The sequence below is a fragment of the Glycine soja genome, chromosome 2 (assembly GCF_004193775.1).
Source record: "Glycine soja cultivar W05 chromosome 2, ASM419377v2, whole genome shotgun sequence".
Classification (NCBI taxonomy): Eukaryota; Viridiplantae; Streptophyta; class Magnoliopsida; order Fabales; family Fabaceae; genus Glycine; species Glycine soja.
The window spans coordinates 8,622,575-8,766,753 of record NC_041003.1 but is presented as its reverse complement, the minus strand read 5'-3'; the positions used below and the strand labels follow the sequence as shown (position 1 = coordinate 8,766,753).

General features: G+C 31.0%; 10 protein-coding genes across 12 annotated transcripts; 7 read left to right on the top strand and 3 right to left on the bottom strand.

Annotated features, from left to right (window-relative positions):
- The first annotated feature begins 8,750 nt into the window (after positions 1 to 8,750).
- LOC114385674 (transcription factor TGA2.2-like) lies at positions 8,751 to 15,348 on the top strand. 2 transcript variants are annotated; one of them, XM_028345702.1, is made up of 11 exons: positions 8,751 to 9,006; positions 9,172 to 9,275; positions 9,805 to 9,884; positions 10,002 to 10,205; positions 10,988 to 11,044; positions 11,145 to 11,204; positions 11,825 to 11,902; positions 11,984 to 12,035; positions 12,924 to 13,195; positions 13,689 to 13,934; positions 14,897 to 15,348. In XM_028345702.1, exons 1-11 carry the CDS (start codon positions 8,924 to 8,926, stop codon positions 15,041 to 15,043), a joined length of 1,383 nt encoding a protein of 460 aa, XP_028201503.1. In that variant the 5' UTR covers positions 8,751 to 8,923; the 3' UTR covers positions 15,044 to 15,348. The 2 variants fall into 2 exon arrangements, with proteins under 2 accessions (XP_028201503.1, XP_028201497.1); XM_028345696.1 differs by having other exon boundaries at positions 10,988 to 11,065.
- A 422-nt stretch (positions 15,349 to 15,770) lies between these two features.
- Positions 15,771 to 16,598, bottom strand: LOC114385693. Its single transcript, XM_028345728.1, has 2 exons — positions 16,210 to 16,598; positions 15,771 to 16,011 (listed from the first exon to the last, which is right to left on the bottom strand). Exons 1-2 carry the CDS (start codon positions 16,511 to 16,513, stop codon positions 15,959 to 15,961), a joined length of 357 nt encoding a protein of 118 aa, XP_028201529.1. The 5' UTR covers positions 16,514 to 16,598; the 3' UTR covers positions 15,771 to 15,958.
- A 39,140-nt stretch (positions 16,599 to 55,738) lies between these two features.
- Positions 55,739 to 62,789, top strand: LOC114385669 (aluminum-activated malate transporter 4-like). Its single transcript, XM_028345684.1, has 8 exons — positions 55,739 to 55,829; positions 55,935 to 56,337; positions 56,601 to 56,738; positions 58,101 to 58,370; positions 59,285 to 59,421; positions 59,512 to 59,658; positions 60,445 to 61,110; positions 62,247 to 62,789. Exons 2-7 carry the CDS (start codon positions 55,995 to 55,997, stop codon positions 61,063 to 61,065), a joined length of 1,656 nt encoding a protein of 551 aa, XP_028201485.1. The 5' UTR covers positions 55,739 to 55,829; positions 55,935 to 55,994; the 3' UTR covers positions 61,066 to 61,110; positions 62,247 to 62,789.
- A 10,782-nt stretch (positions 62,790 to 73,571) lies between these two features.
- LOC114385659 (serine/threonine-protein phosphatase 2A 65 kDa regulatory subunit A beta isoform-like) lies at positions 73,572 to 81,392 on the bottom strand. The gene is made up of 13 exons (XM_028345670.1): positions 81,088 to 81,392; positions 80,330 to 80,743; positions 79,152 to 79,398; positions 78,917 to 79,029; positions 77,524 to 77,603; positions 77,126 to 77,267; positions 76,965 to 77,045; positions 75,813 to 75,917; positions 75,425 to 75,607; positions 75,242 to 75,334; positions 74,403 to 74,542; positions 74,252 to 74,318; positions 73,572 to 74,113 (listed from the first exon to the last, which is right to left on the bottom strand). Exons 2-13 carry the CDS (start codon positions 80,720 to 80,722, stop codon positions 73,994 to 73,996), a joined length of 1,764 nt encoding a protein of 587 aa, XP_028201471.1. The 5' UTR covers positions 80,723 to 80,743; positions 81,088 to 81,392; the 3' UTR covers positions 73,572 to 73,993.
- Positions 81,393 to 86,384: 4,992 nt separating this feature from the next.
- LOC114385688 (uncharacterized WD repeat-containing protein C2A9.03-like) lies at positions 86,385 to 91,716 on the top strand. The gene is made up of 9 exons (XM_028345715.1): positions 86,385 to 86,690; positions 86,828 to 86,995; positions 87,131 to 87,217; positions 87,348 to 87,488; positions 87,831 to 87,941; positions 88,967 to 89,058; positions 89,130 to 89,235; positions 90,154 to 90,240; positions 91,049 to 91,716. Exons 1-9 carry the CDS (start codon positions 86,571 to 86,573, stop codon positions 91,460 to 91,462), a joined length of 1,326 nt encoding a protein of 441 aa, XP_028201516.1. The 5' UTR covers positions 86,385 to 86,570; the 3' UTR covers positions 91,463 to 91,716.
- Positions 91,717 to 100,747: 9,031 nt separating this feature from the next.
- On the top strand, positions 100,748 to 104,421 carry LOC114385653 (probably inactive leucine-rich repeat receptor-like protein kinase At3g28040). The gene is made up of 2 exons (XM_028345659.1): positions 100,748 to 102,657; positions 102,744 to 104,421. Exons 1-2 carry the CDS (start codon positions 101,111 to 101,113, stop codon positions 104,218 to 104,220), a joined length of 3,024 nt encoding a protein of 1,007 aa, XP_028201460.1. The 5' UTR covers positions 100,748 to 101,110; the 3' UTR covers positions 104,221 to 104,421.
- Positions 104,422 to 105,375: 954 nt separating this feature from the next.
- LOC114385645 (eukaryotic translation initiation factor 3 subunit H-like) lies at positions 105,376 to 109,387 on the bottom strand. Its single transcript, XM_028345647.1, has 12 exons — positions 109,227 to 109,387; positions 109,050 to 109,129; positions 108,543 to 108,659; positions 108,340 to 108,443; positions 108,126 to 108,192; positions 107,239 to 107,372; positions 107,115 to 107,163; positions 106,663 to 106,734; positions 106,480 to 106,581; positions 106,342 to 106,409; positions 105,853 to 106,005; positions 105,376 to 105,675 (listed from the first exon to the last, which is right to left on the bottom strand). The coding sequence occupies exons 1-12, from the start codon at positions 109,240 to 109,242 to the stop codon at positions 105,618 to 105,620; spliced, it is 1,020 nt and encodes a 339-aa protein (XP_028201448.1). The 5' UTR covers positions 109,243 to 109,387; the 3' UTR covers positions 105,376 to 105,617.
- A 2,760-nt stretch (positions 109,388 to 112,147) lies between these two features.
- LOC114385628 (sphingosine-1-phosphate lyase-like) lies at positions 112,148 to 118,246 on the top strand. Its single transcript, XM_028345642.1, has 15 exons — positions 112,148 to 112,437; positions 112,533 to 112,578; positions 113,069 to 113,220; positions 113,366 to 113,425; positions 113,956 to 114,180; positions 114,259 to 114,400; positions 114,525 to 114,575; positions 114,678 to 114,769; positions 115,264 to 115,390; positions 116,578 to 116,593; positions 116,936 to 117,043; positions 117,143 to 117,197; positions 117,289 to 117,435; positions 117,551 to 117,629; positions 117,836 to 118,246. The coding sequence occupies exons 1-15, from the start codon at positions 112,250 to 112,252 to the stop codon at positions 117,956 to 117,958; spliced, it is 1,611 nt and encodes a 536-aa protein (XP_028201443.1). The 5' UTR covers positions 112,148 to 112,249; the 3' UTR covers positions 117,959 to 118,246.
- Positions 118,247 to 125,864: 7,618 nt separating this feature from the next.
- LOC114385602 (protein LAZY 1-like) lies at positions 125,865 to 128,699 on the top strand. 2 transcript variants are annotated; one of them, XM_028345640.1, is made up of 5 exons: positions 125,865 to 126,186; positions 126,279 to 126,345; positions 126,832 to 127,649; positions 127,945 to 128,134; positions 128,379 to 128,699. In XM_028345640.1, exons 1-5 carry the CDS (start codon positions 126,181 to 126,183, stop codon positions 128,396 to 128,398), a joined length of 1,101 nt encoding a protein of 366 aa, XP_028201441.1. In that variant the 5' UTR covers positions 125,865 to 126,180; the 3' UTR covers positions 128,399 to 128,699. The 2 variants fall into 2 exon arrangements, with proteins under 2 accessions (XP_028201441.1, XP_028201442.1); XM_028345641.1 differs by having other exon boundaries at positions 125,866 to 126,186; positions 126,856 to 127,649.
- A 7,463-nt stretch (positions 128,700 to 136,162) lies between these two features.
- LOC114385586 lies at positions 136,163 to 139,234 on the top strand. Its single transcript, XM_028345639.1, has 4 exons — positions 136,163 to 137,023; positions 137,504 to 137,744; positions 138,572 to 138,689; positions 138,824 to 139,234. The coding sequence occupies exons 1-4, from the start codon at positions 136,398 to 136,400 to the stop codon at positions 138,913 to 138,915; spliced, it is 1,077 nt and encodes a 358-aa protein (XP_028201440.1). The 5' UTR covers positions 136,163 to 136,397; the 3' UTR covers positions 138,916 to 139,234.
- The last annotated feature ends 4,945 nt before the right edge of the window (positions 139,235 to 144,179 follow it).

Below are 144,179 nucleotides of genomic sequence, written 5' to 3'. Positions count from 1 at the left end.
AACCTTCTGAACACAAGTCATAAACCATGAGTTTATGCCTACTAATGAGCTTAAGTGTATTTAGAAAAGATAAGTTATGTAAATAGTACCAATTGAAGTAAAATCAGGGCTGTCATTGAAGTGACAAAAATATCATAAGAAGGGGGTTGAACTAAGGTTTTAAAAACTTTTTAATTCTTCTTTGAAAACAAAAAAGGTTTTGATGTAAGTTCAAAATAAGTCAATTTAGAATAAAGAACTATTTTGAGCTCATAATGAAAATTCAAGTTGCTTAGAATGAATGCAAGTAATTATGGAAAATGGGTTCTTTTGCAGTTCACAACTTTTGTTTCAAAGAGAGTTATTTATATAAAATGACTTTGATGAAAACAAGTTTAGTTTTATATGTTAGTGAGAAAAGATTTGTCTAGTTTAGTGTTTAATCAAAATAGTTAACATATCTGTCTAAAAATCGAAGTAAAGAGAAAGAAGGAGAACGCATAGTGATTTTTAAACTACTTCACCTTAACCTTGGGTTACGTCCAACCCTCATTCTTGAAGATGATATTTAACTATCACAACCAGCCATTGTTGAACCAACAACTACTAGATTTCAACAACCTACCAACACTCCCACTGAACTTCCAACCAAGCCTCAATTATACCAGTTACATTATTGGATTTCAACTTAGCCAACCACCGCTAGACATATTATAGTAATGGGTATTTCTATGTTTACTGCATAGATTATAGATCTTCACCTCAAAGAGGGATTGCACTCAAGAATAAAGTCTCTCACTTCTATCTAATATCTATTACAGATTTACAAGCACAATACAAAAGTGGGTCACTCTCATAGAGAGGGTTGTAGCAAAAAATTGAGATTTCTCATTGAGAGATTTTTGCTCAAGTTGTTATTTTTTGGAATGCTTAAACTTCTTGAAGATGCCCCTAAAAAAAACCTCATAAAGCTCCCAAGAAGACAGTTGAAGTGGGCTCCACTCAATTCAAAATCTTTTGGAGCAAGTAGGTACACCTGATAGTTCTTATGAAGTGACAACTTGTAGAGCCATTCTAAGGTAGTCATTATGAGGTTCCTATTTCGAGGAACCTTTCTTATGAGCATTCTGAAGTATCATCATAATAACGATTATGATGTTTGTTGAGAAAGAATTCATACTTGATAAATTTTGTTGATGAAGTTCAATCTGATATTCCATTCTGAAGTAGCACAACTTCATCAAAATTAATGCTTCTTCACAACTCCAAGCATTCTGAACTAGATTGTTTTATAAACATTAAGTGAAAATTCAATTGTTGGTCTATTAGTGTTATGTCCAAGGTCAGACTATGCCATATCTCCAGTCTTCTATTCTGATGCTTCTTATGGACAAATCTTTCTTTCTTTAGTCTTGCATTAACTAATGCACTTAGCATATTGAAGTGCCTTCAAACATTGAAATTCTTTCCAACTTCAACCTTCTCATGTGCCCTCTGTATGTGTGATATCATATGGAAGATTTGATGTTGTTCCTTGAAAATCATTCTGAGGTAGTCATTTTGAACTCCATTCTGAAGTTCAGTCTTCAAAGTCATGCTCTTAATCATTCTAATGAAGACCATGTGTTAGCTTCATTCTAATGCTTGACGCTCTCTATGTAGTCTTTGATTTGAGACCTTGTTGTTTACTACAATGTCATGGATGAGTACTTAGAGGGATGAAATATTCATCATGTTATGATGGGCTTCAAGATTTTTTTTGAATTTACAACATACTAATAGTTTTATCATTGAATTCTTATGAGCAAACTTTTTTAGAATCATTTTGAGTATCTCAAAATGAACATATTTGTTCTTTAATAATTTTATCACCGAAACACTTGAACAAAATCCTAGTAATCTCTTAAACCCATTATCCTATCAATTTGCTTAACGAATGATTTGTCATGATGAAAACTAGGGATATGGATTAAAAAATCTTCCATTTTTTTATGATGACAAATCTTTAAGAGCATATTGAAAGATGACACTACCATTCTGGGTGTTTTAATTTATAACTCCCCATAGGAGTGTGAATTAGTTTTGTTTCATTTTAATTAAGTGAGGAGGCTCCCCTCAATTCACGCACTATACATATTATGACTCAAATCATATCAAAATGTAGAAAAACAAACAGAACATAAAAAATTATACATATTGAGGATTTAATTATCTTAATACTTTCCAAATAGTCTTTTCAAACTACTTTGTTAATTGTTAACAAATATATTTACCCAACAAAGTACAAAAGTAATTGAACAATTAATGATGTATTTAATTTTCAAGCATAAAAAATTCCTATGATTATAGACTAATAGGAAATAACATATTTCTTTGTGTCAAACATATGTTCAAGAGTTTCGAGCAGAAAAATAAACATGCTATAAGATTTTAGGCTTGTTTTCTTTTGAATTAAGGTTTATTTTATTATATCATAAACAAGTTTTATTGTAAAAATTGTTCCTGGAATCAATTTGAACACACATTTTAGTTACATTGAATAATTCAATATCAATTTCATTAAAATAATTCTTGTTGGATTGAAGAGTGAGTAAATGGTCTTGTAATATTAGATAAATCAGTGCATGTTGAGCAACATATAAGTGACAAAGACTCATGTACCTAATACCTTAAGGTTTTTTAATAGACTTATGGTGTCAAGTTCACTTGTGTGATTTTTTTGTGGTCCATCAATGAAGATCTCTCAGTGTTTTATCCCATAGTATTCCATAATAAGTGATATCAAAGTCAATGTTTCAACCTTTTTTTGATAATGACGATGCTTTATTAAGAAGAAGGGCCAATAGGCCTAACATCATCAAAGTTGATGTTTCACCCTAGTGATTGACTTCAATGACTATTGAGTAATAGTAAAATTAATGGTAGATCCGTGTATGAAAATCCCTTGTATTAAAAGTATTTCTTTTAGTGATGTGGAGGTCAGGCAATATGTCCTATTGATGTTAGCTAAAAATGACATGGTCCATTGAATACTCATGGATAGAAAAGCTTCTGCTTAAGGAAAACATACCATGTGAAAGAGACTCACACTTGACACCAATGAATCCACAGAGGAGGCAATGGGGGCAATTGCCCACACAAAGTAATTTTTTTAGGCAAAATTGCAAAATTGGTCCTCCTACATGTCTCCAATTTTGATTTTGGCCCCTCTTTAAAATTATTCACGCATTTAGTCCTCCTTTTATATCCAATTATGCAATCTTGGTCTCCCAGCCCAGATTTGGACGTTGATCGTTAGGAACTTACGTTGACTGACACGTGTCAACTTTTGAAGAGTCTGTCAAAGGGTGCATGATTTTTAACCCAGTAACATTTTTACCCCAAGCCTTGAATGGTAATATCGTAAATTCTTCTATATATTCTCTCTAAAAATCCCAAATTGGAACTGCGAACCCTAAGGCAATCTCGTGTGCGTGAGGGCTTGTTGTTGATTGTTGACGGTGGTGTTCGTGTGCATGAGGTGTCGCTATTGATTGTCATAGGGAGATGGAAGTGCCTTTTGTTTGCAAGCAAGTTAGGTTATTTTATTGAAGTTTTCTTTATATTATAATGACGGATTGTTGACCTTTGTGGGGTATGTTTGTTGATGTGGTCCATAGAGTGTTTTCCAGTGTGATTTTTTTTTCAGGTTATGGGGTCCACAGGGTGTTTGGTGCTTTTTTTTGTTGTTGTGGTGGTCCCTTATGTCTTCTTTGGTAGGGTGGTCCCAATTTTGTCTTCCACGAGGTGCGTGCTTATTTTTTTTATCAACAACCCTTCATTGGTTATCGTTTAACTTGGAAACATGAATGATGATTTTTTTTTTGTGGTGGTCCCAATTTTGGCTTTTGTTTTTGTTTTCTTGTGAAAACCTTTGGTGGGTGTCATTTTTATTCATTTTTTGGGCTTTGTTGTCGTTCATGATTTTTTATTTATTTAATTTACATCTTCAATGGGTTTAATTGAATAAAGCCATTTGCTTATGTTAATAATATAAATTTTTTGCAGGCACCCCGAAGAACAAACAGTGAGGTTAAAGATTCACCATGGTGGGATGTTTATTTATAAGCCATTTAATGTGCATATCAATGGTCAGATCGTTGAAGAAGAATGGGGTTGGAATGTGGATATTATGTCCTATATTGACTTCATGAAGTTGATTAACTCTCTTGGGTACAAATCATTCAAGTGCTTATGGTATAGGGACCCCCAAAAAGCACTCAGCAGAGGGTTGAAGCCACTTAATTGTGACTTTAATATTTTGCAATTGGCTGAAGATGTTTTTGGTTTTGATGTGGTTGAAGTGTATGTGGACCAGGAGGTGTTTGACAAATCTGCAAAAAAAGTTGAATAATGTGAAAGGAGATGAGGTTGATGTAATTGATGGAGTGGAGGCTGAAGCAGTGGTAGAGGGTGAAGATGAGGCTGAGGGGCAGGTTAATGGATAACCTTTGGTTGAGGTTCAGGTTGATGAACAAGGTTTGGTGGAGGTTCAGGTGCAGGGTGAAGATGAGGCTGGTGTTGTAGGTGAGATGGAGGTTGTTGTTGAGGGTGTGATGGAGGATTATGTTGAGGCTGAGGAAGATGATGATGATACCAGTGGTTGTAGTGAAGTTTTAGATAGTGACTTTGAAGAAAGCTGGGATTGGACAAAATCGTTGGACCCTCAGACATTTAGTCGAAGTAGTCGTCCAACATTTGAGACTAATGAAGTAGGCTTAACAAATTCTGATTTTGATGATGAAGATGGATACTCTGATGAGTTGGATACTCCAGATGAAAGTGACGATGAAGGTCCTCCAAAAGTTAGATTTCCTCATTTTAAGGTGCCTGAAAATGATGAAGATGTAAAGTTTAAGGTAGAGTTGCAATTCATTAATAAGAAACAAATTCTAGAGGCTATCAAAACCTTTGCTATAATGTCTAAGAAGAATATGAAGGTTAAAAAAAATGACAACAAGAGAGTCATTGCAATCTGTAAATAAAAGGGTTATCCCTTCTAGTTATGGGTCAACAAGTCCATTCAAGCGAGTTATTGGCAGGTAGTGACATTCAAAGATGATCGTTGTTACTTTAGAACTGCCAAAAATAGTCAGGCTACACTTGACTAGGTGGCAAAAAGGTTGATGTCTTTATTAATGCATACTCCCGACATGAAGCTAAAAGCCTTAATTGCTTATGCTGTAGAAAAATGGGGATTCATCTTGACTATGGATCAGGCATACATAGCAAAGGTTAGGGCAATGGAAAAAATTGAAGGTGCAACCAGAGATCAGTATAAACATTTGAGAAGTTATGTTGCTGAGATAATAGAAAAAAACAAGAACAACCCTCTGAAGATCAAATGTGACTTAACTCCTCATGGTCCTGTGTTTGAACGTATCTATGTATGGCTGGAGACTTGTAAGAGTGCATTTGCAACCACTTGCAGGCCTTTGATAGGATTGGATGGCTACTTTCTGAAAGGAGAATATGGTGGCTAATTGTTGTTTGCAGTAGGTAAAGATGGAAACAATCAAATGTTTCCTATGTAATGCACTCTTGTGTAATTATGTTTTGTTGTTTAGTTCAAGTTACTGCTTTGTTTAGTACAGATTTCAGTCTCTATTTTGTTCTTAAAACTCAAGTTAAATCTACTTTCTAGTGAAAACAAACCACTAACGAGTGGGCAGAGTACAAAAAACCAACTTATCACCATTTGTCCAATTAGGCTTTTGGAACTTGCTACTTATCACCATTTGTACAAAAAACCAACTGCATAAACCACTAACGAAACACAATTTGTCCAATTTCAGTGAAAACAAATTTCAAAGTTGAATACTAAATCAATACCAAAGTTGAAAACCAATGAAATCTTCTTTCATTAACATAATTCAATAATTACAATGGGAATAGTACAAAAAACCAACTTATCACCATTACTTTCAAATTATACCATTACATAAACAAAACACTAACAACCAAATTCTTCCTAAACCATTACATAATCAAAACACTAACAACCAAATTATCACCAATATATCACATTCCCTTGCAACATAATTAAAACACCAGCTAGCAAACATAGACCCAAGAAAAAACCAATCCAATTCCTAAAATTTTTCCCTTCATCTTCATTTCACTGATCTTGGTTTGCAAATCCTTTTCCCTCAAGTTTAATTCGTCAACCTTCTTCATCAATGCTACAATGATCCTCTTCTAACGACTATTCGCAATTGGATCGTGCCACTCAAAATAATTACACCTTTTCCTACCTATAACCTATGTGCCCAAAATAAACAAAAATAATCAACAAATAAACCATAACATAACCCACGATATACATTATTCCTTACCTTGTATAGACCACAACAATAAAAATGCATCCCTGGATTATCCTTAGTCCACGATGTCACCAATGGAGCCTCTATGTTACACAAACACATCACGCGACTTCAGGACTCTGAGGTGTACGGCGAGGAACTCCTTTCCATGGGAACAGTGCCGACGACGACGTGCTTCAGGCGACAACCACGTTTTTCAACCACCACCTCCGACACCCAAACAGGACGATACTCTTGCTTCTAAAAACCAACTAGGCGATGACGATGAGGCAAAAAGCTTACGAGTTTGGGATTTCCATAACCCATAAGGTTAGCGATTTTCCTCGAAGAAAAGAATCAGGCAACGACGAACAAGCAACAACCTTAAGGGGTTGCAATTGCCCGTGAAATCATGCGACAACTTAGGGGTTACCTCAAAGAATGCATAAGCTTGGTGGTTGCCACTGGCCGCAGAACATTTTAGGGATTTTGTGATACGAGAGTTTTAGGTATTTTGATTAGGTTTTAGGGTTACTGTAAAATAAAATTTACCACACTCAGCTAAAAATCGTGCACCCTTTGATGAACTCCTCAAAAGTTGACACGTGTCAGTTGACATAAGTTGCTAACGATCAATGTCCAAATCTGGGCTGGAGGACCAAGATTGCGTGATTGGATATAAAAGAAGGACTAAATGCATGAATAATTTTAAAGGGAACCAAAATCAAAATTGGAGACAACTAGGGGGATCAAATTTGCAATTTCGTCTTTTTTTACTTAATATGTCAAGTAATAATTTTTTGTTGCCATAAAAAAATAAGTGTTGTCCCCATAAAATGATTATTTTAAGAAATGAATCTAAAAATTATAAAAGATAAAAAAATAGTACTAATTTTACTCAGAAAAATAAATTGGTTCTAACTTTACCCGCTTAACCTTTTTTTTCCCCAACTATTTCTAGTTTGTCTAATTTTTCTATTACCTAATATAAAAATGCATTGAAGACATTTATAATTTGTAGAAGTTTAGATGTTTTGGTTTTTTGTTTGGCATGAGATTATGTCTTTTGTAAAAAATTATAATATTTCTCGTCTGTAAAAATATTATAAATTATTGTTTTTGCCCAATAAAAATTTTTTTTGTATCCTCCACTACACTTGAGAGATAGATTATTGGAGCATAAGTAAGTTTCAAATTAGATAGGAATGAACATGTTGAACAACATATAAATCACAATGACTTATATACCTTATGCCTTTAGGTTTTGGATTGGATGAGGTGTTGAGTTAGTTGTGTGGTTCACTCATGGCATATGGATGTATATCTTTTATGTGTTTTATTCCTTGTATTCCTTTTTTTTTTTTTACACAACCCCTTGTATTCCAGTTGTATTAGAGTTGACAGTGCAACCAAGTGATTGACTTAGACAAGTATTAATTCATAGGATGTGGAAGTTAGGTTATTGCATATTAATGTGAGCTAATGGTGGTGCAAGTACTTTATTATTATCATTGAATACTCGTAGATAAAAAGACTTTCGCTTGAAAGACATTCCAACTTCAAAACAACCGAGCACCTTATCTCCCACATCAACATCATTCCATGTAAAATTAAGAAAAAAATTGGTACACTTAATACTTGGATGAGAAGAATTTTTTGAAGTATATACTTGCATGAGAATTTTTTTTGAAAGACAGAACATTTTTTTTAATTTGCTTACATAGGTAACCTAATAATTTTTTTATGGATAAATATTAGTTGGTTAGTTATTAGTGAAGGGACTTCAATCTACAGCTTCTTTCTTTTTTTATAACCAAATCAATCTTATAATTGGTGATGGACAATAAAAAGTTGACTTTTAAAATAAAAAGTTTTTGTTTTAAATTTTAATTTTAAACTTTTTTTTTCTCTTGTTATTTTAAGCCGTAGTGGAGTAAGGGATATAAGTTACATTGCAAGTTATGTCTCACAAATTCGAATCTGGCCACTTTTTTATACGAATTCACACATCACTGTTCACCGTTATTATTCTCTTTTGCTAACAAAAGCACTGTGTAGGTGAATGTGTCCACTAGCTTTAACCCCTCTTCTTTTACATTTCTAAATTTTAATGCCCCTTTGGTGAGTGGCCAAACTACTACTTAGGAATAATCACCACCTTTATTACATGAAAAAAACAGCACAACACAACACCATGTCACGTAGGTAGGAACTATATAGGACTAGGAATAAAAAGGCACGAAGGAGACGTCTAATGGGGAAGAGATTGAGATGGTCATTGAACAGTGTGTGACTGTGTCTCAGAGGCATTGGAAAAATAAAATCCCAAGTCAGATAGCAATAATAATAATAAACACCCTACTACCTCAAATAATAATATAAATATATAAATAATATAAATAAATAAAACAAAAGTACCAACATGCCATTCTCTTCTTAAAGACACAGCAGGATCTTCTTACCTTCTCACACTACCTTGTTCTTGTTCCTATATTCTTCTTCTGTCTCAACACAACAACATACAGAACTTCATAGTCATGATGCTGCTGCTGCTTTTGTAACGAGTGAAACTAAACACTTTGGTTTTGGTTTGCACTAGTTTGATGAAAAATATGCAAGGCTTCAAGACAGCACAACAGCCAAGTTCACAACAACAACTCTATTGTCACTCTTCCTTCTTGCTTAGGTATGTTACGTAACTTTTCTGGTCACCCTTTTGTTTGTTTATTTCTTTTTTTTATTATTCTTTTTGGTATCTCTTTGTGTGCAACGAAGTTATGCCGTGTTTTGGTGTTAGGGAATTTTTTTTTTTTTTTTTTTGCTGAAACAGAGTGTCTCTGTTTTGAAACAGGGGAAACGACCCTAACCGAAACACAACGCGGTTCTCTGATCTTGGGGAGCTTCACCATTCCTCTAGTGTTTTTCATCATGAAGATGCTGCTGATTTAAGCTCAAGTAACCCACTCTCACTATTATATATGGTTGCACCGTATAAACAAAGTGAATGGTTTAGTGTTTTATTTTAATATGATAATAAATTTTTGGCTTAAATAACTTTTGGATCTTTGATATATACTCTGATTTTCATTTTGAGTTCTTCATAAATTATGATAAATTATGTCGTTATCTTCAGTTAAGAGATGACATGATACCATTTCAATCGCTAATAGATATTGGAAGAACTTTTAATATACGATTGACCCATAACAATGAAAAAATTTATGAAGGACACAAATTGGGTATATATCATGATGTCAAATATATTTAAGTCTAATTTATTTTTATAACTTTATGAGAGAGCTTTTGAAATAACAAGCGATTATTATTTTTCTTTCTAAATACATGTTAAGTATAAATTTAAGTGAAGTAATCACATCATGAGATTACATGGTTACCAATATTTTTGAAGTTTTTACATGACATGCATCGTTTGTGTGTGTGTTTGTTATGGTGTGAATGATTTCAATTTTGTACTCTTTTGCAGGTTCTATGTTTAGTGTGAAGTCGAACAATGTTGTTGGTGGTAGTAACATACAGTATGGGACATTGAACACATTGAGCACGGTGGTTTTTCTTCTTCTTACTCTTTTCCATTGTTGTAGGAACATGGTAGATGAGTTTTGTTTTGTGAGGGTCTTGTGTGATTGAAATTTTTGGGTTTTAAATGTTGTGTTTGTGTAGAATGTTGGGTCTGCGGAGATTGGTACAAGTGTGCGAGGGTGCATGGATACAGGGCAGCAACTGATGTATCACAAAGGAGTGACTACGGCAGCCTTGCCTTTGGGGAATGGTCAAGTTGAGAATTGGGATGATTCAGGCCTAGCTGATAATAGCCAACAGACTGATCATACCTCCACAGATATTGACACTGATGATATAATCCAAGTAAGTGGTCTTTCTCAATCATGTGTTGAATGTTTTGGACATACAAGTATATTTCATTAATTGATTTGCACTTTGTTTTTTTTTTTAGTTGGGGTGGTGTGGATCGGAGCATAATTTAAAATATTTTTAGTGAGAATTTTTGTTCAATACTTTGTTTATAACTGTTTTTCCTGAAAAAAAATATCAGGGATTTTGGTTTTAGTCCTACCAAGAGTCTTATTCAGTTTTGCTAGACACTAAAAGCACGTGATTTTGTTGTTTTTTGGGACAACACATGGATGAAACATTTTTATAGGGACTAAACTCTTCTACTGGAATTGAATAATACTTTCTTTAGAAGTGGCTTTGGGTTCAATCATGAAGTTTAAATAAATGATAGGGTGTGTTAATCTTTGTATACACGTTAGATCAAGTGCATGTGCGTTCCAAATCAGTGTTTGAGAAGCAAGAAATTCTTGCTTCCATGGATTGGAGCAAGAGTGCTTGTATACATGTTTGAGCCTATTGAACCTGAAAACAAACAGGCTAATAGAAATATATTTTTAATTTTTATTGCAGCAGATTTATGTTTTGGATGAATAAGTTTTTTTTTTATGGGTAAATGTTAATTATTAATTTGTTAGTTTTTTTATTAAGAGGAGGAGTCTAACCAGCAACCTTTCTCTCATTTATTTTATTCTTAACCACCCAATCAACCTTATATCTCCTTGCATCCGTTAATAGTTTTGGATGAATAAGTGAATCTTGATGATCTCTGATAGTGTTTTTTATCCTTGTATTAGTGCAATAGAGTCAAGAATGGGACACGAATGGTTGTGCACTCCAAGGATGCGACAAAGGTGAAACCTGGAGATCAAAAGGTTGTGTTTTCTTACAACTTGTAGCTACTGGTTTGTGTTTCATTACTGATGCGTTGTTTGTTTGGATGCCCTTTTCTAGACCCTTCGTAGACTGGCTCAGAATCGGGAGGCTGCAAGGAAAAGTCGGTTAAGGAAAAAGGTAATTGCTTCAAAGTATTAAAAATTGGATTGATCTCATTTTATACCTTGATATGTGGGAAACAATAAATGAGATCTTTTTGTTAAGCCAATCCGTACCCCTTTCCATTAGTATCTTTATCTATGGTTGATGAATAGAGTTGCCAATTCATTGACTACTTTGAAGATATGTGTACAATGTAGAAAACCATGATAGAATGGTACAAGTAATAAAATCACATAAATTTCTTATGAAAATTATCTAGCTTAAATATGTTTAAGGTCCCTATTAATTGATCAAATTTTATTTTGGATTACTAATAAAAAAAATTTATTATTGAATTGTTGATATATTAAAATTTTTGTTTCAGTCCCTATTATCAATTAAGTGATAAAATATTATCTTACAAATTGATCTTCTCAATATTATTAATGGTTGTGATGATGTCACGTCATCACTTAATTATCGACTAAGATTCAAAACAAAAGTTTTTATATATCATGAATTCAGGAATAAAATTCAATCATTTAGCAGGCATCTTAAACATATTTAACCCAAATTATCTAAGGTTTAATTTAGTGGGTTCAAGATTTTAAGTGGAACACATTTGATTCATCTTTAGGTTTTTTGGTTTTAAATAGGCATATGTACAACAGTTGGAGAGCAGCCGAGTCAAGCTTGTGCATTTAGAGCAAGAACTTCAACGAGCACGTCAGCAGGTATAACGAGTTCAAGATTTCCGGTTGATAATCGAAGATAATTTGATTTTATTATCTAAATAGGTTTCTATTTCAATGCAGGGTATATTTATTGCGACTCCAGGGGATCAAGGTCATTTGGCTGTTGGAAATGGTACTTAGACTTTTCTAGAGAATTATTTCCTTTAGTAGCAAGAAACATGTTACATCAATATATAACTGAACAGCTCTTGCGTTCTCTTGAAATTTTAGTAGACAAATATACGAACACATCTTCAATCCAAATGCAAAAATCATAGAAATAATGCATTTACAACTTCAATGGAAATTCATGTGAACTCGGTGAAATTCAAACATGAAATCTTGCGACAGCTTCAAATATCAACAGCCTTATGCAGTTATGCTAATTGTTATCACAGATTTATAGTGCTAATAAGGGAAATTGGTTCCCAAATTGCATTAGATGTATGAAGTATACTAATTTTGTTGAAGTTCTTACATGATGGTCCATGTGATAAGGATGAACTATGGGTTGATGTCGATGTTATAAATCATTTGACTTATCTAACATACCAATTATAAGTATTTTTTATCACACTGGTTGTCTGGCTAAGTTCTTGGTTTTGTTACACTTACTTCTTGTGTATTCATACATAGATAATATGTTGTTTGATACTATGGTTTTGGTGTGGTTGGGGTATAAATACTTTCGGCTACTTACCATTTCTATTGGCCAAAATAACATAGATTGTTCCTATTTGTGAACCTAAGATTTCATAATGAACGTGCAAATGAGCAGAGGTTCAAATGTGTCATGTTGTGTAAAGTGAAATCTGTAAAAATTTACTTTATCATAGGAGCCTACCAACATTCGCTATTAGTTTTTAAAGTAAAAAAAGTCACACATCTTGACTAAAAGTCTTCGCATATCACTTTTTTTTTAAAGTAAAAAAAATGTTTTTTTTTATTTTTATTTTTGCTTTAGACCTCACATTCTTGTTGGGTCGGTCCTTTAAGTAATAATATTTATTGAATCTTTCAGGTGCCTTAGCATTTGACATAGATTATGCTCACTGGGTTGATGAGCATCAACGTCTTCTCAACGATCTAAGAACAGCTATAAATTCTCAAATGAGTGATAGTGACTTACATATTCTGGTTGATAGTGTTATGGCACATTACAATGAATTATTTAGGCTAAAGAGCATTGGTGCAAAGGCTGATGTATTACACATACATAATGGGATGTGGAAGACACCTGTGGAAAGATGTTTTATGTGGCTTGGTGGATTACGTTCGTCTGAACTTCTCAAGGTAAAATTGACCAATTAAGTACTTTCATTGTTACTTTAGTAGGTTTGGATTTAACTCAATTTCAAAAATTAACTCATGAGGTGAGGATTGTACCTTAATTGTATATTTTATCTTGGTCTTATTTCTAGTTAATGTGGGACTTGTATTTTTTTCAATACATCTCTTCACATTCAACACTTTTTGGGTTTGATGCATGGATAAAATGATATCAGAATCTATCCCAGATTCATTCAAAGGGTCACTCGTCGTGTTATTCACGCATCAAATCCAAAAGGTGCTGAATGTGAAGAGGTATATTGAAAGAAATCCAAGTCCTATATTGAGAAGAGATAAGATCAAGACAGAGCATATAAGTGAGGCGTAACTCTCACCTTATAATCTAATTTTTGGGGTCGAGTTAGGTCAAATCCACATTCTCAAATGATAGTAATTAACTTCACTTGTGTACATAATTTGTTTGTTTTTGACTCGTTTCTTGTATTTTGGGTTTCAGATCATCAAGAACCACCTTGAGCCATTAACAGATCAGCAGTTGATGGGAATTTGTAATCTACAACAGTCTTCCCAGCAGGCTGAGGATGCTTTAAATCAAGGCATGGAAGCATTGCAACAATCTCTTGTAGAAATACTTTCCTCTACTTCCCTAGGACCCAATGGTAGTGGAAATGTTGCTGATTACATGGGTCAAATGGCTCTTGCAATGGGCAAGCTTGCTGTTTTGGGGAGTTTTCTTCACAAGGTATGATGTAAAATCACTTTGGGAAGCTAAATTCAATTAGAATTTCTAAATACTCTTTTCAAGTTTTGTCTACTAGTCCTATTTACTAAATGACAAAAAATATTGATTTTTTTATGTTTTTAATATAGGCATAATTGTACTTTTACTTTTAATTATTTAATTTTTGACGAATTTCACTTTCAACAAATTAATTTGGTATATTTTATCTCTAACTTTTAAGAAATTTGTGAGTTTTATCCTATGTTATTTTACTCTTAACATAATTGTACTTTTTATCTTCAACTTTTAATTTTTTGACAAATTTTACACCTAATTTTTATATTTATTAATAAATAAATGATTAGGTAAAATTTGTAAATTTCTTAAAAGTTTGGTATAAATGTGCCAAATTAAAAAGTTGGAAATAAAATTCGTCAAATTAAAAAGGTAGAATAAAAATACAATTAAGCCTTTAATATGATTTAAATATATTTGGGTCCCTGATAAATTAATGAGTTTTGTTTTGGGTTCCTAATAATTTTTTTTTTGTCTTAAGTTCCTAATAAAATAAAATTCTTTTTTTTTTCCTTTTTATTTTGGTTAGTCCTTCCAATATATATATATATTAGAATAACTAAAACCAAAGAATAAGGATCAATTTTTTTTAGTTTTATCAGAGACTTGAGACAATAAAAAAAATATTTGAGACCCAAAATAAAGTTCATTAATTTATTAGACTTAAAACATATTTAAGTCTATATCAACGGGACGGAAGGAAGGAGTGAATCTTAATGCTTAAATTTATTATTCTTGTTTTATTTATATGATGTTTAATCTTTTCATTTATCTTAGATATGAGATTTCACTTCATACTTGTATTCCAACACCTTTCAATTTCATTAACAAAACATTCACCACTACCATGCCCACCATTACAAGTTTATATGAATATTGTTCTGAGTATATATGTTTTATGTTCTTAGGCCGACCTCTTGAAGCAAGAAACTCTTGAACAGCTGCAACGAATCTTGACAACGCGCCAAACCGCTCGAGCCCTCCTTGTCCAAAACGATTACATTTCAAGACTAAGAGCGCTTAGTTCGTTATGGTTGGCGCGCCCTAGAGAGTAGGGACTGGACCTTGCTCTAGTGCATCCTACTACTGGAGTTCCTATGTTGGCTCCAAACTAATTGGCCATTTCTGTTCTAAATTCTAATAGTAACTCAGTCATAGGTTGCTGCCACCAAATACAGTGTTGATAATAATCGATTATACTGTGACGAAACCTTGTTACTGGTAGCTACTAATCTAATTTTCTTTTATGATAGATTGATGGCATGAAAGTTTCTGCGTAAGTTTTTATCAGTTGGAATGTTCTGTATATTGTTAGCAACTTAGCATATTTATGTGGCTATTAATGTGTAAGTGTTACATCTCAAAGTTGAGATTCAGGCGTGAATGCATATCAATATCAACAATCAGGTAGCATTGCATAAAAGCATGATTATTTCTCTCTTTGTACAAAGAATAAAAACATGGCTTTATTGATAGATCAACCACTCCCATTTGCTATCATGCCCAACATATGATATGGTTACGTGATATTCGGAAGATGAGTCCCAATATTTTGCTTTTTTTTTATAAATAAAACTTAAGTCAAGGCTATTACTTCATCATTAAGTTCTGATTAATTAGTACATTTTAAAGCATGTTTTTAGTTACGGTCATTTGATGTTAAAAATAACAAAAAGTTTGATTTGAGAACTTACTGGGAAGATATAAATTAGGTTTTATTTATTATTTATTTATTTCTTATGTCGTCTAAATGCAAATGATGTAAAAAGAATAAAACATGCATTAAACAATTTCACAAGACTCTAGGCAACTTTATTGTAAATTCTGTACATAGTGCCTCTTAAATTGAGGATCTGGTATAAAAAAATTTCAGCTGCTTCCCATCTTTCCACTTGCAATTTGACCCTTCTCTAAATTATTCAAATAATCTTCAATTTCTACTGAACACAAACTTAGAAATGGTAGTTTCTTCAATACTTATTGGCCACTGGCCTATATATTTGTTTTCTGCTATTCATTGTTCCTGCAAAATTTCAAAAAGTACTCATATGAGCTAAAACTACTTTCTTTTAGTTTGGTCTTAAAAGAATTGAAAGATTAACAAGGGGTCTAGCTCAGTTGGTTGAACTAGCGTGAGTATTGTGAATTTCTTGATACTATGTTTAATTCCTACGGATAAAAAAAAAGAATTGAAAGATAGAAACACACAAGGAATTTGTACCTGGTCTCTGGTGTTTTTTACCAGTCACAACTTGGGGAATGAACACCCCAGTGCCTCTTCCACTCTTCCTCAAATTCACAAGCCATTCAGGTGAACCTGAGCTATGTGTTTCCCATGAGCAAAATTCGTTTGCAAGTGGTGATGTACTTTTATAAGCTAACCTTGTTGAACCATCATCACCAATAATAGCAGCTTGGTTGAAACTTTTTCTTTCTAATAATTCATCATCTTCAGATGTCAATTGCAGAATCTGCCTCTTAATCTCAGCATAGAAAGTGTCATCATCAAATTGTTGTGTCTCCATAGTGATACCTGAAAGATTAATTAAACAAGACCTCTAAAAGGGCTTAACCAATACAGGCTTGTGTTTGTATGAATATATAAAAAAATATATGACTTGGGGACTTAAACAAAGATAGGTAACGAGGTTCATATATATAGATAAAATAAGAGGAAAAAAAAGGTTATATACTTATAGTATAAAAATATAGTCATTCAATCATAATTTATTATGTATAATAAATTTGTTGAATTTTAAAATAATTATTTTAAAATAATTTAAATAGTAATTTATAATTAAATAATTATAAAATTATTTTGTGCATAGATATTAAACTCTAAAATAATCACATGAAAGATAGAAAAAACTCATTTGTTTGTGGACAATGTTTTGGGTCCAAGATCCAAGAAAGCAGGACTGTGTAAGTTTCATTTCAAATAGTGTCCAAATTGGACGAATATGCTATTTTACGTACATTAATATGTCTTTGCTGCCTTGAGTGCTTTAAATTTTAGTGTGCAATTATTAAACACATGAGCCAAATTAAATGTATTAGAATTTAGAAGGGATTTGGAGATTACTTTATAGTGACATAATGATGTGGTTATTTCATAGCCAAATACCAACCAACATCAACCATACTTGTAGTTTTGGTTACCATAAAATATTCTTGGTATTGTCTCATAACATTGACTTGATTTGTGCTTTACGGAGTGGCTAAATATCAATTAAGAGTATCAAAATTGGAGGTGGATCGCCACTCACGTAGCATAATTACTCAACTAGCATTAAAAATGTCAAACTTATGCTATATTTGGATTGATTCAGGTATAATCTTTGGAATATTTTTAAAGAGTTTAGTTTAAATATATGAATAATGTAATTATTATGAATTATCATTCTTCTTATGAGTAATTATGAATTACCATGTATCTTAAATTATTAATTTTTGTAATAATTAATTTAAAAGTTATGTGAGATAATTTCTCATTAGTAGCTTAATTTTTTTAATATAGTGTACTGAAATTAATTTTTTTTAAATAATTAAAGTGGAAAAGCAATATGATATTCAAACACTCTGTTCACAATAGCACAATAGGAGGGTTGTCAATTTACTAAGTGAAACATGAGAAATTATTATGTGGTCTAAAACTACCATCTAATTTATAGTTTTGATTGATTTTTATATGACATATAATTAAATGTTATTGATTTTTTAAATTAAAAAACATAAATACATGTTACATAAACATCTGTGAAAATGATAAACTGGTGATGATCTTAGACTATTTAATAGTTTATCATCAAATTATCATATACATTCAATTATGGTCGTAAATAATCGTTAGCTTTGATCTTAAAACTAAGGATTATTATGTAAAAGTTGTCAAACAATACATAAACTACACCTTGGTAATTGAGCTAATTAAAAAGTCATTCCAATAATAATGACGTTTTACTTTTTGAATAATTGATGAGTTAGAAAAATTATATATATATATATATATATATAATCATTTAAGAAAATTGAGTTTAATATTATTTGAATCAATGCTTTATTGATAATAAAAAAAAGATGAATAAATTTATGTGAACTTTTTCGGATAAATTTGCTTCTCAATTAACTCTCTAAGTCCGGTGATGATAAGTTTTGATAGTTTGTATGAAACTCTAAATTTAAATTTTATTGCTGTAATTATAAAAAAATGTATTTATTAAATGTAACATCTACATATAATAATGTAATATTTTATAATAGAGGAGAGATATGTGTATATGGAGATTACAGGATTTGGTCGGAATGATAAGGACAAATCTGAATTCATCCATCTAATCTATAATGTAGAGATTAAGGCTTAATAACTGTTCAAATTGAAGACTTATTATTAAATTATATGAATTTCATTGTTTTAGTTGATGATATTCACAATATATTAATTATAGAATATATCAAAAATATGTTTCCATATATAATCTTACGAAGTACTCAAATCTATTGACCAAGGGATTGGATCTACATGATCAAACTAAATACGTTCATGCCTTGGTGTAGCGCCCCTTCGATCATAACATTCTGCGTTAATCATAATATAATTTATTTGTTGAATTTTTTTTTAGATTTAAATATATTTTTAATTCTTGTAATTTATTGTTTTTTTATTTTAATTCATGTAATCTTATTTGTTTTATTTTAATCTTTATAAGATGTGTTTGTTTTGTTTTTGGTTCTTAAAATATTTTATATAACACTTTTTTATTGATAAATGTTAATTATTAATTTGTTAGTTTTTTTAGAAAAATAATTAAATCTTAGATTTTTTTTTTCTTAACCACCTAATCAATCTTATATCTCATGTTTATCTGTTGATAGAGTACTGAAAAATGTTATATTTTCATGACATTCCATTTATTAATGTATCTATTATTTTAAAGATTTTTTTAATGTAATATATTAAAATTATTAAAAATATGAATTTTAAACTAATTAATTATTACTAAGGTCAATAACGTTTAATTATAAAATAATTCATTATTGGATCACAGTATTGCAACTAAATTAATTTGTTAATTTCTGTTTAGAGAATTGTCAGTAGAAAATTACTTAACAGAAACTAATTAATTATGAGTGGGAACAAGGTGGAGATGGTTGTTTACATGTTTGAGATTCCTTGGACTTGGAGCACAGCACAGACTGGTGTTGTTGGCTGAAGATTCTGGTGGGCAAACCTGTTTGTGGGGCCCATTAAATTCATTTGTGTTGGGCTTTGGATACCGTTTCATTCGTAGTGAAAGAAAATTCCAACCAGATTCCCTAGCTGTCGCAATCCTAGCGAATTTTGACAAAAAAAACTAACTTAAAAATAAATCTTAAATATATTTTTAATTTAATTAATTTTATAAGTTTATTTTTTTTTAATTTTAGTTCATACAATGGATACAAGGGTTTCAGCCCCTCCCTAAAAACTTTAATAAATATATAATAATTAATGAAATATATACTATTTATAGTAAATGTGTATATATATATATATATATATATATATATATATATATTAATAGATCTAATAATATATGTTATTAAATGATTATATATTAATCTTTTTAATAATATTTGTTGTCATTAATTATAATCTAACCCAAAGAGATATGTATATTAATTAATACATATCATAAGAATGATATTTCTATGTCTTTTTATCAATTGTTATTACCTTGGTTAATTATATGCTTTTGTGTATTATTATAAGTCTCATTTATTTATTTATATATTTTTTGGTTAAGTTATCTATATATCTAATTATTAAGATTATATTATAAACATATTTATATATAATGTTTATATATAATTGTTATAAAATTTGATGACTTTTAGTTATTATGATAAAATATGTTTTTAGTCTTTATATTTTCATTAAATCTTGTGTTAGTTCTCGAAATGTTATATTGAGCAATTTAGTCTTAGAATTTTATAAAAAAACGTGTTTCACTCATTCTTCACAACTTGAAGTTAAAAAAAATGCAAAAATTAAGGAGTAAGCCCAGAGACTAAAACCATTTTTTTTTATAAATTCCAGGGACTAAATTACACGATATTGAGCAATTAAAGTATTTTACCCTAGTTATTATTATATCTAATGAATTTATTTCTCTTCTTGATAGATCTCTATCTATTCCCTTAAAGAGTCATATCTCATCCATTTTAAGTCATCACAATATATCATAACTAAGGGTGAAACCATTCACACATAACACAACAGTAACCCAAGGCATTCACGACATCCACATCATCAATTACACAAGTTAGACAAACTAACAATAATGCACTATTCAATGAAATGTGATGTTCTTTTCTCTTTTTCATATGCATGTGGTACTAGAAAAACATTTTTCAAAAGAGGCTTAGAAGGACATATAGTAACAAACCCACATGATCACATTACTACACTATCATCGAGACGAGATTTTCGACGGCATGTGAGGGTTGCCTAGTCTTGCAAGGATACTTCATCTCATGGGATTAACATCAGCCACAAGAAGATTTCAAACTGAATACCCCCTAAGGACATACTCATACTTCAACTCATTCATGCCCTCCCCGGTTAAGCTTGACCACATCCTAAGACTTAAAAATAATGCGCATTTATGATGCATGTCTTAAACATTCAAGCAGAAGTGGTTCTATTGAACCTCACATCACATATAGTGAGTCCATTCTGGTCTTACATAAGCTAGATAACTCACGGTCAAAATACCACCTAGGCCCATTCTTGCACCACATAGGCTAAGTCAACTGTCAAAATGACATTTAACCACAACTCATAACAACATGGTGGTCCTTACTCCACATGAACTTGAACCGCATATAAATCTTTTCAAAACATTATCATTACATCACTTAATTCACCATGTACACATGAACATCATACATTAGAATTCACTTTCAAGGTAAAACAAAACATTCAATGATTCCACAACTCTTGTAAATCACCATTCAAATTATAGCCTCAACACACATGTACTCAATGTCAATATTCAATCATGTCATGTATCTAAAATACCTTTTAATCCTATGTTACACACCAATTATGGTATCTATCTACTTTGTATGATGATTGTCATAACATCATTTAAGATTTGAGTATTACTTCTATCAGTTTATGTTACGTGTTTATGATCTTTGTGAGGTGTAGAAACAATATTTAGAGCTATACTAATTGTATAAAGATGATTGTTATCTTGTTTTAAACCTGAGACAATAATCTACAACTTCTATGTTTATCTCCAAGGCTAGTTCAATCATATTAGGAATAACATGAACTGATTTCACAATCCTAACAATTTGACCTTTACTTACTAATTTTCCATATATAGAATTACAAAAATCCAAATCAAGTGAAAACAAAATCATTTGTTAGCTAGCATCTAGGTCTACATTTCTTATGAAGACATCTAAGCCTAATTCGGTTATCTTTATAACTCTAAGACCTTTAGTTCCTAAGATGAGATAAAACACTTAAATTCTAATATAGGTTATTTTAACTTATGAAGAATAGCTCTGCGCTTAATACTAAGCCCTCTCTATTCTTTGGTGCTTCTTAGGCTTGGTGGTCTTCTCTATATATAGGAGAAGAAAGAGATTATTTTGTCCAATGTGAGATGGAAGCCAATTTTGGTTTCTAAGATGTATGGATGAATTGTACCTTTTCAACAAGTTTTCCAACAACATAAAAAATACCTCAATCGAATAAGTATAACTCACAATATGATGTGATCTTTCTAGGGTCTTCATCATAAAGCTATCACTAGACTTGAAGAGCTTTCAAGCATTCTAATTATATGAACTTAGTCTAACGCTCTCCTAACATTAATATAATAACTACAACACTTACATAATTATATAACAATAACACTGAACATAATATAATATAATATAATAAGGATAATAATAATAACATAAGATACAATGTACAAGAAGTGCACACATATAGGAGCACATGCACTAACATAAAACAATCGATAATATAGCATAAAGATAATAACTATAACAACAATACATTACAAATAATATAACAAGGTCTTAATAAGAGTTCTTCTTATGGTATATTTTTAATACTCAAAACTTGGGGTGTTACATCATTGGTCTAATGTGTGGATCAATGGTGACAACAAGCTCTAATGAAGATGATAACTCTATGTAGTTATGTTTTTAATTGATGAAATTTATGTTAGTTGTTGTTGTTGTTTGTTTTATGAATTCAAATTTCGTTCTTATTACATTACTAGGTGTGGATTGTTTAAACATAAAAATAGGACAAACATAAACAATTAAATATAAGTTCATAGAGCATAAGAAAAAATTTTTACAAACAACATCATAAGTTGAATAATAATAATAATAATAATAATAATAATAATAATAATAATAATAATAAATAACAAATGTCATGAATAGTGATCAATTGCCTCTACGACCACCTCTTCTGGCTGCAAGACTCTTTTGCACCATCTAGAGAAGCGATTGTATGACTTGATGGCTATATGTTTCTTTAGGTACAACTCCTATGTCCAGCATAGTCGACGTTGCCAAAAAATAGGCTCGACCAAATGTCATGAATAGTGATCAAATTGTTCTTTTTTTTCAACCTCGACCAGGGTTATTTTCAAAGGATTGTTATAAGATTTTAAAATGCACTAATATATCCAATTCATATGCAAATAATTGGATTGGATTTTGATATCAAACTTATCCATTAAAATGGATTTGAAGTGGTTTGGATATGGATTGATTTTATATAATCGGATTTCTTGATCACCCCTGACTAGTTGTGAGGAAGTACTAAAAGACCCAAAGTGGAAAAATGCAATGGAGGAGAAGATGTCAATGATTCAGAAAAACAAAACATGGAAGCTGATTGACAAGCCTAAAAGATAGAAAAGTCATTAGAGTTAAATGGGTTTTCAGAACAAAGCTAAATGCAGATTGCTCAATTGACAAATACAAGGTCAGACTCGTAGTTAAAGGGTATGCACAATTTTTTAAATGTTGATTATTTTGACACTTTTGCTCCTATGTCCAAATTAGATACAATTAGATTGGTATAAATTGTTGCTGCTCAAACGAACTGGAGAATATTCCAATTAGATGTCAAATCAACCTTTTTAAATGGAGTTTTACAAGAAGAAATATATGTGGAACAACCAGAAGATTTGTGAAGCAAGGTTTTTTGTATAAACAAAGCAAGATGATGCTAAAAGGAAGTACCGAGATCCCTATAGGTTGACACCGGAAAGCACAACCAAGCAAAACAACAAGCCAAGAAGAATATTGTTCAAATAAAAAAAGGGATGGACAAAGCATCATGGGGGACAAGAACCTGACCCATGCAACACCAAACTATCCATTTGAACCTGTAGTTTGGGAGATCACATCTATATCTATAGTAATCATTCACTAAAAAATGAGGAATAAAATCCCACCAACAAGATCCAATGTTAGAAGAAGCTAGAGAGACAAGAGTATCTGCACAAAAATTACCTTCTCTATGGCCTAAAACAAGCACTAAACAAGATAAATGATCACTTATTGATCATAGGCTTTCTAAAAGCTTATCTAAATTCATTCCTTATGTGAAAACATAAGGGAAATAACTTTCTCATAGTTTTTTATAAGAATCTCAAAGCTGCCCAAATATAGGGACCTATGACCAGGAGTAGGACCAAACAGTCAGAGGATATCTTCCAACAAATGATAGCAGTCATACTTGACAAGGTCCAAGTGGAGAAGGACGAAGGCCCAGAGGAACTCTCAAGAATCTTGATTGCTGAAGGCCCAAACTAATTTGAAGGTCCATGTGAAATATTTTTTTATTTTTGTAATTTTAATTAAATAAATTGGTGTCTTTTTAGCTACACCTCAACTACATTATATGTATTGAACTCATTTTGAAGAAAAAGGGACTTTTGGAATTTTGAAAAAATACATGTGTATTTTGTGAGAGTTTCTCTTTGAGTTTCTTGTTGAACTAATCTCAGACTTATCAAGGTTGAACCCTTGTGGCGTATGCCCTTGACTTATCTTCTATCTCTGAAAGTGGCATCATCTGATTCCTTGATCTGTACCAAGTGATCCGCTCCTAATAAGGATCACATCAGTTTTCCTCTATGTTGATGATCTTTTAGTGACCGAAGATGATATAAGGCTGGTTATGAGGAGTTCAAACAAGAAATGATGCATGCTTTTGAATTGATAGATCTTGGCCTTATGACTAATTTCTTGGTATTGAGATCAAATGGATGATTGCAAAGCAGCCAACACCCCAATGAAACAAAAGGAAAAGTTTAGCCAGGAAGATGGTGCTGATAAAGTTGATGAAGGATATTATAGGAGTTTGATTGGATGTCTAATGCATCTCATTGCAACAAGGCCAGATATTCTATTTATTGTAATTCTCATCTTGATTTATGCCATGTGCTAGTAAATGCACCAAAGAGCAACAAGAAGGATATATACTGATATATATTCAGTGGTGGATTTACTTGGAGGCTAATGGGGTAATTGTCATCACAAATTATTATTTTACTTGAAAATATTGAATGCGTATTTTTTTCTCCCATAAAAAATAGATGTTGTTTTCAGTAGATAATTTTTTTTAAAAGATGAATGTAAAAAAAAATTAAAAGATAAAAAAAATTGGTACTAATTTTACTCACTTTATTCGTTTAAATTGTACTGTTTTTAATTTTTTTAATACTTTTTAATAAAAACATATTTTTTGTATGAGAAAATATTATAATAATTTTTTCCCTGACGGAAAAAAATTTGGATCCGCCATTGGATTTATTAAAGTCACTCTTTGTTATGATGTCAAGTTGTAAAAGTCTCAAAAATTCAAGCCATACAGATTCTTTGGTAATGACTGGATTGCATCTGTTGATTACATGAAGAGTACTTCGAGATATTGTTTTAGCCTAGGTTTAGAGATTTTTCTCATAGTGCACAAATGAGGAGATTTAGCTCGATCTATAGCTGAAGTTGAATTCATAGTGGCAACAACAACAGTAAGAAAAGTAACAGAATCATGAGACATTAATTTTTGTTGATAACTAGACAACAATTTCAAAAAATACGGTGTGTCATGACAAAATTAAACATTTTAACATTAAACTCTACTTCTCGACAGAGCTCAGCAAAGTGGAGAATTGACTTAAGCTTACTACAAGTCAGAAGATTCATCAATTGGCGGATTTTTTTAGAAAGCCACTTCTGTTAGGAAGTTTGAGTATTTAAGGTAGAAGATTGGAGTTTTTATATCTTAAAGCAAGGAGGAGTGTTAATTATTTGCTCTTAGCCTGCATTACGTGGCTTTTTTTTTTTTCCTTTATTGTGTTTCAGTATTTTACTTAGTGGCTGCTACACTTTCGTAATCCAACATTGTTGAAATCTTGGTAATTAATTCTTCTTTTGAAATATTATAAATGAATTGTTACTGATAAATTATAAGTATTTTTCCATCAAACAACAATGGTTAACACATAGAATAGTGACTTATGTCATTTAATTAAATAATTTAAGATTCAAATTTACATAGAATAGTGACTTTTGTCTTATCTATTTTTTTATCAGATTTTTTTTACTGAATTTTTCTTATCAGATTGTATCTCATAGTTTGGACATATATATAAGAATAAGATACATCAAGCACCTTTGTAGCTTGAACCGAATGAATAAAAAAACACACATTTTAATAGGTACTCTTATCAACAACTTTATTTATGGAATTAAGTTGGTTCCCTCGTCGCATCGATCCATGTTGAAGTTACAACCCTTTAAAACCTATTTTGTGAAACAATTTTACAAAACCAAGTGCTTTTAAAAACTAAAAAACAGAAACATTTTAGAGATATTTTCTCATTTTTTTCATCATATTCAACATTTCTCTCAATTCCATATTTTGTTTTGTCTTGCACAACTCCCCGCCAAGTTGTCTCAGTAATCTTGTTTAGTTATATTTTTAAAACTTGAAACAAATTTTAATAAAAGAAATCAAGCATATCTTTAGTGAGAAAAAGAGGTATACACATTAATAGTATAAATTTTTTTACACAATCATTTAATCACAAAAATTAATTTAGACTACCGATACATAAACATTAAACTCATCTTTAATATTTTAAATGCACTATGTCATAGCGAGATATATAAAAACAATCAATTGCATTCATGGATTTATTAGTATACCCACAAAATTATTAATACACTCATACCATTTACAAACATGATTAAAAGCCAATACAACCTTAATTCACATATGAAGATTAAACATCTATAACATTAACAACTTTTACTAAAACACAATTCCTATTACCTGATTGGTAACACATATTAAGTTTATGAAAAAAGATTTAAATTTAATTTTCACATATCACGTTTATAGGGATAAAGAATAATAAACTTAAAAGTGTAATTAATATTGAAACCAAAAATTAGTCTCATAATTCGTCCAAACTCCAAAGTACTAAACCTTATGAGAATTCTTTGGGTTTCACCGAAGAATTAATTAAATTTCCTTATTATGATGATTAAAAAAAGAAGAAGCATATGATATAATAATGATAGACCCTATACAAATACGTTCTTATCGTAACAACTCAATCAATCCAATTTCACAACACGTACGGTGGCAACAATTGGTAAGAACCCTAATCAACGAGACATGGTGGGAACAATTGGAGGATCTACGTCTTCCCTCTTCCACTTCTCAACGCTACCTTCCCAACCTTTTAAATAAAATGTAAATAACGCAATTAGTATATTTAACATTAACAAATTTAATTGATAAAAGTACATAAATAATGAATTAGTCTATTTAAATTTATTTGTTGAAATAAATGTTTATTTTAATAAAATAAATAATTTTTTGTTTTTTAATGTGTTTGTTTAAACTGTTTTTACTTAAAAAAATATTTTTTTTGTTTATTTTAAGAAACAAATTCTATTTATTTCTTAAAAAAATGCTTATAAAAAATATTTATTTTGAAGTTATTTTTTTAAAATTTTAAACAAACTCACCATATCGATTGGAATTTGAATAGGTATTAATTACTTACGAATGGAAGGATCAATTCCAGGGTCTTTTAGTTGTTTGCAGCAACAACCATGAAGAAATGGATCAGAGTAGGGTTCCTGTGGCAGTGAGAAGAGTCGTCGCAATGGATGCAATTGATATGGTCTATTAGTGTTTTTTCTTTTCTTTTTCTTTTTAATGTTTTTGTATCGAGATCCAAGTCTTTAAGGCAATTGCCATGCGAACTGTGATCCCAATTTATTATTTTTCTTTCAGAAGGAAAAGGAAAAACATTTGTACGCAGCATATATATATAGAACGCGTTAAATCACTAACGTTGAAGGTTTTGCTTAACATAAAATCAAACTTTTAAATAGGTTTTAACATGAGTTTTATTTATTTATTTAAAAGTCTTATTACAAAGTAAGTTTTTAAATATATTTTTATGTTAGGTCAGATTCTTAAGAAGTTAGTTCAATTCATACAAAAAAGACTTATATGACCTAAATAAATTAGGTTTAAATTTTAAGATGAAGAATCAAGTCAATCTTACTCGTTCTGACTTTTTAATTTTTATACTCTAACCTAATTCAATATAAAGTCAAAATTTTAGATTCGAGTCTTGAAAAAAATATAATTAAATACTCTAATACTTTATAACATACATAATTTCATTATTTTGTGAATAATAATGGTATTTTTATATCTTAAATTCAAATAAATTTAAATGGCTAATATATATTTTTAGTCTTTTAAATTTAGATAATTATTTTTTTAGTCTTTCAAAAAAAATATTTTTATTAGTCTCTCAAATTTTTGAAAAGTTAATTTTAGTCTTTTTTTATTTATTATATTCATAGTTTTACATTTTGTGGTGATTTTTAAACACACAAATTTATTTTCTCAAAAAAAAATTATGGAAGTTTTAAACCGCAAAAAAATATTTTATTCCTACAGTTTGGTGACCGTCTTTTATATATTTTGACAATTTTAAAGAATAAAAAAAAAGAATGTAGAATTATTGTGATTTTTTTATATATTTTGGTGATTTTAAAGTATCATAAATCATTTTAAAGAAATTATATTAAAAAAATATTTCTAACTATGTAAAATCGTCCCAAGTTGTGACACTATTAACATAACAATGAGAGGGACTAAAAATAATTTTTCAAAAATTTAAGGGACTAATAAATTTTTTTTTTTTAAGAACTAAAAAAAATAAATACCTAATTTAAAAGACTAAAAATATATTTAGTTGCATTTAAAAATTAAACTTACTATACCCTTTTTTAAACTATATGAACATAGTAATTATATACGATATAACTCAAGCATGCCCCATAGACATCTTCTTGATATATATATATATATATATATATATATATATATATATATATATATATATATATATATATATATATATATATATATATATATATATATATATATATCATATGAGAATGATTATCTTATGTGTGAATGAGTGATTAATTTTAATCGTTAGATTAAAATGGAAGGTTAAGATTAAAATATTTTAAATTAAAATTAAAATTTTATTTAATCATAAAATCTCTAAAAGATTTATCAAATAAAAAATAAAAAAATTTAAAGATTTAATTTATGTTATCCTAGAATATCTATAACCTATCACCACCATAATCATCATCATCGTCATGACCGTTTTCATCATAACTTGCATGGTTGTCACTACTATCATGATCGTTGTCATTATTACTTCTACCACCACAATCGTGATTGTCACAATGCCGCCACCAACATGATCATCGTTGTCAGCGGAGATGATGACAACAGCGACAAAGATCATGTTGTTGGTGACAATGATGGTCATGATGATAATTGTAGTAGTGGTGATTATTGTGATGACTATCTTGATATAATTTTTTTTATAAAGGACATAAATTAAATCTATAAGATGTGTGATTTTTTGTTTGATAAATTTTTTAAAGATTTTACGATCAAAGACAATGTTAATTTGAACATGTTGGTGACGATAATAGTACCTCTGACGACGATTATGGTGGTTGTAATTTCAATCTTAACATAAATTAATATTTTTTTTATAAAGAACATAAATTAAATCTTTAAAATATTTAATTTTATGTTTCGTAAATGTTTTAGAATTTTTATGGTTAAATAAAATTTTAATTTTAATTTAAAATATTTTAATTTTGATCTTTCATTTTAATCTAACAATTAAAATTAATCATTTTTATTCTAGAATAAAATGATCATTTTCAAATGATACGTGATTATATATATATATATATATATATATATATATATATATATATATATATATATATATATATATAATTTTGGACAAAAACACATCACGCCCAATAGTAGAATTTTATTGATTGACTTACGTATCGTCCCTCCATCTACTATATCTCCGCAATCTGCCCAAAGGTGATGCATGGACAAAACCATGTGAAGCAACCTATCAATATCATAGCAAGTATATTTCAATGTTCAGATAAACCAAAAAATCAGGAGCTAACACGTGATGATGATTAATCCAAAAATCAATCGGAAGAAAAAAAAATATTGGACGTTACAATGAGAGGGATCATCCCAACAATCATAGAGGCCTGTGGTCCATTGTCCCCTTAGCGGCTAATTGCTTCCCGTATTGCTTGTATGTTTCTGAACCTTCTCTTGCAAAAAAAAAAAAAAAATGAACCGTGATTTTGACTGCAATAATTGTGAAGTTTTTGAACTCTTCACAATTACAATTGTGTTTCGCATCAACCACATTTCTTTATAATTTTCCAGAACATTAAGGACCGTGACAAAAATGAGACCGTGATGGTAAGCGTAATTTGAAACCTTCTCTTGCATGTCTCATAACAACAAGTCAACAACAATAAATCAATGAGCTAGGATAAACAAAAAATGGAAAATGAAATAGCAAAGAGAGAGACGTTAATTAGTTGGTGATACAAGAAGGTAGGCAATGAGTTATGCTTGTTTCTAAACTTCAAATTATGCATGCATGTTTGCTGTATTTTCTTCTTTTCTTATGCATGCTTGGTAACAACGAGTTTGTTTAAACTTAAAAAAAAGATAATCTTTTTTTAAGATAAGCATATATAACTTACTTCTTAAAATAAATATTTTTATTTTAAAAAAATAGACAAATACACTAAAAAATAGAAAATTACTTATTTTATTAAAATAAGTATTTATTAGACAAATAAGTTTAAACAAATTAGTCTATAGTTACCACTGGTACCATAACCTTTAATTATCTCTTCCATACATAACTAGGAGTGAAAATAGGGTGGACCATCCACCAAGGGCCTATGACTCGACCCAAGGTTTGGTTTGACCTAATTCATTTAACAAATACGTCAAACTTAAATATTTTTTAAAATTTTATTTAGTTAAATAGGTCAAGTCACATATGATAAGAAAAGTCTATTAAGTCTGATAAACTGACTTGTTTAACAATAATATGTTATAATAAAAATATTGTTATTAATATGCTATATAATATTATAATTATTTTATTTAAATTACAAAATTATTTTAGTGATTTGATATTTTAAATAATTTTAATTAATGTAGTATAAATATGTAGTAAGAATATAGACTATTTGTTTTTTAAGTAAATTTTGTTCATATCTTATTGTTTAAAATTATCTTATTATTTTTTTAATAAAAATCTTTAGTTTTATTTAAAAAATAAATTTTCTACACTTTTTAATATAAAAGACATCTTTAAATGAATTTTTATAAAGGTTAGACTCAGACATAAAATAAGTTCATGATCATGTAACAGATCTAAAAAGATTATAAAAATATAAAATACAGTCTTAGGTTTGGGCAAATTTCCCAACATGGGCTTCTTTTCGAAGCTAATTTCCGATATGGTGTTGTTTTGGAACTTATTCCTGCATGGGGCTGTTCTTAACGTAAAATGCATGAAAATCGCAGAAGTCATTGGCGAGTTTGGCAAGGCTTTAACACGTGGCACTGATCTCGCCAGTGTCACTGGCGATTTCAGCATGCATGAGACTCGCCAGTTTGACTGGCGAGTTGTGCTAGGGGAGCCAGGCTAGGGTTGTAGCGTTGCAGGCGGGGTGTTGCAGCGTTGCAGGTGGTGCAGAAGAAGGCAGGACCCGCCAATTTGACTGGCGATTTGGTTGGAGGAAATTGCCATTGAAGCTGGTGATTTGAGGTCCATAAATCCCCCTCCCCCGTATACAAGCACCCACTTAAACGCAAGAAAATGCAGAAAGAAGCAGAAGCAGTTGTTGTTGGAGTTGCTCTTCGTGTTGGAGTGAAGCTTTACAAGAAGGGGAACGTGTTCTTCCACTTTCAGTCTTCAAAGTTGGTAAGTTTGTTTCATTTTTTTTATTTTATTTGTTTAATTGTTTGTATACTGATAAATAAATTAGTTAGTTTAGATATTAAAAAATTTGTATAGAGTTTTAGGTATAGTAAATTAGTAGTGTATTAGTTTTCTATCTTACCTTAGTTTTAGTTTTAAATGTTAAATTAGGTTTATTTTGATAATTTAAGTTTTGTACGGTAGGTTTATTTTTAGTTATAGCTTTAAATGATATTAGTTTTAGTTTTAGTTTTAATTTTAAATGATATTAGTTATGTACGTTAGGTTTAGTTTTAGTTAAATATATTTAAATTTTTTATGATAGGTTAGTTATATGATATATTGTATTAATTTTGTATATATATTGTATTAATTTTTGTCCATAAATATATATATTATACTATTTATTTAAATTTGTGTGTACTTAGTTTTAGTTTTAAATGTTAATTAGGTTTAGTTTGATAATTTAAGTTATTTACGGTAGACTTAGTTTTAGTTATAGTTTTAAATGATATTAGTTTTGTACGTTAGGTTTAGTTTTAGTTAAAAATATCTGAATTTTCAATGTTAGGTTAATTATATGATACCTTGTATTAGTTTTATATATATATATATATATATATATATATATATATATATATATATATATATATTGGCCACAAATATATATATATATATATATATATATATATATTGTGTTATTTATTTAAATTTGTGTTTTCATGTAATTGAAATTATTTATGGAATATATTTAAATAATTTTTTATATTTAAATTATGTTATATATTTAAATTTTGTGGTTGGTGAGTATCCAAAATACTTTTAGATTATAGATAGTGTAAGTTATTATTTAAATATATTTAAATAATAACTATCTTATTTAAATTTTGTATGTTAGTTATATGATACCTTAGTTTGTAGTAATTTTGTATATATATATTTTTTTAATTTTTGGCCAAAAATATATATATTATGTTATTTAATTAAATTTATGTTTGCATGTAATTTAATTTATTTATAAAATATATTTAAATTTTGTTATTTATATAATATATTTTTGTTATTTAAATATATATATATATATATATATATATATATATATATATATATATATATTCTGTTATTTATTCAAATTTTAATTATGTGGTATATACATTTAATTAATTTTTTGTAAATGTAGTTAATTTTTTTTGCAGTATCAATGGCATCTTCGTCATCATGTTCATCAAATATTAAAATTAAGTCTGACCCGATCGATGGAGACGTATTATGGATGCAAGCTAAGCATGTTTCAGAACATGTTTGGAATGAGGAAGAAGATCGAAAATTACACATCAGACGAGTTGTCCCCACGTATCAAGAGGAAGAAGAAATACCAGATTGAAAGATGGAGGCCTGAAACACATACGTGAGATGCGAAGAGTGTACGATTACTCTTCAAGATGTTTGTATTATTAGGTTTGCGTGTTGATGGGGCACCATTAATTGGTCAAACTAATTTTGATTGGGCTGAATTATGTGAACAATTGTTGGGAGTCAGACCACAGGAAGGTGAACTTCAAGGCAGTGTGGTTAAATTAAGTTGGCTAGCTAACCATTTTTCACAAATAAATAACTATGATGGTAATGTAGAACAACTACAAAGATGACGAGTCCTATTTGTTGACAAAAGCAGCAACAAAGTTTCCCTAAGGTACCTGCAATTTTTACGTGACTTTGAACAGTGCAGCACGTATGCATGGGGACCTACCGTGCTTGTTTTTTTATATAGAGAGATGTGCAGCGCCATCGATTACAAAATTAAATCAATCAGAGGTCTGTGCATCTTAATCCAAATGTGGACATGGGAACGATGCACGACTTTGGCTCCAAAGAGGACTCCTCCCGTAATAGAAAATAAACCACTTAGACATTGGTTAGTTGTTTAAAAAATAACATTTCATTTTAAAATAATTAATAATGTAACGCGTCGCCACTGATGATTTCATATTTTTTTGTAGGTGGCTGCGACGTGGAAATCAACATATTGGTAATAATGATCTGATAGTTTTTCGTCGCAAATTAGATATCATGAAACGACACCTACTATATGTTGATTTGACCAACGCTGTTATCGGTATGTTGCGGCAATCCTTCAATACCTTATTTATACATTTTGAGAGGTTCGTTGTCATGTGGCCATATCGACGTCCTTCTCTATCATAAGCCATGGTCCATTTTTCCTTTGAAATGCGATCAATCCATGTTGCTATGGCTGGACTCAGTTGACAGAATTTTTCTAAATTTTGATAAAAAAAATATGCTTGCAAGGAGTGTAGCTTGCATGAAATCAGTTAGCAACAATAATTTGAAGTATACATGAAAGTTAAATTAAGGTGACCATGATAAATGAAATCTTACCAAATTTCTTTAACATTTCTTTTTGTTTGGCATTATTGAATTTGCGATTGAAATTGCTTGCTATGTGTTGGACGCAGTAAACATGATAACCTTGGGGAGGTTGTCAACCAAGTGCTTCGTTAGCCACAACAAACTTTATACTCACGTGACGATCAGATATGAGACAAATACCATTTTTATCTATGATGTGTGCACGCAAGTGTGTCAAAAACCATGACCACGCTGTTAACGTCTCACCTTCGACCACGACGAATGCTAGAGGAAGGACACCACCATTTTCATCTTGTGATGTGGCCATTAAGAGGGTCCCTCGATATTTTCCGTACAAATGTGTGTCGTCAACTTGTATGATTGGCTTACAAAACTTGAAAGTCCCCTTACATTAACCAAAAGTCAAAAACATTCTATGAAACTGACGGAGTTCGCGACTAACCGTGTTCCCTACAATAAAATCGTCATGTAGTATTTGAAAATATGATTCAGGAGAATGATTTTGCATGTGTGTTAGCCACGACGAAAGTTTCGCATATGACTTTTCCCAATCGCCATATTCAAGTGCAATGGCTTTTTGCTTCGCCAATCAAGCTTTTTTGTACGACACCTTGTAGGCAAATTCACTATTAATCCTCTCTTGAATCAAAGAAACTTTTATAGATGGATCTTCTCTGATCATGCCTGTTAATAGAATAGCAAAATTAAAATGACAATTAACGCAAAAGTAGCATAATATGAACATCAAATACGTACCTACTACACAAGTGGCAATTAAATCAGAATCAAGCTTCTCGTGATCTTGTGTCATGGTCATATTGGGACATGTGTGTGGTCCACCCCATTGTGTGACTTTCCATGAATCAGTTTTTTTAGATAAAATTGCCCTCATATAGAACGGGCAAGGACACTGCGCTTTTATTCAAGCAACAAACAACATACTTGTTCGATTTGCTTTCAACAACTTTGAAAGTTTGATGCACCTTCATAACATATTGTTTCAGTGCATTTTTTACCGCATCTTTAGTATCAAAATCCATGCAACCATATAATTCTTGTCCAACATTAAAACTTGATGGCATCTCCAAACCACAAATGTCTTCCTCATCAGGATGACTCCAGTTGATATTGTTATAATGCAAAGCATCATTCCAAAATGGATTTTCAATTCCTTGTACACCTAATAGTTAAAAAAAATTCAAATCATACTTATTTAACATTAAATACAATTGACATCAAATGATAAATGTATTTACCTATTTTTTTTAATTAATAAATTATACCTTCTGCTGAGTGAACAATTCTTGCTGGTTGAATCATGTCGGCGACTTCATCGTCTGTATCAGATATATCGTCAACACTATCATCTTCGTCTAAAGACTCTTCAACGTATGAGTTAGACACAAGATAATCATCATCATCATCATCTTCATCACCATGTAAGTTGCTCACATTTGTTGGCGGTTGCACCTCATTATTAGATAAATTATTTTTGCATGATGTAAGAGAATTTGCAGAATGAAACATAGAACCACCAGTCACATCCTTTTCTATGTACAATTCCAAAACTGACATTTGATTTTGTTGTTGAAAACTTTCGAGCATGGTTTCAACATCTTCGTCATCACAAATTTACAAAGCAACATATTTTCCAGAAACTAAAAATTTACAACTAATAGCATAAATAATTTCATTATTTTGTAACTTTACCTTATCTCCAATTTTTTTTTCAAAGCATTGAAATTAATTTCACGTTTAATCTGAATCGCTTTTTTACTGTCTTCAAATATTACACCATTATTCTCTTCATATACCCTTCCATTGAAATACAACACTATTATAACTGAATTCATCATGTACCTACAAAAACACTATTGTAAATAATTAATCATAATAATAATAAATTCAAAATAAATAAATCTAATCACAAAAAACCTCTTTACTGAAAAATTTCACATTAAAACTTTATTTTAAATAAAAATTATTAACTTCAATTAAATATGACGAAAAAGACTTAAAACAGTTGAACGATTTGAACGTACTAATTTTAAAAGCAAAATAATCCATCAACGAAGCAAAAGGTAGTAATTAATCTTAACAATAATAACTTTAAAAAACAGCAACAACGAGCTAATCTAATTAAAAAAATACTACACACTTCATATTGGAAATTTTCTCCGCACTCAAAATACTTACTTCAAATAAATATAATGTCAAATAAATTTTTGATTTTAAACAAGATTCCAGTTCAAGGCTCATACATTTTTAACACACACAAACAAACCATCAACACCCCAACCTAATCTAATTCAAAAAATACTAAAAATTCATATTTAAAAAATTTACCATACTCAAAATAATTACTTCAAATAAATATTATGCCACAAAAATTTTGGATTTTAAACACACTTCAAAAAAGGCTCATAAATTTTTAAGACATTAACACAACATCAACACCAACACCAACCTAAAATAATTATAAAATGACTATAAACTTCATATTCAAAATAATTTTTTGACTCTAGATATTTTCTTCAAATAAATATGATGAGATAATTGTTTTTTTAAAACAGACTTTTACTTCAACCCTCACAAATTTAATTTAAAAAAAATACAACTTAATTAAAAAAAATTATAATAAAAATTTCACATTCAAACTTTTTTTCGGCGTCAAAAAAATTACTTCATAAAAACTACTTTCATCCCAAACACATTTCATTAAGAACTTCATACCTTAAGGCTGACTTCAAGAACAAAAGGTTCAACAATGACAAAAATTGGATAGCAAGCGATTCAAAATTGAGCAATTTTTAAAAAACGCACAACAAATGTGGAAGGAGCGTGCCTATTTAAAGCTGATGATCTCGCCATTGGTAATGGCTACTCCAAGGGCAACTCTCCAGTGCTACTGGCAATTCCAACTACAGCGCAATTCGCTAGTTCCACTGGCGATTTCAACCTGAAAAATTGCTTCTCCTGCAACGCGTCCCTACAACCCTAGACTGCGTGGAACACCTCCCCTAGCTCAACTCGCCAGTCAAACTGACGAGTCCCATGCACCTCAAATCGCCAGTGACACTGGCGAGACCAGTGCCACGTGTCAAAGCCTGGCCAAAGTCGCCAATGGCTTCTGCGATTTGCATGCTTTTTACGTAAAAAACAACCACATGCAGGAATAAGTTCCAAAACAGCACCATATCGGAAATTAGTTTCGAAAAGGAGCCCAGGTTGGGAAATTTGTCGTGTCCCATCCGTCTTGATCATTTTCACCAATAACCACAACACACACTAGCCACACTGAAGTAGCGAACGTTGTCTTCCATTAGCGAGTCAGTGTATGCTAGCTGTTTTTGGACTTCTACCCCTTTTCTATTTTTTTTACTATATTTTTTTTACCCTTTAACTACTATTTTTTTCTTCTAAATTTCCTTACAAAAAAATATGTGTCTATATTTCACTTTTTTTTTGTATTTTAGTTTTTGTAAATTGGAATATTTTGTTTATTTTTCTTTTTGGTTGCTAAAGACTGAAGAGTGCATGTTGCTAGGTCTGTGTGGACTCAATAATAGATCACCTTGAGAGTTAACCGCAAACAGTTTACGGCCAAGCTTCAGCCAAAAACTAGGAGGAAAAGAATCAACTGATATCCAAGGTATGATGTATTTAATTTATTCAGTAGACTTAGTTTGTAATGTTCTTATCATGATCTGTTTAAATGGATATTTTACTAATAGTTGTATTTAGGTAATGTAATGCAATGTCTTTTATAGCAATGTGCACTAGGGGTTTTATTTTGTGACTTATCATGAATAATTTGTCCAATAATATGATGTTTTCATACCGAACTTTGTTTTAACAACAAACATTTTTAAATAAACAAGTTAATTGAAGCGGGCTATGTGTTATGATTAAAAAGGAAACGTTTACCTCTATAAATTCAAACACCAATTCAAATGATTAATGATTTTATTTAATTTCAGAAATTCTACAAGAAATACCCTTATAAAATTAGTGTGTTTGGATGGAGCAATTAAAGTGGGTAAAGTATTTTAATTGATATATTAAAATACCTTCTTATAAAATAATCTATTTGGATAGGATATTTTAGAAGTAATTAAAATGTCATCATTTTTTAAAGCATTTTAATAGACTAAATTAGGAGAATTTCAAATTCTCACAAAAAATAGAGGAATTAAAATTTCCCATCCAGTCTCACGGACATGCTCTCTCCCTCTCAGCCACTCACGTAGACGCTCTCTCTCCCTCTCAGCCACTCTCTCACACTGCACACACTCTCTCTTCCTTTCAGTCACTCTCATTCACACGACGCTAGCGCTCTCTCTCCCTCTCAGCACACTAGCTCTCTCCGTAGCTCCCTCTCCCTCTCAGCCATTCTCACGCTCCACACGTAGCATTCTCTCACAAGTTTCCCTTGCGATTTCAACCCACACTCTCGTTGTGCCATGGTGTGTTCATTTTTTTCGTTAATTTTTTATTTTGTCGTTTGATTTCATTAGTTTTGTATTGTGGGTACTCATTGTTTGATTTCGTTGCACATTGTTTGATTTCATTAATTTTTACTATGGGCATTTTTGCAAATTTGTTAGGAACAGACCTTGCACTATAGGTGCTTGTGTTTATTCTTCTATGAGAATCTTGGTTTCTTCACTTTGTTTCTTCACTTTGTGTTTATTCTTCTCTGTGTTTAATTCATTGGAGGCTGAATGGCATTTGTTATTTGTTCCCTCTGATAAATTTCTCTAAAAAAGTATCTAAAAAAGATCCAAGCCCATAAAACCTTGAAGTTTTAGAGAATAATAAAGAATGAGAGAGTTTATATGACTTTTAGAAGTTTGTGAAAAGGAACAGAGGAAGCTTGTGGTTGTTCCTTAAGCTTCTATAATGATTGAAGATTGAAAAATTAGCAACTGTAGCTCAAGTAATTATACAGTTTTATGTCATCAGAAAATATTTAAGTTTTTATTTAATTTGATTTTTAATATTAAACGATTTATGTGTTGACTTATGAAAACTAAAATAATTCTAAAATATCTTTTTTGTCCTTATAAATATATCAAAGTTCATTTTTGGTCCCTATAAAAATTTTCATCTCTTTTTTATCCCTATAAAATCATAATGTGTCTCTTTTTGGCCCGTAACTAGTTTTGGATAATTTGAACCTATATGATAATTTTTTAATTTAAATTTTAAATAAAAAATATGGGGTTAATAACCACCATAAATTAAAGGTAAAAAAGGAACCATAATATGATTTCTAATGGTTAAAAACCGTTCCAAATTGGAAAAAAAATACATGAAAACCTCCAAACCAGAGCAACCAACACACTATTACGAACTAACTACTCTATACTATGCTAACTACACTAAACAAGTATTTCATAATTCTTCTATTTTATTTCCATTCATTTAGTGCTTATTTATACATATAATTGTTTGTCTACTAGTGAGAATAATATCTGCCTAACAGAATTGCACTATTGCATAACAGAATTGTTCTAACTAATTCTATTATGACCTATGCTAGGTGTGCTGAAATGGCTTGTAATCGTGCAAGTAGTTGGGGATGATGGTGATTCTCTTGGGTCTCCCTTCGTGGACTGTTGCTTGCTTATAATCTTTGGTATTGCCCTTGTTGTTACTAACAATACCCATCGCTGGAAAAACAACCTTGTCCTCAAGGTTGGACAATAAAAACAAGCTGAAACAGGGGTGAGGTTAGAAAACAAAAGGTATGTTAATGAAGTTACTTTCTTTGTGGGTTGGTTTGGGCCTAACAATAATGTCTAAATGAATAAGTGGTGTGTGTGACCCGTGCCATGGAATTGAATTGCCAAGGAGAGGATTGGGTTTATGACCCGCCCCATGGAGCAATCAAGGAAGGTGTTAAAGACGGGTGGCGGAGATGCTGGTGGAGGCGGTGGCTTCGAAGGTGGTGGTGGATGTGGCTGCGGGCGTTGACGTCGATGACGAACAGAGCAAAACTGAGTCTCAGTAGCGAAGAGAACCCAAATCCAACGCCGATGAATCTGTTGCGTGACGGCGGCGTCCCCGAGCAGGATGATGCCATTGTCATAGGGGATCTCGTGGTAACAATGGTGGACAGTGCAGAGCAACAATGGCAACAGATGGTCAGGCCGGAAGTGGCGGTTGATCGAATGAAAGTAGAGAAGCTTTACCAGAACAGGATCAATGGTGTCAATCGTAAATGAAACTATTTTAGGTTCGAGATATGGAGAAGCAACGTAAGACGACATGGTTTAGTTACGCCAATCAGTGGCGATGATGTCAACACGGTGGTGCTGCCACACTTTGACGGGGAAGTAGGTGGTGCTGGAATCGATTCTGATAGCAGGACCATCTCCTTTTCCAACCATGGGAAGCAGAGTCAGGATGGGTGTGGGGCTTTGTTGTCGGGGTGCAGGGCATGGAAGCAGAGTTAGCATGGGAAGCATATTGGGCATGGGTGCATCAGGTGGAGGTAAGGTAGGAGGAGAGGGTGTCGGAGTGAGAGCATCAAGACAATGCAGGATGGAGTCAAGCTTGCCATTCAAGTCGCTTAGGACCTGGGAAAATGCGTTGTAGGTCTGGGTTAAGTTGGTAAAGCCCTGAGTGAGATGGATAGCTGCTTCTTCAAGCTGGTCAATGGTGGACTGACAAATATGGTGTTCTGGCATGGTGAAGTAGAGGAGAAGGAGGCAGGTCGGACCAGTTGTTACGAACTAACTACTCTATGCTATGCTAACTACACTAAACAAGTATTTTCATAATTCTTCTCTTCTATTTCCATTCATTTAGTGCTTATTTATACATATAATTGTTTGTCTGCTAGTGAGAATAATATCAGTCTAACAAAATTGCACTATTGCATAACAAAATTGTTCTAACTAATTCTGTTATGACCTATGCTAGGTGTGCTGAAATGGCATATATGTTGTAATCATGCAAGTATTTGGGCCTATTGGTGATTCTCTTGGGTCTCCCTGTTGGATCAAGTGACCTCAGAATAATTAAGAAGGGGGTTGAATTAATTATTCATAAACCTTTACTAATTAAAAATTTACTCTTCTAAGGCTTTTACTATGTTGTTAAGTGAATAAAGAGTAGAAGAGAAACTTAACCCAAAGTAAAAGCGGAAATTAAAATGCACAACGGAAATTAAAAGAGTAGGGAAGAAGGAGATAAACACACAAGAGTTTTATACTGATTCGGCAACAACCCGTGCCTACATCCAGTCCCCAAGCGACCTGCGGTCCTTGAGATTTCCTTTCAAACCTTGTAAAAAACCTTTTACAAGCAAAGATCCACAAGGGATGTACCCTCCCTTGTTCTCTTTGAACAACCTAGTGGATGTACCCTCCACTAAAACTGATCCACAAGAGATGTACCCTCTCTTGTTCTCAGTCAAACCTAAGTAGATGTACCCTCTACTTGTACCACAAAGGATGTACCCTCCAATGCGTTAAGACAAAGATCTCAGGCGGTTAAACCTTTGAAACTTTGTGAATGGGAATACAAAATAATTCTTAGGCGGTTAGTCCTTTGAAATCTTTTGTATATGGGAAAGGGAAGAATCAAAAGAATTTTCAGACTGTGTCGTTTTGAATTCTTTGACAAGGGAGAAGGGAGACACAAAAGAATTCAGGCGGTTAGTCCTTCGTTCTTTTGCAAAAGGGAGAAGAGAGACACAAAAAGAATTCAAGCGGTTAGTCCTTGGCAAATTCTTTTTGGCAAAGGGAGAAGGGAATGAAAAAGATGAATAGCACAGTTTTCAAGGTTTGAAAAACCAGAAAACTTTGAAAAGCTTTTGGAAAAATGAAGAAGAAGAAGAAGTTTAAAGAGACTCAGAAATCAATGTGGAAAAATTGCTTGTGTAAAGAATGAATTGGAAAAGATAGATGTCTAGAAAGAATGATTGAATTGATAACAAAGCCTTGCTTTTATAGACTCTTCATGTCTGGTCAAGAGAACCATTAGAAGAGTTATGACTTTTAGAAAAACTTAAAACCAATTTGAAAAAGTCAAAAACCATTTGAAGAGTTACATCTTTTGATTTGTTCAAAAACTATCACTGATAATCTAATACAAAATCAGTGTAATCGATTACACAAAGCTTTTTTGGGAAATAATGTGACTCTTCACATTTGAATTTGAATTTCAACGTTCAAGCACACTGGTAATCGATTACCAAAACATTGTAAACAATTATAGCTTTTTGAAATCAATTGGAACGTTGTAAATTCAGTTAAAAAAAATTTCAAAAACATTTTGCTACTGGTAATCGATTACAACAATCTGGTAATCGATTACCAGAGAGTAAAAACTCTTTGGTAAACAAGTTTTGAGAAAAATCCATGTGCTACTCAGTTTTTTGAAAAAACTTTTTCATACTTATCTTGATTAATTCTTCTCTTGATTCTTGAATCTTGAGTCTTGAATCTTGATCTTGATTCTTGAAATCAAATTTCCTCTTGAACCTTGAAGTGTTCTTTATTCAATCTTGAACATCTTGAACTCATTCTTTGATTCTTGATATCATCATCTTTGTTATCATGAATTGTTCTTGATCTTTAAGCTTTTTGTCATCACCTTTGTTATCATCAAAACTTCTTTGAATCAATCTTGATTCATCATGAAGCTTGCTTCTACACTCCCTTCGTGGATTACTGCTTGCTTATCATCTCTAGTATTGTCCTTGCTATTACTAACACACACACACTCACTCACAAATCACACCCACCAAACATGAATATAATTAAAAGCACAAGATGTGCTGGAAAAAACCTTCTTTGGCCATATGATTGACGCTAGAAGAAAGGCAACAAATGGTGCAAAGAGCAAATCAAGAACCCACTTCCCCCCAAAATCTTCTGCATGGGACAAATCAAGCACAAAAAGAAAAAACAAATTAAAAGGGGAGGTGAAAGCGATTTGCAAATGGGTGTGATGACGTGAAGACGGGTGTGGCGACAACCTCCTCCTTATCGTGGTGTTGAGGGAGCTAGCATCGCTGTTGGAAGTGCCACTTGGGGTCAAATTTGGGGCGTGACGAGAGCTTGCCATTAAAGGAGGTGTTGATGAAGGTGTGGAAGGGTCTGAGAAGGAGAAAAAGAAAAAGAAAAAGGGAAAGAGAAAAGGCGAAAACAAAGTTAATGCATGTTCTTTTTTTAATGAACAAATATATGCCACTAGGTTTGGAATCATTCAATTCTTTCTCGAAGCCAAAAAAAAAATAATTAAAATTTTAGAGGAATGAAAAAGGGACAAAAAATATCACAAGAAGGAAAAACAAACTTTGGTATATTTAGAAGGACAAAAAATATATTTTAACCTTAAAATAAAGAGTTTAATGTCTATGTATTAACAGTATAATATAGTTTTATATCGTCATCCAATTATAAATTATCGTTTAAATTATTTTAAAAATTAATAAACTTATCACACATAATAAATTATGATTAGCTAACTCTTTAAAACTTTTACAAATATAAGGGCATAACCTTTTTCTTCTAAAATGAATCAGTGTGTATTTGGTTTAGAATTATGATAGTTTTCAATGCACCGCAATGGAAAAATATCTCTTATAGTTTCCTACCTAAATCACCATAGTAAAAATTAGATTTTAATTAATATAGTTTTTCTAAGACAAATTAATTAATTAATCTTGCTAGAACATGTGAAATTGTGAATACGACAGTTAACTATAAGTATGAATTCTTGTTTGCTAATTAAATATGAATTATTTTACTAATTAAAAACTAAGACAAATTTTGGTTTAAAAAAAACTACGAAAAATTTATTATTTATGATTAGACAAGTCTTATTGCTAAAGAAAAAATGATTAGACTAGTCTTTTTCATAAACTATAAATTTGCAATTAATTAATGCCTATTAATAACATTTTCCATCTGAACCATTTTGGGGTGTGGTATTCGTTTACTTTCTTCATCGGTGTCATTTCCCTTTTCGAAGTAAAATGATAATTGAATCAGAGCATGTGATTCATGTCCCCCTTGTAGGCCTCAAGTCAAGACAAAAGTTGAATCAATAATATTTTATTGCATCCCAATTTCAAGAAATAAATTTCTGTAAATAGTATATATGTATTAATAATTAATGTAAAGAAAATTTATTTATTATTCAATTACAAGCAATTGTATAGGGTAATTTTGTTAATTTTTAGATTAATTATATTTAAAATACAATAATTTTTTATTAATTAATGTTTTTTTTTTAAGTTTACACTGTAATAAACCAATTTATTAAATAATACTAATAGCACAACTCATCATAAGTGCCGGGTTACTTTCAACAACTCCAATAATCTGCTTCGTAATAAGCTACAATATATATATATATATATATATATATATATATATATATATATATATATATATATATATATGTATGTATATTGCATGAGCAAAATAATTACTTGATTTTGATACAATGTAGGAACGAGGAGTGTATTAAACTAGTGTCAATTTTTTTTACATAATTATTCAAATATTTATTATTAATTTTATGCATAAAAATAGAAATAGGATTCACTACTAGACGAAAATTAATAAATTAATATCAATTCAAAAATATATTTTCTTATACATTATCAAATCATTAAAATGTTAACTATCGTAATTATTATGTAAGAAATTAGAATCTTTAAATAATGTATCAATACATTATTAAATGAGTTAAGCATTAAATTTATTTCTAAAATTACAAGTACGGTAATATAGTCTTTAAAATTATAATAATATTTTAATCCTTGAAATTACCAAATGATAATTATTTTAGATTTTTAAAGGAAATTGTTATAATATTATTTTAATTTTTAAAATTATTAAACGATGACCATTCTTAATCTTAAAATTTTAATAATAAGGAATAAAGAGACTAATGTATATTTATTTTAGGGACTAAAATTAATACTTTACAATTTTATTAACTAAATTGATCAACACCTATAATTTCATATATTGATTTAATATACTCCTTTTATTAAATAGCATCATAAAAATATTTAAGTCTAATTAATATGATAATGCTATGTTATTATAAATCTTTCTTTTTCATTATGTTAAAAATATTATGTTAAGAATAACAAAGAATTCTGATCCAGTAAAATAATTTACATACCATGCTTAAAATTAAACCATAAGTAGTTCCACAAAAAACAACAACCCCATAAATCGTTGACGTTTTAGAGCCCAATCAATAAGCTTTTAATTGGGTTGTTTTGTCTTTGTATAGTTATTTAAGATTTACATAGTTACTAGATGAGTTCAATAATCAAATGTGATAAAATTGTTGAACATAACTATAAATGTTATTCAATCTATTATGTTATCACTTTTAGTAAATAATTATTCTTTATTTTATTATCATATTTATTATTTTATTAAATTGTTAATTCGACAAATTCTTGATTAAATTATAGGCTTGTTATCATGAAGAGATTATGATAATGAGAAAAAGTTATTTATAATTTCAATCTAAATTGTTCTTGATTGTAAGATTATTGTGAATATGATATCAATAATCCGGATAAGTTAATATATATCTAATGGTCTTTATTGGATAAAGATCAATAGATCTAATTTATTAAATTGCATATAAGGATTATGTATATGTGGATGTTATAATTAAAGTGACTTAATTGAGAATTCCTAATAGATACTATTACCTTGATATGTCAATAGGAAGTTCTCATGAAGAAATATAATAGTTTTATTTGATATGAGATTATCATAATAATTAACAAGTTATTTGTTATATTTTAATTTCAGACACCTAATGTCTTAGGGTACTAGTTGAATGAATATTGAATATGATTAAATAGAATTAACAATTAATCAAGAAGGGATCCATCAACTCAACGTAATGAGTTTGAGCTTTATGATAGAATTAAGACCTTGATCAAGGCAATTGAATGAAAGAAGAAAAAAGTTTCTTAAGTTATTCATTGATTAAATGTGTTAGCTTATTAGAGTTTGACAATAATACTATACTCTAGGGTTAACCTTGAGCTATAAATGATGGAAGAAATATTATATTATTCTTCTAATGGTTCTTGAAAGTAAAAGATCTTACCTCATGCTACCTGGACGTCAATGAGTGTTGCTAGACCCTATTTTGATTAGTAAATTAATTATGATTAATTTACTACCGGTTTAATATTGAACCTATGAGATCACACAGAAATAAATGTTATAATCTTTGCAAAAGAAAATAATTTATTTGATAATTAAATTAGAGAATTTAATTTAATCAAATAAATATTTTAGTGAAATATTATTATATTTTTTGCTAACACCAAGAATATAATTAATATAAAAAAGGAGTATTATTGTATAAATGTAGAAGTTATCTATAAAATAAGAATAATATTTTATTGTTGCATGTCAAGATCAGATGATGCGATGATTAATTATCGTAATTAGTCATGCGATTAATTGTTTAATTGTGAATTATATTGGTCTTATATCAGGAAGTTTTTTAAAATAAAATATATGAGATAATTTTTATTTTTTATAAAGATAAAGAGATATAAAATTATTTTAAATAAAATATTCCCTTTTTTCATTGAAAAAATACCTAAATTCGCATCTTTTTAACATTAAATGGAAGCATCTACCGGTAAAGTGCACACCAGTTTAGACCTGAAAAGTAGAAAAATGATTGGTTCTTTAGATTTTCATTTATCAAAGAGTGGATAGCATAGATTGGTTGGTTTTAGTGTGAATACACTTATAGTCTTCACACTATTGAAGAAAAATTTTGTTGTTTCAAGAACGTACATCCGGGTACGCAAATCTATTTTTTTTTCTATTTATTATTGTTGTATATTTTTTTAATGCAAAATAGATTATAATTTTTGGGAATGCTACTGTACAAGAAAGGTCATAAGCCATGAACCTTCTTTTCTTCTTGTTGTTTGGGGCCTTTACAATGCATTAATCTGTAATTTGGGGGGCTGTTATGGTATATTTTTTTGGCACTTTTGACCTATGATTTTTTATGCATATTTTAGACATATATGGTAGTTCGACACCATTACTATTTTTTTTATGTAAGTAATTCTTGTACACCTTTATAGCTCTCCGATGTAATTTTCTTCCCTCCTATTGGTATCAATAACACCTTTTAGCCTTCAAAGAAAAAATTAGGTGCAAATTTAACCTCAAAATCATTGGTATTAGAGATATAGATTAGTTTAGTTAGTTACAAGTTAGTTTAGTTAGTTACAAATTAGTTACAAGTTTAGTTATATAAGGTTCCATGAACATTATCCAAAGTAACATTTAGTTTCTCTTTTCTCTTCTTTGCATCTCTCTACCTTGAACTTTAACATGGTATCAGAGCATTCATCTCCATTTTTTTTCCACTGCCTCGTTCATTTTTTTTTTTTCGTTCAGATTTATCATGCCCACATTGGCATTGCCACATGCGTTTGTTCTCTCTGCTGATCTCTACTTCTTCTTCCACACTGTTTCAATTTTCCATTTCCAAGGATAACATTTTCAACTATGGCACTTTATGGAACCATTTTATCCTTCAATGGTGGAATAAGCATTCACATAGCCAAACACATGAAGACCTACTTCTTGCCCTCACCGTCACAACCACCAAATGGTGCAAGTCCCTAGCGTTTATTCACAGATTCATGGTGGTGACGACCTCCCTCACCGCTTTGTCTAAAAAACGCGCACCTTTGAAACACTTCCTCATAGGAATGGATTGCGCGACACCCTCCCTCACCAATGTCAATGTGATTAGCTTCTGGTGGCACATAACGCACTACCCCTCACACCTGCAAGCCATTATATTTGCACCAACCAATGTCAAAATCAGTTTGATCCCAACACTCGTATATCTGCAGCAAATGAATGTGATCACCCAATCCAAAACCATCAGGAAGGTTAGGTATTGTATGTTTCCTCTTGCTCTCAATCTTCCTCTGCCCTAGTAGCAATGTAGTTTCAGTTGATAACATGGCAACAACAGTCAAAACCTCATATAAGCAACCATAATTGTATGCATCCATTAAAGTTTCAGTTTGCCTACAAGGTGTTTGATTAAATGCTACTGAAGATTTTGAAGATATTGACTATTGTTTGAAGTCCTGCACTATTTCGAAAAGGTGCACACCAACTGTTTGGTGAATAATCTTTTCATTGTTTCATTGATATTTGGCCTGTTTTGGCTTATTGTTTTCAGCCTTTTAGGAATGTTTTGATGATTTTAGCTTTTGCCATGGGTGGTTAAGCCTTAGTTATTGTTGGTTCACAAAGTGTTTGTAAAAAGTCCTCATAGAAGACGAATTTTATGATTCTTCTATTTTATTTATGTAAGCTTCTGTCCATGGTGATTAAACATTGTTTAAGCTTTTGCCATGGATGGTTAAGCATTGAATTGTTGTTTTGCTTCTGCTCTTGATGATTAAGCCTTGTTGCTTTTACCAAGTGGCTAAACTTTGAGGTATAGTTTTTACTTGGTGGTTAAGCTTTGATAGTTTCATGGATTAATGATTTGAGTTTTTGCCAAATGGTCTTACTGTTGATTTCGCTTGATGGTTAAGCTTTGATGCTTGCTTTGAACTCTTGGAAAAAGATTGAGAAAGTCAAAGTTGGTCAAAGATTTCTAGAAGCTATAGTTTTGGCCGATGTATTTCCGACATGTTTAGATATAGTTTTCAAACTTTATTTTCATTTTCTTTGATACAAATGTATTATCTTCTTCAAGGGTGGAGAATATTAGAGATATAGATGAGTTTAGTTAGTTACAAATTAGTTATTAGTTTAGTTAGTTACAAGTTTAGTTATATAAGGTTTCATGTATTCATATAAAAACTGATTTGCTCATTTTGAGCATTATCCAAAATAACATTTAGTTTCTCTTTTCTTATCTTTTCATCTCTCTACCTTAAACTTTAACAATTGAAAAGTATGCACTTGAAATTTGTTTATAATTAAAAAAAGTGTAATTCATATCACATTCCAAAAGAAAAGAAATAAATTTTAAAATCTAAAGAGATAAAAGTATAATTTAAATATTTTCCGAGAAAGTGTTTAAGATAGATGAATTTTTTTCTTATATACTCTTTGAACTTGCATCCTAAAGTGATTGAAACGCAGCACACATTACAAAATTCAAAAACACTTAATGACCAAAATAACAATTAAAGATGACGGATGAGATTAATTAGTTCCTTGTAGTGAAGAAGTTCGTAATTATGTTTCTGATCTATCTTTGTGTGGGGCAAGAGGACCCAAACATGAAACAACTATTCAATGTACATTCGTCCAAGCAAGCATGATTGCTCAATTAGTTTTGTCTTGTTTACGATGCATTATTCATAACAAACACTCACAGTTTTCAATGATCATGTCGTGAATGATACTTTTGCTACATGAGTTATATACCAATAATGCTAGCTAGTGAAACTAGGAACACATACATTTCTATCAATCGTACTTCAAGAAATTGACAACTTGTGATTGTATACTTTTAACAATAACAAAAGTTGTGTATCCTAGATAAAAAGAAAGAAAAAAACAATAACAATGTATACGCATTTCTCCACTGTCAAGCATTGAAGTGGTTGTCTCTAGGAATGAACTAAGCTAATCTAAAACTTAAATCACGCACATGCCTAAGTCTAAAACACCAAATAGAATGCCACATCCACACATGTTTGGCATATATAAAAGAAACCAAAACAAAAAAGATCTTCATCACTTGATTATCAACACAGGGCGGCTTGAAAACTATAAAGGTAATTGGTAAGGCCAAATGACATGACCATAAATTCATAATGCCCATAATAGGTTCTGAAAGTCATTTTATGTGTTTAAGTAGGGTTGACTTTGATTTGATGATACCTTGACAATGTTGGAAAAAATGGAAGCACCCCCTAATTCATAGAGTAACTCATCAATAATGGGTGTATGAAAATGATCCTTAATGATTATGGTGATTAAGGAATGATAGTCCAAGCAAAACAGGTTCCATCTTTTTTTAACCAACAAAAAATAGGTAAGGAGAATAGGAGCAGTCACCAGAACTAATAATTAAACCCATCCTTGAGTATGTCGTCGATAAGTTTGGACATAGTCTCCTTATGGGAATGTGGGTAACGGTAGGGTTGCATTTTATTGGTAGGACATTTGGTATTAAGGATAGGTGGGTGTGTTTGTTGTGAATGGTGTAAATGAGTCCAGTGGGTAAAATTTCATGATCCTCCTGATAAAAGATTGCATGACTTATATGAATTTGAAAGTCAATGAATTGCCTCAACTTATGGTAAATGTGAATGAGAATCTTCTCTTTGTTGTTAAGAACCTCTAGAAATTTCCATGACACTTCTAACAAATGATTGCATGAGCAAAAAGCCGATCCATATTTAAAATAACAAAAAAGAAGTAAAAAAAAATATGTTTTAAAATCTTAAAAATTTGAAAATGAAATAAAAAAAAAAATATTTTTTCAAATAAGGCTTGTATTTTTCGCCTACAAAGTTTCACAATGTTACAAATTTTGTCCCCTAATTTTTTTGAGAGTTTTGCCCTCAATTTATAAAACATTGTGAATTTGCCCACACGTAAACAATAGCCACGGTTAATGGAAAAGTTATGACACAATTATAATTATCTGAATTATGATGAATTAAAGGAAAAACACCACAAAAGTCCTAATTGTGGCAACTTTTTTTATGTGGGGAGACAAAATTTGCAACATTATAAAATATTGGGGTAAAAGGTTCAATTTAGTCTTTCAAATATAATGAAGGTTCATTTTTGTCATAATAAATTTTAACTATGCTAGAAATGATTATGAAAACCAAATGAAAAATGCATCATCATTCTTTTTTCCTAATTTTTCACAACAAAGGAGTATTTAATTCCAAAAACAGAAAAAAATAAAATTTTCCAAATTCTATTAAAAATAAGAGTAAATTACATTAACTAATTCTGAAGTTTTGAAAAATTACACAAAATTCTCATACTTTTATCAATCTCTACACTAATCCTCCTTTTTTTATTTATAAATATACACTACACTAACCTTCCTTAATTGTGTGAAAAATATTACATCATATTCTTCTTACTATGTATTATTTTTTATGAATTTCTACGTCAATTTTCAGAATTAAATTAGAACGTGCAGAATCATAGAAAAATGTATTTTCTACATCGATTCATAACAAATGTAGAAAATAACTTTGTACATTGGTTATTCCTTCTCATCCCCTTTAACACTGAGGCCAAGACCAATTCATGATTACTAAATAACACACATGTAAAACATGACAGGCCGAAAAATTAGTGAGTGGACCATTCTACTGATAATAAAAAAAATAGTGAGTTGAGCTATGCGGACAAAAATTTGTGAAATTCCAATTTCTTGCTCTAAAGTTCCTTTTTTTTCTTTCAAATTTATGACCATTAATGTCATGGTGATTAATGTCTCAATTCAATATTAATATAAAACAATCAAATATACCAATTGAATGAGGACAAAATTCACATATCATTAACAATTTTGTAACATAGTAATTAACAATAATGTAGTGCAATTCAACAAAGATTCTAATCAACAAGAAATAAGAAACATATCCTATCAAATTAAGTAATTATTGAAATCACTGAACGTAACATACCCAATCTATCGATTTTAGAATTATATAATTATTGAAATTAATCAACAGATAACGAAAACAATATGACAATTGAAATCAAAATTTAAACCATCGAGTAAAGCAACTTGGAGCATAGCAATCATTTAACTAAAAATTACATAGTGCAGGTGTCATCAGTTGAAATTGCAAAACTCGAAATTGAAAGAACGAAATAACAAAATTTGACGTATTTTGAAATTCCCGTATCCATTACTGAAGGAAACATATATAATAACTAGTAATCAGGTCCTAAATCATATAAGATTTGCTCTGTTACTAAAATGTAAGAAAAATTAAAATGGCATATACTTTATATAAATTTAGAACAGAAATTAAAGTTACTTAATTGTTGAGGACATGATTAAATGTTTCAAAATTGTTTGTGTTGCACGCACACCAATCTTTAAAATTGGAAAAATAAGTCTTCATTTGTCTTATCAGATGCTCCAAATGGGTTTTTAATAGGACAAACCAAAAAACAATTAAATATTATGACAAACCAAGAAATCTAATCACGTTATTTATTAGCTCTAGGACCCGACCATCATTAGTTAGTCCCATATGACCCTGAAGAATTATTGGAAAATTCTAACAAGTCCCATTGCATGCCCATGAAGCAAGTAAAAATGCAAAACGTGTAACGTATATATGAATTCTGTTAGAGATTCTGTCAGATGAAATGATTAAAGGCAGAGAAAAGGATGGAAGAATGGCAAAAATGGGGAATAGATAGTGAACTAGTGGTTAAAAGTGGGATAGGCCTCACTCCAAGAAAATCCATAATCATTGTTCTGGAAATAAATAAATAAATAAAAAAAGAGATTAATCTATGGATATATACTTTGATGTTAAATGACACCAGAGTGAAGAGTGAAAAGGGAGTACAGATGCATATAAGTGTGATAAATGATAAGATATAATAAAAAGGGATAGATTTAAAAGAATGGTAAGTTTTAATAAATTATTTGATATATAAAAGTATATTATTACTCTAATGGTCTAACCCAACAGAAAAATATTAAGAATACATTATTTTAAATACACACTTTTACTTGGTTACATTTTATTAAAAATTTCAAAATTAAAATAATTTTTTCTCTTAATTTTAATTGATAATTTTTAATAAATTTTAATAATTAAAACATAGTACCTTAAAAAGAGTATATTTAAAATGCGTTTGGTTCTAATACTAGTACCGGTTTTGGGTAGCTACATCACATCAACCATAAAGGCCTTCGGCCTATGCGAAGAGATGTGGGGTAGAAGAAAAAAGACACATCAAGATAGTGAAACTCACCATTCTACCTAAATTGGTAGAAATTTTATAAATTCTACTCATAAATTTGCAAGAATTTATTTAATATAAAAAAATATATTAATATTTTTATATATAAAATTATAACTAAATTTTAATCTTAAAATAAATCAAAATAGTAAACTTTAACAATAATTTAATAAATTAACCTAATCCACATCCAATCAAACAAAAATTCATATAATATAAAACATAAATTTTTAAAATAAAAGTATTTAGAAAAACATAGAAATAGTTAGACATGATAACTGGAAGGTGATGGATATTGTCTCCTGAATTGCCGATCCAACTTTCCAACATATACCCGGACTCGTTCCTTATACTTAACGGGTTAAAATTTGTTATCTCGTTCTCGTACCCGTCGGATATTGAATATCCCGTCCCCGTCCCGTCCCTAGTTTAGATTTGTAAAAAAAAATTGTAAAAAAATTATATTAAAAATATGATTTAAAAAAAATTGATTGTTACACATTTATTTTTAACTACTTGTATTTGTAGAGCATTTGTTTACAAAAATCATCAAGAAAAGAATTTAAATTATGTAAAAATTAACAAGTAATTAATAAAATTTTAATAATTTCATCATAGGGACGGTACGAGAATGGTATGGAACGGGTAGTGACATCCTCGTCCCCGACTCCGATTATAAAAGTTAGATAATCCCTGAACTCGTATCCGATCAATTCGGATATTTCCCGTCAAAATCGGAATGGGTTTGGGCGGATACCCACGGATACGGGTTCCACTGTCATGCCTAGAAATAGTTCAAATGTTCATCATTTCTCTAATTAAATCATCTTTAATATCACCACCACCATTATCTTCAAGCTCTTCTTCGATTAAGAAATGATCTTCAACATTATCATTTAAAACCAAATTGTTAATATCAAATGCATATAAAGTTAAATCACTTATAAATTTCCTCCAACCAAGTTAATATTGCTTCCACATAAACTAAGTTGTACATCACATAAACTAAGTCATTCATTTTCTTTTGATGTAAGTTATTTCTCCTCTTTGTACAAAGTTATAAATAACATAAAAAATTAAAATTCATAAATTAACTAAAGTTTAGAGGCTAAACTAAACAAAAAACAAATATTAAAAAATACAAAATCATAAAATTGTACAATTCTATAAAGTTTGGTTCGATTCTATTAAGTTTACTCTAAGTCTACCAAAAAATGATTATGTGTGATTCAAATTCGTTGGAATTGTGCAAACTCATAAAATAAAATCGTACCATCTTACTATTTAAAACTAAAGTTTAATAACCATGGTATAAATTATTATCAATGTTTAAATAATGAATTTATATAACGTGTGATGCTGGCACGTGTGGTATAATTGGCTTCATCATCTCATGCATGCAGTGTTCAAATAATGAATTTTATTTTGAAACACACGCGTTTAAGCCCTCTGATTATATCCATTTGTTGATTTAAAGCTATATTCAGCACAAACTAGTTGAAAAAGACTAGAAACAAAAAAAATTAACTGATAGGTAAAAATTGAAAGTTAAAATATTAGTTTAGTAAATTATAAATATTTGATAAAATTAACTGGTGAAATAACTAAAAAATATAAAATAATAAAATTATGATTTATTTTTTAAAAATATTAAAAAAATAAATATATTGAGAATAAAAATAAAAAATGTAAAAATTAAAAACTAATATTTTAAAAACACTACTTCAAGTAACTTTATAGAAACATTAGAAATTACTAAAAAAATTATTTACAGAACATTGAAACAAATTTTTCAATTAATAAAAAATTAAAAACTAATGAAAACTCCTTGCAGAACATTCAATGGAATTTGGAGAAAATAAAATTGATGTTTTGCGTATTGAAATAATATAAATAAATAAATATATTAAAACTATATCTGGCAGACAATATTTTATTATCTGTTTGAGATCTTTGTTTTCTCTTTATTATTAGTTTGCTTTAATTTTGTGATAAATAATAGACAGAGAAAATAATTGTGGCAATAGTCAATCAATCAATTACTCATACGAATGAAGACAATACATGTGACGCTCACTATGAAATAATTGAAAATAATGGCTTTCAGTTTTTTTTTTCTGAAGGAATATAATCACTTTTAGTTATTCTTCGATCAATTAGAAAAGATTTAAACCTTCGTGTAAATACTTTGATACACACTTGTAAGAAACAATTAATCATTAAGATATATTAAAAAGAAAAAATTCTCGCAAAGTCAAATTGATATCACTTCAAACCAAGAAGAAAGACTGAGTGGGTGTTTGGATGTATATCCAAATTAACCCTCCCAAACGTGAATTTAGAATGTGAAAATCTGAAATAATATAAAGTAATTAGGGCTTTAACATGAGAATTTGGGTTGATTTTCACTATAGTGACATTAATTCAACCAAACACAACCAGAGAAAGAACTCATTCACAGTCAACACACATTTAATCTTACAAGTCAAGATGAAAATGGAAGCCACACACATGATCGAGTTACTTAAAGACGATTTTTGGTTAACCGATCGGCACAAGAATCCTCCACTTAAAATACAAAAAAAAAAATGCAAAAATAAAATATTTTGTGTGTATATACAATGGTAGAAACAAAATTAGAATCTAAGAACTCGTGTAAATTACTCAAAATTCCTTCACTGAACCAACCTTATCCTTATACAAATAAAATATTTCAATAACTTTTATCAGAACAATTTTTTTATCAAATCATTATATATTTTATTTCTATTTTTAACTAAAAAACAATTATTAATATTTTAACTATGTAAAAAAATAAAAAAGAATTAAAAGGAAATATATATATATATATATATATATATATATATATATATATATATATATATATATATATAACAAGTAATTGTTACGGCAATAAGTTCAAGAACTTAATAGAAAAGGTGGTAAAGCCAAAATGTTTATAAGAAAAAAACTTAACTGGAAATAAAGGTAAACTTACATTTGCTGTGTGTTTCGCTGTTTCTGGTTCTTCCATCTTAATAAAGGTAAACTTACATTTGCTGTGTGTTTCGCTGTTTCTGGTTCTTCCATCTTTTTCACTAGTGGACCCTAACTAACTGAAGATCAATGGTTTATTGTTCATGTTCAAGAAAGTTTCCATTAAAGAAAAAAGAAAGAATTGAAGAAGAAAAAGAAGAAAAGTTGCAGTGATGGTATCGAGAAACGTGTCCTTGAGGCAAATATTCGCGGAGAGGAGCAAGGAAAGACTCCTCTCGCGCCATGAGCTGCCGCTGAATGGCAGCAACAACAGAGCTGGGGGAATTCTGCGTGTCCTTGCAGATCGTACTGCGACGGTCTACAAGGGCGTGTGCGAGTTCTTCCGGCAGCTCCAGGAGATGGCGCGGTCAGATCGGCGGAAGGTGGCGTTCGCAGCAAAGGCGGGGCTTTCGCTGGCCCTGGTTTCGCTGTTCATTTACGTGAAGGAGGAACAGTTGAGCAAGTACTCCATCTGGGCTGTTCTCACTGTCGTTCTCATTTTTGAATTCAGCGTAGGTACGTCTACTTTCAAATTTGAAAAAGCACCACACAATTCTCAGCGGAAAGCCTTCTCATTTTGATCAATTTATTACCATTATTATTATTATCATTATTATCTCTATATATTTTAAATAAAAATTACAAGTTAAAAAAACTAATAGTACGACAGTATAATAGTTGTAAAGAAATATTTCCTCTATTATTATTATTATTATTATTATTATTATTATTATTATTATTATTTGATGTTTTCGAATTTTTTTTTTTTTTGGGTGTAGGTGCGACATTGAGCAAAGGGTTGAATCGTTCTTTCGGAACGCTTTCCGCTGGAGGGCTTGCTCTCGGAATTGCTGAGTTGGCCATTTTAGCCGGAGACTTCGAAGAACTTATTATCGTACTCTGTATATTTATTGCAGGTAGAATATTTAATGTTTTAAGTGTTCTTTGCAGTAAACATAGTACTGTTTTTTTTGCACTGAAACACTGTCTCACACTTCTTCACATTTTTTTATATAGCTCCACACATTTTTTTGGAACACATTAGTGGGTCCTGAGAAAAATTCTGGGGGTACACATTAGTGAGATATGTAGATAACACTAAAATATTAATTACTTGTGTTTATTTGGTTCTCTCTTTATTCAAATTAGTTCTACAAATTTTTAAACTTACTAAGTTTAGGTACCAAGTATATCCTTAGGTACCAAAACATCATAAATAACATATTTTTAAGTATAAAAAATTACTCTATTCTTCATTTTTTTAAACACACACTTTATATATATATATATATATATATATATATATATATATATATATATATATATATGGATAAATTGGTCATTTTCTTTCATAGACCTAGCTTTCTCACATTTTATGTAAAAAAAATGGAAGCATTGAAAATTCTGAGTCCCACTTACTTTTGCTTCTTTCCTTCCATTTATATGTGAAACCAATCATAGAAACGAATGCAAATTGTTATGTTAATTTTCTTTCCTTCCACAGTCAATCTTTCCATTTTCCCCATTCCAAACAAAGTGATATAAGAGTATTAATAGAGTAAGATATAGTCAATTGAACTAATATTTTCTTTGCAACTGATATTATTTATTGATTTTTCTTATTCTACTGTGAAACCTATGATAATTATTATAACAAATGCTAACAATAATGCACTCTTTTTCTTAGATGAATTTCATACGAGTTCTACTAAAAGGTTTGGGCCAAGTCCTGGTTTAATATGAATTGTATCAAAATCAATAAAATAAGAATGTGTAGCCAGCAGTTATCCCCATAATTATTTTGAAACAGGGGATTTTTTTTTTGTTTTGATCCATATTTATACCATTTTTTTTACACCAAACTGATTCTTTCAAACCAAATTTCTCGTACCATTTTTACACTCTTTAATGATATGGCTTAATTCTTAGTTAGAAAATTTGTACAGATAGGTTAACCAAATAGAAATATGTTAGAAAGCCAGAATAAGTTTAAAAAAAAAATAGCTTATTTTGTTTACTTATCAACAATCAAATATGAATAAGATAAAATGAACGAGCCTATAGGAAGATCATAAACCAATAAAATCTCTGTAAAAATTCTTCTAAGTACCTCCTAATTCATGAATCAATCTATGAAAATTATTAACTAATAATTAAGTACTCGTCATCATTAGCTGGTGTAAGAAATAGTAAATTTCTTAGACTCTTATGTTTATTTACAATATTTGTTCATAAAAGAAAAAAATTAGGATTGATGATTCTGCTTTTGTGGTGTGCAGGATTTTGTGCAAGCTTTGTGAAGTTACTGCCTGCAATGAAGACATATGAATATGGCTTTCGTGTGTTTTTGTTGACATTTTGTATTGTATTGGTATCTGGTAGTACTACCAGAGATTTTTTCTCCACAGCCTTATACAGATTAATTCTCATTGCTGTTGGTGCTGGCATATGCTTGTTTGTGAGTATTTTCATATACCCCATCTGGGCTGGGGAGGATCTGCATAAATTGGTGGTGAAAAATTTCAAAGAAGTTGCTACATCTTTAGAAGGTTTGCTTGAACTTCCTCATATGTAGTGAAGAGAATATTTGTTGGTGTTGTTTATGTGTAATTTCTCTATATTTAGAGCTTGTTTGGATAAACTTCAGCATAACCACTTCAATAATAAAGAAAATAAGAAAAATTAAATGTATTTTTTTTATAAGCTAAAATTAACTTGTGCATAAGTTAATTTAAAAAAGTTGTTTTATATTAACATCCCTAAAAGATGATTTTATTAATTATTGTGCAATCAAGGAAGATAAATACGGGTAGATTTTCACCAATTGATCATGAGCAACTACATAAGTGAACTTGATCTCACACTTTAATAAAAAATCTTAAGGTTCAGGTTTGTGTCTTTCCTTGGCATTGAATCTATATATGTGGGGATCCTTGAATCAAAAGTCTTCTTGGCGGTGAGTTTAGGCGGCGTGTCCCATAGGTGCAGCGATGATGTAAGTATCTAGAGGATGTGGACTCTAATGACTACCATGAAATACATGTGGATAAAAATGACTTCCGTTCGAAGGGGAGACTACTATGTGGATGAGATTCACACTTGAGAGGAAGATTGTTGGAGTACAAGTGTGAGATGAAGTCTCACATTGTGTAGAAATGAGAAGGTTGAACATCATATAAGTGAAGGCAAAATCTATAAACTTGATTCTTAAGGTTTTAGATTAAAGTATGGTGTCAAGTTGACTAATGTAATTATTCATAATCCATTGGTGTAAATCTTCTCAATGTTTACCCCTTTGAGATGCACAATATTAACTTATGCAAAAGCTAATTTTAGTTTAGAGAGAAACTTATTTAATTTTTTGTTTCTTTTTTTGTTCTTGTAAAAAAATTGCTTAGGAAGAAATTTATCCAAATTTGGTGGTGTTGTCACTCTGAACTTGTTTCTTTGTAACGTTGTTTAGGTTGTGTAAATGGATACCTTCAATGTGTTGCATATGAGAGGGTCCCTTCAAAAATTCTGGTTTATCAAGCCTCAGATGATCCACTTTACCGTGGCTATAGAGCAGCAGTTCAATCGTCAAGTCAAGAAGAGTCTTTGGTATTCATATTTTGTAGTTTTCATCTCTCCTTTTTTCAATAGCCTAAAAAGTAGTGGCTAGAATTTTTTATTTTATCTTTACCTTTGCAGTTAGATTTTGCATCATGGGAGCCACCTCATGGTCCGTACAAGACATTCAATTATCCTTGGAGAAGCTATGTTAAAGTCAGTGGAGCTTTGAGGCATTGTGCTTTCATGGTCATGGCAATGCATGGATGCATACTTTCGGAAATTCAGGTAAAAGGAACATTTCCTTGTATGATTTGTACTAGACGTTACCTTTATTGTATTTTTTTTATGTGTTTTTCTTTGTTTTGTTTTGTTTTGGGGGGTTGGGGTTGATTTAACCATGACTGAACTTTTTGTTTATAATTGGCTCTGCTCATTGTAAATTTATCCAGCTTCGTCTACCTGATTTTTAGTTTTCTTAGAGGTTCTTTCATAAAGTGAAAGGAGGGAATTATGCAATGATCAATTGCATACATATTGAGGACTTCTAACTTATATATTTATGTTAGAAAGTTCCACACCGTCTGTCTCAATTCTCGGAGTGTAACTTATATATCTGTTAGGCAATTTCGCTTAGTGTCAAATTGTTTTAAGCCGAAATCTAACATGGTATCAGAGCCTATAATCGTCTGCTTCAATTCTCGCTTGATCAATCTTAACTTACATTATTAGCATTACAATTTCTGTTTCCTGTTTGATTGCCATTCTCCTAAAACATTTTCCAAATGCCTGATTTTCAGTATAGTATAATTTCTCTCAAGTCTCAAGATAATCCTTTTAAATTTCATGAATAGCATCAATTGCCAGACTATCAAGCTACCACTAAACAAAATTCATGAATAATTAATGTCTCTTTTAATTAATTTTTGAACTTGGCAGACTGATACAAAAATGTCTGAGGTATTGTTTTCCTGTTTTACACATAATCCATCATCAATGAAGTTTTCCTTGCTGCTACTCGTACGTTGGTGTTAATTAATAAAAATTATTGGTAATCAAATTTCATAAATACAGGCACCTCCAGAGAAGAGAATGGTTTTCAGTAATGAACTTCAGAAGGTTGGTAATGAAGGAGCTGAAGTATTGCGTCAACTAGGAAGCAAAGTGGAAAAGATGGAAAAGCTAAGCAATGTAGACATACTCTTGAAAGTGCATGAGGCAGCTGAGCAATTGCAGATGAAGATTGATCAACAATCATTCCGCTTGTTCAATTCAGAGAGTTGGCAGGATGCAAAAAAGCCTAAAGAAATTGAAAATAATGACAATTGTTTGTTGATTGATGTCAAAGACAACGAGAACAAAAACTCACTGATATCTTCCCTCAGTGAAACAGGAGCTGATTCAAGACTTAACATAAACATAGAGCCTTCGGTTCCTGAATTGCACACTTCACAAAGCTTGATGTCCAATAAAATGTCATGGCCACGTCTCTCATTTTATGGAGATAACATGTTACTTGAGCAAGATTCCAAAGTATATGAAAGTGCAAGCTCTCTGTCCTTGGCAACATTTGCTTCCCTTTTAATAGAGTTTGTTGCAAGGCTTCAAAATCTTGTGGATGAATTCCAAGATCTCGGTGAGAAGGCCAATTTCAAAGACGTCTTTGATGAACCAATGTTGAAAGAGGCAATATGACACTTTTGGACCAAACTTCACAGGGCCTTTATTCCAAGATTGGAGGTATGTATAATCTATCACTCTAATGTGTAATTTTATATATATATATATATATATATATATATATATATATATATATATATATATATATGAATCCAGTGATTTGAGTATAAATAATTAATATGTTGAATTAAAATTAAATTATTTAAGTATTATTTGAGTTTGATTTTTACTGGTTATATTTTACTTACTTTCAAAACAAATTTTGGACTAGTCATTATACATAATATAAAAGTTATCATGCATATTTCTTCAATTTGCATTTTTTATTTTTATTTTATTTTATTACATTTTATTCATCTACTTCATTTTCTTCTTTTCTCGACTCATTTTTTGTATAATTTTATAAAATATCAGTATTAATTTCATAATTTTTCTGTAGATACTTTACTAAATTTTTTAAACAAATAACAATCAAAGTACATTAATTTTCAATAAATTATTGACAATATTTTTTTGTTATATATATATATATATATATTAATTTTAAATCGAGAAAGATAAAAATATACATTAATAACATACTCTTTAAGTATTATTTGTAAATTCTAATCTTAAAATTTGTTATAAAATAATATTTAATTATATATATATAATTTTATTTTTGGGGTTTTAATAATAATATATTTTAATTTTACTTGTACCAATAATATTAGTATAAAGGAGTGTAATATTTTTTCAGAATATAATAGGCATGTATTTATATCGCAAAATTTTTACATTATCGACTAATAAAAAAATATTTTTTGACTTATAAGCTAACTATTATAAAAGTGAAACAGATTTATCCTAAATGACTAAGAATAATAATTATACTTGAATATACTTTATGAGTATTGACAAAACAAATACTCAAAATGGGAATAAATATTGATGATATTTAGAATTAATTTATATCAATGTAACTCACGCTAATTATTGTACCATCAATAACTTCACATAAAATATACATTTTATTGAATTATAGTTATATATTATCTTGATGATTTATATCAAAATTTGTAAAAATTGAAAAGAAAAAAAAGTAATCAAATAATCATAAGCCAAACAGATTCTAAGATCTGGATTTTTCTTTTTCAAATCTGGGTTTTGTTTTCTTTAGATTAAAGTTTTTTTTCTTTCAAATTTGGATATTGTAGATCTGGATTTTGAAGATATGGTTTTGTGGATATGAGTTTTGAAGATCTGCTCTTCAAAGGCATTATTGTGACTCAACAAATGCAGCAGAAGCAGTAAGAACATTCGTAAAATCTGAGGTTTCACAACAGAGAGGTGGTAGACATTCATAGATCCAAGTTATATTTAGTCAGGTTTGGGTGTTTTGGAAACATTATAGCATTGTTTTGTAAACCTACCTTCTTTTTTTCTCTCTACTCTATCTCCAAAAGATCCTTGAAGCAATTTCATCACTTCTCATTTAATCATTATTTGGGATGGACGAAAACCTTTATGATGAGTTACTTGTATATGTTCCTTGATGCTATTGCTATGTATACATACGTGGTTTGGACCTTTGGGGGTTGTTATTGACTGGAATTTCTTTATTGTTGCAGTGAAAATTTCTTTTTCTTTTAGTTTAAGTTGATTATGGATGTTGTATTTTAATTGAAATGGAGATAATAGAAATTTGTAATAAAGTTCCCCTTGTTCATCAATTGGTATTGATACATGATATGACTTTATAGCATTGTTAATTTCTCCTCCTTTCTTTCATACTTGTTTAGTAAAGTTCCGAGGACAAATTTTGTATTCAATTTGGAAGCCATGTGAAAGGTTCTGTGTATAACATAAATCAATGTCTTTGATTCCAGTGTGATGGCTTCTTTGGTTCATACATGCTTTAAATATGACAAAATTAAAAATGCCCATGAATTGTTTGATAAAATGGTTGAGAATAAAATGAATTTTCTTGAAAAATAGTATTTAAAGTGAATTAGAAGATCACTAAAAGGAGAGAGGGATTGAACAGTTACACTTAATCGATCATAACTTTTTCTATAAAAGAATACGTAACTTCTAAAGTTTTAATGATATATTAGAGTTTTAACTTCGAAAAGTTTTGTTGGGAGATATCATTATCTTTGATGGTAATTTATATAAAATAATTTTCTAGCAAAAGTCATACAAAAATATTGTCGTATAAGCTACTCAAGAAAGGGTTCTTAATTAGTATTCAAATTCAACTTATTTTTCTTGCAAATCAAACTTGTACTTTAAAATGAAATTCGGTAATTGAAGCCAGTTTAGTTTGTGTTGAATGTGATGGGAAGGATTCACAAGTAATACGTTTGGAAGTAGACACTTAGCAATGTTAACTTACATTATTAGCATTGCAATTTCTATTTCCTGCTTGATGGCTTGAGTGCCATTCTCTTAAAACATTTCCCAAATGTCAGATTTTCAGTATTGTATAATTTCTCCCAAGTCTCAAGATAATCTTCTTAAAATTCATGAATAGCATTAGTTGCCAGACTATTATGCTGCTACTAAAAATAAAGTTCATGAATAATGTCTCCTTTAATTAATTTTTGAACTTGGAAGATTGATTTATTACAAAATGTCTGAGGTAGCTGAGAAGTTGAGTTTCATAAGATACCTAGCAATGGTTAACTTACATGATTAGCATTACAATTTCTATCTGCTGTTTGAGGCTTGTAACAGACATTATAGATAGTTAATAGTTAGTTAGGAAGTTAGCTAGGAATGGTTAACATAACCAGCTCTATAAATAAGAGCTTTTAATGCATAATTTTTTTTCCAATCAATTCAATATGATCTCCATCTCTCTTATCAGTTTGATTTCCATCCCTTTGATCCATGGATTCGTAACACTTTGAGTCAGTTTAAAGTTTATATTGTTAACTAATAAAATACTATTATAAGAATGACTAATAAAATAATTATTATAAAAATTAATAAATTTATTATGCAACAAATAATTTTTATGATTGGAAAACACTGTAAAAATCCTTTATATTACTATTGCATATATTATATACTCTTTTCTTTAAAATCTTCCCAAACTCCAAATTATCAGTAATGTATAATTTCTCAGGAGACATTTTTTTGAAGTCCATAAATAACATCCGTTACTTGTCTATTTTGCTACTAAGATTATCTAATTATTCACTTCTTTATCTTTCTTTCTCCCCATATTTAAGACAAGATAAATGAAACTGTTACAATATGTTCTTTATTGTCTAAATTAAATTAATTTATTATTGCAGTAATTAAAATTAAAGCATGTTGACTGAATATAATTAAGTTACAGATTCAAAATATTGTGGATGAACTGATAAAAAAAATTATTGTGGATGATGTGTGATTTATCAATTGGTTTGGAAAGCGGGAAGAGTTTTGTTTTTTTTACCCATAACCCATAATCAATGGAGTTTTCATTGCTTTTACACGTATGTTGGTGTTAATAAAAAATGTTAGTAATCAAAATTCATAAATACAGGCACCCCCAGAAAAGAGAATGGTTTTCAGTAATAAACTTCAGAAGTTTGGTATTTAAGGAGCTGAATATTGCATCAACTTGGAAGCAAAGTGGAAAAAATGGAAAAAGTTGAGGCAGCTGAACACTTGCAGAAGATGATTGATAAACAGTGATTCCTCTTGGTCAATTCAGAGAGCTGGCAGGATGCAAAAAAGCCTACCTAGAGAGGTCCAAATAGACTGAAGATTTAGATATTATATATCCTTTTACATTGTTTAGTTTTATTTTATTTTTCCTAAAATTACTATAGGGTATGCGCTGTGTAATGATCATCAATAAAGAATATTAATTTTATTATTTTATCTTCTCTCTTAGTTTTGGTAGAATAATAGGAGTAGATGAGTAGCTATAGAATAATTATCTTGAGTCTATCACAATGAAAATGAAAACAAACCCTGGCTCACTAATCTCTTTCCTCAGTGAAACAGGAGCTGTTTCAAGAATCAAAACTTAAAATAAACATAGAGCCTTCAGTTCCTGATTTGCGCATTTCGCAGAGCTTGATGTGCAATAAAATGTCATGGCCATTCGTTCATTTTATGGAGATAACAAGTTACTTGAACAAGATTCCAAAGTATATAAAAGTGCAAGCTCTCTGTCCTTAATTGGCAACATTTGCTTCCATTTTAATAGAGTTTGTTTCAAGGCTTCAAATTAAAATCTTGTGGATGAATTCCAGGACCTTAGTGAGAAGGCCAATTTCAAAGACCCATTTGATGAACCAATGTTGAAATAGGAGGCAATGACACTTTTGAATCAAACTTCACATGGGCCTTTGTTTCAAAATTGTAGGTGTGTATAATCTCTCACTTTAATGCATATATTGATAATCCATTCATATATATATATATATATATATATATATATATATATATATATATATATATATATATATATATATATATATATATATATATATATAAAAGCTACTCTACATTTCTCGTCAATTTTCATTTTTTTTTATTTCTCATAAATTGTAATTTTATTTTATTACTTTCCATTCTTCCACTTCATATCTTTCTTTCTTGTCTTTTTCTTCTTTTTTTTTAACTTTCGATTTTAATTTTTCTGTAGTTACTTTACTAATTCTTTCAAACAAATAATAACCAAAGTACATTAGTTTTCAATAAATTATTAAATACATATTTATATATATACATGTATACATACATATATATATATATATATATATATATATATATATTAATTTTAAATCAAGAAAAAATGAAAATATATATTAATAACATGCTCTTTAAGTATCTTTTTATTTATTTGTAAATTTTATTGTCTTTTAGTTTTAATCATGAAAATTCTTCAAAATTAGCATTCAAATGATATATATATATATATATATATATATATATATATGTAATTTGATTTTTGGGTTTTTAATAATAATAATAATATATTTTAATTTTATTTATACTAGAAATATTACTATATTAGTATGAAGAGCATAAAAGTTTTTAAGTTTAAGTAACAGACATGTATTTGCTTTGTAAATTACATTGTCAACTTATTAAAAAATTAATATGTAATCAATGATAACATATATCATCAAATTTATTAATTAGCATATAATATTATTTTATTTATTATTTACTCTTTTTTTCAAAAGCCAAAATAATTTTTTATTAAAAAAAATCAACTAATTCACAAGATTGGCCTATCTAAGCTACAAAATTAGAAAGCATGACAAAGTCTGAATAGAGAAATACACAGCATAGTCACACTACTTATGTAAAGCATATATAGAAACATCCTAACAAAAAATTCAATCCACGTACAACTCCAATCTACCTATTTATTCTTTTATTTAAAAGAAGTATATAAGATAGTTATTATAAAAATCAATAACTTTTTTTAACCATAAAAATAAATATCATTAAACAGTAGTCACAAAGTGTGGCTGAAACAAGCATTATATACAAGAAAGGAGGCAATGGCAAATCCTTCCAAACGGTTCAAGGAATAAAATACATAAAAAAAAAAAAAAAAACTACTGAACTAGAAAATTAAAACTTTAACTGTGATACATTCCATAGGTGATTAACACCAATTACGAAATGTAAGGCCAGAAGAGCACTTTCCTTTATGTCTAAACCAAAAATTCATTCAAATGCTAAAATTTCTTAAATGAATCTTTAAATTAATTTTATAGGTCCTACCATGCTTGAAAATTATGAGTCCAGCCAATTGAGAAAGTAAGAAACGTGCATCCATCAATTTTGGTCATGTTGAAATTACTTCAAAGGAAATATGAAACCTGCAAATTTGTATTCGGTGCGTTTAATGTAAGTTAAATTTTTCAAAGCCTACAACCTACAACAATTTGGTGCCTTTGGGATACACTGTTGTATTTTGTAGTCCCATTATTATTATAGTGGAGATTTAAGAGACATATGGGTCCTGTGGTTTTTCCTTTCTCACGCTAAAAATTATGGCGTTATTATTTTTACGTTTCCGCATTAGTGCCTATTTTGATTTCACGAAGGAGGGAAATTATGATGGTACCGTATTAATAAGAAAATTTTGAGTATGCTATGTGGTTGCGGCGTTATCTGATCATCCACTTCAGAAAAGGAATATTCTTGTGTTGTTGAAATAAAACGTGGGATTGTGAAAGTGTATAGGAAAAGATTTGGTTAAGGAAAAACTTGTTCGCGAACTACGGTAAATTTTTCGGTATACGATAATTCTTAGTTTCGTTAAATAGCCTATGTAACTCAAGATGGAGGGAGCCATGACTCACAATGGAGATATGTTCAAGCTAGCTACTTATATTTACATGTATTGGAAGCCGATAATGGAAGACTATTTATACTCTAAGGATTTGCATGAACCAATCACCCAACAAGACAAACCAGAAAGGAAAATTGACAAGATTAGGAGCTCCAGAATCAGAAAGCAAGCAGTAGCAATGATTCAAAAATATATTGATCGAAGCTTGTTCAAGCATGTGTCAACTTACACTAATGTCTTTGAGTTGTGGACAAAACTTGAATCCTTGATTCAAAAGAGGACGCCCAGAAACAAAGCCTACCTTGTCAAACAATTGGCAAAGTTGGAGTACAAGGACGGCCAAAACATGATCGAACATTTGAACATCTCCAAAGGTTTTGTGAACCAATTGGCCAAAGCAAAAATAAAGATAGAAGAAGATTGACAAACTCTTCTACTCACCAGTTTTTTGCTTGAGAATTGGGACACTCTAGTTGTCACTCTCAGCAATTCCACTCCAGAAGGAAAGCTCAACATGGATTATGTTATAGACAGTTTGTTGATTGAAGAGTCAATACGGAGAGAAAGAGGCTTGAACAACCAGTTCGAAGCCAACGTCGCTGAAAATAAAGGAAGTAAGAATGTGAAAAATCACAAGGCAGGTCCAAACCTCGCACTAGACTAACTTGTTATTATTGTGGTAAACCTGGCCACAAAAAGTTTGAGTGCAGACTTTTAAGAAAGATCAACAGGCTGAAACTGTTCATCCTACTCAGATTGACCCAAAGAGAAAGAAGGAAAATGGAACAACTACTACAGTGACCTCAAATGATGAAAGTGTTTCATGATGAAATCCTTGGGAAATACCCAAGTCCCACATCGGCTGCCTCAATCCTTGGAGTGCAGCTTATATATATGTTGGACAACTTCACTTAATGTCAATTGGTTTAAGATGAAATCTAACATGGTATCAGAGCAGGCTCTTACCGTGACTGGAGGACGAGATGTAATTGATTACAGGCTGTCTGTTCTTGTGTAATCGATTACCAGAATCATTTGATATTACTTGTTGGGCTTGTTGATCAAGTGGTCTTTGTTTGTTGTCTCCATAAATCACATATCCATTTATCTTTGGGGAGAAATATGAATAAACTTTGATGCATGTCATGTGTTTGAAGAAATTGCTATCAATGTATCGACTTTGCTCTTCTCCGTTTTCATAGTCTTTCATCATGATACCCCGATTTATGATTTTATTTTTCTGAATCACTTGAAGAAATTTTGTCATTTTCTTCCCATGTGATTTATGCTTTCTTTTCTTTCTTTTCTTTGAGATTCCTCTTGTCAGATTTTTCAATTCTTCTTTCAAAGACAAGATAATCGAATCTCATGTGCCCAGGTTGATTGCTTTCATAGCATGTTGGGGCTAAGGAGGAGTCTTCTTCTTTCTTCTTTGTATTGATGTTTGATTCCCTTTTATTTCTTTTGTTTCTCAGAAATTTATTGAACCTTTTCACAAAGAGTCTGAAATCATCATCATCTTCTTCTATTTCAGTCAAGTCCTCTTTGTCACTTTCTTCTTGAATAAAAGATGATGAGGCTCTGAGTGCTATTCCTTTTCTCTTTATATCATTATCTTCATGTTGATGGAGTTTCATAAGTTCCATTCCATGTTCTTGAAGTTTTCCAAAGAGAATGGCAAGAGACATATTAGTGAGATCTCTTGATTCTGCAATTGCTGTTACTTTTGGTTGTCATTGTCTGCTTAAACATCTCAACACTTTGTTAATAAGATCTTCATTAGGAAATATTTTTCCTAATGATGCAAGATGATTAACTATACGAGTAAATCTCTTCTGCATATCTTCTATGGTCTCATATTGAAACATTCTGAACAGTTCATATTCATGTGTGAGAGTGTTTATTCTAGATCTCTTGACATCAGTTGTGCCTTCATAGGTTACTTGCAATGTATCCCACATTTCTTTTTCATTTTTACAATTTGAGACTCTAAAATATTCATCCATGCCTAATGCAGAAGTGATTATATTTTTTGCCTTTAAATTGTATTGAACCTTTCTTCTTTCATCATCATTCCATTCCTCTCTTGGTTTTTCTATAGTTGCATTTCTCACTATCTTTGTAGGAATAAAGGGACCAACTTCAATGGCTTCCCATATATTTAAATTTATGGCTTCAATAAGGATCTGCATTCGGGTTTTCCAATAGTGATAACCCTCGCCATTGAACATAAGAGACCTATTAATAGAATTTCCCTCAGGAAATGGAAAGTTGGATGAGGCCATATCTATTCTTGAAGTTTTTAAACTTTATACAAGAATCTTGCTCTGATACCACTTGTTAGACAAATGACCTCAGTTATCTTAAGAAGGGGGGTTGAATTAAGATACAAAGACTATTCCCCAATTAAAATTTCACTCTCTCTTTTTAGATTAACAATGCACCCTTAACATGAATCACTCAAAAGACAATTCAAAATAAACTTCTTTCAAGCCAAAGATAAATAGCAATAAATAAAAGAAGTTTAAGGGAAGAGAGAAATGCAAACTTGATTTATACTGGTTCGGCCACTTCCCGTGCTTACGTCCAGTCCTCAAGCAACCCACTTGAGATTTTCCACTCTCTTTGTAAAACTCCTTTTACAAAGTCTGAACCACACAGGGACAACCCTTCCCTTGTGTTCAGGAATCCTTTACAACAAGAGACTCTCGGTCTCTTAATCCCTTTTCAGAAGTAAGAAGAATAGAAGAAGAAATCTCTCTTGAAAGAGATAGATTGTACAATGAAGACCAATCAAAATTCCTTATTGAATATGCAAGAGTTTGACCAAGGAATCTTTTTGAGAGGATGAGACATTTCAGTTCAGAAAAACTCTCTTAATCTTTTGAGAGGACAAAACTTTTTGGGCAATAGAAACTCTCTCTAAAATTCGTGTTTCCAAGTCACATATAAATATACCTTTGATGGTCATTCATAAACCATTTGAATAGATGTGACTCTTGGAAGTTATTTTCTGAAAATCTCCTCTGGTAATCGATTACAGGATTTGTGTAATCGATTACAGGTATTAAAATTTGAATTAAAACGTTTATTAACTGTTGGTAATCGATTACCAATATTGTGTAATCGATTACACAGTGTAAAATTTGAATTCAAATTTCTAATAGCTGTTGTAAACCATTTTGGCCACTGGTAATCGATTACCAGAGAGTAAATCTCTTGAAAAAAACTTTTTAACTTAAATTTCTTGGCCAAACCTTTTTCTATTTCAATTAGGAATTTCCTTCCTAAAATACTAGAGATCTTCTTGATGTTGTATCTTGTATTCTTGAATCATTGTCTTGAATTAAACTTGAGAAGCGCATTTTCATCAAATCATCACAATCATCATCAAAGACAAAGGCTTTGCTTCTACACATCTCCCAAGCATAAAAGGGCAACCACTTGAATCCTGATAGCAATTCAGCGGATACCAGCACAGGCCCAATTAACTCAAGAAGTTTGTCTGAAGGTTGTTGCAGTAGATGGCCTGATTCAACATAGCAGCTTCTAGAGTCTGTTCCTTTGCTTGTTATCATTTTGCACGTTTTGTTTTCATTACCTATGTAGTGGCAATATTCAAAAGTTTGTTATAACAAACTTTAGATATTTTGTAAGAGCAATCTATAAATAAGGAACAGAGTGAATAATAAAGGTATCAGAAAACTTATCTTGCATTTTCTTAGCTTCCTTTGTTTCCTTTCCTTAGTAGTAGCAGTAGAATGGAATAGTGTTTCGTATCAAATCCTGTGAAGATTGCCTAGCAGGAAAATAACACATAGTATATTTTAGAAGACCAGATGATGCAAGAAGAAGAAAGCATTTTCTAGATCTTTTTCACTCAGATGTTTGTTCAACATCTGAAAGGTTCATTGGCAGTGCCTAATATTTTGTTACCTTCATTGATCACTCAAGGAAATTGAAGATGAAAGATCAAGTTCTTCAAGCATTCAAGGAGCTTTATGCCTTTGTAGAATGATCAACTAGAAGAAAGCTAAAATGCTTAAGAATTGATAATGGTGGAGAATATATAGGCCATTTTGACGCATATTGCAAAACTCATGGGATAAGACATGAGAAAGTACCTCCCAAGACTCCTCAGATGAATGGAGTAGCTGAAAGGATGAATAGAACGATTGTAGAGAAAGTCAAAAGCATGCTTTCTCAAGCAAAACTTCCCAAATCATTTTGGGCTAAAGCAGTAAGAACTGCAACTTATTTCATAAATTTGTCACCTTCAAGACCTTTAAATGAAAAACTTTCAAATGAGGTATGGTTTGGAAAGAAAGCCTTTTATGGTCACTTGAAAGTCTTCAAGTGTAAGGCATTTGTTGACATTCCAAAAGATGAAAGAGCAAAGCTCAATGCTAAAGCAAAAGAATGCATATACCTTGGTTCACCAAGAAATGAACTTGGCTTCAGATTATGGGATCCTAGATCCTACAAACAAGAAGATTGTTCAAAGCAGAGATGTAGTATTCTTTGAAGATCAAACGATATAAGATATCAAGTCTAAAAAGCCAAAATGGTGATTCATGATTCGAATTCCATAGTGGCAAATAAATTTGAGGGGAGAAACTCGTGAGATGGAACAACCTCATCAAATAGTGCAACTAGATGAGATGAATGAATAGCAAGTTGTGGATAATAAACATGGTCCCTAAGTAAGACGATCAACAAGAAACAGGAAACCTTCAAGAAGGTATTACTCAGATGTCAACTTTACCAGTGAAGGGGAACCACAGAGCTTCATCAAAGCCATTGAGATAACTGATAAAGAAAAGTGATGCAAGCCATGGAAAAAGAAAAATCAGACGTATGACCTAGTAAAGTTACTAGAAGGAAGGAAGACATTGAAAAATAAATGGGTATTCAAATTTAAGACGGAAGAGAATAACCCAAACCCCTAAGTACAAAGCATGAATTGTCATGAAGGGATGCAACTAGAAGAAAGACATATATTATTAGGAATAAATAAAAGATTAAAGGTATCTAGTATTTAACAATATATATAATGAAGCATAACTAGTGGAGTTTGAAAAGGTGATCAAATCTATTATTTGGTATCTAATATATATCTATATGAGGAGAGATCAAATTAAAATGATGTAATTTTGATAACTATTATAATATTCTTAACTTTCAAGTGAATAATATTTTATTAAAACTCGATATTAAATTGAAAATTCTTTTTATATAGATCACATGCAAAATTTTATACTAATTCAAAATTATTTGTTACCTTGTTCATATTTATTAAAATCTACGTAATATAAATATTTTAAAATATACTAAAATATGAATCAATTGATTATCTTGTTGTTGTTCAATTTTGACAATTTGACATAAATGATCTAAATAATACATAGATATAATTCAATAGTATAATAAATAAAAAATCATATTTTATATTAAGTTATAAAATTGGTGTAATAATTATTAAAGTTACATCAATGTAAGGTTGTGTCATGTGAGTTGGTGTCATGTGACAATTCCATATTCATTCCCATCATTAAATGCAATTAATTGATTTAAATGATTTCCATTTTATTAATTGATCGATACTATTAAGTAAGACATTTCTTCTGAGATTTAAAAATTAATAATTAAAAAATAATTCAATACTGAATTGACTCATTTTATTTTAAATTGATTCTGGAAAATTTTATGTTATTTAATATTCAATTTATTTAATGTATTATAATTATGATAATTTTTATTAATTATCATTATTTTCTATAATTTACATGTTTAATTATTTTATGGATTATACATTATTTTGTGACATTTTACGGGTTCCGTATACTTTTTGTTATTTGTCAATATTTAATATAATTATTCTATGTTCACCAAAAAAAATTAAGAGACAAAAAAATAATTACAGAACTAAAAACATAAATTCAAAACAATTTAGGAACTAAAAAGATATATATCCTAAAATTATTATCTTTACAGCTGGACATTCTGAATCAATAAACAATTTATTTACTATATTTAGTGCTAATCTGTGAAAAAGTTTGAAACAACCCCAATGTTTTATGGGAATTGAGTGAAAAGGGGTAAGAGAAGCGCTTCCTGCAACCTAAAAAAATCAAGTGCCACCCCCTTCTATTGCTGGAAGAAACACCCAAAAAGTAAATGCATTGGGTTAAGGTCCATAAAAAAATTAATCTAGGTTGGCCAATGGGAGAAAAACTAGTTACAAAGAATTTTCATTTGTTATATGGTTTAACAATACCCACACCCTAATAGGGTTAAGGGCCATGTACCATTACTGCCCTTTGCAAAAATGCATAATGAACCAATGTAAAATACATTTTTATACAAGCTAAGATTTCATCGCACTTAACCTATATTGAGTCCTTAACATTTGAAAATCATTTTTTTGCCGTCAGAGACCAGCAATTTGCTGTCTACGAGGACAAGAAACAAAAAAGAACCTAGCAAAATACAATCAACATTAGTACAAAATTTCATCAATCGTTAATGACTAAGATGTCGCTCACAACGCCGAGAAGCACCAAGTAGAATAGAAGTATTCTGATAGGTGGCAATATTAGCATCTCTACACAGGCCTTCAATCTAACGCGTGTTGAAGATTGCTTCCTAGCTAGACATCATGACATGATCCATTGCGTGAAGTGCTTGATTGGAAAAAAATCTTACATCAACATCAGGATCCTCGCTGAGCTCAACCAGACTTGGACGAATCGTCTTCTCCACAACCTAAATGGAAACGAGATTCACAGAATAAGATTGAAAAACAAAAAGGAAGAAAACAAAGAAAGGGGATATAAAGAAAACAGAAAGGACAATAAATGTTTATCATAATACAATATAAGCTTGTGATGCTTAGTTGCTTACAGATTGATCCACTATGGGGAAGATTGACTCCAAGACCTTTGCCACATTGAACTTAATGTTGGGTACTCTACAAGGGATACAACAGGCAGCAGTTAGAAAGGTAATTAAAACATTACTCTTTACCATAATCACACTAAAAAAACTAAAATACCTGTCTTTAGATGCAGTAATAACAATAGGCAATAATTCTGAACGAGTGATTTCAGAGCCCATCACAGGAGCAAGTAGAGAGATAGCATGGAGTATGGTCATTCGATACAAATAGTGAGGATTGCTAATCATCTCCAAAACCTGTTTCATGCATGCCAATATGTTAGTCGTTACTTGTAAGTTATGTTTGGTAGATCAACTTAAATGGTAACAGTATATTAGATTAAAAGCAAATATTACAATATGCATCTTAGACCTTGGAAAAAGGGGAGGGGGGGGCATATAACAAGCTCAAGGGAAGTTGGTTCAGTTCAGATAATCAGGTTAAGCACCAAAAATTGCCAAATATTTGTTTTGGAAAATGAAATCACTAAAATAGTTCCCCATAAAAGCCCTAACACATCTGTTCATAGTGCCACTATCCTGACTGACAGCCAATACTCCGTCCATGACAACCGCCCCACCAAATCGGCCACTGTAGTAGCAAGGGGCCATTCCCCCACTATAGTGTGCTATTTACCCTAGCTTATGTAGTTATCTAAGTATCAGTTTGCTTTAGATTTTGGTAAAATTGATTTTGAACCATTAAATGTGATTGAGATGTGTGCCCATTTAGCCAGTGTGAAATTCATTTTGGTAGTAAATCAAATGGACCATAAAACTGTTCTTTGTTAATTCACAGCTCACATTGTAAACAATGAAATGTACCCACATAAAATTACAAAGCAATGCAAGGATAGGAAATTCAAGTAGAAGATACAGAAACATACCAACACAAACACATTCATATAGGCATAGTGTATAATACTGAAATAATAATTCTTAAGCCAAGACATGAACCTGTGGAATTATGTGTTGCATAGCCCACTCAGGACCAAATTCTTCAGCTAGGCGCTTCAAATTGTTAGCAGCTGCCTCACGGATCGAATGAACCTACAACAAACAATGAGGTTAACGACAATAGTCATGTAGAAAAGGTGGTTTCCTAAAATATGCTCAAACTAGCATGTAGAGTCCACAAACCTTGTCCTGTAACCACTGCATGCAAAGAGCACCAAGTTTGTCATAAAAAAACCCAACCCCCAATTGACTTGCTAATAAGGGTATATATTCTATTATTGCAAGTCGAACCCTCCAATGCCTATCCTCAGCAAGCTCAACAATGGCTGGTAACAAAGATTGAGATAACAAATTGATTCCAATAACCTGCAAGAATGACTTGATCAACATATCTTTGAAAAGTTTTTTTCGTTATGTGATTTTTACTCTGCATCTCTATAGAAGGTGGCATAAGATCATAAGCTCTGTGCTAGAATTAACAGCATTACCAGAGGAAAACAAAAAGGAAACAAGGTTGTCGAAAGTTTATAAAGCAATTTGCAAATAGAAACCACTCAAAAGCTCTACAAACCTGATTCACTTGATCAAGCTTGCTTATGATATTTAGGCGTACATCAGGAAATTCATCCTTCAAAAGGGAGAGAAAAATAGGAAGAAGCTGCTCAATTGTTGCATCCTGCAATAAAGAAAAACACATAAACAGGCATAGTTTCTTGGAAATTTTGAAAGAAAAAAAGGTTAAACAATGCTGCCACAGCATTAGTTGTAGCATTAAAAGTATCACAATCCGAATGCAGTATAGCCAACATAAAAATCTCAATAACAACAAAAAATAGAAGTTGGATACCATAAAATAACTACCCAAGCACAAAAATATACAACAGACAGCTCATTAAATAAATATTTTAAAAAAAAAACTTAGGAATGGTATGCAGAACACAAACCAAACATGAAACATTGATAACATTCACATAAACTCAGTCTGTTGTATATTCAGGATATGTACAGAATGTACTAAATTCAGCGTTGTTGATTCTCAGGAAAGTAGCATACTCATGTTTTGCTAGATTTTCATGCACATGGTGGGGGTAGGAATGTTGTTTTCTCATGGTTGGAAGTTAATTTGTAATAGAACATATAAACTTCCATTCCCACTCCCATTTTTTTCTCCAATCATTATAATTTTGGAAAACATTACCAAAAAGATTAAATCATAACCAAACATGTTTTGAATTTACATAGAAATAACACTCCTTGTCATAGTATTCTTGTAAAGATATACCTTGAAACAAATGCCTCCTAAAGGGTGATCCTGTTTAACTACTGCACAGGTCAATAAACTCCATCGTATTTATATCACCAAACAAACTTGCAAAAGACAAAATTACATATTTAGAAAAATCATATATCTCCGTACATAGCTGTTTTATGTCCAATGGCCAATGCACCACAATCAGGTGATTCACATGTGAAACAGCAAAATATACAGAATGACCCAAAGCACTGAATGATGTCTACATCTCAAGTTTAGGCAACGGGAAAAGGAAAAATAAAAAAATGTAGGCTTCACTTAGACCACAATAATTTTTTGCAGCTAGGTTCCAAAAGAAAATTTGAGTAATTTGAAGGACACGCAACCCACATTTAAGCATGAATGACATGGACAATGATATTTCTTGCTTAGACCACAATAATTGTAAAGAATGCTATTTGGCACCTATACCTTTCCTAACACTGGAGCCATTCCCATTATCACTGAAGCCAAAGCAGAGCGAACATGCTGCAAAGAATCCGTTGACAATTCCTGCAAAGATCTTGCAAAGTATTTTAGCCTGTAAATATAATTCAGAATACTGAATTTCAAGACCAAAACCAAAGAGACACCTTCACGCAAGGAAGAATATGCTGAATTGAAAGATCTGGATTTAATATCCGGCAAAACTTGGTCACTTTCCCAGCAGCTGCAATCCGTACTTCAGCTTCATTGTCTCGAAGCAACCGCACATAGGCAGGAACCAATTCCGTTCTTTACAAAATAATAGTGACGAGAAAATCTTAAGAAACATAAACAGTTAAATTTATAGGACACTGAATCTGGACCTTCGTAAATATAAGAGGAAATCAATATAGGAATCACTAGTTTTGTCATTATTAAACCATTAGCAGGACTGTTACAACTAATGAACACAGATCGCAATACAATAATACATTGACATAATATATTAATGAGTTATATGATAAAAAGATATGCAGCGTGTTTAATATGCAGCAAAACATAATACCTGGTAGGTTCAGGGCCTACAGCTTCACAAAGCTCATACAATTGATTTGCAACCATGTACCGCACACGCCACGACTTATCCTGTTTGGGATCAAATCAAGTCAAAGGAAAACTAATCAAATCAAAATGGGGACTTAGTTTGGTGAAAACACATTCCACATACAAACACACATATATACACAATATATATGTTTTTGACATAAAATTAATTCAATGTGGATGTGTCCTTTGCAAAAAAAAAAAGCCATTTAATTATTATTCATTTTGTATTCTTAATAAAGCTTAGAAAACAATTGTGTTTAATTTATGTTTCCCTTCCTTTTTACACCATAAACATATTGAATAGAATGAACTATTTTTTTCAAACGAAATTTAGAACATGAATTTTAATATCCGTAAAATAAAGTAAAATAGATCCAAAACAAATAAAAATGCAGTTAATCCTGCTATGGAACAAGCTATTATTGTGAAAATTGGAGAATTGGGAGGAAAGGATCAAAAAGCAACTAGAAATGGAGAAATTCTTTAGTCCTTTTAATAGAGTTACACTCAACAAAACAAAGACAAGAAGGGACTGAGATGGAGAAATCTCCTATCTTATTTACAGAGTTACCATTATAAGAAAACAATACAAAGATGAAAGAACCTTTATTGTTCTCAGATCCTATATTCTAGTCAAATGATTTGGATATCAGAAACAAGGGAATATTTCAAAGTTCAAACACAAAATCAATGCATACGATTTATAAGAGCCAATCAAGGATGCAAAGAAAACTTGCATCTCAATTTTTTTCATTATGTTTTGCAAAAAGTATATACAATACCTATTAACGAATTTACTACTTATTACTATCACATTAACATTATTTGAACAATGATATTTTTATGAAATTTAAATGTATTTTGGAGAGTATAACCATTGTAGTTAGTACTATGTGTCATGGGTGTATCATTTTCTTTAAATTATAGTAAATCATATATTCATATACCTTCAAATACTTTGAGAAATAAAAACATGGTTCTCTTTGTTTTCAAAACATCCAAAGTTGAGATTAATAGCAATTATTTCAGCAATTTCTTTTATTTCAAAATACTGGACATTAGGCATGTATTATGACACAGAATAAGGCCATGTTATTTTTTCTTTTTGCTGTAGTATTCTTTGTATCGTTTGGAAGACTTTTGACAAGGTTCATGTCTGACACTATTCAGTAAATATCCCTTATATATAAAATATACCAAAACATTCTTACAGAAGAAAAGCCTCAGGAAAACATGTAGCATAACATATTAGAAACTGAACATTACTAGATAAAGCAATAGTTTTAAGCATAATGAAGCAGAAAAATTAATTTGATGATAACTAACAGTATATTTCACTGCTAAAAATACACCTGCGAGAAGTTGACAATAACCGGTAGTATATGTGTGACGCAATCTTGTGGCTCCAGCAGTTTCCCAAGAGCAGCACAACCCTCCACAGCCAACAATCTAACAGAGTCTTGATCTGAGCCAGGTTAAAAAGTTAAATTGCATACTAGGCCAATTGTATTAAGGAAAATTTATTATTGAATTTATGATTGACAGGCCAAGACATCAAGAAAGAATGAGAAATATGTATTCAATTACCATCCTTAGTAAGATCCTCAAAAATTGACATAGTGTCTGCCTTCAAATGGGCATATTCAACAGTAGCAGCATACTTCCCAAGATTTGAAGCAGCAGATCTTCTAACCATTGGCATGTCATCTTGACATAACAGACTGTACATTGATCTCAATTCTATCTTTGACATTTCAGGTGCGCTAGGGTAAGCAATATGAAATAGTCCACATGAAGACACTCGAGCAGTGAACCATTCACCTGATGCCAATCTCTGAAACCAAATTAAAAGAAAATGTTGAAAGGATGTTCAACCAGTAAAACGAATGTAAACTGCCAACATAGCAGGATCTATACAATGCATCATAAATTGATGAATATGCTTCAAGACATATGCAACCATTTAGCACCACCAAAGTGTTCGATATTGCAGCCCACGCAATAAAGTGATATAAGTTAGATAAGGAGCATGTCATTGAAATTATAGGATTTTGGTAGAGAAAGAGAAGAGAAACAAAATAGAGGAAAAGGGAAATAAAATAGACTATGACCAACATTCTCTTAAGAATATTATTGATGTGATACAAAACACAAAGAACCCACCCCTATTTAACTAGTACTAGACTCCTCCTAATCAAATAAAATAAGGAAACACATCAAGATATAAATAAATAAATAAAACCTTAAAATATCATCTATTATACTCTAAAATATTCTATGATACAATATTAATATAATGAGATATTTTCTAGATATTCTAACACAAGCTGACGGGGAGCTTTGGTGCAACAGTTAAAGTTGTTCCCGTTTAACTAGGTGGTCACAGGTTCAAGTTGTGAACTGCCCTCTTGCAAATACAAAGGCAGCCGAAAATAGACTCATAATGGGTCTAACCCATCCAAAAACCCCACCATGGCGAGATATTGTAGCACCCTTTTTATTATTCTAACACAAGCTAACACAGATACATTAATCAACCACTTTTTTGTTTCACAAGAAGACTAACACGTTTACATTACAGGAAACAGTTAAAAATCCAGGAAAACTAAATGAATGTGATAATCAGAATTAGAATTCAGAACAATAGGCACCAGAACAATGGATGAAAAAGGAAAAACTATACGTACAAACTACAAAGTACAATCATTCAATACATGGTAAGGACAAAAGCATTTATTATATCAGTGGAAACAGCATAATCTGACCTTCACTAAAGGGATGAAATACTCAACCAAATCACTCTCCCTCATTTGCAATCCAATCCTACATAGTGATTCCACAGCTTTATCTCTCACACAAGTTTCCTCAACAGTGCAAAGCATCTCCAAAGGCGGGAGCAACACATGGGCATGTTCCACTCCCCCAACAAAAGGAATGAACACCCCCAACTCTTCCGCCATCGCAAGAAGTACCTCATCATCATCGTCGTTATTTTCACCCAAAAATGGTATCAATTCCCTTCGCGTTCGCTCCTCCCCGAGGGCCCTCGCAATTGTCGAGAGCTTTCTAATTGAGTTCAACCGCAGCTGGATGTCATCATTTTTCAGCTCATCTATGAGCACTGCTATTGGATATAGCGGCTCATCAACCATAGACATTTTCTTTTCTTTTCAAAATCTCTAGTCATAACAATTAAAATCAAATTGTTAGAAAATACCACTAAATTGTCAAACTACCATAAATGTTAATGTATAAACCATTCAACTAAAAAAAGGAAACAAGAATTGAACTTCGAAACTAATTAATATTAAATTAATTAATTTCAAAAATAAAACTACACTACTCATTTACTCTCCGTAGAGAGATTTTAGTCTGTACTTTGTATCGCACCTCATACAAAATATTTCAACATTTTCTCGAAATAAATAAAATGAAAATGAAAATGCAGTGAAAATGGCAAGTCAAAAATTGTCAACAAAACCCTAGAGTTAAAATCCAAAGACAAAGGAACGAAACACCGTACCGTGTAGCACGATAATATCGATATCCTTCGAATTCGCGATTCGACGGAACGGAACTGCGATGTTATGTGGAACCGTGGGATAGAGTCAAAGAGCGGTTTCAAAAACGCGTCGTTTTGGTCTTGGAGGTGTGCAACACGTGGCCAACGGCAAGTGAGTGTTGAGGGGGAAAAGAAAAGAGACTCTGAAAACCCTAACGCTATGGAGGAAGACGAAGGCGAAAGGAGTTTTCTCCAACCTAGAGTCCTTCGAGTTCTTGTGTTTTAAACGCGCGGTAACTTTTGTTTTTGCGTTTTCAATTACGAAATTACTTTTATAGAGCGGAAACGGCTTAAGGGTGCGTTTGGACGTGAGTTTGTAGAATTTATTTCAACTAGTCGGGTTGGCGGTGCAACGCACGGTTTTTTTTTTATATATATTTGATATATAAGAAAAATGAAATATACTAGTATCGGTAATTGCTGTACCTATCAAAGTAAAAGTGAGCTATTCACCAAAAAATAAAAGTGAAGGTGAGCACTCTAAGTAATAAGTAATACGTAAAATTGGTCCCTTATTTTATCTTTAATTTTGGATTTGGTCTTCCTATAATTTAATTTATAAATTTAATCTCCCAGTCTTATAAATTTCTACAAAATTGGTTTTGAAAGTTCGATTTAGACATTGATCATTAACCTCAGACATTTACTGTCACGTAAAAGCTTCATTTTTTTAGGTAAAATTGTACTTTTGATCCTCCAGTTTAACTCCAATCTTGATTTTGATCCCCCTATAATTTAATTTACAGTAAAGAAATTTGACTGAATTTATAAAGGGATTTATAAAACTGAGGGATCAATGAATTAAATTATAAGGGGACCAAAATCAAAATTGGAATAAAATTGGGATACCAAAAGTGCAATTTTATTTATAAAAAATGAAGTTTTTATAAGGAACCACTCAGACATTGACACTGGCATTGGCATTGACACATGTAGGTTAACCGTCAACGTCCAAATCGGACTTTCAGGATCAATTTTGTAAAGATTTATAAAACAAGAGATCAAATTTGTGAATTAAATTATAGGCGGAACAAATCCAGAATTGAGATAAACTGAAGGACCAAAAATACAATTTTAAAATATATTATTTTTAATGTATTAAATTAAATATATATTATAGTAAATGAGACCTGTATATTAACTCTAAAAGATTGATGCGGTAACAAATATAATTTTCATATTTTCTCCTTATAGTTATTGGTAGATATATTTATTTTGTGCTGTAGAGATTAAATATTATGTTATATTTGATTTAGTTTAATGTGCAATTTTTTACATGCTATATGTTGTTAATGATGATATTTTAAAGAAAGTTATGACTATTATATAATTTGTTATATTAAAATTAAAAATAAATATTATTAAATTGTTATCGATTTGGCCACGATGTAATCACCTAAAACCATTAAATCTTGAAGTTGTATCTTCACTAGTTCAATAGTTGGTCCAATTTGAAAATCCTTGCTATTAATAACATAAGTAAGTGAACTTCAGTAAAAAGTCTAGATTATTGATTTTATTTATAAGTATATATATTTTAACAACCTTGCTTTTAAAAGACTATTGATTATACTATAATTAAAATGTTCTATATATAATAAGTGTTTAGCTTTAAAACACATTTTCTTGTAAATCTTTTATCTATGTAATATATCTATTTTTGATTTGTGTGAAGAAATTTTGGAACTTTATATAGGCAAAACTTTTATAGAAACTTAATATAACATAAATTATCAATTTTATGTTTATCTTCTAGATTTTAGACTACAATTTTATTTATTAAAATTGATTTATTAAAATTATATAATCAAGTAATTGTAACATTTCACTCTCAATAAATAAGATTATTAATATATTTAATTTATTTTTAAAAAGCATACATTCAATTTATCTCGTAATGTTGAATAAAAAAAATCATATAACGTTATTAATCTTAAATAGAATTTAAATAATATAATTTTGAAAAACTTCATGCACTGTCAATAATATTCTATAAAAAACATATACTTGAAAAAAATATAATTTTTTATATAATCTAATATTTTGATCGGAGTGTTATTTATTTCTCTTACTACTTTTTTCTAAATATTTTCAATTTTTAAAATAAATAAAGATTATCAATATCATAATATTCATTAAACTTTTTTTTATATGTGAAAATCAAAGATAGTATCAAGTGACCTTAGTCAAGTGACTTCCCTCTTGACTTTTTAAGATTAAGATAATATTTTTGTAATGTATCCTCATTTATAATTTATAATTTATAATTTATATATTCATAATTAGTTGCTTCCGCATTCATACCTATTAAAATTGATGTTATATAATTTTTTAAAAATATACTAAAATATGGATTGTTTGATTACTTTCTTATTATTGTTCAATTTTGAGAAAATTTCACACAAAAAATCTTGATAATATATAGATATAATTCAATGGTTGGGTCGATATCTTTAATAAGAGGGGAATCAAATTATACCCGTATAATTTTGATTAACTATTACATTGTTCAATAAGTTTCAATTGAATAATATTTTCTTAAAAAATGACTATTTTATTAAAAGATCCTTTCACTTAGATCATATAAAAAAAATCCATATTATAGTTGTGTTATCTCTATTATGTGAAATTGTTTAAGTTATAGAGTTCATATAATTTCGATAGAATTTGTTTTGAAGATGACAAAAGACTATGTTAAAAGATGATCAATATGTGAATGAGAATTCGAGAAGTTGAATTGGTTATCAAAGAAATTCATTTGGATAGAAATTGATGTTTTCGACAAGTCTATTAAAACATGTGGAATTTGAAAGTGTTTAGAAGCATGATCCTTTCAAAATTCAAAATAATAGTTGTAGCCATTATTGGAAGAAGTTATGAATATCATTAGATCATGTATCCAGGAAAATGTTATATACGTATCAAAATCATAAAATTCGACCATTAATATTAGAAGTATATAAATAAGGTCATCCACAACCATTTTCAATAGATTGAATCATTTTCACTTAAATCACACATCGAAATTAACTACTGATTAAGAGATCAAGCATGTATTCATTCTCAATTTTAATGAATTTATGTTTACTTTATTTTACTGCATCTTGGTTGATTTAGTTTTATTTGATAAATGAATCCATAATCTATAGCAAGACATTGAGTGAAACTCAATCACAACATCACAATTAAGTAAACTAATGTTATCATAAATTGTAAAGACTTAATGATGACAATGAGATTGTAACAATTAATTTTTTTTTTATAATTCATGTATTTAAATTATGTCTAGACCTTGAACTTTTCAAGTTATGTTTTTAATGATATATTGTAAACATTTTATATGTGAAGTTAAATAATGATATTAACTTGTAATAAATTATAAGATTTTAATTTAAAAAATATCAATTTGATGATTGTCTATTTTTAATATTTTACCGTTTATTATTTTCCTGTTAAATTTGTAGTTAACCGTTTTTTATGAAAGAAAAAATTAAGAATCATTTTTTTCTTCTATATATACGTTATAAAAGTTTATATTTTTTACTCCATTCTCTTCCCTACTTGTTTACCTTTTTGGTTTTTTCTTTTTTTTTTCTCATTTTTGCTAACTTTTTTAAGACTTGAAGTTGAAGTCAATTGTCAACTGGATAATTAATATGTATCAAATTATTGTAATTAAAAAACTTGTAATTCTCTCCATTTTCATGTTATATTGTTTGATTATTTATTCTTATTGAATATTATTAACAATATTTATAATGGTTGTTATTGCTGATTTTTTTAAAAATTAAAATTATTTAAATCTTATATAAAATCAACAATATTATAAAATAAATTAAATGAATTAACTATTTTATTTATTGAGGATGAAATATTAGAATTATTAAATTATAAAATATTAATAAATGATTTTACCACTCAAAACAATAAAAAATTAATATAAAACTAATATTTTATTAAATTTTTTTCATAAATTTTACCTTAAATTCTAATTTCTCTAGACACGACACTGTCCATAAGCATAAGTTTAATCCAGAAAAGACATGTACACATTCAGCAAACAACGATATGCATAGTCGAACCTGACCCCCGATTCTTTGAGTAATTTGGCACATTTTTTTCATGAACACGTGGTGTATTCTTTGTAGCAAATGTAGATTTTCTAGTGCACACTAACTCATTAAAGTAACCACCTTTATTAATTAAATTGAATTAAAATTGGACCTTTATTAATTAAATTGAATTAAAATTGGATTTTGTAACTAATGTCTTTAAGACATTAATTATTAATATAAGAAAACTTAAAAATAGTCACCAACAATAAAATTTTGTACATTCTAATAAAAATATTTTTTTAGTTTTTTTGAAAGATTTTCTTTCAATTTTTTAACTAATATTTTAGAACACTAATTAACATTTGTCTTAAAAGTTATAATTAAGCTTAATTGCATGATTCTTTTACCTATCTAGCTAGAAGATGAATTAGATTCACAAGTTACCGTTCCTTTGTACTAACAAGTACTATCACTGTTTAATTTAAGTTCACTTTTATCATAATAATAATTTGATAAGATGAATTTGAAAATTCATCTACTTCAATAAAGAATCATCCATGATTAGAGAAATTTAAAAGCAAATTATGGCACTATGCTAAAAACAAAGAAAGAAAAACAAACATCCTTAAGGTCCCACGAGGTTGTCATCATCTCCTTTTTCGTCCACACACAACACAATGCTCCTTTACTCAGTTCACATCCACATTCCCATCGCAATTCGCAAAGCAATAATATATACCCATTCCGTTCCCCTGCCTTGGTAATTATAAGATATGAATCATAGGATTTGTAAACCAATGTAATATTTTTATTTTATTTTTATATGCATCTATTCAATATAGAGTGAATTAACTGTTTACCGAGACCCATAAAATTTAGTTTTTAATAAGAAAACTGTGTTAAAACACATGTAATTTATATTCTTTTAAGATCTTAACATCTTATTAAATAGTATCGTAACGGCTTTAATTAAGAAAAATGTGATATACTTTATTATATATTTTTAATTTCTTAAAACTAAATATTATGCTTTTTCTTACAAGATTTATAACGTTTCTTTTGGACCTACATATTAAAAACAAAACAATAATTGCTTTCTTATAAATGATTTAAAAATATATTAAAATACTAAGATATAAAATATTTATATAGATATTTTAATTTTTTCAAAGCACACGTTACAGAAGAAACCCTTTAATCCCATTTATTGTTGCTTTCTTTTGTTCCTTCGCTTAGAAATTTTTATTGATATATTAAGATGCAGGAGAAGAGGTAACCGTGTTTGTTCATTCACCTTTCCTAATCCTAGAACAAACAAACGAACGAACGAAGACACTGCAATCTAGAAGAAAAAAAAAAAGGTTCGAACTTTGATGCACGAAAGCCTTCATGTCCGATCATGACATGTACCCTTTAGATCACAAGGACGAAGACGATTTCTTTGACGAAATTGATGACCAAAACCATGGTGGGGGTGTTGGGGATGCTGCTCTTGATGAATATGAGATGGTTTGTTTCTTTCTTTTCCTTTTTCTTTTTAGGTTTGCATTCTTATATTTATTTTTTGAGTTGTTTTATGTATTCATGTATGTATTCATTGAACTTGGAGAAAATTGGGTTTTTGATGTCTTTGGTGATTGGAACAGCTTACTAAGGTGACTGATACATCAGCTGCTCAAGCAAGAAAGGGAAAGGATATTCAGGGAATTCCATGGGAGAGGTTGAACATATCAAGGGAGAGGTACAGATTGACAAGGCTTGAGCAATATAGGAATTTTGAGAACATTCTTACATCTGGGGATGCTGTGGACAAGGTCTTTTTCTTTTTCTGTTTCCTCTTTGTCCTTTGTTTGGGGTTGTTGTGGAGCATGGAAATAGAATCAGAATTTGTTTCACAAATGTTTTGATGTTCAAAAGTTTACTTCTTTTTTTCCCTATTGGGGTCCCAGGAGTTTAAGCAAATGGAGAAGGGTGGCAATTACTATGAATTCTTCTATAATACAAGAATGGTTAAGCCTACCATCCTTCATTTTCAGGTTTGTTGACTTTTTCATGTGCTGCATGCACCTAATATTTTCCTGCTTTTGGAATGGTTAAGCCTAATGTAATGACTTTTACTGAAGAAAAAAAATCTAGTTTAATGTCATATTTGTTTGTGGGATGCAGCTGAGAAACTTAGTATGGGCAACTTCAAAACATGATGTCTATCTTATCTCCAACTACTCAGTTAATCACTGGTCATCACTAAGTGGTAATTTGTCTGAGATAATCAATTTTGCTGGGCATGTGGCCCCGACCCCTACTAAGGTAATGCAGTGTCTTACACAACCTTGTTCATCTATAAAGAAAGAGGAATGAGTGTTACTTGCATTTTTTCATGCTTATTAATGCAACACTTATGTGGAACCTGCAATTTTTATAAATCATAAGAAACTTACAGCTGTTCAATATACGTGTGTCATGTGTGGTTACTGGTTAATGAATTGGAGAACATAACATGGTTCATTTGAGAATTTCTTGTAGTTAAGTGTGTTAATTATGATTAATTTTATACAGGAACACAATTTAAATGGCTTCAATAGTGCTTTACTTAAGTATACATATGTAATTTCTTTGCTTTACTTAATTATGCATTCTTTGGTCTTGTAGAGATATGCAGGAAATTTGTTGGAAGGATTTTCTCAGACCCAGATTAGCACATTAGCCGTCAAGGATAATCTTCTTGTTGCTGGTGGCTTCCAAGGAGAGCTTACTTGTAAGGTGAGTCTACGTGATTTGTTCCTTATCGTATACATGTTCTTTAGGCTTCTGATACTTCATTGAATGATAAGTAACTTCTTTAGGCTACAGATACATCTCTCTCTTGGGGGCAGGGGACTGCTATTGTAGTTACTTCACTTGCCAATATGATTATTTAAAATGAGGAAATAATGTCTGGTATGCCACTTTTTATTTTTCCATGCTTGTTCCCTGGGATGTGGGTTGCTGTGAACAAATTCTCCCGTGGCAAATGTAGGGCAGGTGGTTAGAGAGGGCTACACATTCATTAAAAGAATTGCAGGTTATCAGTATGGAATCAGTGATCTGGAGGGTTTGGTTGATATGTGGTTCCTTGCATTAAGTTACTAAAACTTTGAGTCTAAACTCACTCTTGTGAAAACCTTATCTTTTATATTTTCCTTATGATCCTTGTATGTACTAAAGAGGAACACATTTTTCTTTAGATTTTCATTTCTGGCAGATTCCCTGTTAAATATTGTTGAACTTTTTGACTTTGGAGAGTAATATCTAGAGGTAAGATTGAATCTTGGGAAACAAAAGGCCTGTTTGACCAGTTTGGTTCAAAATACCACCTTGTTTACACTTTAATAAATGGGTACCTCTGCTTGTGAGGAGTTTTGTCTCCCTTATTTCTACTTTTCCTGTTTCTGTCACAATCACTTCTCAATCAAGCTCCACTTAATAGCCTAAGATTAACTTGTAGTTAATCACACTTGCTTTTGGGGGTCAAACCTTCCTTAATTCACGGGGCTTGCCTTAATAGATATTCATGATTCTATGATCTCGGTGCTTGTTCCTCTCTTTCTTCTCTTGTGGCTTGCTTCTGTCTGGTTTGGCAATATATACTTAGTGTGTGTGTGTATATATATATTAATTTATTCATTTTATTGGATATGTAGTAGGAATTATTGCTGCTACACAAGCCTGCTACTTCTCTCTGTTTCTCTAGTTTGTCCTATTAGGATTATGTTGGATGCAGCTTATAATGTCTATATTGAATGCAGCGTTTGAATAAGAAAGGAGTAAGCTTTTGTACACGGACCACACATGATGATAATGCTATAACAAATGCAATTGAAATATATGACAGCTTGAGGTATTTTTCGTACCAAGTTTATTTGTCTCAGTTTGGAACATGAACATTGCTTGACATGGAAACTTTTGCAGTGGTGCAACTCATATTATTGCTTCCAATAATGATTGTGGTGTGAGAGAATATGACACAGAAAGGTTTCAGCCTTTGAATAACTTCCAGTTCTCTTGGCCGGTGAATGTGAGCACTCTCTATGCAATCTGACTGATGCAGTATATTTTTTTATTTTCTTTTCCTTTTTTAGCTAATTATTCTCCCATTCGGGTTCTTTTCAACTTTCCTCTCTTATACTGTTGTATTTTTTTTGTTATTTTCTTTAGTTGATTAGAAAAAAAATTGTATAAGGAGTAGAGAGAAAACAGATAAAAAAGATGCAGGATAAGAACTCAGAACTGATAAATAAAATCAAAACAGAGACACAAAAGTTGAAGTCCTATAACTATAAAACTAGTTAGTGTAGAAAAGCTGTCCAATCTCTTTGTATATATTATATGTTGATTCCATGAAATAATACATGTGCTGAAGACCATAGGGAAGCCACACACACACTTCTATCTATAGCAAATTTAGAGGATATGATGCACCCTTATAGATTGAAGCATTCCTTTCCAGTCACATACACTACACCTCACAAACCACACAGGGCCATATTGTTTTGATTTTCATTTTAATTCTTATTTCCAAACCCTTGAAAGTGGGCATGAAGAAACTGATCCAACCAACTAGGTTAAGTTCATCTCTAGCTGGAAAAAATTTACCTTAGAAGAAGCTTTGGATTTCCAAATTGAATTATCTAGGGAAAGCTTTCCCTTGTAGGAAAATAAATGAGAAATTGAAGATTTGCATGAAAATTTGAAAAATACCAGAAGAATCCAGGTTCCAAATTCCATATCTTGATTAGAATGAAAGGCAGCATAATCAAGTAAAGCAAAGAAGAATTGAATTTGACTAGTTTCTCTATTGTTCAAATTTCTTGTACTCTTTGATTGTCTTAAACTGATTTTCTTGTTTCAAGCATGGCAGTTGCATTAACAACTTATTTATAATTTATATTTTATATGTACTTCCTTGATTCCTAACCATTTGCTCTTGATACAGCACACATCAATCAGTCCAGACCGGAAGCTTATGACTGTTGTTGGAGATAACCTAGATGGACTGCTAGTGGATCCTCAAAATGGGAAGGTACATAGTTCCACTGAACATGCATCTATTGGAAATTTCTTTTCAAGTACATTTTTTCCTACTTTTCCCGGGGAATATTCTGTTGCTGTCTTTGGTTTAGTTCATGCATTTGCTAATGGATCAAATCCTTTAGTTTTTTTTTCCTAAATTTATGTCTACGATTCTTTTTGTGACGGAGAATGATTCATATGGTTGTGAAGCTGGAAAAGTTTCATATTTGGCTTGTATGTAGATTTGTAAATGCTAGAGAAAACTAACATTTATCCTTTCATTAGCTTGGAATTTTCTTTATCTTAAATTATTGGTAGAAAGTTGGAAAATATTTTGCAGTTTTTTTGTTAAAATAAGTCCCTAGCTCTTTGTTACTTTTGGAAGCATGCCTTTAGATTCAGGAGGGGTAATCATTTTAGATCTTCCTTATTCCTTTGGTTATCAATTTTTGTGAATTATTTTGATCAATTTGAATCTAGTTCCTTGTACTTATCATAATTTTTTATGTGCATGTTGCTGATCTATCTATCTTTAGTTTAAATTGATCATACGAGGAGAAAATGTGAAACAAGTAAAACTTTCTTTGAACATATATGCTATGATATGGCCGCATGGGTACTCATTGTTAAACATCTCCAAGGGATAGTGAATGCATGCTAGATATGAAACGGGCTGGGAATGGGAGATAGTGTTTCAAAATACGAATGCAATGAAATTAAGCACTATGTAGTTACTTTTAGCTTTATACTTTCCCAAACAACAGCATACCATGCTGAAGAAACTTCCACTAACTTCTGAGGCTTGTTTGATTTTTTAGACTGTTGCCAATTTGGTTGGTCATCGAGATTACTCTTTCGCTTCTGCGTGGCATCCCGATGGATGTACCTTTGCAACGGGGAATCAGGATAAGACTTGCAGAGTATGGGATGTTAGACACTTATCATCTCCTACTGCCATTCTCAAGAATAACCTAGGGGCAACCCGGTCTATTCGGTTTTCTTCGGATGGTCAATATATGGTGGTTGCTGAGCCTGCAGATTTTGTGCATGTTTATAGCACGAAAGCAGACTATAGAAAACGTCAAGAGATTGATTTCTTTGGGGAAATTTCTGGGGTTTCTCTGAGCCCTGATGATGAGTGTATGTATATTGGAATTTGGGACCGGACTTATGCAAGCTTACTTCAGTATAATAGGAAGCACCAATATAAATATCTTGATGCCTACTGTTGATCTTGATTTCTGCTTGTTTGATTTAGGAATATCATGTTGATTTTTAGAGAAGTTTAAGATTCTAGATCCTTTCCATTTGTTTTTCGCAGTACTCTATGTTGGTCAGTCTGATTAATCAAGACCACAGCATCATCATAAGATATCTGTACAATGAAATCATGTCTCACCTTCCTTGTATTTCTGAGTTTCTGATGTGAATGCCACCAGCAGAAATCGCAAATTGCATGGTATTAATGTTAAGTACATTGTCTTCATGTCTGCATCCTACAATGGATAATAACATAGCATGGCTTACTTTTATTCGGAAAGCAAATGGTGCTCGGTTAAGTAACTTCTTAGGAGTAAATGCGCCTTGGCATTGGCTGTTAAATGTTCTTTTTCTGGATATTGTGTTTGAATGATTATTTTGAAAAAACTTAGTAACATTCTTTATTATTAGACAAGTTTTACGAAAATGTCACTAATAAAAAGTGAGTGCAAGTTAATTAGTGAAGTGTATATGGAATGTGTTTATCAAATATAGAGATTATATTGGGAATGGTATGTTAAATTGTTAATGGCATTTATCTCGTTCTCTTTACAGTTTTTAAGTAATTTTTGAAGGAAACATCATTGCTTTGTGCATACTGTATAAATTGAAATTTATAAAAACGGAAAGGAAAAAAAAGTAGAAAAATGTCTGGCTATATCTGGAAAGGAAACAGAAAAATTAATAGAAAGAAGCACAGGAATCTCAAATCATTTGAATGCCACTCATTTCATCAAACAAGTGATTAAAAGCAGTAGATAAAAGTGATCTTTCTTTCAAGCATCATTTCAGGATTTTTAGCGTGTTTGGTTCTATGTTTTAGATGCAATTTTCAAAAGCTAATAGTAATTCATAGCTTCCACGTTTCAAGCCTAATTCTTACATCTTCAATGATCAAACACGTTACTTAAAGGACTATTTTTGCTCATTCTGTTCTCAACCTTCATAGCTTTGAGACAATGGATGCTATATTGAGAAAATGAATTCTTAGCACGTAATCATTTTTAGGAGTTTTGTATTTTAAAGCTTGAGTATAAATCTAGGGATTTCATCTTCAAAGAGTCTTCTGAAATCTTGATAAATTGGTTAGCTATAATCTCCTTGGTAATTTTAAAGTAGTTTTATGAGCAATTTAGCCTATCTTTGCTTTACCTTGGTCAGCCCTTAGACCTTAGTGGATAGTGATGATAATTATTTGTTTTTAATATTTTCATGAATTTTATTTTAATTAATTTGTTTTGATATTCTTGACTAAAATTATTTAATTGGCTACCAAATAAAGGAGGCCTTCAAAAGAAATATATCCGGTAGTATGGTTTGAAATTGAAACTATTAGTCGTTTATTAAATTATAATAAGGGGCCGGTTATATAGACTCAATGGGAACATAACAACCACAATGAAATCAGAAGACAAACACAACAACGCACAATTTTTATATTATAGAAAGCCAATATATATGTGGATGATTTTCGAGGAGCTAATTTTTTTTTTCTTTTTTTGAGAAGCTGGTGAGTAATGTTGTACCATATAACATTACTCTTTCTAAATGAAAGTTGCTAAATTGTACGAAACAATTTAGCACGAAAATTCATGGAAACTTAAAATCTAAGGTTCTCCAAGATTTTTATCAAATGCTTTTGTTTTTTTTTCTTAAACTTTTTAACCAACCAAAAGAAAACAACTATCCTTGTTCTTATTTTCGTAGAAACTAATTTCGTAGCATATAACATCCCTCTTTCTAAATGAAAGTTGTCAAATCTTACCAAACAATTTAGCTCAAAATGAACAAAAACTTAAATCAATGGTTCTCCATGATTTCCATCAAATGCCTTTATTTTTTTTCCATTTTCTTTTTAATTTTTTAACTAATAAAAAAATAATTATTTCGGGCTTACCTTCGTAGAGACTAATAATTTCGTAACATATAGCAATATAGCATTAGCATTCCTTTTCTAGATTCCAAAGAATGTGGAATAACTCGAACAGTTAGATGGGTCATTTTGATAATCCATTTCATGATATAATTTGAGTAGAACTCGCATTGGTTTGATTTGAAGTCATATATATAAAATGGTGCATCACTATTCTACGTTAAGGGGATTGGATTGCGTAGGATATATGATGAATGTTTGTTTTGGAGCAGGAAGGTGACTAACAATATCCCATTTCTCAGCATCAAGTACCAACTCAAGAGTTTTAAATTTTAACTCACACAATTAATGAAGATAAATCGACTTTATTTAGAATATCAACATTAGAGGTGGGTAACGGGCCGGCCAGTCTCACATAAGGTCCGCCCGCATAAGCCCACATTGGTAGCGGACTGGTCTAATCCGTCCCGTTTCTTACACGGACCAAATAAATTGGTCTGTCCCCGCCCCGCGGACCCCGCGGGTCAAACGGGCCGGTCTGCGGGCCTAGTTTTAAAAGAATTTTAATTTCAATAAAAATATAATACAATCAAATTAAGTTCAATACAAATGTAAATAAAATCTCAATAATTAGTCAATTACATCAATAAAATAAATAATGTCTTAACAAAAGAAAATCCAAGCAATAAATCTAAAATATGAAATTTAAACATCTCCAACAACGAATGGTTTCATATTTGAAGTAGCTTGAGTCTTCTTCATCTCCATATCTTCATCTTCTTTTCCTAAAACTCGAAATAATAATAAATATTAGAATAAAATCAAGTTAAGTGATTAAAAGACAATAATTATTACATATTATTTACCCTGCATATCAAATACTAGTGACCAATTTTTAGTATATATTGTCAACAAGAAGCCTAGTTCGGTATTTGTTAAGCACACGTGAGGAGAAAAAATGTTTTTAGCCACTAAATATGATGTGAGCTATTTTTTATAATAAAAATATATTGAAATATCTTTAAAAATATTTATTTAACAATTATTTTTGGCTTAAATGATAAGAATTGATATTTTTATTATTTATGACTTTCAGATATGAAAATGATAGATTAAAAGAGGAAAAAATCAAGAAAATATCAAAAAAGAAGATTTTTAGCAGGTTATCACTTATCTTTTTTATCTTAATCTTTTATTTTTCTTATCTCATCCTTTTTTATCTTTATCATCTTTTAATTTAAATCTTTTATTTTTATCTTTATATATTTATTTTATCTAATATATTTCTTTATCTGTTATTTTAAAAAAAAATTAAAGTGAAAAAGAGAAAATTAAACCTAATATAATTGGGTCAAGATCACACAAATTAAACTTAATGCGGGTTGCGGGTTGCAGGCAACCCGCGGATCCCGTGGGCCAAACCCGCATAGTCCGCGGATTAAGCGGGGCGGGCCCAAAAATATGACATAACCATGGACCATTTAAAAAAATTGGTTCGTAACTCGCGTGGACCGCGGGCCCCGCGGATCAGTCCATGGACCTGGGCCCGTTTACCCACCCCTAATCAACATACATGAATTCCTTTAGAAGACTAGGAATCACAATGTGTAGAATTTAGACAGGGTAATAAAGTATTTGTAGTTACACTACCTGCATTAAAAGAAATTGTATTTAAACTTCATCCGAACAATAAGGTTAGCATTTGTGTTCATATTGATGTGTACACATATACTTGGTCTTATTACTTACATTATAGGTAAATAAATTATTTTAGTGTACCTTAATTCTAACAAGTAAGACAATTTTTTAATATTAAATTAATGAAACAAAAAGTATTAATAACCAGCGCAACATCTAGGTTCTACATACTTAAAGTATCACATGAAAAAAACCTTTTGCCTTAAAAAAAACCTTACTCCTATACGCAAGATTTTTTTTTTCGAATCATTCAAAAATAAAAACAAAACACTTAAGCTCAATATAGAATATAAAGCTTGTGTTGTTTTTGTATATTTTTTTTAAAATGTTAGAATCATGAATATTTTCAAAATTTGATTTTTAATGATTTAATTTTCAATTTTGCGCATGACTTGATAGGTCAAATTTTGTGACAATTGTGATGAGTATGTTTATTTATTTTCTAGATTGAATTCCAGGAAAGCCCAACCCAAATGAGCATGACCCAAAAAGCAGATCTTAATACCCTTTGCATCCGGATTGTGAGAGAAGAGAGGAGCTGAGGAGTAAAGGGCAATATTCATATAAATGAGATTTTAATTTTTTTTCTATTAAAATTAATTAAAAAAAACCAACCAAGATTCTTTTAAATTTTAGTATGTGTATTAAGCACATTTTTTATAGTGAAATTTTTAGAGAAAGATAATAATGTGTTTGTTGACTCAGTTCAGAGTAGAGAAAATATAAAAAAAACAAAAATATACATTTATCCTATTATAAAGATATAAGAGAGGCTCTCAAACCTACAAATTATTAAAAGCAAGATCTTGCCTGCATCTTGTTTTGTTCTCCTTGATTAACTCTTTCAATTTTTTTTAACCACAACATTTTCTCATAAGGATTAAACTTTCAAAAGGGGGAGGAATTGAAAATCCCTCTCAAGGTATAGTTGCATAAAATCAGAATTTGATGCACATAATTGGATCTTGTGTTGAAATATAAGGGGACAAAGAAAGAAAATAGGAAGAGAGTGTGTGTAGGGTAGTGAGAAGTGCCCCAAAAGAATCCCGTGAATCAGATTTGGATTTTCTGAGTGAGTTGTGTTGTGACCACCGCCGGTGCCCATCACGCGTAGCCCATGTTGCCTTGGACCCACATCGACTAAAACATATACACATTCCAAATTATTATCTCTTACCCGTGGTCCTCTCAATGAAAACTAGTTGCTATCATCTTAATTTTAAAAACTATTTCATTTTCTTTGATGAACAATAATATTACTGCATGATTTTTTTAGTTTCCATTTACTAATCACTTCATATATTAATCCAATTAATGTCTCTGACTCAATTAGTAACATGAGTTTGTGTAGAAAGACTCCAATTCGATTATCGCATAATACATCCTTAAAAAGTGATAAGCAACTTTAAATATGAATAAATTAATTAATTAATTATATATATATATATATATATATATATATATATATATATATATATATATACGAATAATCACTTAATATACATAGTAACTAGCAAAAAAAATTAATCATAAATTTGTAAGTTGGAAGGGAAAAACGGTTCCTTTCAAAAAAAAAAAAAAGAAGGAAAAAAGCTGTTCAATCTCCCCCATATCATTAAAAGAGGTTTTTATTATAAAAAAAAAAAAAGAAGTTCAGTAATTACCACAGCTATTATTACTCTCTATGGCTTGTTTAAAGTTGCCATATCCTTTATGTGATGATCTTAAAAAATAAAAAAAGATTGAAGGAGTATGGGAATCAGAGAATATATAACCATGTTTTCAAAACAAGACTTAACTCATTCAACCAACTATATCATTATTTTATCCCGTTCAAAGAATGGTACTTTCTTTCCCTATTCGATCTTCTCTTTTGTCCGGAATAATTGTTCGTGAGCACTGATTCAAAGCAAAATAGCTGCCCCAAAATAGTGTTATATGATGGTTGGGTAGGGCTCGAGTTTGTAAGGTTTACACCATACGTATAATGGAAATATAGAATTCAATTTACAAAAGCAAGTAATTCAATCCTTTAACAAGCATAGAGTTGAAAGTGATAAAATTCTTGTAACTTTATTCCATTTAATTATTGTATTGTATACCTTTTAGGCTCTTTATTTAAGCTTATCTTTAGTACTGACCTAGCTTAGTTGCACACCTATGGGGATCAAGGTTAAAGAACATGTGTTTTCTTAGTTATTACTTATTACTCGAGGTTTTAAGACTAAGATTTGTGTTTTGTATTCTATTTTACTTCATAATCTCAGTTTAATATCACCAACATTATGTGGTTGAATAGTTTGGTCCATCACCGTGTGCTCCTGACAGGATGATGTGTACCTAAGCGCGAATATATGCTTAGTTTGAAACCCTAACAGTCTGAACACAGTGTAATTTTTTTTTTTTCTTATCTCATGATGAAAAAAAGGAAAATGAAGAATTTGGCTAAAAGTTATGAGTTTTGAGGAAAAAATAATTAAACCACTTGTAGGAGAGAGAAAACCTTTTGAGAGTGTTAATTAAGGCACCGTATCGATGAGATTGTTATTATTGTGTTCCTATTATTTTTCATAGTCGAAGACATTTTTATTATCTCACTGTGATAACACTGTGTGAAAAAAAGTCAAATTCAAAGATAGTAAGTTATTCATTGGCCTTATATTGGGCAATTTTATTTGATATCTTTGCCAACATGTTTTTTTTCCCCCACAAGAATCCTCTTTTAAAAACAATTTTGTTCAATATACGGTCGAATCAATATAAAATATGGATATATCTCTTAACACAAATTTAAAATTTGATTACTATGTTGTATGGGACTAATGTCTTCCATTAGAATCAACCCATTGATGGGGATCATTTTGTTTTACAATAGAAGGGACATTTTTTTTAAGGTTTATTGGATTGTTTACAATGATTTGATTCTTGGAATGATATATTTAAGAAAGGTATTTTTTTTATGTTTTGTTAAATCCACATTTGGTTGATTTTGAACATTAATTTGTTTTAATTGTTAAATAATATTATCTGATATTTTCAGAAATTTCGATTCTCTAGCTTGAATCAAGGACATTGTTTTCAGGAATGTTTCGTAATTTTCTAACACACCCTTGACAAAAACAAATTAAAGTAATAAAAAAGACAACTTAATAATTTACTACGTTCGTTTTTTTTTTTTGGCAAATTAATTTACTACGTTTGTGGTTGAATATCATTTCAAAATTTGTGCAATACTAATACGCAAATGATTAAAAGCTTTATATACAATACGTACATTTTTCTTATTAATACATTTTAAAAAATATAATGTTAAGAGAATTAAGTTAAAACAAGCACGCGTATAATATGTTGGTTTTTTAACTGTTAATTATTTCATTTTATTATTAAGTTTCCAATCAGTGGGAGAAATCCAAAACAAAAAGAAATTTGATTGGGAAGAGGAAAATAAAAATAAAATAATAAACGCTAGATGCTAACGAACGCATGGGGTCGAGAAAAGAAGTATGCAACCGTTCGAGGAAACAAGTTTGAAGACTCGTCACTGATGAGAAGAACACTGAGTTCAATGGAAGTTTGAGATTGATGGGTGGTTGCATACTTCTATTTGTCTTGCACAATAACTTTGTATTTGTATTTTTTCACAATAACTTTGGAATAAGTAATAAATATTTTTTACTTTTATATACTAACAAAACAAATTATTTTTTTCTTCTAAACTATGGGTATTTTACATATAATTATATTTGAATCGAATAAAATTATTATAAATCATAAAATTATTTCTATCTTTAAATATTTAATATAATTAGATACTCAGAATTTGAACTTTAAATCTGTGGTTAAACTACTGTAACAAAATAATTTATTTGTTAAAGGTATAAAAGAAATTAGACTTATAATACATAGAAATTAAATAAAAAAAACATTTCATTCTCACTTCCAGTGCCAGTTTCTTAAGAGTAAAATATCATAGCTTGAATTAAATGCGATGGACAAGTTGCACTAGAAAAGTACAATTAATATATGACTTGCTTGATCTGATACAGTCCACAGTCCAGTTTGCTGTATATTGATGGATTCTAGTAGACTTGGATTCATAATAAAAAGGAGATGTACACAATAATGCACTCATTGCACGGGTGTTTTCAAACTTTTAAAATGATTATAAATAAATGGATCGATTTCTCTATGATCAGGAATTGCATGGAGCATATTTTGGATGATAATGATAATAGTATGTTAATTTTTTATATATAAATTTGCGCATTATACATTTCTAACATTGCATCAAGTCTAAAGATTTAAATAACAAGAAACATACTACTAAAATGTTAACTAATTCTTATATCAACCAGCATTGCAATTAAAAATAGTTTAAAATGATTGATGTGTCATAAAAATAAAGACTTAGCCTAACGTGTTAGTTTTATGTCTTGAGCTCTGAATTTTATATATTAAAATACAATAAAAATAATTATTATGATAATAGATATATAAGAGAAATACCGATAACATTATTTTTACTAAGTTTTTTATTATTGGTTAAAATTGATTAGAAATCATAAGATTTTGTAGGTCACATTTTTTTTAGTTTCTCTCAGTAATTTTGTAATTTTAACGTATAACAAAGAGAAAGTTAAAAGAAGAGTGTTGCTAATAATATCCTCAATATAGATAATAGAAACATTCCTAGCCACACACACAAAAATTAAAAAAAAAAATTGGAAAGCTACCTTACAGTTGGAAATTCTACCTAAAGTGAAGATATTCACATAAAAACTCCCTAATAATATTTCTTCCTACTAGAGTTAAACAATGGAAAAAGTGGTAGTTGTCATGGATTGCCTTACTTTCGAAGGTGATGATATACTGAAAAGTGAATCAGCTTCTTATTTTCATTACACATGAAAGCAACATGATTTTTGTCACCTATTGTTGTAGGATCTATTGATATATACCAAGGCAGTATTATTATAATGGAGTGATTTATGACTGAAGCTAAACGACATTAGGAATCAAACAATTCTATATATGATGTAGTTAAATTATTTAATTATCTTGAATATAAATTTATTGTTCTCATTTTTATTATTTTCTTTGCTTTAGCAATATAGACATTTTCTACACCCACCTTAATTAATGTTGTACTACTCATGCTATATTATTTTTTTATTGCAATTATAGCAAATGAAATTAATACAGTATTATTTTTCATCTGAACTACAATCTCTCTAGCTCTCTCTCTCTCTAATATTCTACCAGGATCAAGATTCTTTTCTCTAGATTGAAGGACAACTATTTTTTTTTCATCGATCAATTTTAAAATCACCAAAGAAAAATAAACGACATAGCATCATGCAGTGACAAGAGTTGGAAGTATCATAGTATCTGTAATTTTAAACTACAAGAAGGGACCTTTTTAAATAGACTGTTAGCTCCTCCTCATAGAAGCATCAAGATCATAGCATTTAACAACAATATTCTCACCAATAAAATACTCTTCCCCATTTGAATGATAGTAAAACTACAAAAAACCTCACAGGGAAATAGTAACACACATATACACATGCATGCACACAAAATTATTCTTCAATCCACATTAAAAAAAAAATGAAAGAAGCATATGAACTCTCTCAATATTTGAAAACAAGAGAAAAGGAAGGCACAAGGAGGTAGAGTAGAGGTTGTAGGACGCGACAGAGGCCTTGTAAGGGTGGCAATATTTGTCAGTAGGTTAGCCACGTTTGTTGGACCGAAACTGTTTGATCACGGACTACACTAACAATACCATATTCACCCCATTATTGGCTTTCTCAATGACCCATCTCTCACCCCATTTGGGTAAAATATTCTCTTCTCTTGAGCACACATGATGTAGTATCGTTTTCGCTTAAAGTAGTGTAACTAACATCTGCCAGTCATTACAGTTTTCACATACTATGTTATCCCTAAAGAAAAAAAAGAAGCCATAGTTAACTACTAACTAAAGTCTAAAGATAGAAATATAACTCCATCAACCTCAGCAAGAGGGAGAGAAAGAAGAAGAAGAATGAGCAGTTTTCAGTTTCACTTGAGAGTTTTGAGTTTGCTGATTTCAGTTTCATACTTGCTGACGTGTTTGGGGAACAATGACATACCTGTCCAGTTGAATGATGATGTTCTTGGCCTAATTGTGTTCAAATCAGACCTTGATGACCCTTCTTCTTATCTTGCTTCATGGAATGAAGATGATGCCAATCCATGTTCATGGCAGTTCGTGCAGTGCAATCCTGAGAGTGGAAGAGTTTCTGAGGTCTCATTGGATGGCTTAGGACTATCTGGGAAGATTGGAAGAGGTCTTGAGAAGTTACAGCATCTAACGGTATTATCCCTTTCTCACAACAGCTTGAGTGGGAGTATTAGCCCATCACTTACTCTTTCCAATAGTCTTGAGAGGCTGAACCTTAGTCACAATGCTCTTTCTGGTTCCATTCCTACTTCTTTTGTGAATATGAATTCAATAAGATTTCTTGATCTTTCAGAGAATTCATTCTCAGGACCAGTCCCTGAGAGTTTTTTTGAGAGCTGTTCTTCTCTTCACCACATTTCTCTAGCTAGGAACATATTTGATGGACCAGTTCCTGGCTCACTGTCTAGATGTTCCTCATTGAATAGCATTAATCTTTCCAATAACCGTTTCTCCGGTAATGTAGACTTCAGTGGGATTTGGTCATTGAACAGGCTTAGGACTTTGGATCTATCCAACAATGCCTTATCAGGGTCTTTACCTAATGGAATTTCATCCATACATAACTTTAAAGAGATCTTATTACAAGGTAACCAGTTTTCAGGTCCATTATCCACTGATATTGGATTCTGCCTGCATCTGAGTAGGTTGGATTTCAGTGATAATCAGTTGAGTGGAGAACTACCTGAGTCACTAGGGATGCTAAGTTCTTTGAGCTATTTCAAGGCATCAAACAATCATTTCAACAGTGAATTCCCTCAATGGATTGGTAACATGACCAATCTGGAGTACCTAGAGCTCTCAAACAATCAGTTCACTGGAAGCATCCCACAGTCAATAGGGGAACTGAGATCACTGACTCACCTGAGCATTTCAAATAACAAGCTTGTTGGAACTATTCCATCATCATTGAGTTCCTGCACAAAGTTATCTGTGGTCCAGCTCAGAGGTAATGGTTTCAATGGCACCATTCCAGAGGCTTTGTTTGGCCTAGGATTGGAGGACATAGACTTGTCCCATAATGGATTGAGTGGCTCAATTCCACCAGGATCAAGCAGGCTCTTGGAAACTCTCACCAACTTGGATCTTTCAGATAACCATCTCCAAGGGAATATCCCTGCAGAAACTGGTCTTCTTTCAAAACTAAGATATTTGAATCTGTCTTGGAATGATCTTCATTCTCAGATGCCTCCAGAATTCGGCCTCCTTCAGAACCTGACGGTTTTGGATCTTCGCAACAGTGCCTTGCACGGTTCAATTCCAGCAGATATATGTGACTCAGGCAATTTAGCTGTCCTCCAACTTGATGGAAATTCATTTGAAGGGAATATTCCGTCCGAGATTGGAAATTGTAGCTCTCTTTACTTGCTGTATGCATCCTATTTCTCAAGCTCTAGTATCATTTTTCTTACACATCTTTTTTGGAAGATACTAATTCCTATCTATTTTTATGCAGGAGTTCGTCTCACAATAATTTGACAGGTTCAATTCCAAAGTCCATGGCAAAGCTAAACAAGCTCAAAATCCTCAAGCTGGAATTTAATGAGCTTAGTGGAGAGATACCAATGGAGCTTGGAATGCTGCAGAGTCTTCTTGCTGTGAACATATCCTACAACAGGCTCACAGGCAGGCTTCCTACAAGTAGCATATTTCAAAACTTGGACAAAAGTTCATTGGAGGGAAACCTGGGTCTTTGCTCACCCTTGTTGAAGGGTCCATGTAAGATGAATGTCCCCAAACCACTAGTGCTTGACCCAAATGCCTATAACAACCAAATAAGTCCTCAAAGGCAAAGAAACGAATCATCCGAGTCTGGCCAGGTCCATCGCCACAGGTTCCTTAGTGTATCTGCTATTGTAGCAATATCTGCATCCTTTGTCATTGTTTTAGGAGTGATTGCTGTTAGCCTACTTAATGTTTCTGTAAGGAGAAGGCTAACATTTGTGGATAATGCTTTGGAAAGCATGTGCTCAAGCTCCTCAAGATCAGGAAGTCCAGCCACAGGAAAGCTTATCCTGTTCGATTCCCATTCCTCACCTGATTGGATCAGCAATCCTGAGTCCTTGCTCAACAAGGCATCTGAGATTGGAGAAGGAGTCTTTGGAACACTCTACAAGGTTCCATTGGGATCACAAGGTAGAATGGTAGCAATCAAGAAGCTTATATCCTCAAACATAATCCAATATCCAGAAGACTTTGATAGGGAAGTTAGAATCCTAGGGAAAGCAAGGCACCCAAATCTAATTGCATTGAAAGGATACTATTGGACTCCTCAATTACAGCTTTTAGTGACCGAGTTTGCCCCAAATGGTAGCTTGCAAGCCAAGCTACATGAAAGGCTTCCTTCAAGTCCTCCTCTTTCTTGGGCTATAAGGTTCAAAATCTTGCTTGGAACAGCAAAGGGGCTTGCTCATTTGCACCACTCTTTCCGTCCGCCGATCATCCACTACAACATAAAGCCAAGTAACATTTTGCTTGACGAAAATTACAATGCCAAGATCTCGGATTTCGGGTTGGCTCGGCTTCTGACAAAGCTGGACAGGCATGTGATGAGCAACAGGTTTCAGAGTGCATTAGGATATGTGGCACCAGAATTAGCATGCCAGAGCTTAAGGGTCAATGAGAAATGTGATGTCTACGGTTTTGGAGTGATGATCCTTGAGCTGGTGACAGGTAGGAGGCCAGTGGAGTATGGAGAAGACAATGTGCTGATACTGAATGACCATGTGAGGGTGTTGCTTGAGCATGGTAATGTGTTGGAGTGTGTGGATCAAAGCATGAGTGAGTATCCAGAAGATGAGGTGTTGCCTGTTCTGAAGCTAGCAATGGTATGCACCTCTCAAATTCCTTCTAGCAGGCCTACTATGGCTGAAGTGGTGCAAATACTGCAGGTCATTAAAACCCCGGTTCCTCAAAGGATGGAAGTGTTTTGATGAGATATGCTTCTCTGTTGAACTAGCTTGACATATAGAAAATCTGTGACTATTGAGATTTTTTTTTCTTCTTTTTCCTTTATGTTCTGTATCCTTTTTAATTTCCTTGGCCATTTGGTTTGTGTGGACTGTTCTTTTATGTACAAGCAGATTTTCCTCGTACAAATGGAAATCACTATCATATAAATCCGTATTTCGCAACTCTTGTTTTCTCTTTTACTGATTTCAGTTTATGCTACAAATGCAAACTACAATATAAACACATGATTAAAAGTAGTCACATTATTCATTGGAAAGGACAAATCTAAAAGTCTTGGGCATGAATATGGTTTTGCGGTGTTATTATTTTTGGATGAATAAGTTTTAGGGAAGTTTCCCCAGTTGAGCAAAATGGAATTCAAGAAATTGTCTTATCAATGTTATTTTTTGCATCTGAGTCGAGCAGCGATTAGAATTGAAACAGAACTTGTATATTTTTGTCGAAGTATTTTTTATGCAGTTTTTCATAGAAACACACGTATAATTTATTATGCGTCTTATATTTTATTTTCATTAATAAATTATTGCACTTCTTTAATAAAGAATAAATTGTATTTGTACTTCATTAAAAAAAAAAAAAAAAAACAGCGCAAACGAGTGCTCAAAATCCACATCCGAGAGATCATCCCGTAAAATATTCAGAAAAGATGTTAATACAAGTCGTTTTGAATTTTCTTTTTTCTCGAGTGTTTATTCCTTAAATACGCATTCCTCAGCTGAACAGAGCCTGTAGATTTTTTAAAAAATTACTATTGCAAAATGCAAAGCTAACCTGTTTGAAACTATGCACCCAGTAAAAAGAAATAAAGAACTTCTAGTTGTGATTGTTTAGCTGTTAACATTGTAAATTTCTTTCCCTTAATACATAGAGCTCACCAAAGACAAGTAGATTTCCAGATTGATTTAAAATTGAAAAAATTAGTTAAGCCATTAAATCATTAAATGCAATTAAAAATGAACTTAAATCTAAATTATACATTTTCGTTAAAACGTTTTTCATTAGAAAGTGCGAGGATTGGTTTTCCAACGTTAAATCAAAGAGACTTCTTTTTCACCATCAAATTTCTAATCTTACAAAATGTCTTAATAAAAGGTATAAATATTTTCCACAAATAGTTGGTTCATATAACGGGATGCCAAATTTTGTAACATAACTCAAAAGCAGCAAGTGACACCGCATGTATCTCTAAATAACATTATACTGAATACAATTGGATGGGTTCATAAAATAAACAAAAATTGCGTCGCCTTACAAGCATATCCTCTAATATTATACTACCAAATTCGCCATAAAATTCTCATCCTATACGGAAAAGAAATTGGTTCAAACTATCAAAATGACAACAAAAATGGCATTCTCAATCCTCATGCAAAGCCTTCATCAAATAGAGTCTGTTAAAGCTCTGCCCTGACACCCTGCAGAACATGCAACCGAAAATGTAAGGGCGATTAAACTCTATTGGCTAGAGAAGACATACCCATGATGATATAGGAAATAAAATAAAGACAGAAACTTCAAATCGTTAACTCAAGTGTCTTGCTCTGCAAACATGGAAAATAGAGCCTCGTCACCATCAAAATCTAGTCACATACCCATTGATTTGATTGCAGTAGTTGGAAATTTGATTTGTTATGAGGAAGCTCTCCAACCGGGATGGCTCTGGGAGCGGCTTGAAAATTGGATTTGAAGGATCTTCCTCCGGCAAAGGTTCTTCTCCAGCAGCTTTACGAGCCATGTTCTCCGCCCTATTATTACAAAAACCAAAACAGGTGATATGCTAAACCGATAACTCAAAGGAATAAACTTGAAAGATCAAATGGGTAAGTATCCACATTCCACACTTGACAAACTATCCAATAAACCATGAGAAAATAAAACTAGACTCTAAAAAGATTAGATAAACAATATTCAAATACAAGGAATCTCAACTAAAACAAAACCATTAGTTAGCAAAAGCATCCATTCAAATATGTTAAATCATATTTTTAAATCACATAAGACTAATTGCCAATCTATGCATTCTAATAAAAAACATAATGCAGTTATTCATTTGAACAAACACAAGTTCAACTGAACCATACCTTCTCTTTTGAAGCCATGCTTGCTGCTGAGCTTGTTGACGAGACAGGCTCCGATAGTAGAATTGGAACTAAAATAGAAGAAATTTCAGTCAAATACATTCTAAAACAACAACACACTAAATGAAGACCTAAAATAACCTTTTGTTGTTCTAGTGACAAGTCATCCATGCATTCAATCAAAAATTCTGTATTCCTCTCCATTAATGAACTGGTTGACAATTGCAAGCGATCATAATCACACTGCAATGGCACAACAGCATATGTAAACACAAACTAAATATAAAATGACCAAAAGAATCTCTACTAAAGATCATAGATCACCTGGGTGACTGGAGTATCAGGTTCTAGCTCTGTCATAAAGGCACTGATAAGTGCAGAATTTGAAACTTTGATCTGATATAAATTATATATGAAGCATTATCAGAATTAATTACAACCTGAGTAAACAACTTAACAAAAATAATCCAAAGCTAATTAATACACTTCCATACAATAATATGCATGAAAAAGTTATTAATCTTAATGCCAATAGCATGTCTAATTCATTCTTAATTGATGTGTTAACAAATGTGACAGACTATTACCATTCTAATTCACCATGAAAAATATGTTTTACAATCATTTCAAAATTTCAATCACCTTACTTCTTAAGATTTAGTAAGTATAGACATTCCATATTAAAAAAGTTAAGAGAAAAAAAAAAGTAATTCATTATATGAAGGACTATTTGGTCAAACCCACTTAAGAGAAAGGCAAATTTTAGAAAAGCTTACCGGTATTTCCTCAAAGATATCCACCCATGATAAGTTCTTCTCCCTCAATCTATTTCACAAGACAGAAAAATAAGAAATCAAGTGGTTCAACTTAAAGACAAGACATCCAAAAGAAAATTCATACTTCTCTCCAGTAAAATTATTGCTGCGATAGAGTTCCATGAATGAGTCAGAAAGCTTCAAGGCCTTCAGAGCTAGAACACCTTGATCAGACCTTGATGGATCATATATTATGCAAACACAGCGTCTAATATTCTCCTGAAAAACATTGCCAAGTTTGCAACAAATGGTCATTTACCAGATTAGATACTTTTGAAAATATTCTTTTCAGCCAAAAAAACAAAATAGTGCACAAAGTACTGCATCCAATAAACTAATTTTTCTGTTTGAAATATCAGAAATCATCATCAGCAATTTATAGTAAGCAAGATATTCTAATCATCTGGTTACACAAATGTAATTTTGTTCGTCATTCTACCTAGTCTACTCAACTTCCCCTATTTTACAAACAGTTGTTTCTACTTCAAAGCAATATAGTAAGCATGTTTGTAAATTTAGCTAATTTAAAATTCTCAGTTAATACTTAAGAGTAACAGAGGTAACCTTCATCCAACAAATTATGCCAATATCTAACACTCTTGATCAAGAATCAAATACTGCCTCATCATCATTAATTCATAATAGGTGCCCATTCTGAAATTCAAATCCTTGGTGGTGCAGACCACATCCTGTGTTAGCCTGTTGTACCTTCTCAAATCTCAATTTATAGTTTCACAGGTTATTATGTGACTTACTGTAATCACCTCCCAATAATGACCTCACTAGACCCAGGGAGAATAGTTAGGAGAGTCGCAAGCAAAATTAAACTCAGTGCATTTACATTAAATATCAAACTATGGGAGCATTAAGTTTCTTTCCCTAATAAAATATAACTATACAAGATACTAACCAAGAAGCCCCAACTTAAGCAAAATGATTCAAAATAAATAAATAAATTGACACATTCATTACCTGGTAGTTCATAAAGGTTTCAATAAGCTCCACAGTCTGAAAGGAGCCAAGCAATGTAGACTGGTACCTAGATTCAGACAATTATCCCACGTGTTAGAGAAGTTATTACAAAAATCATATAGAACCAAATTTCAATCACACTCATAAAACCAAATAAGTTTAAAACACTTGGGCAGGAATCTCATTTGAAAGGTGGTATTTTCATCTTGCGTACCACCCAACGGTGTTGTTGTCAACATTAACCTCCCTCAGGCACCTCATCATTTCAAGCTGATAATTAGCACCATCAGCTTCAATTTCCTCATCCTCTTCCCTCATCTGCAATTTTTAGTAACAGAAACAACGATAACTTTAGGAAGGAAATGTTAATGGATTAAAAAATGGAGAAACAAAAGAAAAAGAAAGGCGATAACATACTGGAAAGGGGAAGCAGTTGGTAACTTCAAGAACACTGCCAACATCCAACCCAAGAAGTTGTCCAGTGACTAAAGAAGGCGAGTGGTCCTTACAATGCTTAATTATCTTCAGAATAACCTATTCAAACAAGGGAAAACAGCACCCTGATTAGTGTCAGTATTTTCTTCACTTTGCAAAAAATTACTGAATGTTGTCTCACAAACGGGGACCTGCCACAAAAACTTTACAAACTTCTTCTATGGTCCAATGTTAACAAACAGAGAGGTACACATAAAACATGAAACCTAGCTAGAACAAGATCCCCATCAGCATAATAGACTATAACGTTAAATGTTACTTAAATGTTGCAATTTCAAAATCCTATATAATTGGTGAAAACAGGTATAGATTAGACTGATGCGAAAACAAATTGAGGCTTAACAATGGACCCTACAAAATTAACCCCATGTAAAGGTAAAATTGTGCAGCAGTGGAGCAATTGAAGTTTGGAAATCATAGAATTGATACCAGTCCTTCAATCTGAACGACTCTGAGAGGCGGCGCGGCCTCCTCTGTAGCGGCGACTTGGAGAAAAGATCTAGCAGGAGCTGCACGCATAAATCGAGACATCATTCAGTGTGTGAAAAAAATAAAAAATAAACCCTAATTTGGTGGAGATTGTAGGGAGCGTAAACGTAAACATACTGGTGGTGGTAGCCATGTTTTGAATCAATGGAAAGGAGCGAAGAATCTGCGATGGTGTTTGAAGGAGGAAGAAACCCTAACGCCGGAGCAAGAGGACGGGGTTTTGCTTACAATTGGGCTCAAATAGTCCACACCTAAAATTACTGTTAGCCCAATTTTTCATTTTAAAATATATAATATAAGTGCAAAAATATGATTATGAGGGAAAAACAGATCCAGAAAACGATGAAAGAAGAAAAGGGATTAAAGTTTATGCGTTTTAAAATAAGAGGAAAAAAAACAAAATTTTATTTTATTCAATGTTCATGCAAATCTAATAACAGATTAGATAATATTGATATATCATTTTGTCCAGTATTTCATATGATTTAGATAATAATATGATTAAATATAAATTATGTTCAAATGATAAATTTATTTCTTCGTTAAAATTATAATTTCTCTGAAAAGTAATTTTTAACTTACTTTTTTAGTTTTTAAAAAATATAAAGAAAAATATAATTATAACCATATTATGCAAAATTAAATTTCATTTATGCAATTATTTTTCTTAATTTTTAAAAAAAATGGACTTAAGAGGAGTAAAATATTTTTTTAATAAAAAAGACTAGTTTAGTTATTGAGTACAATGCATATTTTGATGTAAATTTTCTATTACATACATATAACACAATGTAAAGTTTATGTTGTGCTAAAAACTTTCAAAATAAAAATAATCTAACATAAACTTAGTTACATTGTGTATTTTGAATTTACACCTCTCACTTTTTTTGACAGAACAAAAAAAAGTTTCCATTGTGTTAGATTATTTTTAACATAGTGAATATAAGCTCGTTGTCTTAATTATTAAGAAAAACGCAATGGAAAACTTGTTTCTGCCGTGTTAAAAAAATTATCACAACAGAAACTTTTTTTGTCGAAATATTTTGGTAAAAAAAACAAAAGCAAAAAGATGGGATTTAAATAGGAATGCGGGGTTGCCAATAGCAATTGCCTAAATGTATTGATCAAATAGACCTTAATATTTTATTTTCTTTCTTTTGTTGGATTGACTCAAGTAGAAGCCCAAGAATGAGTAAGTGGTGTTAGGTGGGATCTAAGTGCACTTGGGTGATTTTTTTTTTCTTTCAAAATCAATATAACTAAAATTTATTAAATAAAAAAACTCAACAAAATTCACTTAGGTGATTTTTCTTCTTCTTTCAAATTCATCTAACCTAGTATATGTGTAACACCTTTTTTTTTCCTATTTTCTTTTAATTGCAAAAATAAATATCTAAATAATTATAATTTTATTATATTTTTGTTTGTCACTATTTTTAGTTGATAGTTTTAATATTTATGTTTTCAATTATATTTGAGTCAAGCTAAAATACTGAAAACAAATTATAACTAATTATTTTTAAAAAAAAATATCATGGATTTAGAAAAAATAAATTTGTGAGCTCAAATATTAAAATTATTATTAAAAACTGCACAAATTATTATATGTGTATGAAAATAATTAATTATAATTAAATTAAACCATTAGAAGAGTGTTAAATTAAAGTAAATGATAAAGTGAAGATTAAATTGAATTAATTAAATAATTAGACTAACAAGAAGCTAGTTGGATTGAGAGAGATTATTTTTATTCTTTGGCTTCTAGAATGCCAAACCATGTAAGCTAATAATACATGTCGAATTTACAGTTAAAAATATTACATCCTCCATTCTAAAGCAAATCCAACAAATAAAAAATTAAAAAATATATATATAAAAATAAAAGTCTTAATCTATTGATAAAATTACTTTTGATCGAACATAATAATTTAGAACCAAACATGTTCATAGTTGTTGTAAGATGAGTATCATATTTTTCTCATCTCTCTTTTTCATGCCTCTGCTGGGCCACGAAAATCTCTCCAAAGCCCTAGTCATTGGGGAGCTTTCTCTTGTCTCTTGGTTGGGCTGGTCATTTTTCTTTCTCTTTCCCTGAAGCACAACTAATACAAACTTTTTTTTGTTTTTTCTCAGCAACTAATAGAAACTTGTAATTTGTAAATAAATGCTTACGACTTGTTGAAAAATAAATCCATTGAACTGGGTTACCTATTTACTACTACCCAAGCAACGTGTCCCCCTGTATTTTGGTGCCGTTTTGTCTTAGTGCTGCTTAGCTTAAATGAGTTTTAATTCTGATTAGACCTCATTAGGTCATATCCTACTGTTACAGTCTGCAATTCCTGAAATTGGGAGGATGCCTTGGGGAGCTTGACTTTTCTTTTGTTACTTTTGTGCTGTCTTTTGTGTTGTCTTTTTAAAATTATGTAGTTTTAATTATTTTTAAAATTAAATATTAATATAACTGTTATGTATTATTTTCGTGGAATAACACAGGGACAGAATGAAAATGAATAAAGAGAAGTCAAATTCAATGTTTTGGTCTCCAATATTAACTTGTGGGACATAAAATTCTTTTTCACAATTGGATTTTTTTAGTAGGAGAGAACAAAATACAATAGGTTTGTGGAACTCATATTAGTGATTGGAGACAATTCAATCCCGTGGAATATGTTTGGTTTAGAGAAAAAATATATATAATAGAAAAGAGATAATTTTTTTAAAAAAATAGTAATAAAATGATATGTGATTATGTTGCTTATTTTAAGGAAGATAGTTGACAAATAAAATAAAATAATACTACTATTGTATAGTTATTTAGTAGGTATAAAATGAGAAGTTAAATGGTTAGACCCATAAACTGATTACTTATATATTTCTAAAATATCATCTGCACCAAACTCTTTCCTGTCTTTTTTATTTTTAACCAAAATTGAATTAAAGGAAGAAATTGAATTAAAAAAACTAATTTAACCAAAATAAAATATGTTTATGGACACATACGAGACGCCAAGCAACATGTCAATGTTTCTTCGTTATCGCTTTCTTTCTTTCACCAAATATTTTATATACTGCACTGTCCTTATTCCTTCTTCTCCAATCTCCATTGTTGATATTCTCTTCTTCCTTCGTTCCTTCCAATGGATTCTTCGATCTCTCACTTCAGAGCCTCCGCGAATTCCTTCCTCTCCCAATACGAACCTCTCGCTTTGCTTCTCGCTCCTCTCCTCTCTCTCCTCTTCGCCCTCGCTCTCCGCTCCTTCTTCCACCTCCTCTCCGAGAACGGACTCAAAGCCACGCTCCTAGGGTTTCTCATTAACTCCTTCAAGTACAACACATCACTCCATGCAATGTTATTATTTGCCAATTGCTCTTTTCAATATCGTTCCTTAACTAATTTGTGATCCCTGTTTCGATTCTCAGATTGGTCCCAGGTGTGAAGAGATACATAGATGCCGAAAAACAAAAGGTCAGAGGTGTATTGTAATTCTCTTTTGAATGAGATTCGATTGAACTTTGTTTTTCTTGTCTTGTAAATGGAGTCAACTTCGCATGCATGCCTCAAGCTCTGGTTTTGTTTGTTGTGACTTTTTTTACCTGTGGCAATTAGTCTAATTTGATTCTTGGAGATGGTATATGACTTTCCATGTTCCTTTATTAAATTAGTGGCTAGTTCGGATTTGTCCAACAACATTATTTGTCAATTCCAAAAGAGTTCAATTCATGGTATCATTCTTGTTCCTCAATAGGTAGATGAGTGCTATGATTTGTTTCTGGACCTGAGTGTCAAAAATAGCATTGGGGATTCCTTTTTTAAACAGGCTTCTACTTTTGTTCTTTGTTAATAAATGGGTCATGACCATCAGGTGTACATTGTTTTAACAATTTTCTGCTTTCTGTAAACCATAGATCATCACTGGTGACTGATTTGCTTATTAATCTGGCCATTGAGCTCATAGGTTGTGGATAAGTTGCAATCTGATAGTAAATCTAAAAGAGAAGGTTGGAAAACTGAGTTGCCAAGCACAGGATTAGGGACAACTGTCCTTGAGAAAATGAGAGAGGAGAAAATTAATGACGCAGTTTGGCAAGGCAAATGCTCTGGTACAGTGTATGTTAGTAATTATGGTAAAATATTCAATTCTGATAAAATTTGTACTTGGGATGGTCCCGCCCCCCATCCATTTGTGTGTACTACTTAGGGATGACGAGTTCTGTATTGTTTTCTAAATGTATTTATTGTTTATGTCTTGCAGCTACATTGGAGGAAGTGAATCTGATGGACATTTTTCTCTGATAAATGAGGCATGTTCAATGTTAGTAAGACATGACAGAGTTTTCAGTTGTATTTTATGTTTTTGTTAATATGAACTGATTAACAATTATATCATTTTACTTTGTAATATTCTTGTGGATGGATTTTTGCATAGATCAGTGGTTTTGAAACTGATTAAAATGTACCTGAGATCATTTGCTTTAGGAGCTGGGGGCATCCCACTGTTGAGTACTATTATCAGATTATGTATTTTTCCTCAACATTAATCTGGTTTCTGACTCTGATCTTGGCATTGTTGGAAGTTTTCCTATTTGTTTGAACTTGAAAATATTCAAAAGCATGCCTATGGTTAAGACTTTCAGTTTTTCCAAACAAAAATAAACTGTTTCAAAATTAAGTTTTGGCATCAATTAATGTTGAGGCACTGAAATGACTGGCAGTGTAGAGAATTTTACATCCAATTGGGATTTGGGATATTGTTTAAGGTCATATCAATGCTCCTTAGCTGGGTTGCTGATATTGCTCTATGCTGTTGCATGTATTCAACAATTCATATTGATGACATTTCAGGTTTGCACATACCAATCCCCTGCATTTGGATGTATTCAAGAGTGTTGCACGCTTTGAGGCAGAAGTGGTTGCAATGACAGCAGCACTTCTTGGAAGTAAGGAAAAAAGTTCTGGAGGACAAATATGTGGCAACATGACATCCGGCGGGACTGAAAGTATATTATTAGCTGTCAAATCATCTCGTGACTATATGAAATCTAAGAAAGGAATTACAAGACCTGAAATGTATGCCACCAATATTAATTCATTATTATATATTTGGTAAAATATTTTTTAATATATTTTCAAACCACTAAATTATAGGATTATTCCCGAGTCTGGACACTCAGCATATGACAAGGCTGCACAGTATTTTAATATCAAATTATGGCGTGCACCAGTTAACAAGAATTTTCAAGCAGATGCGAAAGCTATTCGACGTCACATTAACAAAAATACCATCTTGGTATGAAGTTTTTCTTTTTCATTTAAAAGATTCAAATATCTTGCTATAGGATTTTATATGTATGCAAACTGCTAATAACTTGAATTCTTGTTGTCAAATGAAATTGACTGTCATGATAAATTAGATTGTTGGATCTGCTCCTGGGTTTCCTCATGGAGTAATTGACCCCATCGAAGTAAGTTTTTCATTTTTTTAAATCTAATGCTGAAAAAGAATATAAGTTCAACTTGCTTGCTGTATTACCATAATGCAGATAATTTGGCAATTTCTTACGTAGGAACTTGGTCATCTGGCATCAAGCTTTGGTATTTGTTTCCATGTGGACCTTTGCCTTGGTGGCTTTGTACTACCATTTGCTCGTGAGCTTGGGTATAGTTGGCATGACTTATTTTATATTACTGATTACTGAACCATCATTCAGTGCCGTTGCCTTTTTAGTTATACTTTTGGCCTTGCTTTTTACCTTTTTCATTGTTTTAGGTGCTATGCTTTTATATTTGAATCTGATCTTTGGCACCGAATCCATCAATATATTAGGCCTTTTCTTCTTTCTTTGGTAATATATTTCATTTTTTTTAAATACACGAATTTTTCAATATATCTCTATTTGCAACTGCAAGTCTTATTGTTTGTTTTGGGATTATGTTGCTAGCATAGTATTCTCTTCAGCTTCTATTGGGCCAGTGTTAATGTTTTGATGATTGATGATTATTTTAATTGTATAACACATGCAATTGCCCTACCCACACACAATGAGAAAAGAGGCTCTGTTATATTGGAAATCATATGTAGCTCTTGTTGTAACTTTTTGTTAAATGTCAGTACCAATTTAAGTATTTCATGTTCAACCTTTTTCTTCCCAGGTACCACATTCCACCTTTTGATTTTTCTGTTAAAGGGGTTTCTTCAATATCAGTTGATGTACATAAATACGGTTTAGCTCCCAAAGGAACAAGTGTAGTTCTTTATAGAAACCATGAAATCAGAAAGGTAAGGCAATGATTTACTCAAAAAGTTTTTGGCAGTAACTGATGAATTATTTAGTGTTTAGTTTATAGCTGAATTCCAAATTGGTTATATAATTATTTTTAAGATTCATTTTTGCATCTTCTTCAAAACATCTCACAGAATATGACATGTTCTAATCTTCAGCATGTATAATTTCTTTCATACTCTTTTTTTCTTTCCTTGAGTTGATATCCATCAATGCTATGAAAATAACAATTTAAAATATCATATTTGATTACTGGTGTTTCTACTTGATGACTCAAGTTTTTTTTCTGGTCAAAGTGTCATTTTATTATACAGATAATATGTTGCATTCCTAGAATCTGAATTATTATTTCTCTTGGCTCTTGCACATAGCATGATAGATATCCCAGGCCATACATGCAAATGGTCTCAGTTCAAGAGTTCTTCATCTCTTTCTGTTTGGAAATCATGAAGAGTTGGTAGATGAAACATTCTTGCATATTTTTCTACTTAAAGTATAGTAGGATACTATTGGAGATAAAAACTTTCTTTTGCTTAATACACTTATAGAGACTGGAGATAGAAGATGAATTGTATAACATGGCAAGTCCTTGTACTCATAAACATTAAATCAATTATCAATATCTGAAATTTTAAGTACATCATTTTTTACTTGGATATTTCTTAAAATCACCCCTCTCATAGTGCACCTCAGATCCAACTCTTATTATTTTATTGGAATAATAAAAATTTCAAGTTTACAACCCTTTTAAACAAATGAAATTTCATTTATAGGAAAGCCTGTTAACAGAAAGTGTTTTGTTTGTGTGGGATAGTTTCTCTGAATGTGTAATCTGAAAAACTACTCAAGAAAGTGTAGAGATTAGGTACTAGGTAATCTTGGCGCATTCTATAGGTTTTGTTTTCCGCTTGTGTTCCTTCCTGTTTGTTGTATGGATATTTTCTTCTTCCCTTGGTCAAATTTTTCCTCTTTTTTTCTATCTAATATTTTTTTCCTATTAAAAGAAGACATTCCAACAATATATCCTAATTATCTTTTATGTGTATTCCTCCTGCCATCCCTTTCATTTCTATTTTATAGATTACCTTCTTGCAACATGCCTTTCTGTTATTGGAAAATTGGGTGTTGATTTACTTGCAGCTGATTACTAATGTATTTTCTTTCTGTCTTCTGGACTCTACAGCATCAATTTGTTGCTGGTAAGTTTATTATTTGTTTCTGATAAATGTTATGTCTTGGGTAGTTGGGGTTATCTTTATATTGTGCATGTGCTGTGCATGCATATAATAGGGATGATCTTGTATAAAAATATTATAAAATGTCCAGGCTTATTATTAGTTTCCTTTCTTTGAATTGTTTACATGACAATCTGCAAGGAAAGGGGAAGATGATAAGTAGTGACATAAACTTTATAGTTTAGACAAGAGCTAGTCTTTATTTTTATAGTTCTGTGGTGGGAATGTTTTGTCTCTTACTGGTAATAATTCCGATACAATGTTTTCTTTTTCTTTTTTGTAAACTAATTAGTGTCAATGTCGCAGTTACCGAATGGTCTGGTGGGTTGTATGTGTCTCCAACCATAGCTGGAAGCAGGCCTGGAAGTCTTATTGCTGGTGCATGGGCAGCGATGATGTCTCTAGGGAAAGAAGGTTATTGTCCACGACCTCTCTGTTCTGCCTTTGAAATAATGATTTGATTTCCCTTTCTGCTAACTCTGATGCCTAATTTATGATCTGGTTTATTTTCAGGTTACTTGAAAAATACAAAAGCAATTATGGAAGGGTCAAGAAGAATACAGAAAGGGTGAGATACTGTGTCTCTTTCTTTCTGTATTTACTCTAATGTTGTGCCTTATATAATTTTTTTGAAAGTAATGATTATGTTATATCTGTAGCATAGAGGAGATTGCTGAGTTGTTTATTGTTGGAAAACCTGACATGACGATAGTGGCTTTTGGATCTGCTGTTCTGGATATATTCGAAGTCAATGATGTTATGTCATCCAAAGGGTGGCATTTGAATGCATTACAGAGACCCAACAGGTAGGGCTTTTAGATTGGGGGGACACTGTCCAGTGTTTTCTGGATTAAACTAACTGCTAGTGCTTGATGGTCACTTTTAAGAAACTGAAGATATTTTAATCTGTGCTTGAATCAGCATCCATATCTGTGTGACCCTGCAACATGTGCCAATTGTTGAAGACTTTCTCAATGATTTGAAGGAATCTGTGAAAACTGTAAGTTCTTTACTTACGTAGAATCCTAGTTATAAATGAATAATTTATTTCGAGACTATGGCCTAAGATACTCTCTCCAGGCCACCAGCAGAGGGTGGTTGCAGGGGTATGGCAGTTGATGTAACAGTTCACTTGTTGATACAATACCACTGGCTTAATTCGATTCGTATTTTCTGTTTCACTCTTTTCTTTCTTTCCAATTCCAGGTGAAAGCAAATCCAGGTCCAATAAGTGGAGGCCTAGCACCTATATATGGTGCCGCAGGGAAGATGCCAGATAGAGGCATGGTCCAGGAATTGCTGGTAGATTATATGGATGGTACCTGCTAATGGCGTTCAACATTTGTACCAGACTTTTCAGGAAACATGTACTGTAGTGGACCTTTACTTTGATAATATTCCATTTTATAGTGCATTCTTTCATATTGGGGAGAAAACTAAAGACTACTAATAAGGCCTTGTTTGTTTGTGTGTGTATGCTCTTGTACGTTGAAGAGGCCACTTCGTTTTATATTCATATCTAAGCATTATCATGGGTGGTGGGGGGACATTGGGGACAGTAATACTTCTGAAACTCCCAGAACAAAAATAATGCACATGAGATTGATTGTACAAAAACAAAATGTACGTGTGTTTGATAATCATCATAAAAATAAGGGTAAAAATCAGGGTTACAGACTTAACAGGCCAGTGTAATTATAAGTAATACTTGAATCTGGTCTGTTAAGTTTGCAGACTTAACAAATTTTATCTGCAAGTTCATGGGTAGTTCTTATAAGACAAAATTAATTTTAAAATAAAAATTATACATATTGAATATTTGAGTTGAGAGTTGAGACTTCATAGCCTCCCCTTTCAAACCCTTACTCCATTGCATGCCTCCCCTTCCAAACCCTTACTCCATTTCGTGCCTCGCCTTTCCCAACCCTCATTTTGTCGTGTGTCTCTTTCCTTGACCCTCACTTCACTACATGTCTACTTCCCCGATCCTCATTTTGTCGCGTGTCTCTTTTCTGACCCTCACTCCACTATGAGACCTATGACATCACTTTCTCTTCCTTGGCTCATGCGTGACCTCCCTACCTTGGTCAGCACCGCATCACATTTCCCTTACCTCGACCAAACATCACACGAGAAGTTCACTTCCTCCTCCTTGATTCATGTGTATCACCTCTCTCTACTCGTCGCACTTCTTTCTTGCACGTTGCACTTTCCTATGCCATTGTGCCTCCTATTGTGTTGTGCCTTTCTCTTGCTTGTAGTCGTGTCAAACAACAAAAAACATATTGTTATTTTTAAAAAAATTATTAATTGAACCTGTGAATTGGTCCATTTATCTGCAGGCTTGAGGACCGGATATAAATTTAAAAAAAGTCCATTTATTTTGCGGAACAAATTTATGCAGTCCACTTAAAATACAGGTTTCAAGGCTCGAGTCTTAAATGGACCCGGCCAACCATTACACCCACCCCTACTTATTTATGTCTTCACACTTATAGTTGTATGTTCCCTCTTTTTTTAGCTTTCCTTATTCCTCTCTTCTAAGGGTCTCTCCTTCTCTTTCTCTTTCTCCTCCTCTCTTTTCTTTTGCACCCTTTAGTTTCTCACCAATCTTTATCCTCATCCACTAGCAAATGTATTTTAGCCGTAAGATACAAATTTAGGCTTTTATTAGTATTTTTTCTTGTTAAAAGATATTTTTTTAGTCACATTAATTATATTGAAATCAAAATACAAATATATTTTTTGTCAACAAGTCATTGGAGTGATCGAGCTAAGGTGCTAGAAGCTGGAGTAGGCAACGCTTGACTTGGTTTTCATAGCTAAGCGTGATTGTTAATATTTTCAATCTCTCCCTATAGACTATATTAGTTAGAACTAACATGTTAATTCGAGCAATTCTACATTGATCAAACTAGGCTAGAAACTTTTAATTATTGTAAAACAAAATGAGTAAACTACTAATTTCATCCTTGAAGTATTATCCTCCTAAGTGCTCCACAAAGCAACAATTTTTTTATTATGAAGTTCTTGAAATATTAAAAATCATGTTTAATAGTCTTTCTAAATACTTAAAAAAAAACTTCAGTATGATCGTTAAACTTTACTCGAATACGTCAACTTACAAGGTTAATTAAGTGATGAATATTTAACATATAAGAGGTTATTTAAATATTTTTATTACCTTAAAACTATTTAAGAGAAGGGGTAATAATTTGTAGACAAATTTGGTAATTTTTTTTACAAAAAAAAAATTGGTAGTTTATTCAATACAAAATCATAAAAAGCTATTAATCATATCGAAAATTGCAGTATGATGACATATATATAGTTTATTGATGAAATATCTTGAACTTAAACTCAAATTCTTCAGTAGTAAAGTCCTTAAAAGCAATACTATATTTGTTTTAATTAAATGTGTTATTTTCTGTTTAACAATAATATGAATATCTACTCCTGTATTTGTTTTTTTCAACCAAAAAGATAATATGATTAATAAAAAAATGGATGATACTAGTTAAAAAAATAGACTTAAAGACAAAAGGAGAAGGAAAGGGAGAGACATTCCCCATAATTACAAAAATATTAATGCCTCAATGCTAACATAAATATAAAATAACCATAGAAAGATAGACCTCTTAAAGACTCTAATAGCCATCAATAATGCCAAGACAACAAGACCACCACATTTTTTTAATTAAGCATTTTTAATATTTACTTTTTCCTCTCTTGAGAACATTTTCAATATTATCTATACAACATACATATTTCAATACTATTTTTTTAGATTTGAATTACTACTATTGGCAATTTGGTATCAGTTAAATGAGTGAAATATTATTGTCCCCCACTCCCCCCTAGGAATCTATCACGTGGAATGCCATGGTCGCATAATCGAAGAAGGCTAAATGTAGAGTCGAGAATATGAAGTATGAACATGAAATAAACTAGAAGTCGAGGAATATTATCTCACCAACCATTGGTCATGAAACTCCCAGAACCCGTAATAATGTAAATGCAATTATTACGTTTCTTATTTTTCTTATTCGTATTTTTAGAAAAGAATGTTTCTAGATCTATATTTACTCGTGTAGTAATTTTTGCATGCCTCTATAACTTCTAAAATTATATTTAAATTATAGCAGAGAAAATTTGCAAATATTATTAAATAAAATTGTCTTTTAGATTTGAGTTTTAAGCGAACTACGGCTTTCTTTCTGACGCATAAAAAAACGAACTACAGCTAATATTTTTTAGATATGATCGTATTTGTAAGTGGACTATATAAGAAGAATAAGTGAGAGAGGAAAAAACTAAAATATGTCATTTTTCACCGTTGATCTTTTACTTATCGACTTTTACGACCATTGCCAAAACATTGTTTGAAATAAGAATTTACATAAAGTAATTAAACATGGTTGAGGAATTATTGTATCTCACTGTCAAATGATATATATATAGCTTTGGTTGGTTTAAGAAGAAAAGAGTCCAAGTGAGGCAAATTTTAACTATTGCATTACGCGTGGATGGTTGTCACGCGTCACAAAATATATCTATCGTCAATATCGTTTCATTCGAATCTTAAAAATATATAAGGTTAATAACTTCATCCAACAGATCGAATCACAAAGAACACTAGGGACACTATTTAGATCGGGTCGTGCAACATTACTACTGTGCCATAATCTGCCAACATATATGCCCTAGTTGCGTTCTCCACTTTTCTAGATGCACTCACTTACAACTCACAAGTGAATCTGTGGGTCAAATAATCAAATTGCAATACTCTCGAAAGCAATAGCCCTGTTTTTTATAAGAAAAGTTACTGTCAACATTTTACATTGGCTAGCTATATTAGTCAAAATATACCTTGTGCTAGTTGCAACGACTTGAATAAATTTGTTTCTTTGGATTTTGGGTTTTCTTATTTATAAAGTAAGTAAAGATAAAGTATGTTATCTTAACTGTTAATGTTAATGAGAAATCAATAGTTAACATTCTAATATATTTATGATTTAATGTTATATCACTTAATAAGATTCATTAGTTATTTTATTCATAGTTGAAATTGTAACATCATAATATTTTCCGCAAATAAATTAAAAAACTTTTTACATTTATGATATATCTAGGTGCTCTCTCTTCCTCTGAAATTTGTTTTCTCTTTTTCCTTTTTCAAAATCCTCTCTTAGCTTTTTCCGCATACACTCAAACATGTTTCATTAAAATGATGATCCTGGATTCATTAACCGTTGGATCATCGTAAAATTTGAACACGAGGTTCGGAACTTATTTCCACATATACCCATTGTTGGAATTTTCAAGATAATGTCCGTGATGGAAGAAATGTCCCTTGCACTGAGCTTTCTCTATTCCCGCATACACCCAAAACCTATCCCAACAAAACTATGATCTCGGATTCATCAACCGTTGGATCGTCATGAAATTTGGACACGACCTTTGAAACTCATTCTCGCACATTCTCACCATCGGGATTTGCAAAATAATGTTTTTGAAGAGAGAAATTAGTCTGACAGTGAAATAGAAGTTATAATCTCTTTTCCTTCTCTTTAGCGCTTGGAAACCCTAACAGAGCAAATAGAGGAAAAGGTTGAGGAATCTCAGGGAACTACTAGAAACGCCACTATCACTACTGGACTACACACACGTGAGCCCGCTTAGAGGTAAGGGATAAGTTATTCACAGTTGACGAATAGTGAGAACATGTATAGGGATCCTTAGAATATCAATTGGAATGAGTTTTTGGGGTGTTTTAACAAATTTTGATTCTATTTTTACAATTATAACTATGAAATATACATGTTTGACAGACCAATTGATGTTCCAATGAAAAATTGTTGTGAAATTGATGTGTTTTTGTGTTGAGTGTGAATCCTAAAAATTGAGTTTTTTTTGTTAACATCAATTGTACTCTAAATAATATTCTCTTTAATTGTGTATTTTATACAAATTATTGTCTTTGTTCTGTATTTTCCCACGATGATGATCAACATGTTATATATATATATATATATATATATATATATATATATATAATAATAATAATAATAAATTAAAGAAAGTTGTAAAGTTAATGTCTAGTAGTATTTTTTTATGTAATTTTATTTTAATTGTTGTAGAAACTCTTTTTGATTGAAAATAATGTAATTTGATTTAGTCTATATGTGTGTGTGTGTGTGTTTTGTGTCATGCAAATATTATTAGTGTGTGATGTGCATATGAGTTATGAGTTATGAGGCGTGATAAATTATTATAATGAGATTATAATATTGTTGTTGAGATTGAACACAAGTGCAAAGTTGAACATGTGTTCATTTTTGAGATACATGTAAACATGTGATGATGGATTGTGACATTATGAAATGTCAAATTGTGTACATGGAATTTGGTTGTGAATAAGTGTGTGGTTAACACTTGATGTAACAATACTTGTGTTGTGAGCTGTGAATTATACAATAACCCGATTGGTGTTTACCTTGAGAAAAATGTTTATGCACAGTGTTAAAGGAAAAATATAGGATTCCTAGTGAGAAACCTTAAATGTTAAATTGTAGCACAATATGTTAAATGTGTTTGAAATACAAGTGTGAGATCGTGAGTATTGTATAATTCATAAGCAGTGTCTGCATGCAAAAATTGTTTTAGGGGTTGGACCTGAATCAGGAAGGTGAGACCCTAACGAATTTTACAGAGTCTAGGTCTTAGTGGTAAAGACACTCGGTTTGAGTGCTCCTTTAAGCCTATATTGATCTCATATGGTTAGAGCATTCTCGCAAAACAGAGTGACCCTAATTGGTCATCTTATGATTTTACTTAGTGAGAATGATCTGACATACCCATTGTGTGGTGTGTCTTGTTATATACTCCTAAGTGTCCCAGAGTAGTTTTTCATTAACATGGTATCACATTGCATATAGGCTTGAATTTTAGTATAATTGTTGCATAACGCTTGTTAATTGTTTATTATGAAATTAATGAGTGTTATTACGTCTTGACTCGAGTGTGTGATTCATGTGTAATGTGATTAGTGATTGAAAAATGAATTTTAAATGATAAAGTGGTGAAGTGACGTAAATTGTATTAAGTTGAGTTATGTTATAAACACTTTCATAATTTATTTTGATTACGTCTTTGTTTATTTATTTGTGTTTGGATTCTATGATGATCTCAAACTTTGTGTTCGTGAGAGCAGATGACTAGGTGAATGACTTTAAAGAACCCCTCGTGCCAGAGGGCACTGGAACATAATGCTCTGATAGGATGTGACATTGGAGCATAAATTGTTATATTAATTGCATGAAGTCTTAAACGATCTTATTTTGAGCCGAGATGATTTTATTATTTATTTGAACATATTCTATTATGATGTCAGAAAAATGAATGTGAACCTTTTACCTTTTGAAATTTTTTTATTTAAATGTGGTTAAAAAACTTTTAATTAATTTCATATTCAAATTAGTTATTTTACTCGCTAAGATGAGCAACTAACTCTAGAAGAGTTAGATCTATTTATTTAAATAAACTTTTTGATATTAATTTTAGGGGTTTGAGTTAAACCTTCTCAATTCTAACACTATTTATTTAGATAGAGTTAGTGTGGAAAAAAATAAATATTGCCAATGACTATACAAGATTATTGTGAGACAAACTTAAGTCGTGTTTAGATAATTCTTTTCATAAATACTTGTAGGAGAAAATAATAAGAAGATAAAATAAGTTGAGTTTCTTATATAAGCTAAAATTAACTTGTGTTCTTAATATTTATAGAAGTTTTTTTTATTTAATTTCTCCAAAATTTAACTTACATAAGTTAATTTTAACTTATGGAGAATTTTAATATATTTTATCTTCTTATTTTTTCCTTTATAAATTTTATATAATTTTGTTTATCTAAACATAATTTTAATAAAATAGATTTGAAGATCAATTTGTCCTTAATTACTCTGCATCCCGAATTGGGTGCTTCCTTGGAAGGTTCCTAATAAATTTTTATATTTATTCCAAAACAGGTAAAGTGTGCAATATCTACTGATAAACAAGCAACAAGTTGAGTTTCCATTGAGTGAGCCAATAAAACTGTAATATATTTTAATAGAAATAGATTCACAAACACATAAAAAAAAAAGTCTCTATATTCAAATTTTTATTATTATTTCTACTGTTCTTTCTCTCATCTAAACTAATAGAACTTTTTTTTTTAATCTTTTCTTATTTTTTATTTATCCAAGTGATGCAACAACAGTTACCAAATCATTATAACCATGTTGGCAGAAAGAGTCAAAGATGTGGATCAAAATATACAAGAATGGGAAAGTACATTTAACTTTCTTCTCGAAAGAGGAGTACGTAGTGAGTCTGAAAACACCATATGGCAACATTGCTAACGACAAATAAAACATACCATATTCCTTTTACGGAGGGAGAGGGTCCCCTGACCTACCATTTGGTGCAGAGTTTATGAATAATGAATTTATCATCACTGCTCCAGAAATAACACAGTACTAACGGTTGCCAAGTGTACTAACTTGGTGTTCTACCAAACCCAACTCACTCTAGTGAACATGGAAAAAAAATGTCAAGAGCATACATTTTTTTTTTCTTTTCAAGATTAAGACATGACATTCTCCCCATTATAGTTTAATCAGCACTTATCTAACCAAAATTTGTCAAAATTTTCCAATTGTACAAGATTGTTCAATAGACAATTAATTAGCTTCAACACACACCACAATACCAAATAACGAACATCAAAATTACAACACTTGGGGAGAAAATAATATTGAAAATGAAATAGGAAACATAGCATATCATTTACAAGGGTCTAAAGTCTTAACGTGTCTAGACACTTTTTATTGCCTTCAAGCTGAAGAGATGGGGCCATGGATTCTTCTACGGTCTAGACTATTAATTCTAACTTTCTTGTCTGAAGGAGAAAAGATACACTTGTTGGTCAATTGTTTTTTGCTCTATTGGCATCAACCAATGATTTGGGGTTTATCCAATCACAAGAATCAATGGCTCATCACTACTCAAAACTCAAAAAACTCAACTAAATAATGAGATGCACGAGGCACAATATGTTGCACACACGCGTCGTGGTACATGAGTACCAAACTAATATTTCATATGGTTAATATTCGTGTTCAAGTACAAACCAGAAAGTGTGAGGCAGTTGATGCATGACATCTTAATTCTAAACAATGGACAAAAGAATGCTGATAAGCAATATTTTCTATACCAAAATCATGCATAAAAATTATAAGCCTTACTGTTAGTCGACCTTGCACATGATCAGATTAGTGTGTTTAGGACCCACTTGATTTAATGCTGAGATATAACAGCAAACAATGTTTGTAAGTTTCTCTCTGTTTTTCTTGCTGTATCCTCTCTATAAGACATCACTGATTCTCACCAATGTTTTATATGTTCTTTTTAAGATATCATTTAAGTACGATAGACACTTCCTTCAATTACCTTATCTTCCTCAGTTAGGCAACCAAAACTCCAAAGGTTTTTCTTGAATATCAAAGATGAAGGTGATCAATCATGCCTTGCAGAACAAAATATTCACTGTACTCTTCTAAGTTGGTTTCCTCATTTTTTTTAAATTTTTTTTTTTTTGCTGCAGTTACTAGGCTGGATGCACAGGAAACTTCGCCAGAATAGTAGTGAGCCATTCAAGGACTTGGTCATTGGTAAGTCATATGCTGTTATCATTATGTTCCTCCATACATGCATTAACTATGTGATGGCCATGAAATTAGTAAACAACCAGTGGTACATAAAAGCAAAATTTACCATACTACACATTAGATAACTTGATGATGACCTTTGAACTATAAGTTAAGGAGAATTCAAATACTCTCTTGCATACACTTATGATCACAAATATATGTAGGCCCATGAAGACACAGTAGTAAACCACCTAGGTACAACCATTGAAAGGCTATGATTAAATTAGAAGATTTATGAAAATAAAGTAGAATGACTGGCTAGAATTGAAAGTTGGAACATAAAAACTAGACTGTTTAAAAAGCTGTCAAGGGTAATAAGATCCATAAAATCTCTATTAGCATAAGATCAGAATTTGGCAGAGTCTAGCTAGCTGAACGCTATCATGGAAATCCATTTCATGTTATGCTTCTCAATTACCATAGTTCTTTAAAATTTGTTTGTTTCAGGGAATTCTTGCAATTGTCTTTCAGGGCAGGCACCACTTGATGATGAACAAGTATATCAGAAACCAAGCCTTGGGGTCAAACTTTCCAAACATGCTCAGAAAGGTCACAACAACCTTAGAAACTCTTTTGCTGGTGTAGAAGCAGCAAGGGTAGATGAAGACTATGAGGGAGAATACTTCCCTGGCTTCCTTGCAATTGGAACTCTTGGTTCAGAACCAATATCCGACCCATCAACAACACCATCATTTCCCATTTCTGTTGAGAGCATAACTGAAAAAGAAGATGAAGTCACTGAGAATGATCTGAAGCTCATCAATGATGAGCTGGAGAAAGTGCTAGGAGCTGAAACCAAGGATGATGTCAGCATTGACTCATCAAGGAGGACTAGCCATGTTAGCACTGGGAGAAGCAGCCATGTCAGCACTGGGAGAAGCAGCCATGCGAGTATAATAACACTCAGTGGAAAGCCAATAGAAGGCACAGAAGCAAATGGAAATGGTGCTGCAATTTGTCCACTCCAGGGATATCTCTTTGGAACAGCTATTGAACTGTCTGAAACAACAACAACTGCAGCAGCAAAGAAAGAACATAGGACTTCGCTCGGGGAACTGTTTCAGAGAAGCAAATCATCTGAGGAGAATTTCGGTGCAAAATGCGAAAAGGAGGACAAAAGAGCCGAGAAGGAAGTGGACAAGTCTTCCATGAACCTGATGAAAGAAAAGCTGAAGAAAAGAATGCTCCATGCTTATTCCAAGAATTCTACTTCAATAAATGGTGGGCCTATTGATTCTGCTTCTGCTGAGACAAAACTGAATAAGGTACACAAATAGTTTCTATAACTAGCCAACCTTAACTTTCTATTTGCACTTGTGTATGTATAACTATTATGCTATGCATTACCATTATCTTTAGTAAGAGTAATGATTATCAACGAACGGGTCACATTAAAATTGTATATAAATATATTGGATAAGGACTATTATATAAAGTAACCAGCATTTTAAAGTTCTTTCCTTTTAGCCTTAAATAACATATTATTTATTTATGCTCTTAGTCTTTGCATGTTGTATTATTCTTTCTGGTCATGACTTGAGCTATTCTTGTGGTTTTTAGATTCTCCATATGTTCCGCAAGAAAGTTCACCCTGAAAGTTCAACAGCTGCACAAAAATCTGGTAAACACCATAAGAACCAGAAGAAGAAGAAAACAATCAATAATGGAGGCTACAACAAAAGTGACCTGGTGCATCCAGAGGAAGATTCATCTGTCAACAGGGAGTACTGGATCAAAACAGATGCAGATTGTAAGTATACAATTTTTTTTTTCATAAGCCTATTTCACAGTTTAACCTATGCTATGTATTTCTATTTTTCATAAGCCAATTATAGAATTTCATGATTCACTTGATGAAAGCAGCAACTGATTGTAACACGGCGGCAAATCATTTGTAGCATGTCTATTTTCAGTTTCAGTCTTATGTGTTGCTTCTTCTACCCTGACTCAGTTTTTTTGTTTTTTTGTTTTTTTTTATTTTCTTTGCATTGCAGACTTAGTTCTAGAGCTGTGAAAGATGGAGCAGAAATTGTGCTGTTTATAAGCTGTCATCCTCTATTAGTAACACCTAATATTGTGTTTGTACTATGAAAACTTATATATAAAACGAATAATTGAGGTAGTTTCAGTGTCTACCTCATAGTGGTCAGTGTGAAATGTAAGATTTGTCTAGTAATAATAAAAGAAGAAAAAATAAAAACCATAGCAATTGAGTTGACAATATAAACTATGTATAAATTATAATCACAGAATCCACCGTCAAATCATCGAGGTAAGCAAGCATGATGAATAAATAACAGGAACTAGTTTATGGGGAGGGATCTATACATGACACTATATGTTTAAATTGTGCTTGTGGCTATTTTGATAAAGATTTGATTATCTTTTATCTCAATAGTTGAAACAAGTAACAATTTTTCATTTTAGTCTCAATAGATTGAACAATCTCATTTTTGTATATATTGTTGAATTTTTTTAACCTTTATAGTCCTTGCAGTCTAAAATCGTCTAATATTTTGATCTTTTAAAATTGTTACAAATTGAAAGTATCAAAATTTTTTGGTATTTTTTCACCATCGGTTTCAGTTTTGTAATAAATTTTAGACACTGAAGACTAAAAAGATTAAAAAATTATAACTATCTGAGACTAAAATTGAAAGTTTTAAATGGGCCCATATAAAAACTTGTTACAACTATAGAATTAAAAGAATAATTAAACCATAAAATATCAAACATCCAATCATGATGGATAAAGGTTTTGTTGAAACTTAAAACATAATTGAATTTGATTGATTTATCAATCAAGAAAAAATTAGGGAAAGGGCAATTATTTCACACTAATTACCTTGAAGTTTTACAAAATTATATAAACTTTTTTTTTATCTACTCTTACATGTCTTAGTTTTTGAAAAATGTATATTGACGTCCCCTTATTTGTTACACTAATTTTCCTTAATTGTTTAAAAAACATTACACTAGTCTCGTATAAGGGAGGTTACTATAAGTCTGTAATGGTTAAAACTTAAAAAAGCATCGAGAGTTTGTGTAATAGAGATAAATAGTATAATTTACTCTTATTTTTATTAACTTTCAATCAATAACACAATAAACTAAAATTAGATAAACAACTAATTAAATTCAATTAATTCTTTTACAACTTTATTTTTTAAATATATTTTCTAAGATTTAGTTAACATGGCATTCTAGAATAAAAGAAATTAAAATTCTTCTTTATCTAGTTAGTTATTAACAAAAAAAATATGAAAATGAGACATCAAGGATTTGTTTTTGCTTATAAATATTTTTTTAAAAAATAAAAAGAAAATATTAGAATTTAATAATTATTAAAAGAAATAAAAATATTTTCAAAACTCAAATATAGTCTTATATTCCTTTTTCACAAGCTAGCAATATTTGTTTTTCTTTTTCAGGAATTATTTTTTTGATTTATTCACCTTGTTTTTATTATTTTTTTTATTAGAAACTAACAAAAAAAAAAAAAAATTTTAAAAAAATCTTATTACATTATTTTAAATGAGATGAATGAATTTTTTATAATTATATTTATAGTGCCTAAAATTTGCGGTAAATTCATTTTCTTCCCCCCAAATTGATAAAAAAAAAATACAGTTTCTCAAATTTAAAAAATACATTATTAGTGATTGGAGTTAGACATTTTTAACAAAAGTAGTGAAATGAGGTTGACACATTTCAAATACTAACAATCACTTATTCCCATTTTTGTTAGCATCGTCTGACCATAGAGATTAAAAAAATTAATTTGAGGAATTAAAATATTATTTTTTAAATCAAAAGACTAAAAAAATTATTCCAAATTTTAGAGATTAAAAATATAATTATTTTTTATTATATTTCTCGGTTTTTAAAGTCTAAGAAATATAATAAAAAAAATATTTTAACAGTATCATGCATACATATATTTTTGTTTTTAGCGCAAATTTTATGGCAACAAATTCAATACAATAATAAAAATAAAGAATGACACGATTACATGGATGGAAGGAAGTGCTTTAGGTTTTCTTTTTCATTTTAATTGTTTTTTTTTATCTTATTTGTTATGTTTGCATTTTTTTAATTTTATTTTATTAATTGTAAACCTTTTATTGATTGTACTCATTATATAAAAATTAGAATAATTATCTTGAATGGAAGCGTTTTTAGAAGTTACTTTCAATGAGAGTATTCTTAGGGTTGCTTAGCCTCTTATCTTTTTTAATCTGTTTTTTTTATTAAAAAAATCAATATTTAAAAAATGTCAATGGTTCAAAGCATAATTGTATCTTGACATAAATGGCTTATTTTAAATATATAAGTACAAAAAATGTTATTTTTTATTATTATAATTATAATATATTTTACATATTTAAAAGTATTTGTTTATCATAAATTTTAATTATATTAAATAAATTTTTGTTTTCTGCATAATACTAGTTAAACTAAAAAAAAAAAAAAGTTTATTTGGGATAAGCATCGAAATCCTTGAATAAGTGATTCTCCCATTAATTTGATGTAGGACAGGAAAAAGAACCAAAAGATAATTTTAGGATAAATTTGTCAGATTAAGGAAACATTAAAATCATTAAATGGTTTGCCTATCCTTAGCTAAAACCTAAAAGATTCGTTTCCCTGTCACAGAATGCACCCCAAGCTTTCTAAGAAAAGCCATCGACAAGAATAAACCCGTCAGCTAAATATTATATAATGTTCGTATTTTCTATAATAAAGTTTAGCTACTCAATCTTGATTCTTTTATTAAAAGAGTGAAATCTAACCTTGGCACCTGACTTATTCAAGAATATAAAGTTGAAGTTCCTTTTATCTAACTTATGCAACACTTTAGATTTTTTTTCCAAATCTGTTTAGAAGTATATTTTTTTAGTTTATTAACTTAATATTTAATAGATATCTTCAATTCTATAAAATGAAGAAAAGAAAAAACATGCATATGACAAATAACAAATCTCTAGATAGAATTACAATTAATAAATAATTAATATTATCAATATGATTCCATATCTAAAATTATACTAAAAAATGAGCCTATATATATATATATATTTGAACTTATTATATTTATGAAATAAAGTATGAGTTTAAACTTAAGCTTATTAGTTATTAAACAGGCGAAATTAATTCAAGCTTTGAAGATTGAAGTTTATACACATGCATTTCTATTTTTTATTCTTAAATTAAGACTCTGAAGATATTTGTTAACGTTCTTCTCCTCTTTATTTTCCTTTATATCTTTTTGCATCCGAACAATGCATTAATAGTTTTTGAAGATGGGTCTGCAGGCAACCTATTAGAGTAAAAAAGTGTGGGTGTGAACATTATGCAGGCAAATTATTTAGTTCTCAATACGAAATTCAATCACTGTCTTTAGTTTCGTGAGTAGTGTAAGTTGTAAAGAACCGTCAAGTGTATTGGATGGAAGTCAAGGTACGTAGTATATGCTTGGATTAAAATCATCTCCTACTTAAAAGAATCATCCAAAAATAACTCTTGAACATTTTGAAAGAAAAAAAAACAGTTCTTAAAAAACAAAACGACAGCTAATTAATTCAGAGTGAGTTTTTATGCTTGATTAATTCTTTTATTAAACAAACGAATTATATATATGCAAACGATCCAATTAACGAAGTGTATGGTCTATTGCTGTATTTTAACTATGATTTGAATAGATATACACAGTTAGTGTTTTTGCATTTTTTTTTTTGACTGAATTGTGTTTTTGCATCATCAATCATAAAAATCATTTTTAGTATGACTTATAAATAAAATATTAATTATAAAAATTAATAAACTTCTTATATAGCATAATGATTTGTTATTTAATGATAATATAAAAAAAAATATCATCGAAGCATACAACTTTTTTTTTCCTTTTTAATTATTCTCCAAACAAACGTAGAAAACTATATTTTCTTTAGACAAAATACACTTAAAAAAGCAAGTCAAATGAAGAGCAACATAAATATTTTAGCTGTAGATTGTCCTGTCATGTTGATTGTGGTCTAAACCAAGCAGTGACTTTGATTTAACTTTGAACGCCCGTTTGTAGAATATCTATTCTTTCACATCCAATTAAACTCTAGTTTGAATGTGTATGAGAAAATGTTTCCAAACATTGAGATACCCTCTATCATGTCATAATTCTTAGATATGACTCAAATATATCATGACTCTGAGATATAAAACATAGGACTTTTATCCTAAAGTCAATCATAAAGAAAGACTTATTATATATATCTTTGAAATTTAATCACCCTACCTTATTTGCCCAATTATTCACCTACTCATGCACACCCCCCCCCCCCCCCCCCCTTTTTTTTAATCTCAATCATGAATCATCCTCATCCATTCACCCTTCAATAATGATGCAGAGATAATGGGTAAACAAACCACGATGGGAAAAGTTGATAGGTGTTTGTAAAGTATTATTGCTTTTAATTATCGCATTGCCATCAATGAAAGTTGTCAATTAAATTTTCATAAACATTCTCTTCTAATTTCATTTCACATGGGAATTTGATAATCTTACATCCATTTTTAAGATAAAATAGTTCGTGTATTAACAATGTAAAGAGATTAATAAAAGAAGCAAAATAATACAAAAAGTTATTTTATCTGTCAAAAAAATAACTTTATTCGGATAACCCAAATTAGTCTTGATCGAAGGAAGATGAAGACGAAAATGGATTGCAGATGATTAATAAGTAAGGGTAAAAGGAATAGGGTTAGTATAATATTTAAACTCTTCGAGTGCTATCTTTCAAAGTTTTCCTTTTTTTTATTGAATTTTTCAAAGTTTTCCTCTTCATCACTTTTTTTCATTTTCTGGTGGCTAAGATAACACTTAAGCTTAAGTTGATATGGTTTCTTTAATTCTTAGAGTGATATTCAATGCTGGTGATACTTTGGAACATGCATTGCTTGAGATCGATCTACCGTTTTTCATACTAGTATACTTTACTACTAGTATTAATTAAATCTCTTGGTGATTTGTTTACTTTATATAGGTTGTTATTCCGATAAATATGTTTTTAGTTTTTATATTTTAGTTTTTTTTATTTTTAGTCCTTGAAATTTCATATGGTTTAATTTAGTTCATGTATTTTATTAAAAATGTGTTTTAGTCCTTTTGTAGTATTCTTTACAAATTACATTAATTTTTAGGAAATGGATTATTAAGGGTGTGTTTGATTTGCATTTTCATTTTCTATTTTCATTTCCTGTTTTCATTTTCTGAAAACTGTTTTCATTTTCAAAAGATTAGAATTTTGAAAATATGTTTAGTTTGACTTCTTATTTTCTGTTTTCATGAAATAAAAATACTGAAAATTTATGATATATTAATTTCTTGTCTTTTTGTATTTTTAGATTTGCTTAAAATTACATTCATTGTCATCACAATTTCATTTTACTTTACCCGGAATGAGGTTTCTGTTCTCAACTCAAAACACTGAAAACGAAAATTTATTATTTTCATTTTCTGGTTATTTCCTGTTTTCATTTTCACTGAAAATGTTTTCAGAAATCTAACCAAACACATTTTCATCACCGTTTTCTATTTTCAGTGAAAATAAAAATAGAAAATAATCAAACCAAATACCCTTATAATTTTTCCACACAGGGGCACATTCCTTTTGTCTTGGTTGGGAATGACAAGCTCTTAATTTCGAACTACAATTCCTATGTATAGATATGAATCTGGAACCATGCAAATTCATAGAACACTTGAAGAATGAAAGTGAAAACAAAGACAAAAATGAAATAGTTGAAAATGAGAGTTCAGTGTGTTCGGGTAAGACATTTTCATAATTTCTTTTTTTTATAAAAATTCACGTCATTGTAATTAATTTACAATTTTTTTAAAAATCCTCACTATTAATTATAACAGACAAAATTAACGCCTTTGGAGGAAGCAAAAACATGATTTTAATAAAGTAGAGGAACTAAATTAAACGATATGGAACTCATGGATTAAAAACATGAAAAAGTGAAACGAAGAGACTAGAAACATACTTTTTTATAAAATTAATTAAGGAAAATGTCTTTTTTTTTTGTTTTTCGATATAAAATTTGTCATCTATGTATAATGCATAGTTGTTTAGATGAGTTGTTTATCATAATTTTGCAAGTCTTATGATGTTACATAAATTTAGACACTTAAACCTGAAATTCATTTTAAAGTTAAAATTATTGAAGTGAGTGATTAACTTAATTTTGTTCGTCTTATAATGTTTGAAAAAACAATATATTTATAGTATAAATTTGTTAAGTAATGTTATATCATCTGATGTGGGAAAAAATATTAAATAATATTACTTAAAATTAAGGTTCAATTACTCATTTAATCTTTATAATTTTCAAATTTTAGTCTTTATAGATAATAAGGAAAAAAAATTTAATCCCTGAAGTTTACATCTTAATTTATGAAAAGTCTTTGCTGGTAAAATTTTTTAATAAACAAAGTTAAAAACATTTAATGATAGTAACTTTTTGAGAATTAAAATGTAAATTTTAGGAACTAAAAAATTCACTTATTAATTATAAGAATTAAAATTGATAAATTTAAAAACTATAAAAATTAAATAAGTAATTAAACCTAAAATTAAATTAAATATTTTCATTAGAGATGTTTTAGGCCGCTTCAATTCGGAAGTGTCATTAATTATGAGGAGAACTTGTAAATTTTCCATCAAGACAAAATTATGCAGCCTCTCATTTAACCCAAGTATTTCAAGATTTGTTTGATTAGCACTTTCCACTCGGAGTAACGTTTTTAACGGATGCATATATATGTTTTTTGAGTTAAATTATTAAAAAAATGCAGAAATAATTTATAATGTTTTGGAGTAAACGCGTGTATAATAGTGAAAAAGGAACATCCAATAATCCATTTCAACACGTTGACTCTTCACGCAAAGTTTATGTTTTTCCTTATTGATTTACATGCATGATGATTTTCTTCTTCTTTTTTTTTTCTTTACCAGGACAGGATAATTTTCTTTATTAGTGAAAAAGGGAGTAACTTTTTTTCACTAGTTCTTAATTAGTAACTTCCCAACAATAACCTTTTGAATTAAATCAATAAATACAAACTTGAGAAATAGAAACTATTTGTCAATTTTCTTTTTTAACTTAAAAATTTCTTATGAATTAAAAAGCTTTAGTTTTAAAACTAGTTATGTCGTTCAATAAAATATATATTTATGGGTGTAAAATTATTTTATGGGAATAAAAATAGATAAAATACAAATATTAACATTTATTTTGAATACAAATTTCAGAAAATTGTATTAAAGCGTGTTGCTAACGCTCTTTATGATTTTATTATTTAAATATACTGATTTGAATTAGGTTTTATAATTACATATAAAAAGAAATTTATTGATTTAGAATTTTGCCGTTAATTTTAATCACTTAATCAAAGTATGAGTTAGGTGGTGTAGACTCAAAAGTAGTTAAAATTGGAGTTGGTTGGTGTGTTGGTGATTTTTTTTTAGACAAGGAGTTGGAGATACTTTTAATTTAATACTAATGAAAATGGCAATATTTTCAAATTAACTAATGAAATAGCATTATTTGATTTGAAGTTAATGTTGAAATAGTAGTGGCTGGGAGAGTGTAACCAGAGGAGATGAGTTGTCGGAATCCTTTGGGAATATTCTAGAAACCACATAATAAATAATCAATAACTAACTTTTGTAATTAATATATATATATATTATATTATATTTATATGGGCGAGAAAGGTCATAATAACGTTAACGTTCACATTGATCCACGTGTCTAACTCTCCCGCTCCGTCCATCTATCCGTTAACCCTACTCTCTCTCTTCTCTCTCTCTCTTCTGCAACTCTTTCCCGTTGCACACACACAGGAACAAGAAAACCCACCAAACTCTTTCTTTCCGAATAATCAAGAAAATTTTGACTAAAAAAAAGAAGAGAAAACGGTAATCGCACACATTCTTTCATTCATCGCAATGGGGAAGCTTCTCTGCGACTCAACCACCGTCGCCGAACCATTCCAAGGTTCGCCCCCGGCTGCGCTTCCGTGGCGGGATCCCAAACCAGAACCTATCGGAACCGTAGATCTCGTCGTTTCGGCCAACGTCGGTGGCGGGCCCTTCGCCGGCGGCGGCTGGGAAGAGGTCGTCGGTCTGGAGGAGCAGCAGCGGCGCCACCTCCAGAGGCTCCACGCCAAGGGAGTGCTCTGGAAGCCTCCGCCCGAGGAGGAGGACTCGTCGTCGTCGCCGCCGCCGTCTTCCTCCGCCCTCAGATCTGTTGTCTTCCGGCTCTCTCACGGCGGCGAGGTCTCCGCCGACGGAAACTGCCTGTTCACGGCGTCGCGGAAGGCGATGAGCGGCGAGGACGTGGACGCGCGCGAGCTGCGGCGGCGGACGGTGGCGCGGTTCTTGGAGGATCTCGGATCTGTGAGTTTTGAGGAGAGAGAAGCAATCGACGACGCGATTCGGCACATGTACTCGCCGGATCTGAAGAACGGTTGGGGGATTCATGTCGTTCAGGAGGTGAAGTTGTTGGCGAAGAAGGAGGATCGATTCGCTCTTGATTCGGCCATCGAAGAGCTTGTTCACCTCGGCATGCAAAGGTATTGAATCGTTACGAGTTTCATTCGTTTTTTTTTCTATGTGCTTTTGAATCGTTAGAAGTTTCAATCATTTTTATTTGTTTAAATTGAAAAGAGGAAAAGCAAGAATGAGTTTGTCTACGTTTTAATTGTTTCATTTCATAATATTTTGAACTAGTCCTAATCCTATTCCGTTCGTTTTCTTTTTTTAGGGTTTCAGAAATGTTGAGATTATAGGCGTAGAAGTTTACTTTGTTAGTTACATTAGAAGATTCACAGCTACAATTTATATGAAGACGAGAGAAACTAAAGAATGAAAGTTGTTTTGTTTGATTTGTTTCTGAGCTGCATTTCTTTTTCTTTGCTGTAAAGAGATTTGTGATTTTAACTTATTTCGATGTGAGAAGTGTTGAAATGGGGCATGGAAGTTCCAAGAATGTGCTGTTTGTTGTGATTGGTTTTGGTTGTTTTCTTTACTATGTGTTGTTTTTGTGATTGAAGAGAAATGGCGGCGGAGTCTATTTACAAAGAGAGATGTGTTCCTGTGAATGATGGTCCAAGTTGGGCCAAATACATGTTGATCTCTGGTTCTCCTGATGATGAATATGATATCATCACTTTGCAATATACTGAGGAGGGTTTATTATCTGTAGATGAGAATAGAGAGGGTCGTGCTGCAGCTTTCGGTGATGATATTGCAATTGAATGCCTTGCTACAGAGTTCAAGAGAGAGATATATGTGGTAATGAATGCCCTTCAGTGGACACTTGAGTTGCTTTTGGTGTTTGTTTGTATTCTTTCAATTAAGATGTTTCACCTGCTGTTTTTTAAATTTTGTGCAATCTCTATCCTCTTATTCATTAGGTAGTCATTTTCAGAAAATTATTATTTGGCGACAATCTTTATGCGCTCCTGCTTGATGTGCGGTGTATATTAGAGAAAAACTTTAATTTCTTTCTGCTGCTGCATGACAGTTCTCATCTAGTAAAAGCAAATTGAAATTAAATAATTTTTTTTAAGAAAAATGAACTTTATTATTAAGAGGTTTTCATAATATATTTATTATCCATGTCTGGGGTTTTCTTCAATTGCATTCCAGGAACTAATTGCTAGATTGATGGGACCTTAAAGAGCCACTTTAAATGAACTATTCAGTTCTGGCCTGCATTTGCAGATATATCCGTGTGACAGATTCAATTATTTATTTGCTTCTGTGCATTTATAAAGTAGTACTGTGTGTTAGAGTGAGTACCATCTGTTATGTGAATGCAAGGCAGTGGCTTGCTGAAATGTCATAACTCTTCCTGTAGGCTTGATTATGACTTTATAAATTGGGAAGGCTTGATTATGACTTTGTAATTGGGAATTCTTTTATAATTATCCGAGTTTCTTGTTTTCCCACTTTTTGATATGGGTATTGATTGTGGTTTCTCCTGATATAATTTACCCGTAATATAATGGGTGCAAAGGGAAAAATTCATCTTTTTTTTGTGCAGTTTAGTTTTTGTACATGTGGGTGGGTAATTTTCGGTCACCATGCTTCCATCTGAATTTGCTCATCATTTTCAGGTGCAAGCACATGGTTCAGATGCCATGGTCGATGAAGAAAATTGTGTTTTCTTCCTTCCACATCGTCCAAGGAGCCGAATTAATGAACCTCCTTTTTTCCTTTTCATGAAAGGAACAGGTAATGGAGAGCAAAATATTTTAATAGATATGGCCATTTTTGCTCAAGCTTTCAGCAGTAGTTTGTTTTCTCTATTTTTTCCTTTAATTTTTATTTTATTTTAATGAAATTTCTAAGCGAATTTCCACATACAGGTTGGTGCGGTGCTGGAGCTGACCACTATGAGCCCCTGATTGCTCATCCTTCCGCGTTTGGTTCCCAAGAAAAGGTTGCTGTGGTACTGTGAGGTTTCCCCGGCCTGCAATTTTGTGGAGTAGAAATTGAGTAGAATTAGAAATTTTATTCGCCCTATTTTATGGGCCACTCATTGTGGTTCTTCTCCGTCCCAGGGGAGAAACCTCATCGGGTAGCATTTGTTTTGACTCTCTTGACATTGCCATTGCCTGCAGTTTGAGCAACCCTAGAGTATTATTATTGTATTAGTTTCACCGGCTTCTGTTTTCTTGAGTTAATTAGAGGGTAGTGTGTTGTTCAAATTGGAAGAGTTGAGTTGTATCTCAGTGGATTTCATCACATTAATGAAGTGGCTTCATCTTTTCTAGGCATCTGCATGTGTCATTTTACATTGCATTCCAGAACGACATCATGGCATGTCTCTTCCCTAGGATTATCTCATAAGCTGGTTATTTTTCTACGTGTTAATGTTGTGATTAATCATATCTACAATTCAACTTAACTAATCTTTTATTCGAATGGGCTATTTCAGTAATGCACCCGAACAATTACGAAGCACGAATATATAGGTGACGTGGCTAATTTTAAAATGGAAAATTATATTTAGACATCCAAATGCTAATTGACACCCACTAAGAGAGTGAAAAAAGAGAAAATATATTATTATTATTATTATAAAGAAAAATTAGGAAGAGAGATAAAAAAGGAAACACATACGAAAACGATTATTCAAAATATAATTTACTCAAAATATAAAATTCAAATAAAATGTTTGTCATCCAAAATATAATTTACTCGTAATTTGAGACCCAAAGTATGAGTCTAATAGAGAAGATGAAGATTAAATTATATTTTGGGTAAATAATTATTTTTGATTCTTTCATTAATGATAACAAATGGAAGTTAAATAGATTGATAGATTTATCACACTTTTTTTTATTTTTTGAGATTAAATTTAAATTTTGAGATTAAATTATATAAATTTTTTAAAATATTATAATTTTTCTGTAGAACAAAGCAAAAGAAAACTAAATTTGATTTTAGTGATTAAGAGGGAAAATTTAATAAATATAAATAATACAATAAAAAATCTGTTCTATTCTCCTTAATATTTTTTTCCTGAGTATATTCTCCTTAATCTAAACACACTCTAAGTGGTATAGTAATTTTATTATTTGTCCTGTTTTACGATCATGTTGACATGGACTTAGGTGTCTTGGGCTCAAGTTTGAGAATTGTACAATTTAAATTATAAAAACTATAATTAAATTTAGCACACTTTCACACTCTTTTTTTTAAAGCTCTCTATGATAAGCCAAAGTTTATCAATTTTTGTGGGTTCGAGTTCTAAATGGAAAGATAAACATTAAATGAGAAACATTATCCATCAAAATTAATAATATTCAATAAATTTCATTCAATCATAATCATAGTGAGGGTTAAAAATATACTTCCTTCATCCCTAATTATAAGATATTTTTAACTAATTCACACCCTTTAAGAAAAATAGTTATCATATTAAATTTATCAATTATTTATACTATTATTCAAAAATTACTATTTTATTCTCTTTATCCACTTATTTGTTTTTTATTAATGTTTGAAGAGAGAATACTTAAATAAAAGTATGTAGGAAAAAAATAATTCATCTAGAAATTAAAAAAAAATCTTATAATTTTTTTTAAAAAAAATCTTATAATTAAGGACCGATAAAATAATATGAATGAGAGTGCATGTCAATAGCATTTCTGATTAAACAATTAAAAAGGTACCAGATTCATATTGCTCAAACACTATATGAGAACCAAAAGGATAATTAAGGAGAAGAGAAATACTATAACTTAAATTCATTATTAGCTTAGGTTTTATTGTCTGATAAAATTAAGCCTAAATTATATTAGTTTTTATTATTTTAAATAAAAACAATAATGGAATGGTTTACATTCTGGTTTTGCTAGCTGGGCCAATTGTCAGAAAATAATTGAATAGATTTGTTGATGCTTTAGCATGTGAATAGGAAATTCTTACCTAAATGATGCACGCACTTGAACAGAAAAGTTACACCGTGCATGTATCTAATAGCAATTAGATGTTCATTATTTTCAAAAGGAAAAGCTTATGAAAACAACTTGACAATTTAAAAGTATGACTATTATTGGTTTATTGGCTTAGTGCAATTAATTAGTGGCAAGAAGAGGTTACAAAAGTAGACGGAGAAGAACATTTGTTTAACGAGTGGGTTGTTCACTACTATCATTTTGGCTAATGTGTCATTGGCACAGCAACCCATGTTAAACATGCCAGAGTTTGTATGATAATGGAACATGCATGTGGGGTAATTTACTAATCTATGTGGTTCAATTAAGTGTGAAAGTCCCATTTTACAAAAAGCAACAAACAAGCACCACATACAATGCAACACTGTCATTTTGCCCTAAATGTCCATGCAGATTCATAAAAGTACGTACTACGGAACGTTGGAATTATTCACTCCTTTCTCTACAATTTCGTTGCTTTGTCCATCTATTTAATTTATTTTTTTCAGTGTGAAATTCCCATTGGGACCTCCTTGACCTTGTCTATAAAATGTCTCCACCTCGACCAATTTCCATATTCATTCACTCCTCCTCTCTCTCTCTCTCTCTCTCTCTCTCTCTCTTTTTTCTTCTTTGCGTTGTTTTTTATTCTTCCTTGTTGTTGATGCTCTCACCCTTCTTCCCCTGTTTCGTTGCTCTGTTCACCACTCAATACATCTTCTTAGAAAAGAGTTCCCTCTACCTTCTCAGTCTTGATACCTAACTGGAAATTCTTAAAGCATTCCCATCATCAAAATGATGTGAAAATTAGGAATGCTTTAAGAATTTCAGTTATGCATCAATCATGGCAGCTACACGTGAGAGTTATTGGGTCTAACTAAGTAATGCTTTGGCTCTTATTATATAGCTTTAAGAATCAGATTAAGCAGAAAATTTTATCTGTATTGATGTGAAACTAAAATTTATTCTTAAAATACATTTTTAATAAGGTATTAATTTCAAGGAATAATATTGACAATGATATATACTTCATGAGAGAAATTGATGATTTACTATATTATCTATACAATGACTCACTCAGCAATGAAAATGGACATATACTTTAATTTAGATAAGAGTAAATAATTATTTTAATCCATCAAAGTGTATAGCGGTATTAAATTAGTTCTTACAATTAATTAAAGAAATTCCAATTAAATAATTGATTCACATTCGTCAAATATTTTTAAAAAGACTTAAGTGATAATATTAATATATGTTTAATAATTCAAATGATTGTAAGCAATTAAGTTTAAAAACTTAGATGAAACAATAAAAAATTCAAAAACTTTTTTTTTTTTAGTTTTAAAGACTACTATAGGAGAATGCGTCACAAAAATATGCTTTACTCTCTAGATAAATCATACTTTCAATCAAGACTCAAGAGCTCAAAGTTTGTTGCTCCATAAAGGATCTCACCATTCTTAGTATCTCAAGCATTAGTTGCATAATTATGTCTATAAAGTTTCATATTAAAATATTAAAGATAAAATTATTATTTTTATATCAATTCATAATTCATATTTTAAATATCAATTAGCAGAAAATTTTATTTATAAAATTATCAAAAATTAATTTAGACAAATTTACATCACATGTATTTAATTCTATTTATAAATAAATTGAAGTGAATTAGAAGGGTACATGTATAAAAACTGAACTAGCAATGTGCATGGATGTAATAGCAATTAGATGTTGATTATTCTCCAAAGACCAAAGGAAAAGCAAGCTTATGAAAATGACTTGACCTTTTAAAAGTATGACAATTGTTGGTTTATTGGCTTATTGAAATTAATTAATTATGCTCCCATTCACTTTTGGACCACACTAGCTGTTACTTTCATGACCAATTTCATTCTTGGTTTCTTTTTTGTGTAGAATGATAACAACAAAGTTAAAACCTAAAATCTTATATATACTATTCCAATCTCAAATCCTAGTGAATTTCAAGGGAGAGGGTGGAACATTACATGACCATGGGATGAATAATTGGTCATAGTGGTCCACTACGAGTACGAGGATGGGAAATAATTGCAGGACAGTTTAATTACATCCAAAATTACAGCTACTACAATTTGTAGGCTTGCAGCACATTTGTCTAGTCTCCATTAGAACATCTTTGGCGACTAATGATTTTTTTTTTCTTTCTTTCTTTCTTGTGCCTATTTTTTGATTATGGATTGTAATAATGTTGCATTTTCTAATGCCTTTTAATTTGGTGCTAACTGAACACTCTACCAATGCATTGAAAATGAAATGAATTCTCATTCTGTTTGTGTTTGGCTCTTGTCTATAAAGAGAGTCACCCATCAACACTTGAGTTTCATTGCATTCCCACGCCCACCACTCTTCTCTCTGCTTCCTTCCCTGGTTATTGTTGCTCTGCCCCTCCCCTGTTTCGGTGCTCTGTTCACCACCACCAACATCTTTCTTCTCTTCTCTTCTCTTCTCTTGGTAAATATGCATTCCCTTGTTCCCAAACTTCCATCTTAGAAAATTAATGTGAAGCTTTAAGAATGAATGATCAGTTATGAAGGAAAGTTTTTGATTTAGGGATGACACTCCCATTCTTTGGTTTGTGCCACGCCAGCACAAGCATTTTCCACTGCTGCTTTGATCTGATTCGAGTTCTTGTTGCCAAAGCTTCTTGGTCATGGTGGCAGTGTCGTTCAGGTTCAAAACAGTCACGAATGTGTCTACTCCACAAACATCCTTTGCTCCTCATTCATGCACTCAACACTAGCAAGTCACAGCTTAGGCTCTTTATCTTAGTTTACTCTTTCTTGAGGTGGTATCCTTATACCAAGATTTTAATGTATGCCACTGTAAATAATTTCAAGTATATATTTATTTGCCACCAATGGCTTCACATTTAGTGTAGTATTAAAAAAATGTTCATTGGATGACAAGTTTGCGTTTGAATTATTATTATTATTATGTGGTTTTTATCCCCAACACTTTGCATCTTGGTTAGAGGTTGAACACAAGATTCGCTTAAAAATTAATGTTGATACCAAAGTCCAAGATGGAAAAGAGAAAAGAGTTTTCTCCTCTCTCATTCCCTGTGCTTGGCAACTCAGTTTTCCACCCTTGTCTTTTAGATTTACTATTAGATTGCAACTTATCCACAACCTGTGAGCTCAAACTGTGTTTGGATTTGACAAATAAGGTTGCTTAGCGGAAAACCAAAGTGCTTTCTTTACCTTGTGGACCCCAAATTTATTGATTAGTTCTCAATACA

Bases quoted from the DNA above. Each gene is read 5' to 3' on its own strand.
- LOC114385674 (XM_028345696.1), top strand. From the start codon at position 8,924: ATGAAAAATATGCAAGGCTTCAAGACAGCACAACAGCCAAGTTCACAA. The intron at 9,007-9,171 runs GTATGTTACGTA...GTTTTGAAACAG, and splicing joins CACTCTTCCTTCTTGCTTAG to GGGAAACGACCCTAACCGAA. The intron at 13,935-14,896 runs GTATGATGTAAA...TTATGTTCTTAG, and splicing joins TGGGGAGTTTTCTTCACAAG to GCCGACCTCTTGAAGCAAGA.
- LOC114385693 (XM_028345728.1), bottom strand. From the start codon at position 16,513: ATGGAGACACAACAATTTGATGATGACACTTTCTATGCTGAGATTAAG. The intron at 16,012-16,209 runs GTACAAATTCCT...GAAATTTTGCAG, and splicing joins TAAAAAACACCAGAGACCAG to GAACAATGAATAGCAGAAAA.
- LOC114385669 (XM_028345684.1), top strand. From the start codon at position 55,995: ATGGTATCGAGAAACGTGTCCTTGAGGCAAATATTCGCGGAGAGGAGC. The intron at 58,371-59,284 runs GTTTGCTTGAAC...AACGTTGTTTAG, and splicing joins AGTTGCTACATCTTTAGAAG to GTTGTGTAAATGGATACCTT. The intron at 59,659-60,444 runs GTAAAAGGAACA...TCATAAATACAG, and splicing joins GCATACTTTCGGAAATTCAG to GCACCTCCAGAGAAGAGAAT.
- LOC114385659 (XM_028345670.1), bottom strand. From the start codon at position 80,722: ATGTCTATGGTTGATGAGCCGCTATATCCAATAGCAGTGCTCATAGAT. The intron at 77,604-78,916 runs GTGTATTTTTAG...GATCCCAAACAG, and splicing joins TTATTGTCAACTTCTCGCAG to GATAAGTCGTGGCGTGTGCG. The intron at 77,046-77,125 runs GTGTCTCTTTGG...AGATCTTTGCAG, and splicing joins ATATTCTTCCTTGCGTGAAG to GAATTGTCAACGGATTCTTT.
- LOC114385688 (XM_028345715.1), top strand. From the start codon at position 86,571: ATGTCCGATCATGACATGTACCCTTTAGATCACAAGGACGAAGACGAT. The intron at 89,236-90,153 runs GTGAGCACTCTC...CTCTTGATACAG, and splicing joins AGTTCTCTTGGCCGGTGAAT to CACACATCAATCAGTCCAGA. The intron at 90,241-91,048 runs GTACATAGTTCC...TTGATTTTTTAG, and splicing joins TGGATCCTCAAAATGGGAAG to ACTGTTGCCAATTTGGTTGG.
- LOC114385653 (XM_028345659.1), top strand. From the start codon at position 101,111: ATGAGCAGTTTTCAGTTTCACTTGAGAGTTTTGAGTTTGCTGATTTCA. The intron at 102,658-102,743 runs GTATGCATCCTA...ATTTTTATGCAG, and splicing joins TGTAGCTCTCTTTACTTGCT to GAGTTCGTCTCACAATAATT.
- LOC114385645 (XM_028345647.1), bottom strand. The intron at 107,164-107,238 runs GTATGAATTTTC...CTTGTGAAATAG, and splicing joins AATAATTTTACTGGAGAGAA to ATTGAGGGAGAAGAACTTAT. The intron at 105,676-105,852 runs GTATGTGACTAG...CATGTTCTGCAG, and splicing joins TACTGCAATCAAATCAATGG to GGTGTCAGGGCAGAGCTTTA.
- LOC114385628 (XM_028345642.1), top strand. From the start codon at position 112,250: ATGGATTCTTCGATCTCTCACTTCAGAGCCTCCGCGAATTCCTTCCTC. The intron at 112,438-112,532 runs GTACAACACATC...TTCGATTCTCAG, and splicing joins TTTCTCATTAACTCCTTCAA to ATTGGTCCCAGGTGTGAAGA. The intron at 113,221-113,365 runs GTATGTTAGTAA...TATGTCTTGCAG, and splicing joins GGCAAATGCTCTGGTACAGT to CTACATTGGAGGAAGTGAAT.
- LOC114385602 (XM_028345640.1), top strand. The intron at 126,346-126,831 runs GTAAGTCATATG...TGTTTGTTTCAG, and splicing joins ATTCAAGGACTTGGTCATTG to GGAATTCTTGCAATTGTCTT. The intron at 128,135-128,378 runs GTAAGTATACAA...TTTGCATTGCAG, and splicing joins GATCAAAACAGATGCAGATT to ACTTAGTTCTAGAGCTGTGA.
- LOC114385586 (XM_028345639.1), top strand. From the start codon at position 136,398: ATGGGGAAGCTTCTCTGCGACTCAACCACCGTCGCCGAACCATTCCAA. The intron at 137,024-137,503 runs GTATTGAATCGT...TTGTGATTGAAG, and splicing joins GTTCACCTCGGCATGCAAAG to AGAAATGGCGGCGGAGTCTA. The intron at 137,745-138,571 runs GTAATGAATGCC...CATCATTTTCAG, and splicing joins TCAAGAGAGAGATATATGTG to GTGCAAGCACATGGTTCAGA.